Source organism: Onychostoma macrolepis, chromosome 01, assembly GCF_012432095.1.
Source record: "Onychostoma macrolepis isolate SWU-2019 chromosome 01, ASM1243209v1, whole genome shotgun sequence".
NCBI lineage: Eukaryota > Metazoa > Chordata > Actinopteri > Cypriniformes > Cyprinidae > Onychostoma > Onychostoma macrolepis.
In genome coordinates, this window is record NC_081155.1 from 24015567 (window position 1) to 24159745 (window position 144179).

A 144179-nucleotide genomic window follows, 5' to 3' on the forward strand; every position below is an offset into this window, starting at 1 on the left:
TTAACCCTGAACATGACTCAAAAACCAAAAAAGGCAAAGTGACTTCAAGACAACTGGCAACGTTGTGCAAAAAAGGGCAGTATGGTGAAATATATTTAGGTCATCCCTATTCGGTGCCTTTTGAACATCATACAATTTAAAAAATCAAAACAACATTTTGTGCCATCATGATAGATAGATGTAAAAAAAAAAAAAATTCAATGAAATTTAACACCAAAATGTCCACCCTGTTAGGGACAAATGAACAATAGCTTAAAAGACTAATGATTTTAATGTATGGGTATTGTGAACATTATCTTAGGAAACTCATATTCCTTTGTCCATTTAAAAGCTTACCTTTCTCTCCAAGGAAGTGATGTCAGCTTTATGATTTAAAAAAAACAAAAATAAAAAAAACCCAGACTGGACAACTTGAGGGACACATTAAATACCTTTATTATAATGTTAAATTTAAAATAGAAAATAAGTGCTAGCATTTATCATGGGGACATAAAAATGGTCATATTTGATGGTTTAAAATGAAGCTGACATTTCAGCTTACGTGTTCATAAAAGCCCATTTTCCGCTTTTTGCTTTAAAAGAAAAATAATAAATGTTTTAAAACTTCAGAGAGTGTTATTTTCCATTTTCTTTTGCCATTATTGTTATGAAAAATAAAACAAAAGTATGATTTTTATCATTAAATTATAAATTCAATCTACAATAAGTACTGCAAGAAAAACATGCATTAACTACAGTATTCCCATATTAAAAAAAATGATTAATTACTTGTTATAGACAAAACAGTTTAATTATGTAAACAAATACATGTGATTAGTATACAGTAAACTTTTTTTAATAGCAGTACTGTACTTTGCTGTCAATTTACAGCTAAATATAAGAAAGTAGAAAATAATTATTTGCCCGTACTTGATTAATATGGAACTGTTAAACACATTGGGTATGTCAAATCAAATTCAGAATATGTTTATATAATAAAAATGAATAAAATGGTCAGATTGCCCTCTGACTCTCACAAATAATACCTCTGGCTATTAAAAAGCCCATTTAACAAGGCATTTAAATATCTTCTCCACACTCTCTTTTCTCCCCTACACATACACAGTCCCTTAGCCTTCTACTTGCATCATGCGGCACCATTCATTCATTTTTAATGGTAGGTTGGTCAGTTAGCTAATATAGTCAGCTTTATTAAGAATCATATTTAATGGGCTACATAAAGCAGGAGAGACTGTTATGGCCAAAGCTGAAGGGTGATGCTTTCTGTCTTCATGCCACCTTACAGTCAAAACCTCCTCCTGAATCTGCTGCAGGAAAAATGCCTATGATAGAACTGTAAAACCGGTCTCAGATCAGCAAAAGAACTGCTTCAACCCATTACTTTCAAGTGATGGACATTAAACCGCGCTGGACTGTGACTGACCCTGCTGATGAGGAGTTCACAGGATCTAAGGCCAGACCTAACTCAGCATTCCTCTCAGGCAGGATATTTGGACAGAAAGTTTTGTTATGAGCTCAGTGCGCTACGGGAAAGTATATAAAAACAGAAAAGTCATAGGTTGCACATCTATGCTGGGTCTGAGCAGAAATGATTTAATGAGGTTAATGAGATCAAGTCCATCTGCTGGTTCAAGATGATGACCTGTAAGGCAAGATCCATCATCGTGACTTTTAAAGAAATAAAGTATGACAGCTTAAAGTCAAGAGATTAATCACGACTGTTTGATCTGTTTTCTGATTTTAAGATTGAGTTTAAGAAATGTAAAAATGTAAGCCTGTTTAAATGCTTGATTTATTACCTCTTAGTATGTCAGTGGAGATTATTGTATTTTAAATTCTAGTCACATATTGCTGTTCAAAAAAGAAATGTAAATGAATATAGCAATTTAACCCTGTAAAAGCTATGAAATAATAGTCAGAAAAATCGAGTGTTTTCAAATAGAACAGTTTATTGAACATTTAGACAAAATATTAAGTTTGCATATGTGTTTAATTGATTATCATACTTGATACAACAGACTTTTATGGCCCATATGATATAGTGAGAATATGGAGTTCATACTTGAGGAGGAAAAACACCTCAGTTTTATTCAGAGGCCCAAACTGAGCAAAAATATGCAATTTGGTGAAGTGCAGATGCTGATATTTATATGGCCAAAACCACAAAACTCTAATGCAAATCACTGAGATCTTTATAACAGTAGCCTACAGACTACTTATATAAAATGCATCTAAATATCAGTTGTCATTCTTTATCTCCCAATAATATGTCTTAGTGTATTTAAATGTTTAGTTTTGTGATCAAAGCTCTGTAGGTTTTTTTATTTCTATTTTATTTATTTATTTTCTTTTGCATATTTTTCACAATTGAATGATTCAGATCAAACGAATTTTAATATAACACAGCGATAACCAGAGTAAATACAAAATGCAGTTTTGAAATAATGATTTCATTTATTAAGGGAAAAAAGCTGTCCAAACCTGCCTGGCACTACGTGAACCCAAGTGCGCTTGAGCTTGAGGTCACAAACTGATGGCCGGACATTCTCCTTCAGGATTTTCTGATAGAGTGCAGAATTCATGGTTCCATCAATTATGGCAAGTCGTCCAGGTCCTGAAGCTTCAAAGCAGCCCCAGACCATCACACTACCACCACCATGTTTGACTGTTGGTATGATGTTCTTTTTATGAAATGCTGTGTTGGTTTTACGCCAGATGTAACGGTACACACACCTTCCAAAAAGTTCAACTTTTGTCGCATCAGTCCACAGAATATGTGCCCTAAAGTCTTGGGGATTATCAAGATATTTTTTGGCAAATGTGAGACGAGCCTTTGTGTTCTTTTTAGTCAGCAATGGCTTTTGCCTTGGAACTCTCCCATGGATTCTGTTTTAGTCCAGTCTCTTTCTTATTGTTGAATCATGAACACTGACCTTAATTGAGGCAAGTGAGGCCTGCAGTTCTTTAGATGTTGTTCTGTGTTCTTTTATGACCTCCTGGATGAGTCGTTGTTGCGCTCTTGGAGTAATTTTGGTAGGCCGGCCACTCCTGGGAAGGTTCACCGCTGTTCCAAGTTTTCTCCATTTGTGGATAATGTCTCTGACCATGGTTCACTGGAGTCCCAAAGCCTTAGAAATGGCTTTATAATAGTGATGTTAGGTTCTTGAATGAATCGTTCTTTTGAGTTGGTTCTTAGGAAATAACCGGTCGAGCCGGTTCACAAATCAAACTGAATCGAACTTTAGTTCCGGGTTGATGACGCAAAATGCACAGCCGGAGTAAAAGAACCGAATGAGCTGGTTCAACAAACTGTCGAAGTTTGTCGAGGATTACCGAGGACTCAACAAGAACCTAATGAGCCGTGACGAAGATTGTCGAGGATTACCGAAGATTCTGATGAGAGAGTTACTGACACTGCGTGTGTTTCACCACGAACTTGAACAAGCCTGATGTGCAAAGTTTCTTTATAACAAACAAAACGTAGGATACCGGAGATATGCTTTATTGTTTTATTAAAAAGCTGAGTTTTTATTAAAACATGGAAAAACCTGAGTTTTAGTACGGTTTACTGTGCATGCAGATCATATTTTAAGTGGTTTAACTTAAATCAATGAGTTTATCAGACTGGTTTATTCTTTCTTTATACTTAGGATATGTAGAACATATCCGTGTTTGTGCATCAGTGTCTGTAATGAGTGCTGTAGGTGCAAAACCTTTAGGACTCCTATCATAGGCTAATCAATATTAGTCAGTTGTATCTGCCATAAAGGATCCGCAAATGAAACTGTGACCACAAATATTAATTTAAGTTAATGAAAGGCAATAATCAGCAATATGCATTCACAAAAATAACTTTTTATTTGAATGTTTCAATATGTGTTGACACAAATTACTTTATTCGAATGTTTCATTGATGCAACATGGCACAGAGTTGTTCAAAAAACATAAATGCATAGTGACATCATTGCTTGATAACGTCAGGAGCCGATGAATCGGTTCAATGAGCCAAACTGTCCGAAAAGAACCGGTTCGCGGAAATGAATCGGACTTTGCATCACTACTTTATAACCCTTTCTAGACTGATACATGTCAACTATTTTGTTTCTCATCGGTTCTTGAATTACTTTAGATTGCGGCATGATGTGTTGCTCTTTAAGCACGCTTCACTTTGTCACAGAGGTTCTATTTAAGTGATTTCTTGATTCAACAGGTCTGGCAGTAATCAGGATTGGGTGTGACTAGTGAAAATTAACTCAGCTTTCTAAAATAATGTGGTTAATCACAGTTCTTTCATGATTTAACAGCGGGGGCAATTAATTTTTCACGTAGGGCCAGGCAGGTTTGGACAGCTTTTTTCCCTTAATGAATGAAATCATCATTTAAAAACTGCATTTTGTATTTACTTGCATTATCTTTGTGTAATGTTAAAATTTGTTTGATGATCTGAATCTTTTAAGTGCAACAAATATGTAAAAAAAAAAAAAAAAACCAGGAAGGGGGCAAAAACCTTTTCACGGTACTGTATAATGCAATGCAATAATGATTTAGAGATAAACAAATAAATGTTCCTCAAAAGCCTGATGGATGATATTTGATACTCACATTTTAGCATGTTTTTCCCTAAAAAAAAAAAATAATAATAATAATAATGTATGGACAATCAAATAAATGTTGTTCTTACATTTACTTTAAAGCAAAGTTTTGATATGATTTTGATGTTGGTCATTTAGAGGCCTTAGAAATTTGTGTATTAAATATGATACAGTATTAGGCTTTAGAGGGTTAAAATACACATTGTTAAAGGTCTCTCTAATACAAAAAATAATAATATTATATTACTATAATATTAGAGAGGCACGATATATATCAGTATCATATTAGACATTATTTTAAAATCAATATTGCTCAATATTATATATTTATATTATATTATATATACATTTAGATTATTTTTTGCCATCATCTAATGGTCAATAAGTTAATCTTTAAAAAATAACCTAAATTTAATCTTTAGCAGATCTCATTCATTTTTCATACTATACAATAATAATAATAATAATAATATTGTTATATTAATTATTATTATTATTATTATTATTATTTTAGACAAAATTGTTTAGAACGAGTCAAATCAGCTTATCGGTATTACAATTTTTTTTAACATTGGTGTGTCTCTAATATAATATTCAAGTTGGCTGGGTAACAGAAAACTTCTGAGTGAATTATTCATGCCATATACCCCTGTGAAATATTTGTTTACAAAGCCTTGAAGGGAATCATATATTTTATTGTATGATTCTGAGTTCACTGTGAATAAATAGCCTTTTTTAAGGCTTGTGTCCATTAAGCTTACAATATAAGTGACATGAACAAAACAGTTCAAAATGATATAGTCAAAAACAGTCAAAATGTTATATACAGTATGGCATTTATCAGTCGACATTTTATGAACATGACGGCCTTGCCTCTTTTAACAGCCTATAGGCTCCAGCAACTTTCAGATCAAGTGAAACAAAACAAGATAAACACATGGCCATCATCACGGCCAGACTCCATGACAAGGCTTGATGTCCCGTTATTCTCTCTTTTGTGCTGGGATGTTAGCAGCTCTGCGACTTGTGGTGGGGGAGAGATTATCAAACGCTGTATGTTCCAGCTGTAGCTTCTCTGCTGAGCTTTTCGCTCTTCTTCTCTCCGCTTGATTATGCAAAGCAGGCCTATATTCTCCCTTTGAAGTGGGGTGAAGCTCGACACAGCTCAGCTGCCTCAGGGACAGCCTGCCAAAATAAGCAAGTAAAAAAAGACAGGGTTCACGCGGAGGTCAACAAAATGGCTGCCGTGGTCGAGGTCAGCTGATGCTGCAAATGTTGATTTGTAAAGACTTTGTCCAAAACAGCTGGCGGCTGCTCAGTCAGTCAATGACTTAACAGGCAAGGTTTTGTGTATGAAGGCACCTGACATCCCAAAGAAACTAGTTTCCAGGCTTTTAAGACACCACAATGTCATGATCTATAATAAATTTAGAATCAATTTAAGTGCGCCTTAAAAACATCACAATAATCCACATGACTACAGTCCATCAATTATCATCTTGTAAAGTGAAAATCTGCATGTTCGTAATCACCACATCCATCATGATGACTTTTTTATTGTTGTTTTGTTTTACTTCAAACCATTGTTTATGGCTAAGTTAGAAGACCTCTATCCATAATGATAACTGCTTTCTCTAGTGAAAAAATACAGGCTCTAGTGGAAAAAAAAATCAAAAACCAAACACAGTTCACAAGTGAAAACAGACCAAAACAGTTATATGTCTGGAAATTTTGATGTAAGAGAACAACAGGGGATGGGGGAAAAAAATTATAATGAAAGAGTGATAATGTTCTCTCATTATTAATACTGGGGAAAAAAAATATTATTGAAAACAATTACTACTTTTTGTACACTCTGTATTCAACATGTATGGTAAAATATGTTACACTAATTTTATTATATTGAATTTATATTAAATATTTAAAAAATATATATCAAAATTAAATATATTACATTTATAATTATTATGTTATATTATACTTGATATTATATTCAAGTAAAATATGATATTTTACTTGATGGTTACACCATGTGAATTTTTTTTTTTTTTTTTTTACCGGAAACAGTGATTCATATCACATTATTTGTTGGTCAGGCACTCTTGCTTTTCTCACCCTATAAATTTTATGAAAATAAGTTTTGGTTCAATAAAGATAGGTTATTGACACATTGCTTGATGAGACCTATTGCAGGAAAGCACAGAAACAGTCATTGTTTTGAATGGACACAGATCTTTATGGCATAGTCTATTAAGGATAATGTGCTATATGCTCCTCAAACATAACCATCAAAGCAAACCAACACCGTGGAGAAGAACTTCCTCTGTGTCTCTCTGTGCACCATTACCCGTGAATACACTCCCATTTGACATTTCAACGTTCTGGAGGAGAGACACTTTGAAATCTTTGCCTGTTTGCCTCATAATTAGTCCCATACGCAACAGTGCAGAATGTGTATGAAGTAATTAGCAGGCGAGATGAAGTCGACTCATTACAGCTGTTTCGCTCGTGCGCTCTGTCATGTCTGTTATCGCGGAAACTGATCTGTTGTATCCTGGGTGGTTCAGATATCTGATAAAGATACTAAAAGGGTGACAGATGACATCTATTTAGATCAGCTAAGAATGTCTGTAATTACTGTTTCACTGTCAGGGTCAATAAAATAAAATAATCTTATTAGTAATTGTATGCATCCATATGTAAAATATTAATATTTTCTTACATTTACACAGACACTGAAACATACATCATTAATGTATTAGTAATGACAGCATGTAAAATCTACTTCCCCCCATCCTTTTTTTTGGGTCATATTTGGGTATTTTGAGGACCAGTTCTCACTGTTAACCAACTATGAATTGTTATGAACAATTACTGCTTATTAATAGTTAGTAAGGTAATTGTTACAGTAAGTTTAGGTACTAGGGTAGGATTAGGGATGTAGAATATGGTCATGAAGAATATGTGCTTTATATGTACTAATAAACAGCCAATATGCTAGTAAAGCAACTAGTTATTAGTACAAATTGGTCCTTAAACTAAAGAATTAAATTTGTATACACAGTTGAACAACTTTAAAGACAAGCAAATGTTTATTAATACCTGTTTTCAAAGAATTTTCAAATGTACGTCAAATGTGTAAAATCTTATCACATTCTTTTAGCATATTTACTTCATTGTTACGTGTGATTTGTGATGCTGATATACCGGTATATTAAATCATTGTTACTGTCACACCCCATGGACTGTTTGTTGTGTTTCCTTCCTCATGTGCCCATATTTGGTCGTTCCTGTTCCTGTCCTCGTTGTGTCATCATTAGTTATGTGTGTGTGCGTGCGTGCGTGCCTGACCTGTCTGGATATTACCTGTTATGGAATTATTAGTGTTATTGGAATTCTTCGTCTTCGTCGTCCTGCCTTATCCCACACACTGTTGCGTGACAATTACTTAATCATTATTTCATTTTTATTTTAACTGATGTGTAAACAATACTCACAAATACCAACTGTAAATACTAATGAGATAAGAGTGGGATAAAAATCACAAGGCCTCCTAACAGGGCAATGTTTGCAAAATAACAAGAGTCCCAACTACAATAAAATAAGACAAAAACATCAAAAAAAAATATATGCTATGCCTCGGTAAGCATAGGCACACACAGACATTGTTGGCATTGTGACCATATTTCCTCTATAAGCAGAGCCAGTCGTAAACAGACCCCCATTAACACTGGGTACTGTGTAGCAACCCGCAGAGTTGGCTTGGTATCTGCTGTGCAGGCCAGGCTAGCAATCTGAACATCAAACACACAGAGAAAGAGAGAGCGAGAGAGAGTGAGAGAGAGTGAGAGAGCGAGAGCGAGAGAAAGAGAGAGGCAGAGCAAAGGGCAAAACCAGATTAAATCAGATATCAGTATGGGTCGCCAGCGCTCTGCCACCCACATAAGGACGTAGCCGAGATGGTTCAGCTACACATGATCTAAAGTGGAACAAAGGGCCATGTACACACTGTGCTTAATCCCGTTCTCTACACACAGAGTTAAGTTATTAACATCACTGACAACTGCATTTTGCAACTGGATTGACTACATGTAAAAATTCAAAAAATGACAACTGAATCACACAAAACCGAAATGAACAAGTATTTGTTCAATGATGTCGCTCTCTTTGGACCCAGTGATCTTACTGTTAACTAAAAGTAAAACTTTGGGTAACAATTGGGTAACACTTTATAATAAGGTGTCATCTATTAAACAATTAGTTCACTTCCAGAATAAAAAAATCCTGATAATTTATTTATCCCCATGTCACGTCGTTAAGGTCACGAATGACGTAGGCGGAAGTACTGAAGTACAGAAGTGTTTACAAAGCGAACGTGCAAAGAAAGTCAAACACCCTTTCCAAAAAAGGTAAAACAGTGATGTCAGCTGATTTTGAAGTTGGAGGAGAAAATGAGATGGAGCTTTTCTCCCTACCTTACCTTTCTGAACCGGAGTACGCAAACGAAGAACTAACCACACGTGACCTTTCTAACATGATTATGTAATGTGTAAAGACGTGATCTGCATCGCAGAGCTAGTGCAAAACAAGCATTTATGGTTAAAATGTATATAAATTTGTATTTATTTGTATTTTTTTTAAATGACATCATTTTGCTAAAATAAGACACGTATTCCTCGGCTGGGACCGTGTAGAGCCCTTTGAAGCTGTATTGAAACTCTAATTTGATTAGATTTCCATTGAAGTCCGCTTGGATGACATGGACATTCGACTGGATGGAATCAAATTCTGAAGCTAAAAAATCGGGGTCTGTGACCATTATACACTACACAATTTTCTATTAAATCTGTCAACTCAAATCTGCAGACTGTCTCTGACTTTTAGCAACTAGCGTCGACTTATCCAAACTGTAAATAGGGGCACAAACTGCGTAGTGTATTACAGCATTTAGTCACTTCTTGCATCCTTTGCATTGCTATCCAGCTGGCTTCGCACATTCCATTTACACATGGATAGATAAATGTGTCCACAAATCTACTACAGTACTTCCCATGCTGTATGCAAATATACCAACTTCAATTTAGTCATGATTCCAGTGGCAGGCAATTAGATTTCTGGTCTCTTTAAGCTCTCTTGGCCCAGTATGCGTAGTTCCACATATGTGGTCTAAACAACTAGATAAGTTACATTTACACAGGGCAGACTCATGCCTTCTGTCCCAGATGTCTTCAGCCCTGCTCCTGGCGACCCACTCTCCTGAAAAGTATATTTCCAACCTGCTTCATCATATCTTCCTGTGTATCTCCAAGCAATCTTGAAGCGCTTGATTAGCTACCTCAGATGTGTTTGATTAGGGTTATAGCTAAACTCTTCAGGAGGGTGGGTCCCCAGGAACAGGGTAAAAAGACTTCTGTTCTATCCCACACCCTGACACATCCCAAATGTATCTCAAAGGATATCTACATTTAGTGATTTTATGATTAGTAAAAATGTGACCAAGCTTCAAAATCACAGAAACAAGAATGTGTCTTGACTCAACCCTTGTGCTAAAAATCTTTAACATAATTTGGTGTTCCTGATCAAAATGCCCACCCTACAATTTCTTGTTAAGCTCTATTACCAAATATTGGAATCAATCTATTCATCAACTTGTTTTCATTCAGTTAGAACAGGTTTTGTACTTATTTTTGAAACTGATTGATTGTAGGCCTCATTAGCTATGTTTCCATCCACCTATTTTAAAAAATGTTGGATGGAAACGGCAAGATGCGCATTAATTCTAAAAATGCACATAAAAAACGAATGCACTCAACTAAGTAGGATACATTCCTTATCGGGTAAGAAAACATGCACATAAACTACGATGGAAACTATTTTACAGAATAAATTCCTTAATACGCATAAAAAAGACATTTGACTTTGCGATGGGACAGCATAAAACTGGACCAACCAATGGACTGATCTCGTTGCACAGCATCTGAAATGCTAGTTTTGTCATTCTAAAATGCTTGAGCAAAGTCTCATCAAAGTGCTTCGTTATAATTAACTCCCAGAACTGCGTTCCCAAACAGCAGGCTCCAAAAATAAGATAACCTGACCACGTTTCATCTGCACGCTCTGAAGCTCGTAATTTATTGTATACATAAATTATTATACAGTGGGGAAAATAATTATTTGATCCCCTGCTGATTTTGTAAGTTTGCCCACTTAAAAAAAATAAGGGTTTATCATTTTTATGGTAGGTTTATTTTAATTGATAGAGACAGAATGTCAAACAAAAAATCCAGAAAAAAGCAGCATACAAATGTTAAAAAAAAGATTTACATTTTAGTAAGTCAAATAAGTATTTGATCCCCTACCAACCAGCAGGAATTTTGGCTCCCACAGATTGGTTATGTGCACATGTGGAACACAGATTAGTCCTGTCACTTTATGAAGATTCTCCAAATTTCAGCTCACTGTGTGTATAAAAGACTCCTGTCCAGAACCTGTATCTTCCATTCCAACCTCTCCACTACCATAGGCAAGACCAAAGAGCTGTCAAAGGACATCAGGGACAAGATTGTAGACCTGCACTGTTAAAAAAAAAATTCCGTAAAATTTACGGTAAAAAAACGGCAGCTGTGGTTGCCGGAATTCTACCGTAAAAAATACGGAAACAACATTTTAGGTTTTACGGGTTTAACTTCAATTTACAGTTAAATACCGTAACTTCATTAACTGATATAATGTTAATATAGCAACCTATTGAAGTACTGACATCTGTTTTGTACCTTTGAAATACACTGATAACCACCAAATGCAGGTGGTGATGAGAAAGTCACATGATGAACCAAAGCCCATCACAAGCAGCTTTTAAATAATAACATATATAGAAGGTGCACAGTGTCATTCACACAAACACTAAACACCATCATGGTGAGACTCATTAAACTGAAATATGCAATAAACATTAATTTAACAACATTAGATGTAACATACAACCCTAATAAATATAACTAAGGCATGGAGGTGGAAACATTATGCTTTTGGGGCTGTTTTTCTGCTAAGGGTACAGGATGACTTTACCACATTGAGGGGCAAATGGACGGGGCCATGTACTGTAAAATCTTGGACGAGAACCTCAGCCAGAACACTGAAGATGGGTCATGGATGGGTCTTCCAGTATGACAGTGACCCGAAACATACCCCCAAGGCAACAAAGGAGTGGCTCAAGAAAAAGCACATTAAGGTCCTGGAGTGGCCTAGCCAGTCTCCACACAATAATCCTATAGAAAATCTGTGGAGGGAGCTGAAACTTCGATTTTCCAAGAGACAGCTAAGAAACCTTAATGATTTAGAGAGGATCTGTAAACAGGAATGGACCAAAATCTCTCCTGAGATGTGTGCAAACCTGGTGACCAGCTACAAGAAATGTCTTACCTCTGTGCTTGCCAAGAAGGGTTTCTGCACCAAGTACTAAGTCATGTTTTGCGAAGGGGATGAAATACTTATTTGACTTACAGTGCCTTCTCCTTCTCCTACTGCAGCAAATTTAAATTTTCTTCATGATATTTACTGCAAGTTAATCAGGAAGTTACGATTTTGTTCTCTTCAACTCACTGGATGGAAACAGTTTATTTATTCGCAAATGTTTTATGCAATGTCACAATTTTGCGCAAAAGTTCAATTTGTAACTTTGGATGGAAACACAGCTATTGAGCTTCTGCTCCTCAGCTTTTGAGTGGAAGAAGAAAAAAGAAAAAGAAAAAAAACATTATTTGGCACTCAAACACTATAATGTAATAAATGTCCACTCAAAAACTGAACACTGAAAAAAATCTTTTTTGGGGAAGTTGTTACACCCTATGCATGTGAGCAAATTCAGTAAGCAATTTTGGGAAAATAATCGTGTCCTGGCAAAAATGACCAGAACACAACATGAGAGTTTTTTTTAAGTCTTTCCACCATAAAGCAGCAGTTTAACAAGCATAAAGAAATTACATTTCTGTCAATTGCTTTTAGTGAAGTGTGAGTGAAAGACCATCTCAGAGGGGAACTCTTGTGAAGAAAGCCGTTGAGAGTCCAGTTTAGTTTATCACATCAGTAAAAAGTAAAAGCTTAAATTTGCTTGAACTCGTTCTCTCGCTCATTCAATTTCCTCATATAACAGTGGAGAATTTCTGGACTCATCACAGGTGTGCACGTTTTTCTGTCCTTCTCAAAGAGGCATTATTAAAACAGCAGACGTGGGGAGCTAGTGTAAATGTCAGCGGCTATTTTAAAGTCTTTTCCACCAGCCAGGGCCCATTTCTCAGACCAGCAATGAACTCTGTGCGATCTTTACTGAGTATGCTTTTACGTTGCCAATCTCTCGACCCTCCCTTTCTCTTCTTTTCCTCTCCCTCTGAGAGGTAATAATTCATTTCCTGCGCGAGTGAGCCGCTCACTGATTTGAAAGGGCAAGCGGAGCCCAATGCAGAAAATGGAAGGGCGAAGACACCCGCCGTCCCAGCACAAACTCACACTGAGACATTTTTTCTCCTTCTTGCGCTCCTTCCATATTCAAGTGGAGCTCCTATACAGCGTAAAATACTTTTTAGTCGGTATTACTGTAAATAAACAGCAACAATCTGAGAATTTGTTAACAGCAGTTGATGTTCCACTGAATGGAAATTAAACTGTTGATTTGTGCATACATACGTAACTTCACTGCACTAGAGACTGATGGATAATAGGAACGTAACCAAAAGTACCAGTTTCTGAAATATTTCACTTTTAAAGGTTACATGGATTTAACAAATAAATAAAAAATTCAGTTTTGGAAGAGAAATGCCTGTTAGAACCGTTAATCTTTTTGCAACACCAAAACATGATGTATTTAACTGAAAGATTATGCTGCTAAATTAAGACAATTCAATAATATCAAAAGCATTTTACTAAATAAATAACCCTGTGATTGAATGCACAAGTAAATAATAAGTAACTGAACAATATCCTATATATTAATCTAAATTATCTTAAAATGCATGGATGTGTAAATCTCGACTTTTAGAGTTAAGATACTGAATGTTTTAAAACGAATCGTCATGTCTCAGTAGTTTTTACCCTTGGACGTTTGGAAAATGAAACCCTAGTTTGACAGCTAAAAAATGTGCAACATGAACATATGAATCACGGGAGAATTCATTAAAATTCCCTCCACAAAGTCATATCCACTGCATCTCAAATCATATGTTGTTTAATAATTGCAGCTCGACTAGAAATTATGCAAAACAGAAACATTGTGTTCAATGATACAACAAAAGTGTAAAAAATTAAGAGTAACACATTGAAACATGATTTTTTTTAAATAAAAAGACTGATACAGTATTTTCTAGCAAACCGCTCCAATTCTTATTTACAACTAAGAGAAAAAAAATAGGTCTGTCTGTCTATCTATCTATATTACAGTAATTGATTTCACTATTTTCTTCACATATTACATAAATACATGTATTATTGGTTATTAAAATGGTTATTCATGTCTGATTACATCATAGCTTTAAATGCATATGATCAATATGGTACAAAGATAAATCAATATCTATAAATAAAAATCATTTGAAAAGTAGCAAATATCAATGATGAAGGTATACAGAAATTCATGTCACCTTTATATAACAAAAAAATAAAAATAATAAAAAATAAAAATAAAAAACCTGAAATGAGAAGCTACATGAGATGTCTGACATAAGGAATTATCTGAATCCACCCAGAAATGTTCATTCTTAAAAAATGTCAGCAGAAGAAGATCTATAATAAGCAAGACCAATAGGTTAAAGTCTTTAATGGCAAAGTCATGGTGTTTATTCCTACAAAAACAGCTAAATTGATATCTTACAAGGGAGCGTGGCAAGAAAAATATGATAGGCTCAACATGTGATAGCATGTGAAGGGCTCAGCTGTTTAGAGGAACACGCAGCGGTCTGATAAAGTGAACTTTTGGACCTCCATGCTGTTAAGCAAAACCCTAGTAGTACATCACACGGAGAACACAATCCTCAGAGTGAAGCATGGTGGTTGCAGCATCAAGCTTTGGGGAGGCTTCTCTGCGGCAAGGATTAGAAAACTCATAAAGTTAGGAGTAAAAATGGATGGAGCTACGTACAGTAGAATCCCCGAGGACAACGTGAAGCAATCCGCAAAAGCACTGAAATTTGGAAGACGATTCATCTTCCAACAGGGCAATGACCTAAAACATACCGCAACAGAGCTTGAGCAATATTGCTCCGAAAGAATGAGCAAAAATTCCATTATCAAGATGTGCAATACTGACAGACTTTGAGGCTACGCAGGCTCACAACTGTAATCTTGCCAAAGGTGATCCGACCAGCTTCAATCTTTGAATACTTCGATACTTATACAGGGGGTCAAATGTCTGAGAATAATTAAGATTTTTCTGGGATTTTTCTTTTGCATTTATTTGATCAAAAATACAGTAGAAACTGTAATATTGCAAAATGTTATTACAATTTGAAATAACTGTTTTCTATTTCAATATATATTGTATGTAATTTGTTCTCGTAGCGCCAAAGCCAAATTTTCAGCAGCCATTACTCCAGTCTTTAGTATCACATGATCCTTCAGAAATCAATTCTACAAAATTACTGTTTTTAACACTGATATTAATGAGAAATGTTTCTAGAGCAGCAAATCAGCATATTAGAATTATTTCTGAAGGATCATGCAAAACTGAAGACTTGATTAATGGCTGCTGAAAAATAATTGTACTAATATTTCACAATATTACTGTTTTTCACTGTATTTTTGATTAAAATAAATTCAGCCTTGTTGAGGACTGCTTTCAAAACACTGAATATTCAAAACACTTTTGAATCCCCAGTGTACATATTCTAATGCAGCTTATAGTTAAATAAACCACCTGATATGCAGTTTTAATTCTAATAGCAACAAGCTTCTCTATTAACATTGATGCCTCTTGAGATGATGTTAATGCACAACCCATGCACTCTGCTAAATTTTTAAATAAATATAAAGCTATGATGGTGCTGCTACAGTACTTACAGACTGTTTCTTAAACGTATACACCTTGTCTAAAAGGTGTGTGCGATCTTATTTTCATATATCTTATTAATGGTAAACATTCAAAGTGTGCTCTTCCATGATTCAGGAAAACTCTTACGTTTTATTAGACGCAATTTGTCATTGACCTTAAAGGCTGACAACAGCAAAACTCCTCAAGCAGTTCAGCTGAGACGTTTAAAAACACTTATGCAAAAGAGAAAAGACCCGAGCCCACATTCATTACTCAAACCTTGTTCAAGTGTTGCATTGTGAGATTTCAAAACAGCTTTCACTTCCGAGAGATCATATTAAGTGGTGCTTCAGCTGGAGGGTCGCTAGAGATTAGCATTCCTGCCTAACCTGGGCTGTTTTTGCCTTTGTTGAGGCATGTAAATTCAAAGTTCACAGTTTCTTGATCAGCAATTCAGCATATTAAAATCATTTCTGAAGGATCATGTGACACTGAAGACTAATTAAAGGCTGCTGAAAATTCAGATTTGCCATCACAGAAATAAATCACACTTTAAACCATATTTAAATAGACAACAGATATTTTAAAAAGCAAAAATATTTCACATTACTGCTGTTTTTTCTCCATGAAATGTAATTTTTCAGATGGATGGAATATAATTGTGAATTTTTATCTCACAATTGTCTTTTTCCCAATTCTGAGAAAAAAAGGCAGAATTGTCAGATATAAACTCACTGACTTTCTCGCGGTTTTCATCTTGCAATTATGAGTTTATAGCTTTACAATTCTGACTTCTTCTGAATTTTTAGTTTACATCACAGTTCTTTTTATTTTTTTTTTGTTTCCACCATGAAATAAAAAAATAAAAAAGGTAATTATGACCATTTATCTCATAATTCTAACTTTTCTTCTCGCAACTGTCTTTATATTTCACAATCCAGACTTTTTTCTCACAATTTTGAGATTGTCACCATTCTGCCTTTTTTTCCTCAGAACTACAAGAAAAAATTAACTACAAGATATAAACTCCAAACAAAACTGCAAACTTCAAAAAAAAAAAAAGTTTGAATTGTAAGATAAAAAGTCGCAATTACTTTTTAAAAAAAATTCATTTATTTATTTATTGTTTTTGGATTGGAAAGTTTAATGAAGAGGGCCAGGATAGACACTTACAACTCAAACCTGAATCAATCATCTGAGCACCCCAGCTCCGATGTGTTTAAAGTACTACCACTGCACCATAGCACAATGTTTTTATATTTTTAATATATTCTTCGTAATCGAGAAACATACATAGGTCCCCAAGTTTTACCCTTTTGTGGGATCACTAACTGTCCCACGGAAGGATGAACATGAGCAAAGCAGAAATGATCAGACAGAGAGTCAATTAAGTGTTGCTCCAGTTCCAGAAGCTCCACTCCTTGATAAGATGCAAGCACCGCCTCCACAACTGATTGGTTTTCAGCTCGTGACATGGTACATGTGGAGTAGACAACCACTCCTCCAGGACGCACTGCTGTTAGGGCCGAACTGACAAACAACAATAACACACAACCAGCCATTATTAACATTAAATAGACATCATCAAATTGGCACTTTCTAAAAACCCATTAGAAAAAGGAGAGGTTATTATTAAATAAGGCTATTAAAAATCATACTTGTGATATAGCTGACATAAATTATAAATATTACATGAAAAACTTAAATTGTAAAAAAGCTAAATGTTAGAAATGTTGCTTTGGAAACAAACTGAAAAAAAAAAAAAAGTTTTAGGTCTTTTAAGGTTAAAACTACTAAAATAAATTAAAGCTAAATATTAGTGCTGCCAAATGATTAATCGCGATTAATCACATGCAAAATAAAAGTTTTTGTTTACATAATATGTGTTTGTATACTGTGTATATTTATTATGTGTATATAAATACACAGACATGCATGTATATATTTAAGAAAAATATGTTATGTTTATATATTAAATATATTTATATATAATATAAGATATAAGAATATAAATGTATATACATGTAAATATTTTCAAAACATATACTGTATGTGTGAGTATTTATATATATATATATATATATATATATATATATATATATATACATAAATATAAACAGTACACATACATATATTATGTAAACAAAAACTTTTATTTTGGATGTGATTAATCGTTTGATAGCACTACTAATGACATAAGCACATAAAAATAATAAAATTAAAATTAAAACTGGAAATATAAAATAAAAGTCAAAATATTAATAAAAGCAGAGGTGCTTAACCTTCATGTCAACGCCAGGAGTTTAGAATAATTATTAGTTACTGTCAAGAAGATAATTATAGACCTCAAATCAAGAATGAAACAAGAAAAAAAAAAAAAAAAAAAATGTAGCAGCATTGTTTTGCGCTGTCTGCTTGCCCACGAGTTTGTGTGTGTGGGGGAGTTCCCGTCATAGATATTTACCAGAGCAGCTCCTTCTGTAAGAGTGGTAGCTGAGTTCTCTCCTTCAGCCACATTTCCCCTTGGTGGGTATCAGGGGTATAAAGCCAACTCCGGTCATTAGAGCACGGGGCATCTACAAGCACCTGACACAGAGGGACGGAGCAACGCACACAGACAAACACACATCAGAGAACAGGTTCGAACTCTGCAGGGAGGGAAAAACAGTGTAGGAGACTGAAGGGGAATATTTCATGTTCACCAGGGGGACGGTGAACATAACACAAAGAGGAAAGCAGAAGGACAGCAGGGACCTGCCGGTATGGGCCTCATTAGCTCTTTAAAAGAACCAACACACTCACACCGTCCTCTGTGAAACCAGCTGAACAAATGAGAGAGCGGCTGAAGTAGAGAGAGAGAGAGACAGTGGAAACACTACACACACCTGGGGCTAATAATCACAAAACGCACCTGAGCTAGAATCTTCTACAGTGGTTAAACAAACAACCAACGCAAGCAGTAAGAATCTCCCTGAAAGATTCAGATGAGCAATAGACAGGACTGAATAAAAAAAAAAAATACCAGCTATTCGTTCTGGTATGGATCTCTCTCAGGAAATCCTGCAGTCCCTAACCCACCAAACCCATCGTTCCTTGCTCTAGCTAAGCTTGTCTTCCTTGGCTTCCTTTGAGACTGCTCTCTCCTCATTAGAACTGGCTGAGACTGCCTTGTCAAGCTGACAATTGAGCCCCACTGTTTTTCTCCCTGCCAGTTTTGTATTAGAGCCTCTTAATTCCCTCTCTTAGCTCTGCTGCCTGTCTGGCTAAAAAAAACGCCCGGGGGCACTCTGGAGACCGACGTCACTAAAGGACGTGATGGTGTAGAAAGACCCCCGTGGGTCTGACAATGTGATCTAGGTACGCCGGCATGTTTAAGAGGAAGAGCCAAACCTGTTACCCTCATCTAAGTGCCAGTGCTGATAAAGTGATTCGATTATGGGCGTCTGAGACATATTCATTTGACATTTCGGGACAGGGTTTTCATCATCAGAGGTTGAATGCGTACCTGTGTCCCCTCCATCGAGGGTCCCAGGGATCTTAAGCATCTGTCCAATGTGAATGGAGGTCAGTGCGAGTAAAACAACAACACTGTCACCTTCTGGTGGGACGGGTGTATCACAGCCATGTGTGGTTGTGCTATATTCAATGACTTATACAAAAAACAACACTCACTGTTAAAAAAAAAAAAAAAAAAAAAAAAAGTACCTATACATTTAATTCACTGCAGTTTTTGGTTGAAATGAGCATTAGTGACTGTTAAACACCAACAAATTGTATTCCTTTTCACACAAATTATGATTACAGGGGCAGAATATTGATTAATAAAGACTTAATAAAGACTATATACTATACACATTACTATGTTTTGACCTCAAAACACTTATAGTGTTTTAGCAAGATTTATAAACTAATACATTTTTAAGTCCGCAACACATAACTAGATTCAAATGATGAGCTTTTCTGACATAGTAAACTTGCTCAGGAGCTCACCTGGTAAACAGTGCAACTGCAATTCAGAGCACTCGTGAAAATCCAATGAAACACGTGTCACAACAAAAGAGCTCAAAGATGTTGGTCGCAATAGCCTAGTGAGCAAGTGCGGCAACATATAATGCCGTTACGTTACAGGTGTCCCGAGTTCGAATCCCAGCTCGAGGACCTTTCCCAATCCCACCCCCCTCTCTCTCTCCCACTTCGCTTCCTGTCTGCTCTCCACTGTTGTATCATAATAAAAGGCAAAATGTTTGCTTTTATTTGTTCGCTATCAGTTTAGATTAAGTTTAGTGAAGGTGGTACATTATTTTCAAAGGTTGCAGAGCATTAGCCTTTTAGTGCCACTCATCAGACATTTCATTTTTGAACTATAGTGCTACGTACTACAACCAAAATAAAACATTGCCAGATTCCTGTTTATACGTTTCAGATAAAACTAAACATGCTGGACATTTCTCTTTGAAAGTGTTTAGTAACATAAAAGAAGCAACATAATATTTATTATTTTACAGAAATCTTGCCACGGGGATGTTTTTCCAATAAGCTTAGTTTCAAAAGAAAAGTTAACCTCTTTTACCAACGCATTCACCCTGAGCTGCTTTCATTTGAAACCATCACGACATCTCCTGTCGCATTGTGTATTCGTTTACCTTTCTGCTCAGTGGCCCAACTCTTTTCTCACCGCAGAAGAGAATAATACTCAGTCAGCAGTATCTGGGAACCTTAAAAGCGCTATATTCACTGCTTGATTGGCATGTTTGGCCTGGAGGGCTGCAAGTGACCTGCCTAGTGTCTCGTCACCTCATGATGAGTGGGAAAAAAATGCGAACATATGCAGCTTTGCCTTCAAATGACTTAGTGTGCAGAAAACCTCTATTCCACCTTGCAGGTTTTTGGTTGCTTTGAGATGGAAAGTAAGGGCTTGCACTAACAGTTACGCCAACAGTGATAAATGAGGGAGTTTGGAGGCAGCTTCGCTATTGATGTCATGTAAGAGTGTCACTCTGACATTCACAAACAAGCCCCCCCTCCCGCCAAACACTTGGATGGATGACATTCAGTGGAGGTTAATTCAGTGAATTTAGTTTCTGCAGTTAACGGAATCGAACAAATGTTAGGTAATGTTCTTTCCTATGAAGAAGTCTTTTGATGATTCATTCTGTGTAAATATCAGCACTTAAAATAGCCAAATGATGGCTTAAAAGTTGTAATTTTGATGGGTGTGACAGATGAGTAGAGGTGAGTGTGGTACCTTGTCGTAAGCCCCTGGCTGCATGCTCCCAATGCTCCGGCCATCCAGGTGAGTCACTGAAAGCAGATGTCGTAGCGTAGGAGGAACATACGATTCTAGAGTCTTCAGTAGCCAATCATGTCTGTGCTGATCCACTTCATTACAGTGCAGGAGCCCTAAGAGTTCAATTAAATGACAGAAGAAAAAAAATTAATTCAAATTGTAGGGTACAACAAAATGTAATTTACATTTAAAGGGGTCATTTAATGAAAAATGTATTTCCATGTACTAGGAAATGCACTGTAAGTTTTAGAAATGAACAGTCACCAAGTCAAAGAAATGGAGAACACTTGGTAAGATTTTGGCATTGTGTAAAGGAAGGTCAGTTAAGTAAGGTACTGTGAAAAGTTATTACGATTTAAAATAACTGTTTTCTATTGTAATATTGTAAAAAATTATTTAACCCTTTGATGCAAATTTGAATTTTCATAGCCATTACTCCAGTCTTTAGTATCACATGGTCCTTCAGAAATCATTCTAATAAGCTTATTTTCTGCCCAAGAAACATTTCTGATTATCGAAAATAGTTGTTCTGATTCTTATACTATAATACTGTAAAGCTGATATAAAGTCACCCAGCTTTATATCAAGCTGATGTAAAGCTGCTTTGACACAATTTTCATTGTTAAAAGCGCAATACAAATAATGACTTGACTTTTTTTTTTTTTTTTGTAAGTTTAAAAGTATAACTTGCTCTTTTTATAAAAATAACTTGATAATAAACTTGAAACAAATTTTCATTTCACAAGACATTAGTAAACCAGCACTAATAACACACTGAATTATAAGGGTCAGAGAGTACAATAGTGCAAAAGTTGCATTATAATCATTATCTTTCACTTTGACAGACTGGGACGATGCTGTGATCTGGGCACTTAATTTCATGAGTAATATCCCATAAGTTATTCCAATGGACTACACTTGAAATCTCGTTTCTCTGCCCAAATCCTTGTTCATATCTCGAATACATTTTTTTTAACTTTATTTTATGTCCTTTTCTTTACCTCAAACCCCTGTTGGCATCCTTTAAGAATGTTATATTAAAACAGTAAACAGTTACTTTAACCTGTAATAATAGATAACAATATTACAGTTTTTACTGTATTTTTGATCAGATAAATACGGCCTTGGTGTGCACAAGTCATTTCTTTCAAATACATTAAAAAATCTTAACAACCCCAAACTTTTGAACAGTTTTACATACAGTAGTTCATCATAAGGTTTGTCTCAGTCACAGATCATTTCACATACACGAGTCATGCCCTAGTCCTAAGTATTTTGTTGATTGTTCTAGACTAGGTTTGGAACTTACCAGGAGTGGCTGTCTGTAATATAGCCAGACTTTTCCCTCCAGGAGCTGCACAAAGATCAAGCACATGCTCCCCTTCCTTCACATTCAAACTCAGTACTGGGAGAAGAGAGGCTGCATTTAGGAGGTAGTACTGTTTTAACCAGCCGGGGTGGTGGCTTTGGGTAGGAATTCGCACTGGATCTCGGTGAATAAAACACTGCAGGGGGATGGGTGCCGTTTGGGAATGGGATTCACTATGCGTCTGTGGAAGGAGGTGTGTGTACCCAAGCTCTGTGAGGCACTGCTTGAGGTTTGTAAGGTCACTGAAGCGATTAAGAAGTACACCGTACTGCCATGAGAGTAGATTCAGAAGCACAACCCTGAAAACATCAAACATTTATGTTGTGCAGACTAGTTCTAAGATCGTTTAATATAATGCACTTCTGTAAATCAAATAAAATGCTACATTTCCAGAAAGCTAATATTTACATAAAAACAAACAAAAAAAAAGTACTGTGGTAATACCATACATTAAAACAAATGCTAAAAAACACAAACTATTTTTACAGTATTTTACAGAATGGCTATTTTAACAATTATAATAATAATAATAATAATAATTCCCACCTTGCACTACGCCACTGCTCTCCAAGCTCTTCACTGTACTGTGCATCAAAATGCTTCAGTACAGTCTTACAAACCTGCTTCTGAGGTTTAGATTTACACTGTGCGTCAAGCTGTTGAGAACCGTTTAAACACATTTAATTATTATTTTTTTAAATTAACAAAAAAATAATAATAATAATAATTATGATATAAATTTAAAAAATAAATATTTTTAAAACACTTAATTTATACAGCTAAACAAAATTTCAATTAAACAAATATTTAATGTTCCTAATATAAAGGTAAAAAATTAAAAAGATGATTATAACATGATACTTCTCAGTATCTTTTTAGTAGTGATATAAACCGCTCACTGTATTGACTGTGCATTGACCATGAGACAAGGAGGGTAGAACACGCTTAAAAGACTTCAGAAAGAGAAGAGGACTGCTGGAAAATTCCTTTATGCAGCATAATTTCGTCGAAAACATCGATATTGGTATACCGGTATTTCTAAGTTTATTTATTGTTCCGCGGTCCGCCTTCTTATTGAGTTCCCCCAGAAACGTGGATTATGATAGTTGTTCCGTTTTTCTGTGCTTAGAGTCGGTTTTCGTTTACCAATACGTATTCATTTTTAGTTTATTTATTGTGTTATTGTACTGCTTCTGTTAGCTAAATATGGGGTAAATAAGCAACTGTTAATATTTGTAAACATCATAATGTTTTTAGGCTATTTAGGCTACCTTTTTTTTCTGACTTTCGATTTCATTGATTAAATTGTAGCTACATAGGTTATACTTTATTTTATGCCTTTTTGTTCACCTCAAATCTCTGCTGTTATCCCAAAACTGGCATCCTGGTTCGCTCATGTCTCTCTGACTATTTTTTAACAAGGCTATTTACAGTCTTGCACATTTTTTTTTTATTAGAAATTTAGATTTGTCATGTTGAAAAAAATAATAATTTACTTTTGTGTCATTGGTGCTGTATTGTTTAATATTCGATAGAAACCTGTTCTATAGGAAAAAGAAAACAAAAGATTGAATTTTATAATTCAGCTCATTTTAGTCTGATCAGTGGAGTGGGATTTAAGGTGTTACTGAAACCATACAATTAATCTTTTATGTCAATTTGTCACTGATTGTTGCCAGTGTTGCTTAGCCTAATTTATGACATAAACAAACAAGGGCTTAAGTTGTTATATTTCATCAGAATGCCCGGCTATATTGGAATATCTATCAAAGGAGAAATATAGAAAGTGTGGTTGAATAAATATTATCAGCATATAGGCTACAACTGTGCATATCCTTTCCATCTCCATCTTCTGTTACTATACTATTACTTACCATTTATGATGGAAATATATGCAGTTAGAGTAGCAATACATGTGGGGGAGCATTGAATGTGGTTGTATTGCAATTGGTAGCAAATTAGTGTTGATATTAAGTCAAAATTTATTTGCACATAGTTTATAACCAAAAGCATTTAATAACAGTGCACTGTAAAAAAATCAACTTTCGAAAAGTTCTACTAAGCAATGTAAAAAAGTAGTGTGAACAAATAATTTTTAGTAGGAGAAGTCAGTTTAATTTTTTGTGTGACCTGAATAAAAACATGTCGCTAGCAAAAGTTGTTTTGTTTACCTTACTTAGATACTCAAGTATACTTGTTCACAACATATGCAAATGTTCTCCCAACTTTTCAAATTGAGTCATCTAAACAAGCAATTTTACATTGAACAAAATTGCACAAGATCCCAGCATGCATTGCAGCTTGAAAACATTTTATGTTAATTATTATTAAAATATTATCATTGTTTTAAATTTTACTGGCTTAATTTATGCTGCTGCTGCTGCTGTTGTCACTGTCAGTTAGCTCTCATGTGGATCAGAGTTCATATTTGTACTGATTTAAAATTTGATGATCCTCACCATGGTTGAGAATCTGTATATGTGCATCTCATCACATCTTGTTTAATGCATTTGTTTATCAGCATAAATGTTTGTCTTTAGCTTTAAGAGGTGAGTACTACCCATATAATGTAGAAGGCTTTGAAAATAAACAAAAAACTAAAGGAAAGAGGATTGTTAAAAAAGATTAACATTGATAAATGCTAAAAAATCTTTGGTTGCTCTGACAGATCTTTTATCACTCAGTAGACTGACATTTATTTATTAAATGAACTAAGGTTTTTAAGTTGTCGGTTGCTGCGATAGGTTGCCTTATTTTTTTGAGTTTCATTGACCATGACTAAAATCAAATCAGACATTCAAAATGACCAACCAGCAGATTCCAGCCCATCCCCACTATACTGTGACAAATAGAAGACCCCTGATGAATACACATCTCAGCCTGTGGGCCTTAAATACTATCAGCACTTTTGTGTCTTTAGGATTTACAAATGGTCTTTTTAATAAGGAAGAGTGGGTTGTAACCATGTTTTAAAAAATGTTTTTGTTCATTTTTAACCTACAAATCCCCCCTTAGCATCGTTAGCCACATCCATTCAGACCAAAGTTCTCACTGTCCAAATATGCGTTCTGTTGTGTGAAATTTCATTGCAGACTTGTGGTCCAGACTTGTTGCAAAAGCAGCAGACTGAGTTTCATCAAAAGGTGTGTATGTGAAATGTAAATTGCATAATATTTCAAAATTCACTTTTCTTTTGTAGCTCTTACCAATGTCTTATCTATTTTGTTTTCTTGATTTCATTTTTTCTCACTCAGACATAATATATAGTCATAGCCAAAAATATTGACACCCTTGCAATTCTGTCAGAAAATGCAACACTTCTCTCAGAAAACTGTTCTAATTGCAAATGTTTGGACAAGACAAAATTATTGGCACCTTGTCAAAATTTTAAGAAATAATTGCTTTTCAAGCATGTGATGCTCCTGTAATTTGTATTTAGACACCTGTGGCAAGTAACAGGTGTGGGCAATATAGTAATAACACTTGCAACCAGTTAAAATGGAGAAAAGTTGACTTAACCTTTGTGTTGTGTGTCACACTGAGAATGGAGAAAAGAAAGAAGTGTAAAGAGTTGTCTGTGGATTTGAGAGAAAAAATTGTGGAAAAACATGGACAATCTCAAGGCTACAAGTCCATCTCCAGAGATCTTAATGTTCCTGTGTCCACTGTGCGCAATATCATCAAGAGGTTTACAGCCCATGGCACTGTACGTGGACAGAAGAGCAAAATTAATGAAAAATTACAACGAAGGATTGCGCGAATGGTGGATAAAGAACCCAGACTAACTTCCAAACAAATTCAAGCTGATCTGCAGACACAGGGTACAACAGTGTCTGCTCGCACTATCTGTCACCATCTGAATGAAAAGGGACGCTATGGTAGGAGACCCAGGAGGACACCACTGCTGACACAAAGACATAAAAAACAAGACTGGAGTTTGCCAAAACTTATGTGACAAAACCACAATCCTTCTGGGAGAATGTACTGTGGACAGATGAGACAAAAGTACAGCTTTTTGGTAAAGGACATCATGGCACTGTTTACAGAAAAAGAAATGAGGCCTTCAAAGAAAAGAACACAGTCCCTACAGTCAAACATGGTGGAGGTTCAAAGATGTTTTGGGGTTGCATTGCTGCTTCACTGAGAACAATTATTTTGTGGTGAAGTAAATACTACATAAAAACAAATGTAATTTCTACATTAAATTTAGTTCAGGCAATAATTTAAAAAAAATTAAGTAAATTCTATATTATTATTATTATTATTATTATTATTATTACTAAATTTAAGCTTGTAGAAATTTAAAGTTTGAACTTACAAGTATATTTTACTTAGTTTTTGTTATGTTTACAAGGGTTCTTCAAGTTATGATCCCGTTTTTCCCATCATGCACTGGGGCATTAAAGGTAAAATTTTCACTGTTTTCGAGTTGTATTTACACTATTTTATGGTTGCTTTTGTTGTTAGGTCTAGTATCTTACTGTTTTGTGACATCTGGAGTTAATTTTCTACTCAAAAATGATTCAAATACTCAAACACTATCCACTGATTGTTACCATCATTGTGTATGGTGTACCAGGTATTGAGGTCTCCGTATTCATTTGGGTAATAATTAAATTGAGTGGATATATTATTTTAAAATTGTTTTAAACATTGTTTTCTTCCCAGTGCTACATTAAGTAAATTTTACAAACCGTGACTGAGTGAAATGTAGCAGTGCGGTAAGCAAACCAATAGTTGAAGATCTAAAATAAGTTAAAATGTTATTTTGGTTCAGCTCAATTATATTTTTAATATAAATGAGTTTAAATGTTAAGTTAACACAACTTGAAATTACTTCGTAGACTATATCATGTTGCATGTTTTAAGTAAAGAATGTTGAGTGAACTCAAATATTTAAGTTCATATAACAAAGATTATCTTGTTTATTTTAAGTAAAATTGTTCCAAGTTGGGTTTACTTAAAAAGTGTGATGCAAAAATGGTGCATATATATTTTAAGTAAATCTAACCCATCAGTTTTACCAGTGTTCTGGCACTTCATGAAATCTGATGATTACCAAAGAATTTTGGGGCGCAACGTAGTGGCCAGTGTCAGAAAGCTGCATCTCCACCAGAGGTCATGGGTCTTCCAGCAGGACAATGACCCGAAACGCACTTCAAAAAGCACTCAGAAATGGTTACAAAGTGCTGGAGAGTTCTGAAATGGCCAGCAATGAGTCCAGATCTGAATCCCATAGAACACCTGTGGAGAGATCTCAAAACAGCAGTTGGGAGAAGGCATCCTTCAAATCTGAATGACCTGGAGCAGTTTGCAAAAGAAGAGTGGTCCAAAATTCCAGTAGAGAGGTGTAAGAAAATCATTCATGGTTACAGGAAGCTTTTGATTTCAGTTATTCCAAAGGGGGTGCTACCAAATATTAAGTTAAGGGTGCCAAAAATTTCGTCCAGTGCATTTTTTGGGTTCTGTGTGGAATTGTATCAGATTTGACTGTTTTTTTTGTGTTGTTCCGATGCAAACAAACAAAAAAATTTTTGCAACTGCAACAATGTTCTGAGAGAAGGGTTGCATTTTCTGACAGAATTGCAAGGGTGCCAATATTTTTGGCCATGACTGTGAATGGTAGCCTAGCAAAATATAACATTTATTATAATGGGTTTATGTGAAGATTGTTTTAAGTTCACTTAAGTTACAAGTTATTTTTAAAGTCTAATAAATGTTAAAATTGATAGCTCTTAGTTATAATGTAATGTTTAATGGCTATAGTCAGTGGTTAAATATTAGGGGAATTTTTTTTCTTTTTCTTTTTTTTTTTATAGGGAAATCAGTATTACTTGGTATCAGTGATACTGGCCTTCAGTGATAAAAAAGTTGTCATTAAACAAATATTAAAAATATGTTGTTTGTACATTAATTTGAAGAAAACTTACGTTAGGTGGGTGGTATATATACAGTATATATATATATATATATATATATATAATTATTTCCAGTATTTAAAAAAACAAATGAACCAAAAAAAAAAAAATTAAATTAAATGGTAAATGTAACAGGCAGTTGTAAAACACTCAATTTTATCACGAAATAGAGTGATGACACTGTGTATGTATAAAACTAATTAGAAAAATAATAGAGTTCTGATGTACTGTCACGTTGTCATTCTGTCATGAACAACACTCTCCAGAATCCTTCACTATAATATCAACCTGCATTGACAGGTTTTAGGATGAATATAAATGTATCAAAAAAAAAAAAAGTGTCCAAATATGCATTACACATACAGAAACATACATATTTAAATGGAACACACACACACACACGTTTGTTTCGGTGAATTGTGGGCACATAGACTTCTATTACATTTATACTGACCAAACAATATTTCTTATTGCCTAACCCTTACAGAATTCCCTTTGAAACCCTTTGAATTCTTACACTTTTAGATAAACATAATTTAATTATTTTAATATATTTTTCTCCCTCATGAGGACCGCAGGCTGGTCCCCACAATGTCAAAAATTACAGGTTTTACTATCCTTGTGGGGACATTTGGTCATCACAATGTACAGTGCTGCTCACTAATATTGGCACCCTTGGTAAAATGAGCAAAGGCGGCTGCGAAAAAAATCTGCATCATTTATCATATCATTTATCAGTTAATTTCATTCAAAAAAATCCACAAAATTCTAAACTTTCATTGAAGTAAAACAATTGAATGTGGGGGGAAACTCACATTATGAAATTAATGTTTTTTTTTTTCTCCAATGCATGTTGGCCACAATTATTGGCACCCCTAGAAATTCTTATGAGTAAAATATCTCTGAAGTATATTCCCATTCATATTCCAAAAAAAATTTCAGCACACCAGGTTGACTATAAGAGCATGCCATTGTCCAGCCATGACTCCCTGTTCCACAGCATTATAAATATGAGGAACACAAAGGCCAAATTCCCTAAAACCAAAGAATATAGTGGCTGTAAAAAAGAGCTAAAGCATTCAAAATCCCAATTTCCACCATCAGGGCAATAATTAAGAGGTTCCAATCAACTAAAGATGTTAGAAACCTGCCTGGAAGAGGACATGTGTCTATATCGTCCTAATGCGCGGTGAGAAGGAGATTTTTAGTGGCCAAAGACTCCAAGGATCACAGCTGGAGAATGTCAGAGATTAGTTTAGTCTTGGGGTCAGAAAGCCTAATATATATACATCACCACATGTTGTTCGGGAGGGTTTCTAGAAAAAAAACTCCTGGCTCATCCAAAAACAAACTCCAGCAAATTTAGTTATCAGACACGACTGGAACTTCAAATGGCACTGGCTTCTATAGTCAGATGAAACTTAAAAAAAAAAAAAAAAAGAAAGCTTTTTGGCAGCAAACCCACCAGATGAGTTTAGTACAAACAGGGATAAAAAAAAGTAGCCCATGTCCACGGTTAAATATACTGCTGTATCTTTAATGTTGTTGGCCTGTTTTTCTGCTGGAGGTCCTCGATATCTTCTTCAGATGCATGGCATCATGGATTCTATCAAATACCAACAGATAAAAAATCTAAATCTAAATCTGTGGTTGCATGTTCCATCAGGACAATAATCCAAAACAAACATCAAAATCAACACATAAATTAGTCACTGAGCACAAAATTTAACATAAACTGTGATGTTTTGTTTAAAATTATGTGACAATATATTCCATATATGTAAATGTAATATATGTAAATATTTGTGTATGACCAACCATCTTCTAAAATAAAACTTGATCAGATCAATTTGTCTTTGAAAATGAAAATACAAATTTGAATCCATCACATCAACTATTTCACTGATGTTCACATGCAACAAAACAAAACTGAACAAAAAATGTAATATCATAAATGAGGATGTTAAGAATGTGAGGTCTTGTTTACCTAATAAGGTATTAGAGGTTGCAAAAACTGTCTTCATTGGTGTTTTAACCAACAGCTACACACATTAGTGAGTTAGCAGCTGGGTATAAATAGATCTGAATTTATACTGATCTGAATGCTCCATTGTGGGAACACTATTGTTGCGGTTCATTTTGATCTTGGTATGACATTTGTGCATTTTTTCCATTAGTGTTTTTAAACATTTTCTTACAAGTACTGCTTACATTATTACAGTAAAATATTTCTTTTTATAAGACATTTATAGGACGTTACCAACATGTGGAAGATTACTGTAGCTTTCCTTCTCTTTGTGTTGCTGGCTGTAAACGGAGAAAGCGAGATGAACAAGAAGAAAGGTATGAACCAATTTCCTTTTGTTTTTATGTCTGTTCGAACTGTAGAAAATGAGGAGGTTTATATTTCCAGTTCTCATCAACCACTATTAATCGATCCTTCTTTGCAGAACGAGAGCTCTGTCCCTCTGGCTGGAAGAAATATGAAAGGCAATGTTATAAACTTTTCAAAATAAAAAGAAACTGGAATGAGGCAGAGGTACGATTGTGTTCTTTGCAATGTACTTTGTCCTGTAATATGTGACCCTGGACCACAAAACCAGTCGCTGGGGTATATTTGCAGCAATAGCCAAAAATACATTGTATGGGTCAAAATTATAGATTTTTCTTTTATGACATTAAGTTTAAGATCATGTTCCATGAAGATATTTTGTAAATTTCCTACTGTAAATATATTAAAACTTAATTTTTGATTAGTAATATGCATTGCTAAGAACTTCATTTGGACAACTTTAAAGGTGATTTTCTCAATATTTTGATTTTTTTGAACCCTCAGATTCCAGATTTTCAAATAGTTCAAATTGTATCTCGGCCAAATATTGTCTAATCCTAACAAACCATACATCAATGGAAAGCTTATTTATTCAGCTTTCAGATGATGTATAGATCTCATTTTTTTAAATTGACCCTTATGACTGGTCTTGTGGTCCAAGGTCACATATACTGCAAGGTGAGGTTTGTCACTTACACGTCCTTACAGAGGCAGTGCTTCCTATAGGTCACAAACAATTCACAATAGTATAAGATACATCATGTCTAAAGATAATTGGTGTGTGGTATTGGTATATATATATATATGTATGTATGTATGTACATGAGGCTTCAAATATTTCTCTTTACATATAATGAATATACAAATTATATTTTTATTTACATTTTGAAAAAAAAGAAGAAATAAATTCCACGATATTCACATTTTTAAAGACGCTCCTGTATGTAAACAAGTGAATGTTCTTCTACCGATGATACATATTGCCTTTAAGTTCATTACTGATACAGTATAGTATGGTTTTATTTATTTAATTAAAATTGGTTATCTTTGCAGAAACTATGTGTTGGAAGCAAAGGACACCTTGTGTCTGTCCACAAACCAGCCGTTAACGCTTTTCTAAAGACATTTCTGCAAAATCGAGCTTCTCATATCTGGATCGGTGGTTATTATGCAACTCAGGTATGTATTTATTTATTTGGTAACACTTTACAATAAGGTTCATTAGTTAACATTAGTTAACAACATTGGTAAACATGAACTAAGAATGAACAATACTTCTACAACATTTATTAATCTTAGTTAATGTTAATTTCAGCATTTACTAATGCATTATTAAAATCATGAGTTGTGTTTGTTAACATTAGTTAATGCACTGTGAACTAACATGAATAAACAGTGAACAACTGTATTTTCATTAATTAACATTAAAAAGGATTAATAAATAGTGTAATAAATGCATTGTTCATTGTTTGTTCATGTTAGTTAATACATTAACTCATGTTAACAAATGACACCTTATTATAAAGTGTTACCATTTATTTTCTCTTTAAGGTATCAGTCCAACAGATCATATTGTACAAATCAGTATTAAAATAGTGCTAATATTGTTGTAATACACCACCACATACACTGGTTTAACAACAAATAACACATTGTTAAATAAAGCTGATAAGAGTTTATTTTTTAAGATATGCTTGTTAGTGTAATAAAAAATACTACCGAGTACTGACTAATATTATTTACTCAACAACACATAGCCTACTTACTTTGGGGTTAGTGTTATTATTTTTACATGTAAAACTTATTGTAATTAATGGGGTTATTATTTGATATTTCCATTGATTAGATGTACATTTCAGACATCTTTGTTTTCATCGAAACCTATAGGTTAACTGAGTGAAATCATTAAATTTGTATTCAGTGTTGCTCTTATGACATACCTTCAATTCAAATATGGACAATTAAATATGTAAATATTCATATGCCTGTATAAAGGTTCTGCCTTGTTTCTCATAAGGTATTCAATTATTCAACTAAATTGGCAACAACTAAACTAGCAAATGTTACAATATAAAAGTAAATCCACATTTGTGACCCTGGACCACAAAACCAGTCTTAAGTCGCTGGGGTATATTTGTAGCAATAGCAAAAAATACATTGTATGGGTCAAAATTATCCATTTTTATTTTATGCCAAAAATGATTAGGATATTAAGTAAAGATCATGTTCCATTTAGATATTTTGTACATTTCGTACCGTAAATATATCAAAACTTAATTTTTGATTAGTAATAGGCATTGCTAAGAACTTCATTTGGACAACTTTAAAGGCGATTTTCTCAATATTTTATGAGAATCCAGATTTTCAAATAGTTGTATCTCGGCCAAATATTGTCCGATCCTAATAAACCATACATCAATGAAAGTTTATTTATTCAGCTTTCAGATGATGTATAAATCCCAATTTCGAAAAATTGACACTTAAGACTGGTTTTGTGGTCCAGGGTCACATTTTTCTTGGGGCATCTTCCCTATCTTACCGCAATTATATATAATTTACTGTTATAGACTAAATTCACATGTAACAAGGGCACTGTAAAATAAAGTCTCTTTGAGTAAAAGTATTTGCAAAATGTAAATAGCCTATGTATATTTATAAGTACGAGAGAACCATGATACTGTACGTTAATTCAGTCATTTAAATGCTGTACTTCAGAGAGCTGCCTGGACTTGGAGGGATGGATCTAAGTTTGGTTACACTAACTGGAATGCTAAGCCTGCTGTCGCAAGAAACAATAAAAAATGTGTGCTGGCAACATCCAGCAAAGGTAATATATATGTTGTTAACCTTTTACACCTACCCAAGTAACTGTACCAAAAGAGATTTAAAACCTTAATGCATATTTTGCCATGTCATTTTCCTAAATAATGGATCTGTGGAATTTCACAGGTGCGCTTCGCTGGAGAAGAGAACTCTGCAGTGCTCATTTCTATTTTGTCTGTAGCAAAACGGCAAAGTGAAACTGAGGAATATTCTAATATTTCATATCTGCTTCAGATCTCCAAACCGCTCCAAATCATAAAGTGTAACAAACAACGCTTTCCTTTACATTTTTAAATCATTCATGCAAAAATAAAAATGCAAGCATCTTTCTTTCTTTGTTTCCATCATTCTATGATAGTTGAAAACAAACCATGATACAGTTACAGCATCGACCAGCAGAGGGTGCTGCTAATGTGTGTTGAGTGAGAGTGACCATAACAGTACTTTTTTTTTTTTATTATTTGACATTCATATTGAGTGTAAACTGGGTACAAAAGGCGCAGGTACCGAAAGCAGAGCAAACTGGATGATGCACAGAACGTTTCATCAACTAAATATTAGTGTGTGGGGTAAAATACAAAACAAAACAAACAATGTGAAATATAAAAATGGCAATAGCATCAAATAAATACGAAAGCAGCGTTTACAATAAATGACATCTTATATTAAAATATGAACTTATATTGGATGTTGAGTATTGTTACATTTACAGTAAATCATCTTTCAGAAGATGGCAAATGTTTTCCTCCCCGATAAAGCAAAATGTACCACATGTGGGGCTTGCACAAACATTTCCCATCACATTCAAAAGTTCACTTTCTCACGATCTCTGTATCTGTTGCTGGTGCTATTTGAGAGTATGAATGTCGTTCTCAAAATTAAGACAGCGTAGTGTATAAACCTAGAAATGCTGCTGAAAAAAAGACCATCTGATATTTAAAAGGCAAACTGTGTCACAATCAACTGCACATTATATGAGTTTAAGATATGCATGTGGACCATAAAAACATGTTTGTACAATTTCAAGTACACAAATTTAAACTCTTATGTATTTACATACATTTCAATTCTCTTAAAAAATAGGTCTGTGATATATTTTTGACAAAGAAGTCTCAACTGAGTTTTAAATGTCTGTTAATACTGATTTTAAGAATTTTGATAAAACAAGACAAACGGCTCCAAAGACATCAAAATGTTGAACCGTTCGAAATTTGAGCACATTATCTGAACATTAATGTCCATGTCCCCCAGCTTCTGCAGACCACCAGTCAATAGGTGCTTGAGGTCATGTGATCCGTCTGGGTTTGTCGATTGGGTATCAGTTCCTCGCTTCTGGGCAATTTCATCTGCGTAGTTTGCTACACTGCCCGTGCTTGAAGATAAGAACAAAACAATACTTTGATTGGTTGGGACCCTTGAGAATTGTAAACCAGTCAGGGGGGAAGCAGAGGTAGTGTTAGGAAATTACATCATGAGTATCGCTGTTCGGCCTCTGCCTAATTGCTACAGGTGGGAGAGGTTTGCCATAGAAATCTGCCAATGAAAGAGAGTCATGGGGGAAAAAAAAAGATTTAGGTCAGCAATGCCCTTTTTTTTTTTTTTTTTTTTAAATCAAGGCTCAGCTAACTTCTAAATACTACAAGATTACACTACATCATTAAATTCTTAGATCAAAATGACACACTGCCTGGTTTAGCATTCAGAGGAGGACACAGAACATTACATGCAGCATTCAGAATGCCCAAAATGTTTCCTGTAAGCATCAGGAAAAGAAATAACATACATTAGTCACAGTGCAGCAAGTGAGGCGTTAAGGAGATCATGCTAGTAGCATTTATTAGGCACAGTATTAAGGTGGATGGTTGTTGTATTTCTGTTGACAAATGATTGTACAGGAAGGATGTGGCTGAGGCTTGCTGTGTGGATGGAGAGAGAGAGAAAAAAAAGCTTTAAGAACAGAATTATGGGAGATGATTACATGGTTAGGAAATAGAATGGGGAAAAAAAGGATGTTAGTGACGTGCATGCGTGTTGACATGCCGGACAGGGAACAGATGCAATGAACCAGCAATTACCAGAATGTCTTGTATCTCCAAGAGGCTCAAGTTTGGGGAGCCTAGAAGTTTTAGGAGTAGCCCATCCAACTAAAACAGGAAAAAAAGTAGGGATTAGCTGTTAGAGTCATTAATGTGAAGCAACAAAAGGAAAAACTAGAACAAATCAGTGGTTAAAATGAGGCATTTTGCAAACATTTGACTACAAAAATCCAACAGCAAATTATAGAAAAAAGCTTCTCTGACTTTCCTGAAGTCTTGTGCCACAGAACATATACACCACTGCAATGTATTTACAGCAAGTCTGCAGTTTACTGCGTAATTAATTAATCTGTTATTTTCATTAGGTTAAATTAAGTCTTAATAATACATCAGAAAAAAAGTTGCAAAATGCAAATAGATGTAGAATGTTCCACAGGAATATACGCATTCCCTCTTCTAAACATAACTATGCTTTTTCCTGTAGTTATGTTAAAGCTACACTGTGTAACTTTTAAGGGTTAAATAATAAAACTGCATGTTCCTACTGAAGAATACTCTTTTTTTTGGTTGTGCTTTGGCTCTGCTACTCTGCACAGATCAATGCTTCGAAGCAGCAGTGTACATTCGGATACAGGTCATCTTATCAGTCTACAAATAAACAATCACACTAACAACAACTAGCTCTACTTTTTTTCTGTGTAGAAATGCAACCCACGTCAAATTATGGCAAATTACGTATGTATACAATTTCTTGCAAAATCTGTCTCGACAGTTCTAATATATAAATCATTATATCATAGTGTATTTGGGTAAAGTAATGACATTGTTTGGAAAATTAATTTTTTGCACACTTCCATTAACAGCATTTTGCCTTTAATGGGCAAATAAATGTGCTGCTCTTTATTTGTACTGGGTTTCAATTATTATGGGTAATTTAAAACCAAAACTTAATGTACAACAATGTTTGATTGCACTCCCTTTGGCATACGTGTCTTGCAAACCATGTGGCATTCATGTGCAGTCTATGAAGTATCAGATTTATTTAATGTTTAATGGCAACAGCAACATGCTTGGAACAATGATTAGCTGTTTTACAAAATGGAAATAATTTCATTTTAAGAACAGTAATATTATAGTAACATATTACATAACAGTAAGGTATGTCTTGACGAAAACCTCTCAAACACTGAGCACAAGTACTTTGTCAAAGCAGTTGGCATGGCAATGAGGCCACATTAAACTATATTCTTATAGCATTCTTTGAAGGGTTTAATATAAAGTGCCACCGTGGCTTGTGTTGAACAGTTTTTTTCTGCTGCCGCCCAGCCCCTGGTCTCAGCTATTTTTGAAATGTGTGTTTGTTTTCAAGAGGAATGCTTATTCCTATTGCAAATGGACATCACTGACAAAAGTCCTCAGTGTAAAGAGTGTAAAATTTCATCAATTTCACCAATTAGTTGATCATTGTACATGTATGAGGAAACAACTTATAAAAGACGCATTCCTACCTGGTAAAGGAGGAGGGGTTGGGCTTTTGGGTGTTGCTTCTTCCACTCTGAGAGGGTCGACTCTGTGCTTACGTTTCAATCGTAATTTCCTAGTTTTCTTTTTGTTCTGGTCCACTGCTCCTGATCAAAGGTGAAAGACACTGAAATCACTTCATCCACTCCAACAAATTGCAGAGGTAAATAGGTTCATGTGTTATAATAGCAAAAGCTTGTATTTGAAAGTAACTGACAATACTCAAATAAACCTTTATACACTTATTACTCTTGGCGTGATTGAGTCCTTTTGAGGAATAAAATATACTACCTGATTCTGTGCTCTCCGGGGTCTGTCTCTCGCTCTCTTCATCCTCCTCCTCTTCTTCTTCATCCTCTTCTTGAAGGACTGTCTGTTCTTGCACACTGCCCTGCTGGCCATTTTCTCTCTGTCTTTGCATCTCTTTCTCTTTGTTTAGTCTGTCTTCATTCTGGGATTTTTATATGAATTTAGTATTTGCATCATAATGATTTCATCCAACTTGTATTTAAAAGAAACATTGTGATAACTAACCTCACTAACAACATTGGTTATTGGCTGGAAAGGGTTGGGCATGTCGACATCATCTAGATGTTCCTCTTTCGATGCCCTTCCTTCTCGCTCTGCTTCTTCTCGCTCCTGTCTGTCTCTGTCAGTGAAAAACATCTTCATCAAACTGTTGTTTGCATTTTGAACACTTTAAAGTACTGATGAAATGGAAGTAGAGACAGCTATTTTCTTCAATAATGTAACATGTGAAACAGATTATGAGATTATCAAAAAAAAATTTTGAGGTGAGGGAGGGCTACTAACATCATCAGCCGCCATTTAAAAATCAGTGTTCCCCAGGGTTCTGTTCTGAGCCCTCTTATATTCTCCGTTTTACACACACAACTCTGCGGCCTTTCAACTCCATTGTGAAATTTACTGTTGACTAGTGCTAGGCGGTTTGACCAAAAATCTGTATCACTTTTTTTTTTTTTGGATTCTGGTGGTTTCACGGTTTATCATGGTGTTTCCCTGACTGTGCCTTTATATTATTCAGAATGCATGACACAGTTGTACAACAGCTTCATTTTAATCATGATCCAAACAAATATATTCATATAGCATGAGTAGTTTTTAATGTAATTTAGAGTCTATAGTTTCAAAATTGAAAGCAAAAAGAGAATGGTCTCACATTAGATTTGTGAAATTAATTATGCTGCATAATACATCTCTGAATGAAACAAAAAGAGCAGACGGGCTGAATGAGATGCAAATTCACTCTCTGACAGCAGGTGGTGCTTATGGAACAGCAGGGATACAACGTTTCCTTGGTTACTGCTGTAAACAAAGCAGCACTGTACTTTTAAATGCTACATTAATATGCATCATATGGAGTTAAGATAAAAATAAACTTTTATGAAGACAGTCAGTTGTCCTCAGAGATACATTCATATAAACCCCCACCCCCAATTCAGTATTTACAATTTTATTTCTGTGTTTTGTGCATCGTGAACAGTGAGCTTGATCAGACTGCTACTATATGCATTTTCTCCTCTTTGCGTTCGTCTTCAGCGTCTCTGGCCTCTGTTAACAGCCATTTAGAGTTGGTTTATTTGCCCAGTTAAAGAAAGTTCTCCAACCATTAGTCAGAAGTGTATGCAGTTAACAGGGATCTCCTCTCAATTCACAACACTGTCTACGTTGCTTAGTCACTTGTGCCAGTACGCCTTTTTTTTTTTTTTTTACCATTTGTGAAATTCAAACTGGTTTACCGTTTGAACCGGTATATCACCCAGCACTACTGTTGATGCAGTTTTGTTGGGCCTGATTGCTAAGAGCAATGCAAATCTCTCTTATAAAATACCAGCAAGAATGCAGGGCGGGGACTTGGTTCATTGGCTGTTCATTAGATTTTGAGATGTGAGCTTGCAGTCAGTTGTTCAAGGAGCAGATTTTAAGCAGACTAAAAGATTAGAGAAGTCTGGCATATCTCTCCAGAGAGAAATCTGTCACCTTCAAGAGGAAGATCGAGTTTGGATTAAACATTACGACAAAAAAAAAAAAACATATACATGGATGAATCATTCACAAAAAGACCCATAAAATACAAAACATATAGCAAATGTATATTTCATGTTAACTTTAGTTACTTTGCAATAACTAGAAAAAAACATTTTGAAAAACACTCAAAGTGAAAAAACACTTTAAATATAAATGCAAATAAAACCAGCTCAGTTTACATGAAATCATCCCAGAACTAGACTACAGTATCTCAACTATTTTCAATGACTATGCCACTAACTTCATACACTCCTGATCTGGAAAAGAGGGATCAGCATGACAATCCGAGTGAAAAGTCTTGTCAGCTCACTGACCTCTCCTCTCTGATCCGCCGGACTCTTTCTGCTCTTTCCTTCTTGTCTTGTTCTTCTTGAGCCTTCTGCTCAGCTGTATCTCTTTGCACACGCTCTGAAATTGCCTCGTAGTCCTTGGCAATGTTATTCAGGAGCCAGTTAAGGCCATTCTTGATGGATTTGTCAACCTTCTTACCATAACCTAGCACTGCAGAACAGGGTTCCTGAGAGTAGAGGAAACAATGTTTAGCTCAGTTTTATATGACTGGTTTGCAACATTTCTGCCAAGACAATGTGATGAATTTGATCAAATTTGAACCTGTTAAAAGCAAATAATGAATAAATAAAGACTCAGGATATCCTCTGTGAACTCATACTGACTGATAAATATAAACTGTGCTGAAATATTAACTCACAATCTGACAGAGGCATTTATTTTCGTTGACAAGCTTCTCCAATGACAGGGTCTCAATGATATCTGCTTCAGCCAATGCCCCATCTTGATCCTGTTTATTAGCCAGTCTGCAAGCCAATCAGAATAAGGAAAGAGCTGGTCACTAGGTGTGCAGGTCACTAGGTAAGCTGTCACAAACAAATGACCTGAGGTTGGCACTTGAGGTGGACTGAATAATTAGCCTGGTGTTAAAGAACACTTGACTTATTAGCACACTTAACAAGCTATATTTAGTCAAGGACTTCATCTGCTGCTCACTCCCTCAGTTAATTGGACCCACTGCAGCTTGTCTAATGCCCCGACAGATATACAGATGATGTATTGCACATTTATTGCACACCGCCCTGTTCCACTTGGACTAGAGGCAGGAATTATGTGAGGATGCTCTTCACTGATTACAGCTTGACATTCATCAAAGCCTCCAGGCTCATCAGCAAACTCAAGGTCCTGGTTCTAAACTCCTTCATATTTCTGACAGGCAGGCAATTTTGGTGAAGGAGGGCTGTAAACATTATCAGCAGCCATTTAAAAATGTGTTCCCCAGGGTTCTGTTCTGAGCCCATTTCTATTCTCCATTTTATGCACACAGTTATGCGGTTTTATGGAGCTCCAGCTTCATCATGGTTTTTGCTGATGACACAGTTTTGGTGGGTCTAAGGCTAGTTGCATAAACTTAGCCTCTATGTCATAACTGTGTCTTAAGCAGTAGTCTGACAACCTAGCATTTTTACCAAAGAGTTAATGAGTAGGGCTGTCAAAATGGCAGAAAAACTAAATTCAAATTTTGTACTTAAATATGATCAATATTTGAATTATATTCAAATTTAAAAGGCATAATTTCAGTTAAGGGGGGAGCTTTTGGCTTCTCTCCTGAGGCCACAAGTGGGCACATCGAGCAAAATATTACTAATGCACATTTCTTCAAAGCAATAAAATGACAGGACTATCTTTGAAAAAAGTGCATAATGTTTAAATTTATTTATAAACCATATACAATTAATTAATTAATTAATTAATTAGCTTAAACATTTACAAACAAAACAGCATCATGTATGTATGTATATATGTATAGCCTAGTTTAATACAAAGGACTGAAAACCAATCACAAAGAGTACTTTATTTAAAAACATGAGATGCAGTGGGATGGGGAAAAATCCCCATAAAGTCTCGAGACAAAAGTTGAACTTACATTAATTTTACATGGTTTTCTAAACATGCAGCTCTCTTGTGCGAGTCGCGTGTGCAATGGCGATAGATGTCCCTCTAGAAAATGCAATAAATATGCATTCTGTGTGAATGGTCTGGTTTCAGTTTTGATGTAAACAACATCTTTTCCACATTGATCTTCTCTTTTTCCGCAATATTTTAAATGAACAATGTAGCAGCGCCACATCTAGTGGGTTCAACTGGATAAGCTGCGAAAAGCATTTAAATGGAACGACACTTACAGGTGCTGGTCATATAATTACAATATCATCAAAAAGTTGATTTATTTCACTAACTCCATTCAAAAAGTGAAACTTGTATATTATATTCATTCATTACACACAGACTGATATATTTCAAATGTTTATTTCTTTTAATTTTGATGATTAGAGCTTACAGCTCATGAAAGTCAAAAATCAGTATCTCAAAATATTAGAATATTTACATTTGAGTTTGAATAAATGACCATCCCTACAGTATAAATTCTGGGTATCTCTTGTTCTTTGAAACCACAATAATGGGGAAGACTGCTGACTTGGCAATGATCCAGAAGACGAACATTGACGCCCTCCACAAAGACGGTAAGTCATAGAAGGTCATTACTGAAAGGTGTGGCTGTTTACAGAGTGCTGTATCAAAGCATATTAAATGCAAAGTTGACTGGAAGGAAGAATTTGGGTAGGAAAAGGTGCACAAGCAACAGGGATGACCGCAAGCTTGAGAATACAGTCAAGCAAAGCCGATTCAAACACTTGTGAGAGCTTCACAAGGAGTGGACTGAAGCTGGAGTCAGTGCATCAAGAGTCACCACGCTCAGACGTCTTCAGGAAAAGGGCTACCAAGCCACTTCTGAACCAGAGACAACGTCAGAAGCATCTTAACTGGGCTGTGGAGAAAAAGAACTGGACTGTTGCTCAGTGGTCCAAATTCCTCTTTTCAGATAAAAGTAAATTCTACATTTCATTTGGAAATCAAGGTCCCAGAGTCTGGAGGAAGAGTGGAGAGGCACAGAATCCATGTTGCTTGAAGTCCAGTGTGAAGTTTCCACAGTCTGTGATGATTTGGGCTGCCATGTCATCTGCTGGTGTTGGTCCACTGTGTTTTCTGAAGTCCACAGTCAACGCAGCCATCTACCAGGAAATTTTAGAGCACTTCATGCTTCCTTCTGTTGACAAGCTTTATGGAGATGCTGATTTCATTTTCCAGCAGGACTTGGCACCTGCCCACACTGCCAAAGGTACCAAAAGCTGGTTCAATGACCATAGTGTTACTGTGCTTGATTGGCCAGCAAATTCGCCTGACCTGAACCCCATAGAGAATCTATGGGGTATTATCAAGAGGAAGATGAGAGACACCAGACCCAACAATGCAGAAGAGCTGAAGGCCACTATCAGAGCAACCTGGGCTCTCATAACACCTGAGCAGTGCCACAGATTGATCGACTCCATGCCACGCCGCATTGCTGCAGTAATTCAGGCAAAAGGAGCCCCAACTAAGTATTGAGTGCTGTACATGCTCATACTTTTCATTTTCATACTTTTCAGTTGGCCAAGATTTCTAAAAATCCTTTCTTTGTATTGGTCTTAAGTAATATTCCAATATTTTGAGATACTGATTTTTGACTTTCATGAGCTGTAAGCTCTAATCATCAAAATTAAAAGAAATAAACATTTGAAATATATGAGTCTGTGTGTAATGAATGAATATAATATACAAGTTTCACTTTTTGAATGGAATTAGTGAAATAAACCAACTTTTTGATGATATTCTAATTATATGACCAGCACCTGTACATCGTCATCGCATTTCATGCACCACTGATAAGGCTGCCTGACGCACACCTAAAATTCGAATGCAACGTTTTTGCATTAGAATATGGATTTTTATTTGAAATTAGACAAATATTCAAAATAAAAAAAAAATTTGACAGCCCTAATAATGAGTCTTAATTTTAGGCCAATCTAATTATAATCATTCTTAACAAAGAAAAAAGAAAAATGTTTACTTGATTAACTTGTAAGACTAGTCTAAACATTTTATGCAACTGGCCACAGATTGCTAAGAGTGATGAAATAGAAAAGAATCCAACATGGTGGTGTTAGTATAATTACCAAATACCAACAAGAACAAGGACCCAATCGAACATGAACCACAGACAGCTTGTTTAGAAAAGCACACCAATAGGTTTATTATCTCAAGCACCAGGGGAAATTGAGAATCGGCCCCCAGGTGCCGAGATCTTTTTACAGGTGTACCATTGAAATCATTCTGTCAGGTAGTATTATTTCCTGTTAGAAGAGCTGGACTAATGTAAAACTGTCAAGGCATGCACAGGCTGGTGTAGTAAGATAAATGTATCAACAAGGATGTGCAGCCCAACATACAATCTTCAGGTAGGTCAGGTAGAATAGGACTTAAGCCAGAAACCAATGATTAAAGATCTCAGCCTCCTAAACAATGTCCTTTTTCATTACTTTCCCCAGTATATCCAAACACTTAATGTGGTATGTGAATATAAGGTATTTGAATTTTCACCCCTTATTAATGCAAATCTGCATATCTCATCATTATGTAGGCTATTCTAGGCAAGTATTTTACACAATATCAGCATAAATACTCGTCATTTACTGGTGTAAATGCATTAAAGTTACTTGCAGTTGTCACTGAAGACCAGCTATGATGACTTAATACATAATGACAATACATCACTAATTACTAAACTGGCCCCAAGTTTCTTTATTTTTTAAGATTATTAGGTCCATACACCTTTATAGCTTTACTGAGTGATTGCCATTTAAGGTTAGTATACAACAAACCAATATGAGCAAGATTTATAAATATATATATATATACAGTGAGGAAAATAAGTATTTGAACACCCTGCTATTTTGCAAGTTCTCCCACTAAGAAATCATGGAGGGGTCTGAAATTGTCATCGTAGGTGCATGTCCACTGTGAGAGACATAATCTAAAAAAAAAAATCCAGAAATCACAATGTATGATTTTTTAACTATTTATTTGTATGATACAGCTGCAAATAAGTATTTGAACACCTGTCTATCAGCTAGAATTCTGACCCTCAAAGACCTGTTAGTCTGCCTTTAAAATGTCCACCTCCACTCCATTTATTATCCTAAATTAGATGCACCTGTTTGAGGTCGTTAGCTGCATAAAGACACCTGTCCACCCCATACAATCAGTAAGAATCCAACTACTAACATTAAAATTGCCAAGCAGCTTGGTGAAAAAAGGTCCACTGTTGGAGCAATCATTAGAAAATGGAAGAAGCTAAACATGACTGTCAATCTCCCTCGGACTGGGGCTCCATGCAAGATCTCACCTCGTGGGGTCTCAATGATCCTAAGAAAGGTGAGAAATCAGCCCAGAACTACACGGGAGGAGCTGGTCAATGACCTGAAAAGAGCTGGGACCACCGTTTCCAAGGTTACTGTTGGTAATACACAAAGACGTCATGGTTTGAAATCATGCATGGCACGGAAGGTTCCCCTGCTTAAACCAGCACATGTCCAGGCCCGACTTAAGTTTGCCAATGACCATTTGGATGATCCAGAGGAGTCATGGGAGAAAGTCATGTGGTCAGATGAGACCAAAATAGAACTTTTGGTCATAATTCCACTAAACGTGTTTGGAGGAAGAAGAATGATGAGTACCATCCAAGAACACCATCCCTACTGTGAAGCATGGGGTGGTAGCATCATCTTTGGGGTGTTTTTCTGCACATGGGACAGGCGACTGCACTGTTTTAAGGAAAGGATGACCGGGGCCATGTATTGCGAGATTTTGGGGAACAACCTCCTTCCCTCAGTTAGAGCATTGAAGATGGGTCGAGGCTGGGTCTTCCAACATGACAATGACCCGAAGCACACAGCCAGGATAACCAAGGAGTGGCTCTGTAAGAAGCATATCAAGGTTCTGGCGTGGCCTAGCCAGTCTCAGACCTAAACCCAATAGAGAATCTTTGGAGGAGCTCAAACTCCGTGTTTCTCAGCGACAGGCCAGAAACCTGACTGATCTAGAGAAGATCTGTGTGGAGGTGGGCCAAAATCCCTCCTGCAGTGTGTGCAAACCTGGTGAAAAACTACAGGAAAGCGTTTGACCTCTGTAATTGCAAACAAAGGCTACTGTACCAAATATTAACATTGATTTTCTCAGGTGTTCAAATACTTATTTGCAGCTGTATCATACAAATAAATAGTTAAAAATCATACATTGTGATTTCTGGATTTTTTTTTAGATTATGTCTCTCACAGTGGACATGCACCTCGATGACAATTTCAGACCCTCCATGATTTCTAAGTGGGAGAACTTGCAAAATAGCAGGGTGTTCAAAGAAAGTTATTTTCCTCACTGTATATATATATATATATATATATATATATATATATATATATATTTTTTTTTTTTTTATATATTGTCAATGTCATTAGAAAATGAGAGCACAGGGCATACTCATTTTATCTATGGCCTCTATGCTTTATGTCTCATATCCCATGTTTGATGATCTGTAGACATACTCTCGTACACTACCATTTCAAAGTTTGGGATGAGTAAGATGTTTAATGTTTTATTAAAGCTGCAGTCTGTAACTTTTTTGGGTTAAAAATGACCATGTGAGGATCCTGCAGGTGGCAGGTCATTTATAGCCTTTTCTCACAGCAGCTAGAATAATTAAATGTATCGTTTTGATGGTGGATTGTAATCCAGAAAGTATTATGTGTTTATGAAACACATGTGAATGAAATTAAATTATATTCCAGTTTTAAATGTGCTTCTGATTACAGATAGCCTGAGATTACACAAGATTTGTATTTTAAAGAAAACCAGTTCGAAGGGAGCATAGTTTGCTTTTTGGGTTAAAAGAATTTCTTAATATGAAATTCAAATGGTACGACAATTAGATTAGACTGTACAGAAATTGAAATCAACACGCTAATACACACTATACTCATTGTCACGCAATGTTAATGTTGTTAACAATAATTTGAGAATAAAGTATAACAATAATAATAATTTGCATGATTAGATGTGATATGAGCTAACTGATCGTTAGATTTAATCACCATTGGTAGCACGATTTATTGTAATGCTTTTTTCCTCAGTTGGTCAGAACAAACTTGTTACTTATAAGTTCAGATGGCAATAAACGGTGAAAATTCTTATTTGGATCATATATTCCAAGATGTAGGCTAGAATCTGTGATTGCTAAGTACAGTATCCACACTGGTTTGGTGACTGACAGACTGACACACATACTCCTCAAAACATTAGATTCATCCACGCTGGAGCCGTGCCGCAGCACAACCCCACACACGGAAGATAATTCCGCACAGAGCTGCAATTCCAGGTTTTCAAACAGAGATGGCGACAAAGAGGCAAAACTTACGGACTGTAGTTTTAAAGGTGGGGTAAGCGATTTCTGGTAGCCAATGTTGATATTTGAAATCACCAAAACAAACACGCCCCTACCCCAAAAGGGTCTCTCCCCTATTTTGATAGGTCCGCCCCACACATAAGTACGCAACCAAGGCAACAATTAGTCCTGTGAAACAAAGCAAATCCAATGTTACACCGTGTCTATACCGGATTCGAGCGGCGCAACAAAATACTATAGAAGTCATAATAATCAGTGATGCTGTCTATAATGCAGTGGTGCTGCACGGCGCGACAAATCCCCAACAGTAAACTGCTGCCGCATTCTATTTATAATCTATTTAATACATTTCAAATGATTTTCAATGGTCGCTTTATTGTGTCCAGTGTAGGCAGACGTTAGCTGTTGCAGTGCGGCGATTCCGGTGTAGACACGGTGTTACTCACCTATCGAGAAGAAACAAAGCAACCTCGACGTCCAATCACAGGCCTTCCGCTCCTTGAGTTTTCTCCAGCGCTGGAAAGCTGATCCGATATTTACACGGGTTCTACTTCTTGCCTTATCGTTCCGCAGACGTTTTCCTCTTTTGTTTTTTATCCGACATCTCTATCATTCTGTCGCTCGACTCGGCTAATGCATGTCCTGTGCACTGAACGCTCTTTCCTCCACATCATGAGAAGACACGCCCCTTACTGCTTATTGGCTACAAGTTTGTTTTGGTACTTGGCCCCGACAAAAATTACATGGATCATGTGACACTTAAGATTGTAGCAAGGGCTGATGAAAATTCAGCTTTTCCACCACAGGAATAAATTATATTTCAAAGTATAGTAAAATACAAATATTTTTAAATTGTAATATTATTTTACGATATTTCGTTTTTTATTTACTGTATTTTTGATCAAATAAATGCAGCCTTGATGAGCATAAGAGACTTCTTTGAAAAACATTAAAAATCCTACTAATTCCAAGCTTTTGAATGGTAGTGTAATGTTAAGTCTAGATATTAAGTTACGTTCAACAGCAAGAACATGTCATGTTTGGAAAACTTACACTAATACAGGTTTGCCTGCAATACGAGGGTGCCGGAGAACTTCAGCCATTGTGTCTCTGGTCTCCTGGATCCTTTGAACATCACTGGAATCCACAACAAACACCACTCCGTAAGACTCAGAGTAGTAGTTTTTCCAAATGCCACGGATACGCTTACCGCCACCCAGGTCGAAGATTGTGACCTCAAACTTCCCCTGCTTCAGGTCCACCTTTGAGAAGCCCACTGTAGGTGCTACATCTAAAGGACTTTCTATGACAGTCACAGAAATATACACCTTGTGAGATCGATCTGGGACTACATAAAAAATACTCCAAAAATATTAAGATGAATATTTACCTCCCTGGATTCCTCTGACAGTAGCTGTTTTTCCAGCATTGTCCAGTCCAACCATTACTAATGTCACCTTCCTGTAAAAGCACAGATACAGCTTCATTTCATTATGTGTCTCCAAAAGACCTCATTAAGGTCAAGGCGGTCCTTCTAATAAAAAATGTTTTTCTGTTAAACACTTCAGGTACACTCAGGTTAGAATGTGATATAAGATTTCTTTATCATGATTAAAAAAAAAAAAAAAAGTAGTTTAAAACAACTGTCAAGTTCACAGAAAATTACTTTATGTTTTCAAGTTGATTTCAAATGATAAAAAACAAACAAAAAACTTTTATACCATTTTCAAGAAAAGTGTATTTAAAGTTTATAAAGGTTTAAAATAACTCTAAAAAATGTCATGTGTTGTAACCACCAAGTTAAAAGTAATAGGATAACATTTTTTTATACCTTTAATACATGTGACTTTACCATTATTTTTTTTTTAAGTATGTTTTATTTATTTATTTATTTATTTGTTTATTTGTTCGTTGCCTATTTATTTATCATGAAATTTTTCACCATTTCAAAGTTTTTGGGGAGTTGCACCAATTATTAATTCATTTATTTATTATTTAGCTAGCATGATGGTCAACTTTTCTTTTTTTTTTACTTTATAAAAAAAATATCAAAATGAATTTTAGTACAGAAATTAAAAACATGCAAATCACAGTAAAGGTGTATTCAATTGCACTCATTAATGAGTTCATACAGGCAGCTTTGAACTTTTTGACATTTAATTAAAACTTGACATTAAGTTACGAACAGCTGTCAGCTAATACAACCTAAGCCTGCATGGTAATGCATTATCTCTTGACTGGCAAAAGCACACAGGGATGAAGAGGATGATTCAGCACACCGTGCCCAAAAAGGCAAAGTAAATAATGTGGCCTTTTCCAACACTAATGATATCAAAAATTTTCAATAAATTCAATGATAATCTGTCCGGGGCTGTTGAGTCACAGCTGTTTAAACTACAAGGCTTCCAGTGGAGGCTTAAAGGCATAACAAGACATCTGTGGAGTAACACAAATATCCTAAATTGACATGGGATTTCTGCTCACCATCATCAACCTATGCTTAATTCTCAAAAAAATGCCAGATGAACACAAAGGCCAGGCGGCGTAAACAAACCCCACAGTCTCCATGGATGAACATATGAAAACACAGAGTCCTTACAGCTACCAACACATACACACACACACACACACAAACAGATACTTAACTGCGGCATTTGCGCCGCAGGGACATCAAGCGCACTATCCAGGTGACAGTTCTCTGCAACCAGGAGGCCTTCATCAAGACTGGGAATAGATCAAGATGACAGCTAGCTTTCCCTTGACTTCGGTTGTTATTGTCGATACACACGCACACTTTTGTCTTTCCTGGCCTCTGGTCAGCTCTGTATCTGAGGGATTACCTGGGGATTTCGACTTACCCAACAAGATCAGTGACAGGGTGCTAGAGGACACGCTACATTCAACCAATGAAATTAAGACAATAACTTAAAGACTTGGCCGTCACCTCTGGGCCCAGGAAGCTGTCAGCGGAGAGTAACAGTCTCCATAACATCGCTGGTGCTTTTAAGGCCTGACTTTTACACTTCAGACCGATTCTTGGGTCTTATGATCAACCATCTGACCCAGATTTAGGCTTATCAAGCATCTTGTTTCAGGCACAGCAGGTGATGCATGTAATCAGACATTTAGCACTTGGATTTAAGCCTATGCCTAATTGTGAGTCACGTTCAAACATGTACAGTGAGAGGTGCCGGTAGGGCCACTAATCAACACAGAGAGAGGAAATACTAAAATTAAAAATGACACCATATCTAATGCAGCCTCATGAGAATAGATGAACCTACCTAAATAACTCAACAGGCACAAGTGCTTTTATCACCAGTGTAACAGTTAACTTAAATTTTAAAGATGTAAAACTTAAACTAAAAAAAAACTTTAAAAATTAAGAAATATTGCCTTGACAACTAGCTGAAATAAATTAAGTTAAATGTGAAGTACTAAAATTATTAAAGCTTAAAAATAGAAATATATGTAAAAGAAAATTAATAAAAATGCCAAAAGTATAACATAAAACTTATATTTTAGTTGAGATTTTCATTTGAATACTGAAAATATAAAAATATAAGCTAATTAAATCAAAATATGAATAAATACTAACACTAGAAAATACCAATATGAATACAAGATTAAAGTAGCACTGCAACACAAAACAGTTCAAGTTCTGTCCTGATCAGTCACGCACACACACACACACACACACACACACACACACACACAAACCTACAATATTTACTAATGTATTTACTGAAAGTTTCAAAATCTAATTTTATGTTTACTGTTTACAAGAGCAAGTATGAATGTATGAATCATGCATCTATGCAAAATATTACTACAGTGCACAAAAAAATAAAAAATAAATAAAATAAAATGTGGCACATGCAAATAAATTAAAGTTGGCATTTCTTAGAAATTAGCCTACTTTTTTAAGGGATGCGTTAATTTATTCACCATAAACTTTCATTAACTTTCACCAGAAAGAGAACATGTTACACTTAGCATAATGTGTTTTGTTTTGTTTTTTATCCATATTTCACCCAAATACACTATTGGGGGTGAACTATTCCTTTAAAATAAATGCCACTTAATATTTTTTATGGCATTATTTCTGTGGTACATTAATTGTTGTACTTGGTGTGTGGTCACTTTCATCAGCCAAATTGAATGTTTGTTGCCAATAAATAAAAAGTGACATAAAATATAAAGAGTTAAGGTCAAAACTATGTCAAAAGTGTGACTTATTGGGACCACCGTGCAAATACAGGTAACACATTTACAATTGCACAGTGTAGGAGCTCACTGACAGTTCTGCTCAGAAACAAGTTACTTCACGGTCTCTCTGACACAAGCATGAGATGAAAGCTGTAATTTAGACACTCACCTTGCAGGTTCTCTCCACCGTTTCAACCAGTTGCAGCAGTTCGCCATCAGATTGAACATTTCACCCCAAGTGCTTGAACTGGGATTTACTATTTCATGACAGCCGTTTTGGCTGATTACTGACGTTCCTGGCTGATTTTCTTTTCGTCGTGTTTTCAATAAACCCGTTATCTGCTAGCACGCTTTTATCTGCCTATCCGAGTGATTCGCAAAGATTTGATTACAGACATTTTGTTTTTTTTTATTTATTAGAGAATTAAGGGACGAAATAAACTAAAAATGGTCAGCTAAGATACATCCTCTAATTAGCAGACGGTCACTTACCATATTGACCATACAGTTTAGTTTCATTTTGCTCTCTAACGTTACCCAAATCAATGCAGCCTCACTGAAAGGCTAACCAGTTAGCAACTGGTTAGCTACATACGATCCATGAAACTGTTAAATTACATATTATGCCATTAGAAAGAAAATATCGTTAGATAATAACTATGTATACCGTTTTGAAACTGTCCCCGCAAATGCTTTACTCTCAATTTTAGAACGTTTTTTTGCGAGAGAAAAAAAAAATGTATTGGCATTACAGTTAGCTCGCTAGCTGTCCGCTTTGTTTACCAAGCTGTATCTGGCTGCTATGGCTGCAGCCGCGATTACGTCGAGGGTCGAGGTTGCCAAGTGTTTAGAAATTATATAGTATAGTGAAATTTTGAGGGGGAAAACGTATAAAACTATTCTTTGAAGCTTTTTGCATGTGCTTTACTCATAGAGCTTAAAATTTTACACAAAGGCACTTAAAAAAGGAACTGTGTCGGTTAAATGCGGCCCGAAAAAAAAATCAGTACAGAAAACATTCATTTGGCAACAGCTACAATAAACTTGACCTAACTGTGAATAGCGCCTCCTGTGGACGGAGACACAGCAAACTGTAGTTATTTTTTTTCCCCACATAACTGTGAGAAAATTAAAACATGCTTTTGTGCAAGTGCTAACGATATACAATTCCACGGCTGTTCACAATAAAACAAACACAACTCCCCTTCAAATTTGTTTATTAATCAGGACAAAAAAAGCTCTTGATATATAAACCCAGTCACCCAATCCAATCATATACTATTTAAACTCTTCAAACATTTACAGAAGATACAAAAAAAAAAAAAGAATAAATAAGACTGTTACTGTTCATCAATGGAACAGCTATAAACATGCCTCTGTCTGAGACACAAATTAGTCCTCCCCTTACAATTTTCTTGAGTTTAAAGAGAAGTCATTTAGAATATGTCATGACAATGTTCAATGAGGCTTTGTGGCACATATACACTCCTCCATTAACAGGAGAATCTGTAGTCTTGAAGACCAGGCCTTTCCAGCAGCACCAGTTAAAGGCTGACAGTTCTTTAGGCTTTCTCAACCGAAGTCAAAGTCCTTCATTTAAAGACTCGTTGTCTTTAATTCTTCCCAAGTGTCCACTGACTTAAAAATAAGCAAGTTAATGACATTTGCAAAATATGCAATTAGTAACAATTTACAGAGGTTCACATATTAAGTCTTTTAAAAATAATAAAAGAACATATTTAGAGTGTGCTTGCAATACTTAAAGTGGCCTACGAGTTTCCATCCGGTCCTTCTGTTCATAAAGCACAATGTAACACTGGTAAATACCTGACCCACTGTCTCAAAACAGCCAAGTTAAACCTTTCATTAACCACCACTTAGCACAAGTGCTTTCTAGAGCAGGTATTTACACTGGCCAGAAAGACAGACCAACTCGTCTTGTAGTGTCATGGTCCTTGGGTGGCCTCTCATATCCAGGAATTGAAAAGACAAGCAAAAAATGAGAGAACAGGCTAAGCTCTGTGACAGGAAGTGAGGGAGAGTCAAAAGCATCTGTTGTGCATTTTATAGAAAGACAAACTTATTCATTTTCTAGCAAAGATGACAATCAAGTAAAAAAATAGTCCCAAGTCTCAAAAGACTTTGGAAAAAAAATGACAATGTCAGATTTTTTTTTTAAGAAGAATTAACAGACCTTCGCTCTGAAATAAAGCAGCAGATCGGTCATAGAAGACTACAACAAGGGATAATTTATTTCCCATGTAGTTTTCAATCTAGATCTGTTTCGAGAAGCTGACAAAGATGTTAAGCACACACGCAAGAACGCTGATTGCCCACAGCAGCATTTAGCAATTTTCTCAGTAGAGAGGCTTGCTTCTCCAAATTCAGGAGGCACCTGTTGAAAACAAAAACAAAGTATTAAACAACAAAAATTAAATAAATAACTTGAGATTCAAAATAAAAAAAAGGTACTTACTTTCATCATCCGAATCAAAACCAAAGAGGGATGTGCATTTGTCCTTATGTGTCTGCAGCTCTTCCTCACTGTTGAAAGACTGAAAGCATCGAGAGCAGCGCTGCCTGGTAGGTAGTTTTTCTGGCTTTGACACAGAGCCTAATAACTTTGAGCCCACCTGGGGTTCCTTCCAGCGCTTTGGCATACTAATGTAAGACTCATCCAGATAGGCTGAGGGAAGAGGTCGAATGAATTTAGTTACAGGTTTTCCTAAAACCGTTGGTTCCTGCTCTTTAATGACTGGATCTGAAGATTTGGGAGCAACAACTTTGTCACCCTCGCTATGCCCATTAACAAGGCTATGGTTTTTGCTACTGTAGTTTACGGAACTTTTATTGAGCACCAAAGGTTTTCCATCATCATCTTGATTTGCAGGACCCTTCGAATTGGCTGTACCCAGAATTTGTTGACTGGCTGAAGAATTTGATGGTGCCTCCATATTATCTTCATGGCTTAGGGGGGCTCCGTGCCCTGTTGGTTCAGATTCTTTGGGGAATGGATTTTTTCCCGAATTTGTATCGGGTCGATAATGTGTTTTCTCATGCTTATACAGGAGCATACTGCTCTCAACTTGCACAGAGCAGCCAGGAAAGCAGCACATCGCTTTCAAGGGATGATGGCCTGACATGTGTTCACTAAGCTCCATACGTGTTTGGTACCTCTCCTTGCAGCCGTAATGGTTGCATGGGAACTTCAGCTCACCTCTGTGGCATATCACATGGTCAAAAAAATGCTGAGGGTTGAATATCTTTCTGCAACAGAAAAGACATTTTTCCTTTCCAAAGTTGAAAAAGAACACAAGCGCCTTCTTGTCGCCATGGTGGTGAGACAGCACATGTGAAAGGACAAGGATTGACTTTGCACTAAATGTACATATCTCCACAGGGCATCTGACATGCGTAGACGCTCCAGTTCTTTTTCCCTGGAATGGTGTGGAAGGCTGTTTGGGTTTTGGGGGAGTCCCATTCTTATGCCCCATTGGATTAATTTCCTTAAATTCGGTCTTACTGTCTTTGGGTTCCTGATTCTCAGAACTGCCTTCCGGGCTGTTTTTTATCTTCCTCTTCTTTACATCTTCTCCATCCTCTTTTTGATCTCCATGAGTGATCTTCTTCTTTTTCAGCCCAGAGTCCAGCATTTTATCTTTTCTTTTCAATTTTGTTTTGCTCTTGTCTTTTGTCACTTCTACATTCTCAGATTCAGTCTTGACATTGACTTTCTGACTTTCTACACTCTCAGTTTTCACTTTGCTGTCCTGTGGTAATGATGTCTGAACCTTTTCATCAAGGGTATTTGTCTCAGGCTCACTCTTCACTTTTCTTTTCTTTCTGATCACTCCATTTACCCTATGAGCCAAGTTGCCCTTCGTATCTGAATGGTTGTCATCTGGGGTTAGTGTTTGCATAGTCTTTGCTCTCTTCCTTACTTGTCCCATTCTGAAAACCTTTTTGTTCTCATCTATGGACTGAGATCTCTTTGCTAACAAACGCTTTCTCTTCATCTTGCAAACTTTCTCCTTTTGTTCTTCCGATGTACTTGGGGGATCTGAATTCTTAACTAGCCTTGCCCGCAATCTCACCTTAGGCTCTGAACTTTGCCCTTCCCTGTGCAAATCTGTGATGTTCAAAGTACAGTTTAACCTCATTTTGATGTTTCTAAACCTATTCTTCATGGCAGGATTCACACGTTTAAACAGTCTTGTTTGGGAACGTCGCAAGGTGTTCTCAGTGGCATTCTCACAAATGTTTTCATTAAAAAGCCCATTAGACTTTTTCAGCTCTTGAATGTGCACTTTAAAATGGACTGACGGGCTGCGCCCATGAGTGTAGCGTTTGTGACAGAACATGCACTTTCTGTCAATCCGATGATGCCACATTGCATGCCGCAGAATGTATGGGTATTTGGTTTCTTTATTGCAAAGGCTGCAGTTAACTGAAAGCTGGCAACTTGCATCACTTGGGGGAATAATGTCAGGGACTAGAACATCAACAGCTGCGTGCATTTCCGGTGATGTCTCCTCAGGTCTTGGTGACAGTGCTGGCACCTCCGTACTCTCATGCACAATTTTACAAGAAGTGGCAATCTCGCTTTCACTCAAAGTAGCGACTGTAGCATCAGGGAGCATCGTCACCTCAGTGAGAACCGGAGGAGCATCCTCATGAAGACCTGTCACGTTTTCTGGTGTACTTTCAGGTACAGGAATGGCGTCAGCTGTGGTAAGAGTTGTCACTTCTGGTGGAAGATCAACAGTAGTAATTTCTGGAGGACTAATAGGACTGTAAGGACCATAGTCTGGATATTTGGTGTTTGCCAAATCTTGGGGACTTGATAACTCATCAACTTTTGGATGTTCAATGAATTCTTTAACTGGCTCAAGAATGGCTTCAGCAGGAGTGGATGTTTCCTCATTTGTAACTAGGATTGATATAGCCTTGATTTCCACAGCATTTTTATCCTGTGCAGCAGTTTCAAGGCTGTCTGCCGGTTCACACTGCTGCTCAGCAGACTGTCTTCCTTGTTTGGATTCATTATGGTCCACCTTAACTTCATCTTTGGGTAAACTGTTGACTGATATTCCTTCTAATTCAACTGATCTTGAATATGTGTGGAATTTACGAACCATAGAAAGGCCTTGCTCTCGGAAAACAATCTCCTCCCTCACCCTGAAGTCCTTTTTCCTACATGGAGTAGATTCTGCTGATAGTAACTCGATAAGAGAAATAGCACTGTCAGGCCATTTCAAATCATCTTGTGATGCAGTTTTGTCAGTACTGCTTTCAGTCATATGAGGGGTCTCCGTGGAAAACAGTGAGGCCTGAACATCAGAAGAGAGGTCAACTTCATTATCAGGGTAGGAAAATTTCATTGTAATTTCACTTAATGGCTCCTCAACTGAAATATCCTTTAAATGATTTGACTGCTTTGGTTTCCTTCCTGGTTTCTTGTCTTGTTGAGGTTCACTGTTTTCTGCTTGGGCAGCCAACTGGTCCAAAAGCCATTGTGGTTTCCTTCCCTTGCGCTTCAGTGTGTTCATCTCTGTCTGCCGCGAAAGGAGTCTCTGGCGTCTACTATTAAGTTGCCTGGCATGATTCTTTGCCGAGTCCAATTGCCTAAATGAACGTCGAACGGGACAGGCCTCTGGATCTTTTACAAGCTGTGTCCCTGGCTTCCTCCCCCGCCTTTTGCCTGGAGGTTTGGAGGATGCTTCCCCTGAGGCAGAATTAACCCAAGTTTTCACAGACTCCACTTCCTGGTTTTTTCGATTGGTATGTTTCTCTGCTTTACTGATAGTCCCATGTGTGTTGTCTGCGTAACACTGACAACATCCTTTCACACAGTAGCTTGGCATCCACTTGTCCCTTTGCATGATTTCACATAAAGCTGCTTTACCAACTTTATCACTCATTAGCTTCAGACAGTTCGTTTCAATGTTGAGAAGGCTCCAGAACTCAGGGTCAAAGTACAGGTCTTTTTTCAGGATCTGGAGAACCTCAAAGCGTACACTGTTACCCACAAGACTGGTGTCTACATGGTACTCTTGATCAGGGTGAGTATACAGGAGGAACACGTTCTTGTATGACTCAACAGTTCTCTCTAGGAAGAAAACTAGCAGTGCACAAGCCCTACAGACCTCAAGATCATTAGGGAGCAGGTATGCGATGGTTTTGTAGATAAGAGACTTGGCGACTGGATCATTCTTAAGGTCAGTCTGCATGGCTCGTGCGCACAGCTCCACACAAAACACCAGGCCATCTTTTCCAAACTGAAAAAATAACACCACAAATTTTATTGCTGTGGTCATTTCAATAAAAGACACTTAAAAAGAACATTTCATAAACACTATTGTATTATAAATATTGATGTGTGTGTTCAGTTTGATTTTTGTCTATGTCTACAATTACATGTTTAATACAATGGCAAAATATCTTACCTCTGCCAAAATCACCTTCATAAATGGGAAAATCGCTTTTATGTTGGTGGCTGACAGGATCATCATTTTGCATTCCTCTAGGAAGCCCTGCTTGGAGAGGTTCAATCGTAGGTAGAGTCTGCTCCATATGAAGACCAAATCCCTTTATGGGAATAAAAAAAGGGAAATAAGACTGTGATCCTCTGCACCTTCAGTACTATCTCCTGTTCAGGCTGTTACAATGATTGTGTAAAAATATTGAATGCTACAAAGAGGGGCAATACACTGAACACAGTTCCCCTTGTAAATGTTCATAGAGCTTGAGACCCACCAAAGGTAGTACATTTCTCCAATCTGGAGCTTCTGAGATAGGAAGCCTTTACTCATCATCAAAACAGTCTCATCTTTCTCTTCATTTTCCATCATGCAGAGTATCTCTACAGCATCCTTCCCATCGATGTCTGCCATCTTTAGAAAAGAAAACAATAGTGTGATCAATGACATTGTTCATCATATTCCAATATTTTAAAACAATAGATTAAAACTAAAATATTTGGACATTTTTAATATCTTTTTAAGACCACTAAACAGAACAGACCACTAAAATGTAAGCCAAGTCAACCTAATGTGATATTGTATAGTTTGAGGTTATTTAAAGCTTCAGGTAAGTTTAATAATACATATATATATATATATATATATATATATACACACACACACACACTTATGTCCTACACAAGAACAGACCACTAGTCAACATAATGTGATATTGTATAGTTTGCATGACAATCACCCCACTGCAGTGCCACTGAATTAGGAATTCTTTCCCATAACTTGTTCATTTGTTCCCTCAGCTTAGTTAAATTGTGACCAAGTTGTACTAAATCATTACTTAGTTTTCATTTAAAGTTTAGCCTGTGTGGAAAAAGAAATTAAAATCCAAAGATTTTGCCAAAATACAGAGACAAACAATGGGGTAAAACAGGGAGTGTTTTTACAAGATGCAGAAATTTGATGTAATGTCTGGGTTTCAATTGTTACAGCATACTTGCAGAGTTTCTCCTCAACAGGTAAGCTAAACTTTGTTAAAAGTATTAATATGTTGGGCGTTTTATTGAAAGTAGCCTACTTTTACCTGTTGAGACATGCCTTCACCTTTAAAGATCCGTAACGGCTGTGTTTGTGATGTCCGAGTTAATTTAATAGCAATTAATAAGCCATAGGCACAAATGAACAAGCTGTGGAATCAAATTTTGAATATCTTTTTTTCTTCTTTCTCTGATATCTATTTTTTCCACATATGTCCACGGTTCCCTATTACAGAGTATTTCACAAATGCTGGTAATTCGGTTTTGCTTTCCCCAGCAGCTCAACATCCAATTTAAATGTCTTGCTTGTGTGGAAAATATAATTAACTTTTCTGACCATTTACAGTGCCATCTGCATTATAATATTCGGAGAAACGTGAATATATGAGAAAAGAGACTGCCTCCATCCCTGCTGTGTCCCACAGCCCTCGAAATTTCTAGATACTACATTTCTGCTTTCCATGTTTGAGGACTTTGATGTGATTCAGACTTTAAAAGTGCATTAAAATACAAAGGTGTCATTTGTACATCAATTGCTAACTGCTGTGGTTGGCCCCTTTACTAGAACAGTAGTAAAAAACAAATGCCACCGTCACAGCCCTAATATTGCATTACTTTACAGTAAAATACTTATTTTGCATGAGACAAATGCATGTGCTTTTCTTTATGTGGACTTTCAATACTAAACATGTATTTGCCTTCAAAGTTTAAGAGGCCATCTTTACACTGGCCCTCTTTGCACATGAGAAAAGATTTGAAAAAATTTGTATTAAATTTTGAATAAATGATCTACCTTACACTTCACTGTTTCAGCCCAGCAAAAGTTCACTGACTGTCTATGTGCAGAGTTCTAGACTTTCAAGAATGCTGCCATTATTAATCAATTAACCCAACACTGCACAATAAGTCTCTTATTTACACCATATCTATGCTTCATTAATTATAAATGAGGCATTCCAGTCTTCTGCACCAATCATTTGCAGTGCACATTAGAGGTCACACCATCCAGATACTGCAAAAAAGCAGGACGAAAAAAAGTTAAATATACATAATATACAACTATTCATACAAATTGCAATCCCTCTTTTTTTGTTTTTATTTCACTTAAAGGGATAGTTCACCCAAAAATGAAAATTCTGTCATCATTTACTCACCCTCAAGTAGTTCCAAACCTCTGTGAATGTCTTTGTTCTGCCGAACACAAAGGAAGCTATTCTGAAGAATGTGGGAAACAGAGCAGTTCTGGGGCACCATTGACTTCCATAGTATTTTTTTTCCTACTGTGGAAGTCAATGGTGCCCCAAAACAGCCTGGTTACATACTTTCTTCAAAATATCTTTCTTTGTGTTCGGCAGAACAAAGAAATTCATTCAGGTTTGGAACTACTTGAAGGTGAGTAAATGATGACAGAATACTCATTTTTGGGTGAACTATCCCTTTAAGCTCAATGGAAAAAGACACGCTTGCCATGTAAACCAAAATCAATGGCTCTCATCCTTTTTGACTTCAAGGCCCTCCTTTGTACAAGACAGGAGGCCTTTATTAGTAAATCATGGGGAAATTTAAATTTTTGGGTGAACTATCCCTTTAAAATAACAAAATTAAAACTCTTAAGACTTATTGGGGCCCCTCTGGAAGTTGACTGAGGCCCACTGGTTAAGAACCACTGGGTGACATGATCTTACATATTTGGCATACCTCTAACAGTATGTCTTTCTTAATTGCTGAATGAGGTTCACTGTTAATGGTCCCCCTTCAGTACATATATTCTGGAGACTTTCATCTTTTCGCGAAACTTTTGAGAAAAGATGAAATTCGCTGACGCACACGTGCTGCGTTGTCACAGGAACATCTCAGCTGAAGATGAGGAAATTACTCTCTCCCTTCACCAAGTGCATTCCAAACGACTACATAATGGCACGCACGTGCCCTGTTTACTCCAAAGTACCCACACCAAGGGGATAGGGATGATCACTTCCATTTGGAATTTACCATGTGAACCGTTTCGGTTCGGTACGCATACCGTTACACCCCTACCATTAATTAATATAAACAACTTTTTTTCCTTTTCTTTTTTTTAAAAATCAAACAAAATAAAATAAAAAATATCTCCTTTCTTATGTTTTCTAAGCAGATTTAATAAGTCTTAAGGAAAATTTTGGCTTGTCTCCCGAGGTCACAGGAAGGAGGACGCAATGCGCAAACCATGTAGCGCATTTAAAGTTAGGGTAGGCAATTTCGGAAAGGCTAACGATAGCATTCTAGCTTTGAAAGCAAGATCCACACCCTCCATGTATAATCACTTTGCAAAGCTGCACCTCCTCCAAAACACATGAATGCGCTCAGGCAGACCGGAGACTAACCTGCGACACGATGAGAGACATCGTTGGTTGAGGGTTGAATGTAACGCTGTCAGATTACCTCATGTTTCATTCACAGCTGAGAAAACATTACAGTACAAAGCGCATAATATTACAATAATAGCGCCTTTCGTTCTCGCTGGAATGCACTTGATGAAATCATCATGTCTGCGCAAACAGGGTGCGCAGAGGTAATGCAAATGCATATTTCGACAGGCAGGCAGGACAACCTATAGTAATGTTTGGACTGAATATTTTATTGGGCGAACATTTTATGGTCCTATGCCTTCCACAGACGGTATAAATAATACATTTAGACCACTTAACGATTGCTATCAGGATGTAAAGAGACTTTCACCCAGCATAACAAAAAATGTTTTTGAACCAGATCACCTACCCGTGCATAATGTTTAAATTAGCATATATAAATCAGCATATATAAATCAAATATAATTTTGTAAATTGCATAAACAATTCTGAACAAAACAGAATAATTTATGCATAGCTTAATACAAAGTGTTGAAATGACGATCACACAGATTGCATTTAAAAACTTATGAGACGCAGTGAAATGGAATAAACCTCCACAAATTTGCAACGTATTTTCTATAAGTTTAAACTCTTAACTTGCAATTGCAACAGCCAAAGTTGTCCGTCTAAAAAAAGCGCAGAACATGCGTTCTGTGTGAATGGCTAGGTTTCGGTTTTAACTAGGGCTGGGCGATAAAACGCATGCAATAGTCGTGCGCATCTTGTCAGTAAAACCGGTTCTGTAATCAGTAGTAAATGTCCATCATCAGCTTTCAGATGGAGCAGCACTTACTACACAGAGCCGTAGTTCACTGACAAGCTACGCAAAAAAAATAAATAAATAAAACCGCTGACAATATCATCGATATTATACATCAATATTATGAAATCGTGTTGCGATAATGAAAGTCGTTTGCGTAGCTTCTCAGTGAACTACGGCTCTGTGTAGTAAATACTGCTGCTTGTGAAAGCATGTGAAAATACCATGTTTAATAACATGTTTTTACTCCAAACTCACTTCATAACATCAGTCGAGTGTTTGAAATATATCCTTCTGTGAGATGATGTGGCTTCTTACACAGAATAAAGGCACTCAACATATATGAACCTTTTCATAGTACCTGAACTAATTGTGGAACTACCCACTTTTTGGAGTGTTCGCACCGCAGGAACTAGGAACCGTTTCAGTTCCCGGAACTCCGTTTGGAGGAATTTATTAGCTCCTACTTCAGAGTAGGGTCTAAATCAGTTCCATAGGAACGTAAGTGTATGCTGATTGGCTAAACGCGTATGAAAACGCCCTCACCCGCCATGATTTAAAACGCCGTGTAAACACATACTGTGTAAACATCGCAACCAACTTATATTTCGCAAGAATGGAGAACAGTGATAGATGGACGGACGCTGAAGTGCAGGCACTTTTGAACTCCTTTCTGTTCTTTCAATCGCTTGACGTATAAGTTACGTCGACATTCCATGTCCATTATTGTGAAACCCATGAGACACAACAAAAACAGAGCTCCGATCACAGCGTCCTCCATCCTCCTGTTGTTAACGTTGTTCTTCTTTGTTTCCGTTGTTGAACGCCGCGCACAAATGACGTCGCTGTCGACCGGCTTACGTCACTTCTTAGTACCCACTATTGGTGTGAATGCAACCCTTTAAATGGTACTGGGAAATAGTTTGCGCAAAATCGTCCCAGTACTTTAGTACTGTGCTTTTAGTTCTGGAACTAAAGCGGTGCGAAAGGGGCTATGGACTTATGAATATTTTTCTAGCGTTATCGATGAAGGTGTACCATCGATAAACACGGATACCCTTTTATCGCCCAGGCCTAAGTATAACTATTAATTAAATAACTTCTCACTCACCCCCTTGTTCAAGTGCTCATGAAGAGAAGCCCTCCAAAGGCAGATGAGGTAGGCTTGCTTGAAATAGAGATGCCTCCCTACAACAGAGTGCCGGATGCATCTTCTTGTCAGTGCCAATGCCTCTGGAAGCCTCTCACATGCCACCAGATAACGCACACGTAGCTCAAAGAAAATGGATACTTCTGAGCTCAGATATTTGTCCACTGTGAAAAAAAACAATGACTAAGTCTCATATAATAATCAATTCCATTAACAGTTCAGGAAACGCGCATAGATCATTTGATGATACACTGTTTTTAAACAAAAGCTTGATTGACTGACCGTCTTCTTGTGGTAGTTCTGAATCCTTGAGAATGGCCTGAAGAACAGGGTTTGCCCAAGGACCTCCATCTTTAATAATATGTCTAACCTGCAGAAGGTAAACATTCTGGTGGCTTACCAGGCTCGCATAGCAGTCCTAGAATAGAGCAGAAAGACCATTTTAAAACATCAAACCATATACATGGAAACATATGAGTAACACAACACAATAAGCGCTGAAAGTCCAGTAAGCAGAATTCAACATGATGCTTCCCCCAAGAATAATAGAATTGAGGTAATGCAGTTACCTGGAATGAGTCTAGAATGTCTTTTAAAGGATGCTCGATGAATTCATCTTTTCCAAAGAACAACAGCAGTTCGAAGATACTCCTGTAAATAAAAAAAAATAAAAAAAGTTATTCTGTAATTATTTTCTTTTACAACTTGTTGCTCCAATGAATGATACTGTAAGTCTTTCAGAGACTTTTATAACATCCAGTGGTTTATAATGCTGCAAAATGACTAAATCGAGATTACTCGCATTCAAAATAAAAGTTTGTTTACATAATGTGTGTGTGTTCCGTGTATATTTATTACATATATACAAATACACACACATACATGTATATTTTAAAGAAAAACATGTTAGATTTATATATAAAATATTTATATAATATAAATTATATACAGATATAAATATATATACATACAAATATTTTAAATTTACATTATAAATATACACAGTAAACACACATAGTATGTAAACAAACTTTCATTTTGAATGCAATTAATCATTTTGCAGCCCTAGTGGTATTAAATTTGACTATGATACAATAAGATATTTCAAGTCAATTTTACAGACTGTTTTTAATGTCTGGGGGTTTGCTAGACTGGTCAGTTACAGCATCTTTGTTTAAACGCTAAAGAAATTAGTCACCCCACACATCCCTATTCCAATCCTGTATGACTTTCTTCTGTGGAACAAAAAAGGTATTTCAAGAAATGTCTCTGTTTTGTTTTCTTTTTTGGTAAACTCTGTCTGTTTAGCAACCAACATTCTTAAAAATATCAAATATCAGTAATATAGTCACGCAGGTTTATAACAAGAGGGAGAGTAAACGATGACAGTCTTGTGACTTAAATGTGTACTCTACTTCCTAAAAGTTTTATAGCATTTTTAAGTAAGAGTTAACGGCAAAAGCAGAAGTATATACTCACAGGGCCAGGCTACTCAGAGTGTAGCGGACATGCTCACACTCTGGAGGAAATGATGCCACACCATGGACAAAATAGCACAGGGCACTCTGCAACACCTGGAGCTGGGGAAGAGGCACTTGCCATCGTCCGGTTTGCTCCACCACCAACTAAAAACAATAAAAAGAGACAATTAATAGAGAAAGAAAATACTGACAGAATATATTAATATCGCTATGTGCCCCTAAAGCCAGAAAACACTGCTGTCAAGCGACTTTTGATGTTTGTTTACAGTCATGGAAGTCACTAGCATTTAATGACAGTACATGAACTTACTGATACAAATTAGGTAACGTCAATCAAACTTTCTTAAGCCACCATAAAAGAGTTTATTTTTACAGAAAGAAGGTGGGATTCATTAACTTAGCAACAATTTCATCAGAAATGAAAAGCTGCTTAGTAACCGTTGGAACGAACCAGCGATTTTAAACCAGCCTTTGCAGAGACTGGTTAATAAGACATCAACTATTGCTAACACTGACAGCATCGAGTTATTCTATCATGTAACACCCTATAGTCGTGCATAAGGATTTATCGGACTCGGCTGGTCCGTTTTCTGTTTCATAAGATAGCTGGCAAATAAAACATGAAGAAGTGTGCATAAGCTGATCTTTCGCAGCCTGCTTGTTTTGGAATGCAACTTGGGAATGCTAACCGTTAGCCACATACCAGGCTAATGAAGCTAACTGAAAGAAAGTGACAGCCCGAGTTTTACAAATCGTGACTAAAAATGAACTCTCAGACTATTGAGATATACTCCTACGGTATTTTGAAGACAGCCATAGTTAATGAGGTAAAATACAGTGTAATTTGGGCTCACGGTGGCTGTACACTGGGGGAGGGGAATCTGCTGACATGCTGCTAACACTGGTTAGCACATCTCTGCTTGCTTTTTATATAAAGCTTGCAAACGCTTTCGTCCAGCCTGTCACCTTACCTCACAGAATCGTTCACAGTACGTCTTGCTCTGGAGTCCGCGTTCGTCGCTTGCACTAGTGTTCAACAAAGTCTCCAGTTCTTTCTTAAACCTGTCTAACTCCAATTCACTCTCTTCTTCCGCCATACTGCTTGTCTAAACCAGCGCGTACAACAGAGACCACACGACTGTTACCGTGAGGCTAAGGACCGCCCATCGGAACCATCTGATTGGTGGAATCCCCTGTCAGTTGTGCATTGAGCAGTCAGTTTCTGCTTTGTGATTGGACGATGACCCATTCAATCAAATGGAGGTCCCGGTGTAGGTTCAACCTGAACATTTAATTGGTTAGTCTGGAATGTTAATATTTTATCTGTCTCGAACACCCCGAAAACAAGTAAGTTGTCAAATGACTTTAATTGTGTCCTTAATTAACTAAGTTTTCCAAGCAGGCGCACTTCAGTCTTCTTGTTTTATGCCTCCAGCATGTTAAAATCACTCATCACTCAATCACTCATCTTGGCCTTTTGATTGTAGTTTTGTGAAATAAAAGAATAATCGAATAAACTGGTAATTAAATCTTTTTTTTTTTTTTTAATGACTAATCCGATAATGAGTCATTATTATCAGCGTTATCAGTACAGCGTGCTACAATACAAACCAGTGATTCATTGATTGATAATCAGCCAATCACTGATGAATAGTCATTAACAGCAGAGAACAGGGTCTTCAAGCCACTGGAGCAATATAAGTGAATGGAGCATACGGACGTTGTTGCTGGCATGACAAATCTTTTAAAAGACTTCTGATTTCTTGCATATAAGTACATTTTATTTGGTTTCGCTTCAGGACTTTGTAGAACGCATTGTGATTGTCTTGGTGTGGGTGTATTTAGTTGCAAGCTCATCCCCAGCTTTGGAGGTTCTCTGGTAAGAAGTGTGTATTGTGAAGGTTTTGAGTTTAACAGACTGATAAAATATTTCCGATTTCTGCAGCTCTTTGAAATCTTATTCTTGATTTACTTTAAAATCAGTTTAAGTTACGTTGTCACAAGTTTGTCAGTAGAGTAAAGATGTCGTAGTATCCCTTACAGAAGTCCCTTTCAAACAATGTTGGAGTTACATGTAACTAAATTTGCGTAATTTAATTACAAAATGAATGTAACTAATGTTATAGTTACTGAGAAAAATGAGTAACAAAGTTTAATTGTGAAAATGTTAACGATACAAAGGGGGTTACATTTTCTCACGCATACAAATTTAATTGACGACTTTAATAAATTGCATTGACTTCTAAAATCTGAAACTCCAATGTTTTAGGAGTTTAGGGCACATGCTTATTCGATAACCATTTTATTTCCTATTTGGGTTTGTGTATGCTGTTTTTTTTTTTTCCTAAGCCATTGTTAGATGCCAGTGTTTCCTGACATAGCTATGCAAAGATTTGATTTCAAAACGCTATCATAGCAACTAAACTATTCCTTGTTATGGTTTTAAATCTGTATTTACCCTTAAAATGATCTCAAAGTAGGGGCTAAAGTCCGTGTTTGTGGTGGCTGGGCTTTAAAATTAAATTATTATAATCTTAATTCAAGTGGTGAAGGATATTGAAAGTGACCGTAATCAGTGAGTACCACTGTAAGGTTAACCCTGCCTGATTTACATGTTTGAAAATGATTAACGGTTGAAAACATTAGAAATTTAGGGAAATAATCAAAGTAAACAAATGTAATCTGTTTCATTACTTCAAAGTAATATAAGTAGTGTAACTATTTCTTACACTTTAAATAGGTTACAGATTACAAGTTACCCTATTACATTTCCAAAGTAACCTTCCCAACACTGATTTCAAACCATTTAGCTTCCTTTTGACTCTACCTCAAATTGCTGTACAAGAACATTTCCATCTGACTTTATTCATTTTCAGAAACCATTACCTGCATACTTTCCTCTTAAGTTTATTGGTTTCTCACTTTTTTTATTTTTTTGCAGACATGTCTACCAGCTTACAGCTCCTTGGAACTGCACTTGGCATTCTCGGCTGGCTGGGCATCATCATATCATGTGCCCTTCCTCTATGGCGTGTGACCGCTTTTATTGGGACCAACATTGTGACGGCGCAGATTATGTGGGAAGGGCTGTGGATGAACTGTGTGGTGCAGAGCACTGGCCAAATGCAGTGTAAAGTGTATGATTCCATGCTGGCTCTTTCTCAAGACCTACAGGCCTCTCGAGCAATCCTTATTATTACTTCCCTTGTTGGTTTGGTAGCAATATTTGCCAGTTTTGCAGGTGGTAAATGTACTAACTGCTTGCAAGACGGTTTCACAAAGGTCCGGGTTGCTGTAGCAGGAGGGGCCTCCTTTGTCACTGCGGGGGTCTTGGGTTTGGTGCCACCTAGTTGGACTGCCCATCAGGTCATTGGGGACTTTTACAATCCTCTAGTGGCCCATGCTCAGAAGAGGGAGTTGGGAGCAGCTATCTTTATCTGTTGGGGGGCAGCGGTTCTCATGCTGATTGGCGGAGGACTCCTCTGCAGCTCTTGCCCAAAAGGAACAACGTCCCGTGGGGGTCGGTATATGGCAGCTTCTCAAAATGGAAGGGAGCGCTTGGAGTATGTGTGACTGCAGGATGTTTGACTACTCTTAAACTCCATCCACAAATCAGTTCTCAGTGTTATCTTTTTAAATGTCTGTTTGTGTGGCATTTTTTTGTGACCGGAATTTCAACCTGTTGCAGAATTGCTGTCAGTTGAGCTAATAAAATACCATGTTTATCCAACAGAGGGCAGTATTGATTCTATAGTGACTTATTTAATTCGGATGTATTATGGCATTGATAAATTTGACATTGTGCCAGTATTCTGAATTGCATCTCTTCACTTATTTTTCAGAACAAATAAATGAAATTGGCGCATACCATTATGGTCTACAATTCTGTACAAAGCAAAACATTAACGCTGTCGTCTCTGTGGCAATTTTTCTGAGCCACCAAACAGAGTGATTTTTAAACTTGTGTGTTCTGTTTAGTTGTGTGTGTGGGTTTGTATTTATTTATTTTTTTAAATAAACTAAAGTGGAAAGTAATAACTTCCAGCTCAGTAAGGGAGAGGAAGAGTAACTGAAGGTTTTTAATGTTTTCCATCATTGTTTACAAACACTGTGATGGCATAAATTAATAACTTTTGTCTTTCAAGACCCCAAATATAACTCACTTCGAAATTGATTCGGAGTTTAACATTATTAGTCGGTCAATTATGTGACCATTGTGTTCCCAACCAAAAGCTGTTCATGCAGCAATCTGACTTCCATCTTCCATTCAGATCGAACTGCCTCTTGTCTTCATTTCGGGATCCTGCCTTTTTTTTTTTTTTTTTGGCATTTTGAGTTAACCTTGAAGGTTCCCCCTGGGAGAAGGGCTGTGTCTGCCATCTTTGCTCATGGGTGCTCGGCTCCGTGCCCAGATTTTTCTTGAACCCAATCACTTGAACCACTGCTTCCATTTGGCTGATGCTGCCTTCAAGTGCACCTGAAAACTCGCACCTCTGAGTGAAAAATTCATTACGTATCACACATTCAAGATGAAAACAAAGTAATTGTCTTCAGTATAATTTAACTCAAATAGCTACATCTGAATTCAAAAAATAATTTCTATTATACTTATTAAAAGCACTTATGCATATTATAGTATCAAAACTAAATGTTACATGAACTGAAAGTTGAATGATGACTAAAATGCAGCATCTATGTACAATCAAAATTTGTGAAATACTTTCCTTTTTTAATGATATATATATATATACATTATACAGTAGTCAACATTTGAGGTGGATCAAAAAAGTTAATCAAAGTTGCCCTAAGACAAGAACGCTTTTAGGTTTTAGGACAACTTTGATGAAAGGTTTGATCCACTTCAAATGTTGACTGGTGTATAATAGCATCTATAGTAGAGATTAGTGTTTCCAGAATGTTTCAAATTGTCACACCTTTTCCAACACCACAACTCCGTAGTTTGTGTATAATTTAGAATTACTAGTTTCCCACCCATAAATACAGCTTTGTTCAGTCATTTGTGTGCTCAGAACTCTTAATTACGATATTTCCAACTCCACTTGAAGGGCACATAATCACTCTGGAACAAAAGGAAAATGACATTGTGACAAAACACGAACATGCAATCCAAAGCCCTTCACTACAGCTGCACTGTGAAGACATTCACACTTTTCACACTTTTAAAGGGATGTCATTAATTACTCACCCACATGGTATTCCATGTAAGCCTTTTGTTCATCTTCAGAACACAAATTAAGATATTTTTCATGAAATCGGGTGCTTTCTGACCCTCCAAAGACAGCAACTACTAGTTTAAGGCCCAGAAAAGTAGTAAGGACATCTTTAAAATAGTCCATGTGACATCAGTGGTTCAGCCTTAATGTTATGAAGCGGAAGAGAAGAAATTGTGGAATAAAGACATTATTTTAGTTTCCTTTGTGTACAAAAAGTATTCTCGTAGCTTCGTAAATTTACGGTTGAACCACTGATGTAACATGGACTATTTTAACAATGTCCTTACTACCTTTCTAGGTCTTGAACGTGTCAGTTGTGTTGCAGTCTATGCAGGGTCAGAAAGTTCTTGAATTTCATAAAAAATATCCTAAATTGTGTTCCGAAGATGAATAAAGGTCTTTTACGGGTTTGGAACGACATGAGGGTCTATCCCAAAAATTGGTCACTGACAAAACATTTAATGTAATATACTAAAATATTGTTTCAAAAAATTTATTTTGTCAGTATACACAGTAACTTTTTAATGGCTGTAACTGAAGAAAAATTATTTTTGGGATCTAGATGGTGTAGTTACAATATATAGGGGCAACTGGACCATGCTAACCAGCCAAACCTTTCCCCTTTGGTGGAGTCGATTTACATAACATTTGTGCACCAGATACTTTTTAATTTGATATAAAATCCTTAATTTCAAAAATACTGAAAACTTTAAGTGGAGCAAATGGGTTGTTGTTTTTTTTACATACACTCATGTCCCAAAGCGCTATATAAACAATATACAGAAGAAAAATCTCTGAAAGATGTGTCATTCTTGCAGAAGTCCAGTGATTTACAGTATGACAGGATTGTCATTGTTATTTGCAAGTTTTGTCCCTTAAAACCACATATTTTTCTTTCCCTCCCAGTCAGTTTCACAGGATATTGCTGCAGCAGAGGGGCAGAAGTCTTTTAAATGCTTTCTTAAAGTCCTCATTAAAGATGGTATATATTAGCGGATTGATGAGGGAATTGAGGTACCCAAGCCAGGTGAGGAAATCTGCGAGCACAGCGGAAGTGCTGCAGTTCGGGCAAATATTCACAATCACCTCCTTCAGGAAGAACGGCAGCCAACAAACCACGAAGGCTCCCAGGATTAGTCCTAACGTCAAAGCCGCCCGTCTCTCCCTGGCCCCTGGGTTCCTGCGGACCTTGATGAGATTACCTGATGAAGAAGTAATACGCACCCTTTCCCCATCTGTCGACGGATCGGAAAATGACTTCTCGGCTGCGCAGAATGTTTCAGGACTGAGGGAGATCTCTTTATCGGAGCTCATTCCAGGAAGCATGACGCTGCTCACTGTCTGTTTGACTAATCGGCTACTCCCTCGACGGTTACGCAGCATCTCCGCCGCCTTGTAGATCTTGTAGTAAAGAACCAAAATGAGGGTCAGTGGAATATAGAATGCTCCGAAAGTGGAGTAGACAGTGAAAGCCACATGGTCGTGCTCAATCAAGCAGTCCATGACTTCCCTCTCCCCGTCTTTGTGTTCCACAGGGAATTTCCTCCACACCAAAGGTGGTAGAGACACCAGCACAGACAGTGTCCACAGGGCCAAAATGGTTATGATTGCTCTTTTATATGTGCGTTTCTGGGAATAGGCCACGGCATCGGTAATGGCACGGTATCGATCAAGCGCAATGGCGGCTAGGTGTAAAATTGAGCAAGTGCAGCATGTAACGTCGACACCCAGCCAAAGGTGACACACGATCGGACCAAGAACCCACGTCTCTTCTGCTATGTACACAATGCTGATGGGCATCACTAGAACAGCTACTAGAAGGTCCGTCACAGCTAGAGAGCAGATGAGGTAGTTGGCTGGTTGGTGGAGTTTGCGGGTGATCAGGATAGCAGTGATGACCAGGGAGTTGATGGCGGTGGTCGCCACAGCCAGGAAGGAGAGAGTCAGGGAGAGGAGGATCTTACTGGAACTCTTGCTGGCCAGAACATCAGAGAGATCCACTGATGAGCAGTTGATGGGGTCCATGGTGAATGTGCGGTTGTGGCCTGTAAGGGTTGGATAAAGAAAAAGTATGAGCAAAACTAATTTCCGTTGGAAAAAGAAAACACACTGACTTTGCAATTTACATTGATGTCATGAAGTGTGAAATGAAAAGAAAAAAAAAAACGTTAATACCAACACAAGTCTTAAATCAGTCAAACCATGACACAAATAGAGAATTTGTGTAATATAACCTCATTATTTTCGTGGGTATTTCTTGAATTTATTTCCCATGTGTTTATTTTTATAAAGGAGTCTAGCAGACAGATATCAAAACATAGATCATAGTAAAACTGACATGGAAATATGCCTTTATTATTTATTCATTCAATACATTTTTATATTATCTACAATAATATTGTTACCAGATATGCATGTCATCAATCCTGCAAATAGAACTCTGATTTTCCAACTGTTTCCCCTTTTTCAACAGCAACTATATGCAATATAATATGGGGAGCTAGTCTTTATCATTTAAATACATCTGTTTTATTGTTAAAACTTTGTTCCAGACCTTTAATCTTAAACTATGAAATCTTAAACTAATAAAAATATGAATTATTACATTTAAAACTAAAATCGCATTAGCACCAAGAATAAACAAATGATTTCAACATTCATGGAGTGAAAATTATTTCATCCATTATTCATATATTACAATTGTCTTGGCCTTTCTATTTCAAAAATGTTAAAAATAACACTAAAGGGATAGTTCACCCAAAAATGAAAATTCTGTCATTAATTACTCACCCACCTTCATGTTGTTTCAAACCCGTAAGACCTTCGTTCATCTTTGGAACACAAATTAAGATATTTTTAATGAAATCTGAAAGGTTTCTGACCCTGCATAGACAGCAAGGGAACTACCATGTTCAAGGTCCAGAAACGTAGTAAGGACATTGTTAAAATAGTCCATGTGTTCTGAAGATGAACAAAGGTATTACACAAATCGAATGACATGAGGGTGCAATTAAAGACAGAATTTTCACATTTGGATGAACTTTCCTATTTTTAAGTTAAGAAAAAAGACAGAATTCTTCTGTGATATTCACTGTTGGACATTGTTAGTGGACAAATTAAATAATCTACTGAATGCTCTAGTGGCCATTGCTGAGGAAACCCCAGTATATTTGAGGTACGTCCATTTCAAATGTAAACTCCAGCAGTCTATTTGATACAGTTTGCTATGCAGTTCTTAAGGTGGCAATTTAGTTTGCTCACCCCCTTGTCCAAATTTACCACCTCATATGAGCACAAGATGGTTTTCAGCATTTACACGGCATGTTTAAAAATATGCCGGGTTACCGGGTACATTACTTAAAAGGTACTTATCACTTTTTAGTTTTCTGTTTGGGGTAATAGGATTTATGCTTATGCTTGCCAAGCCAGATGAAAGCATTTTAAAATGTTTACTATTTGCGTCACTGCTGGTGAAGCTGTAATCTGGCCTGGCAGTAAGATGCTGATAACACTGAAAGACGTTGGTGCCACCCTGTCAATCTAAATACGCTCCACACAAGTTTTGGTAATTCATTTTTCACAGTGCAGTGGAAACACACCAGTGAGCACATTGACTGCTCAAAAAGCTGGGAATAGATGGCCAACCCTGTCTTTCTCAATGCTAAGCCATGCTAGTCAGTGTGATCTTAAGATCATCCCAGCTAGCTATTTTCTCCTGCCAGCCATTTCTCACTTCCTACAGTTGGTTAGAACAGGATCAGACTGTGATAATCAGGCTGTTTAAACACTATTAGCACTCTGCCCTCTAATGATATTTTTAAGATTAGCACTATAAATACAGCTTTACATTGCTTTGGCTATAAACGGTGGCACTGTTCCAAAAGGTAGTAAGCTGCCTTGCTGTCTGTTTTTTGTCATTGTAAAGAATAAAGTCACCAAAATACTTTTCATAGACACTAGCTTTATATACCATACAGGAAGCGCTCCTCACACAGCATGCACAAAAGCCTCGATTCAAAATTGATTCTGATAGACTCTGGTATTAGCATGTTGCTAAGCTAACACTTTGATAAGGTTGCTTTCACACTTGATTCCAAAACTGAGTTCAACAGGGTTCACACTGCAGCTTTGGACATATGGACATATGTAATGCAACCTAAAACCCACCAATGCATGTTGATTCATTCATGTGTTTTTCAGGGCCGATGCCGATACCGATTATTACAGATCAAGTAGACAGATAACTGATATTTTGAGCTGATATACTGCATATGTCTGGTGTAAAAATTAAAATTAATGTCAAAATTAAGGATAACAAGGTCTGTGACAAAAACTCTCTTCAAATGCTTTCAAATTATTTTATCAGAAAATCGTTTTTTGAAAATGACACATACAGATAACCATAAAAATGCTTAATATTGGCGCCGAAAATCAGTTGACCCCTTATAAATATATATATATATATAGGCTTTCCTGTAGCTCAAATAGTAGAGCATGGCGCTAGCAACGCCAAGATCATGGGTTCGATTCCCAGGGAAAGCAAGAGCTGATAAAATGTAAAAACTGTAACTTGAATGCAATGTAAGTCGCTTTGGATAAAAGCGTCTGCTAAATGCATAAATGTAAATGTAAATATATATAGACATACAGGTGCATCTCAAAAAATTTGAATATCATGAAAAAGTTCATTTGTTTCTTGTAACTTATTTCAAAAAGTGAAACTTTCATATATTTTAGATTCATTACATGTAAAGTAAAACATTTCAAAAGTTTTTTGTTTGTTTGTTTGTTTTAATTTTGATGATTAGAGCTTACAGCTAATGAAAGTCAAAAATCCAGTATCTCAAAATATTACAATATTTACATTTGAGTTTCAATAAATGACCATCCTTACAGTGTAAATTCAGGGGTATCTCTTGTTCTTTGAAACCACAATAATGGGGAAGACTGCTGATATGGTCCAAAGATGAACATTGACACCCTCTACAAAGAGGGTAAGTCACAGAGGGTCATTACTGAAAGGTGTGGCTGTTCACAGAGTGCTGTATCAAAGCATATTAAATGCAAAGTTGACTGGAAGGAAGAAATTGGATAGGAAAAGGTGCACAAGCAGCAGGAATGGCCACAAGCTTGAGAATACTGTCAAGCAAAGATGATTCAAACACGTAGGGACGTAGTAGACCAGACAGGGCAACACAGGACAGACTGGAATTAAAGTAGGGGTGCTAATGAGGGAACAACAGGTGAGGAGGATCAACTAATGAAGACATTAGACTGACTAATAAAATCAAACCTGGGGAAAAACTGGGTCACAGAACACATGAGGAATGAAAACACAACAAAAGTCCAATGGGGTGTGACAGTTCGCCCCCCTCCCGGATGGCGCGACCTTGCGCCGCAAGAACAACAAAGGGAGGGACGGAGGGGGACTTAGGAGGAGGACACAAGGATTGGAGAAGGGATGGTGACAGGGGAGGGCAAAGGGCTGGCAGGAAGGCAGGCAGACAAGACAGGTGGAGGTTCCGGAGGAGGACGGACACCCAGGAGGAGGACGACAACCAAAGTCCAGGGTGGATCAGATGGAGAGAGGAGCCAGGGAGACGGGGAGGATCAAGTGGGCCAAGTCAGAGCAGATGGCTCCGGCGACTTAGGCGGAGGCGGGGATCCGGAAGGCCACAGTGGAGCCGGAGTGACCGAGGGCCAAGGGGGAGCTAGAGGGAGGGAGGAGCCTGACAGAGCCAGAGGGACGGAGGGACAAGGAGTCCCGAGGTGGCGGATGGTCGATGACTGACCAAGGCAGAGCCGGTATTATTGTATACATATTACATATTATTGTTATATGTATTGTTGACAATAATACATATAAACATGCAGTTTTTTTGTATATATGTTGTTTTAATAAAGTTGCATAAATAACATATATGCAATTTATATTTTATAAACTTATATCTTCATCTTTATCAATCAATAATAAACAAGACCAAACTGACAGAACCCTGACAAATCTACCAGAGAATGTACATATATGACAATATTACTCTTGATGTTGGACAACATGTGTCATACATTACACATCTATAGTATGCTTCTCAACACAGATCGAGAGCTGTAGTTCCAACCATACAACTTTGCATTCACTGGAGCTATGGTTTCAGGAAACACTGCTGAAATATATGCAGCTAACAACGGAAATAATATTGACCATAATCGGCTAACAATGCTTTTGGCAAATGCACCTCAGCTAAGCATGACCAATTGTTTTTACAGGCCTCATAGTGCATTCTGAGATTGCAGGTGAAGCTGTCTTGGAATCAGGCCAAAATAAGGTATCTTAGGAGTCAGTATAATTATGCTGCCTACCTTTTGGAACAACCTTCATGCACTTATAATGCTTTAAAGTGCTGCCAACAGAGACAGCTCACAAAGTTTTTAAACAAAGCGTAGGTTAAGATGCATATCAGATTAGCAGGAATATGTACAGCAGTGCATTTTCAAGTGTTTAATAATGTACAAATTCACTTTCATTTTGATCTTTATCCAGCTTTCTTCGCCATTATGCATTTAAAGAACATTTACTTAATGTACTATCAAACATGAATTTCTTGAGTATGTAGAAAAAATATTTATTTACAAATAATACGCAAGATAAAAGCCATATTCTACTAAAGAAAACAAATCACAGGATCCATTCTAGTTGCGCATCAATAGGGACTATATATCTCACACCAATAATTTCTTGATTTACACTCTATTAAAAGTATTTGCATTTGTGATATGCCTTGAAGACTTTTAAAACCCTGCCTGGGTTACCTGCTAGATGGCAATTCCCTTCCTCAGAGAATCTCAAAAGACCAAGGGTAATTGCGAGAAGTTTCAGTGAATATATAAGCATTTGAAGGTCTCACAATTCCCTCCCGAATGACCTGCTCTGTTAATTCACTGAGCTCTAATATGGTGCAGTGGATTCGTCACTGTTTTGTTGGTGCTGCAGCTTCATCAGCCTTGACACATGTTCTCAGTATAAAATAGAAAATCAGAAACAAGTAAACAAATATGGTGATTCAGAAAACACACATGTGAAAAAGAGGGAATTATTCATTTTGTTATGTGGATGCTCTAAATGAAGGTTCGTAGCATTTAAACCATGTGACGTCTTTCCAAATGAAACAGGAAATTCAATGAATGTAGGGCGAGTCTTTATTTTGTCTTTTTTTGATTGGATTGGCTCAAGAAAAATGGTTGTTATTCAAATCAGAATGAAGCTAGGTGGTTGGAGGGGAGGGGTTGAAAAGTAAATGGATTAATGAAAACAGCTGAAAAGGAAAATAATTTCAGAGCAAGAGCAAGTTATTACATTCTGATAAAAGATTCCGAAGCAAATGAATAATGCACAATAACACCAGCACTGCATATTAAAAAAGTAAATAGGGTCAATTTTGATTTCATACTGGCACCCCACCATTTCTTATCCCTTTTTAAAGTCGGAATTATGCACATGGATGATACCTGACTGCCTGACTGTTGGGGCTGGGAGATATATAACTCAAATTTAGCCAAGCACATTATTTACAATCAGTGAACTTAGCACTAAGTGCAAGTAGTGTTAGATGCTATTGTACTACACTGTATTTATAGCAAATTATTAAACAGTATGCAATAACAACATGCACTGTATATTTATTAAAATCATAAATGGATGCTGCCCAATTGGGACCTTATTGTCTCTGTCCCTAAAACCTAAGCCTACACCTACCCATAACCCTAATCATATTGAACCTACTGTAGGTGTCTTCATACATCTAGAAAGGGAGCCACAGTTTTGAGCATGGTGACATTATGAGCTGCACATGTAGCAGTTGATCTGCCAGTCTGCTCAATGCAAGGACACCACATCCAATTTCAATTATAGGCTTATTAAATACCTTGTTAAATACTTTATTCCTACTATTACAGACAGGACAGAGTTAATGTAATTGCCTTTCCCAATTAAATAGACACTCAGTAAAATGTATTTTTCTGATATTTTCCAGCTTTTTACCAAATGAGTGCAACAAAGCACAATACAATACCCTCATAAAAGTATTTCGCAATAAACAGCAATATTTATTTACCAACACATAACACCTGAAAAATGAAAGCAACTACCAAAAACCAGGCTACCAGGCTACCAGGCCCAAATTCAAGCCAGTGGCTTGAAGGTAAGTGAAAAAAAAAGGTTTGGGGACAGAAACAACTAAAGCACAGCTTCTCATGGTCATGCGCTATTCTAGTTTAATGCGGTGGCTGTAGCTAACAGTAACCAGGTGGGTAAAGGGGAATTGTTTAAACTAGTGCATTTGGCTATTCACATTGATGTCAATGGAAAAGGAAAGTAATTTTAGAAGATGAGCAAGTTATTACATTTAGATTAAAGATTACATAAACTTTTTTTTTCTTTTGAATAGCATGCAACAATGGATTATTCACAATAAGACAGGGCCGTGCATTAAAAAATGAAAGAGCATGAATTTGAACTGACTTCCAATTCCCCCAAAACTTCCATTCATCCCAAGGTCTGATGTAACCATCTGGAAGTTGGAATTTCACTCAGCACTCTCTCATTTTTAACCAAAATAAAGAACTTTGCCTTGGAGTAGGCTACACAAATCTTATGCAACACATCTCGAGAGGTTATGCGATTTTTTGCAATCTCTGCTTCAGAGAGCAAACAACAACAGATTGTCACGGAGAGATATCAGAACACATTGCCAGATGCAGAATGACTGAAGATCTGTCCTTCTCAAACTTCCAGCACCGACTGTGCCAAAAATCCTTCTGGCTGATGGACTGGTGATGGCACTTCAGGCTGGAGTCAGCCTGGTAGCAATGATATTCCTTTAAAGGAATAATGAAATTATCTTAGCCTCAGGTCATCTAAGATATAGATGAGTTTTTTTGTTTTGTTTTGTTTTTCTTATGGTAACAGATTTGGAGAAATGTAGCATTCACTTGCTCACCAATGGATCCATTCTCTGCAGTGAATGGGTGCCGTCAGAATGAGAGTCCAAACAGTTAAAAAAAAACAAAAAAACATCACAATAGTCCACAAGTAATCCACACTCTATAGTCCATAGTCCATAACGTCTTGTGAAGTAAATTGCTGTGTGTTTATAAAAAAACAAATTCATAATTAATGTGTTTAAACTTCAAACTGTTGTTATAAAATAAATGGCTAAAATACTTGTCCTCTATCCATAATATTGCATGCTCCAGTGAAAAAGTAATCTTATCTGAATCAGGAGAGAAATATGCACAGATCAAGCACTGTTTGCAAGTGAAAACAATTCTATACAAATATGTTGGTTAATTTTGATGTGACAGGACAACAGAGCATGGACTTCTTCACTGGAAGAAGCATAATTATGGATTATACACAGTATAAAATGCTTTTCTTAATGTGTTTTCACTTTACAAGACTGATGGACTGGAGACATGGATTATTTGTGGATTATTGTGATGTGTTTATCAGCTGTTTGGACTCACATTCTGGCGGCACCCATTCACTGCAGAGGATTAACTGGTGAGCAAGAGATGTAAGGCTAAATTTCTCCAGATCTGTTCCCATGAAGAAATAAACTCATCTACATCTTGGATGGCCTGAGGGTGAGTACATTTTTAGCAAATTTTCATTTTTGGGTGAACTATTACTTTAATACTGCTCAAGGCACTACTACTCTATCAAAATTCATGTCTTGGGCATAAAGAACAAAGAGTAGGATTAGACTCAGCCTGGTGCGGTGGGACCTGCTAAATGAAGGCATGGTGTGGATGTTTGTACACATAGGGCCACCTGGGTCACCTACAGGTATCATCTGATCTTGATTCAGATGGAAGTCAACAGATGGAATGCTTCTGGGCACTAAAATCTTTATGGGCACGATCACAAGATCATTTACAGGCTGTCTGACCACATGGCCTCAATCAATAACGTCGCACTCTCCTGAAATGAGTTGGAAGCGCATCAAACACAGTCTTGTCTTTCACCTTTGGAAACAAAGCATAATTGCCTTAATTTGCGCAGCTGACGGTTCTCAATGATGTCCAATTAACTCGAGTGTGTGAGGCACTAAATAAGATTTTCTTGTGTTAAGTTTTGGTTACATCAACTCATGGACAGTGGATTTTTGTGGGAAAAATCAGAGCTAACCATTCATTAGTTATTCTGACATTTACGATAGATAGGATTTAAATCACAATAAAACGGCCTAAACCAGCTATTTGTAACAGATGAGAATATATTTCATTTCATTATTCAATTAATTAAGATGGAGACAAACAATAAAGCAGACACACCAAAGCAATTAAATATTTCATTATACGTCTCCACATATTTAATGCCATATTAGAAGATATCACCTCATGGCAAATTAAATAAATAAAAATAAACAAATGCCCCCTATTCAAACTCATTTATTTGCTCTCCAAAAGCACCCCATAGGAGATTTGAGCAATTATTTTGCTTCTAAGAAGGAATTTCATTTTGTTTTAATTTCACTGTTTACTTGGCTCACGGGATATTTCATACTCCACTACATGCACACAGTCACACTATCAAAACCCTATTCTTCATCCAGTAATTGAATCTCCATTGGGTGTGCATTCACAGAATTAATGAGAACTGAATGTCAATCACGTTGTGCCAGTACAGTGTCTGTTAGTGATTGATATCTTCAGGAAGCAAGCGAGAGGAGTTGGTGCTCTATTAGTCTGAAATCAAAATTACTTATTCAATGATACATAGTCAGAATGAAACCTGCCATCATGCTTCATTTTATCAGCCCTGTGAATATCTGTTTAAAATTTTGTAGATACCTACTATATCACTCCACCACCAGCAGTGAGGTGCCATGCTATAGTCAAATAAAGACAACTACCATAAATGAGCGTCTTTTTATTGAAGGGTTTATATATATATATATATATTATCTTTTAAAATTATTTTGAACAGTCAGTATAACAGTCAAATAGCAATCAGTATCTTCATATTACTATGATTATTTTCATCGTCATTGTCATCGTCATCATCATCATTAGAAACATTTTATTTTGAACAGTCTGGCACATTGCAATCAATATCTCTTATAAATGGCCTTGTATGCACATAATAATGGCGGAAGTATAAGGAACAAAATGTACCTGGCTGGGCCTGAATAAAATATGAGACAACGTAGGGCATCTGGCTATAGGCCAAAGGGGCAGAACAGGCAAAGATAAGGATTGCTGCTCAGTCTATTAATATGCACAGCATATATCAGGCTCTTTACTCATCTTCAAAACCTAAAAACAAACATCTGAGACAAATTAGTAATCATAACTTGCATTCTCATGTGCCGCAGATGTAGGTCTTTGCATTTTTTTTAAAGAAGCTCTAAAATGCATTACAATTTATCATGCATTCAACCCCAGAGCTGTTTTTTTGCATCACAGAGAGTCACAGCGCAGCTCAGAAATAACTTCACGGGGATCACCAAAACAGCGTCAGCTCTGTTGTTTATATTTTCAAACACATGTTGATGAATCATACATTCTGTATACTACCCCTTTATTGTTTTCTGGAGGAGTATTTTACCCTGCCTGATCTGCAAGCATTCCCCTGTTGTTTTGAATATACTTTTAATGGATATTTCCATTTTCCTGCAGCTAAAATGTCTGATTTGTGGGGGACCCTTAAAATACATTTGTATAAGTACCTTAACCAGTCTTATCCTTTAGCGGAATAAAAACTGAATAAGTAATTTATATATTTATTGTATTTTGTATATGTATATATATATATATATATATATATAGGCTATTTTATAAATATATTTCATTTATTATAACACATATATTTTTATTCAAATGTTTAAAAAATAAAGAACATGGCATGTATTTGATTGAAGTATTGATATTTTCTAAAACCCCATGTTGGAGAAAAGACATAATTTATGTATTCTGATGTAAGCCATGTAACTGCATTTTAAGCTTATTATTCAGTTTAGCTAGATTCAAGTTAGTAACATCTGTCTGCACTTATTCAATATTAATAATAATTTTATATATCGACCTACATTAAATAATGGAATAATTAAACATACACTCTTAGAAAAAAAAAGGTACAAAAAGCTGGCAAAGGGGCAGTACCATTTCAAAAGGGTCCATATTACCTAAAGTAACCTTAAGTACATATTAGTACCTAAAAGGTAACAGCCCATTGACAGCTTTTTTACCTTTTTTTTTCTTCTTCTTCTTTTCTGAGAGTGTATTTTAATGGATACAAATGAAAGCAGAACAATTGCAAACAATTAAATTACTGATATCAATAATTGAAACAGGACTAGAATGAACACTGAATAGACAGTCAGAAATAGCTAGAATATATAGAAGATAGAAGTTAAATAATTCCTTGTCATCATATTCCGGGTTCTTTTGGACTTAAACCATTTGGGAATTAAGGATCCTTGTGCTCACACTGTGCTTTCGTTGTCTGGTTGGAGCAAGAAATTCTCATGGATTCATTTACTGCTTGAAGACTAGGTACATTTTAATAAAAAATGGGTTATTCAAGTTAGTAAGATGAGGGTAAGGTCTGTCTCTACTTAATCAATATAAACAATAAGGCCTAAATAAATACAAAAATCAATACAAATAATAGCCTAAATATAAATAAATATAAAAAATAGTTAAATTATAAAAGTACTATACATTTGCATCTATCTGTATCACACACACATTCATTCACAAAACAGTATATTTCCATTAGGCTACACTTCATGAGACGCAAATACACCTCAACAAACAGGTGGTCAAAACCTCATTCAATAATTTGACTTAAGCACTTACGTTTAGTGTTTCGGAAGTCTTCGCTTCAGCACGGTTTCCCCGATAAACAATTCCCTACAACTGATGGAAATGACAGAACGTCGGAGTTCGGAGCTGCGCGCGACTGCTGTAGTTCAATCCTTCTGATGAGAGCGCGAGAGATTCATCTAGTGCGTGGGAGCCGCGCGCCGCGGAGCGCCTGGCAGGTGCTTAATGAGAGGGAGGCACTGCTTTATGATCGAGTGAAGAATTGCTCAGCAATTACATCGACTGAGTCCGGTTTAACGAGAACACGTGATATTTGAATTATTATTTTCTACTACTTGTTCTTTTTCTATTACTATGTATTTATTTGTATTTTAAGCTCCGTCAGCAAAGGGAAATTAATTTCTTAATAGTGTCCTAAACTAATTTACAGTGTATTTGGACATAGTGTGTTAAGATAAGATATATGTGTTGTAGTGATCATTGGGTCCTGTGGAGGATTGGAGGATGTTATCCAAGGTCCTCCAGGGTGGTTCAATAGGCAATGATTCATTTTTAGCCAGGAAACCTGCAATCTAGCTGTTATGTAACTGGTGAAGCTCAGATAGTCATACCTCAACAAGCAGAACAGATCCCGCCAAATATCATCACAGTCAATAAATGATAGGGTTCCTGCCTCATGACAGCCAGCGGTGGATATTATAAAAATAAACTCTGGTAGGTCTAGAGCACATGGAAGTAATGCATTCTAATATATGTGCATATTTACTCAGAGTGAAGATTGCGTCTTAATAGAGGCAAACGAAACCCTGATTGGTCAGGATGTTTTGCTCACAGCAAAAGTTTCGCTGCAAATGTTGAAAGAGGAAATGTAGAGAATGGGAGGTCAGAGAGGCAGGGAATTGGATTTCTAATAAGGCAGAGAGAGAGATTGGGATCTGAACAGGATGAGTCTCTGTAACAAGGCCAGGGCTTTCTTGAAAGACAGGGGAAAAAAGAGCAAGACACAAAAAAATGAGTGAGTGAGGGACATAAACCAGCACGAACAGGTGGGCTACTGAGGGAGGAGAGATGGGAAACCTTTGTGATGATGCTCTCTCATGCGGCTTGTCACTTTCCACTCATTCTGTCAGTCTTTCCCTGGAGCAGAGATTCATCATTATAGCTTATCTCGGAAATAAAAACCCCATTCATCTGAACCCCGTATAAAAGCCAAAGCTAAAATTTCTCTAGTGGAACAGCAGTTTCTGTTGGCTTTGTTTATTGCAGATGTCAAGTCATTTCATTTTACCTGTGGAGGATTTACTGTTTACGTCAGGAAATTGTGTAGGTTTCAGCTTTGCCTCCAGGTTAAATGCACAGATTCCCACATGGAAACATTATTTTTGTTTGCTAGAAAGGATGTCTTTTGAACATTTAAGCTGCCTTGAGAATGTTCTTGAAGGAATCACTGACCCAAAACAGAAGATTGTCTCATTATTTACTCACCTTAAAGCTCCTTTCCACAAAGAGAAAGTTTTCAAAGTTTCCCCCAAATCTGACAGCATGATACTCTTCCTAAAATATAAAGGAAGCCATACATTTCAATGTGTAGAGAGAGCCATACTGTGTGAAAATAGAAAAATGATAATGTCTATAAGGTTCAAGTATCCTTTTTTACTGTGCTAAACCTAAGCTTTTAAGTGATGACTGGACTGAATGTCAACTGTTACACTGTGGGATTTGAGGCCTTTTGACCATACCAAACTCTGATCCTTCTTATTTCTCTTTGTGTCGTACCACATTAGCCTACAGCACCATATTTTCTAAAGTGAAATGGATAAATTCCCTGAAGGTCAAAATAGGTGAGATTTACCTTGTATCTTTTTCATAAAAGGAAGCGGCTCAAGTTCAGGCTGTTTTCTAGCTTCACATGTTTGTAGAGTTGGAAGATTTCACTTAAGGAACGATCTTCACACAAAGACAAGTATTAGTCATGAGAGGCAGCAGACATAGTGCTAAAACCAAGCGTCACTGAGTTAGAAACAAGAAAATGCAATCCATAAAGACACTTTTGATATTCCTGTGAATCCCTTTGGTGTCTTTTATATAATGCTATTATGGGTTTATCACTTTGTAATAGTCATTATTTACTCACCCTGTCATTCCAAACATATAGTTTCTTTTTTCTGTAGAGCGCAAGATGATTTTGAAGAATGTTTCATGAATGAATGAAGTCAATGGGTTTGTTCAGGCTTGTATTGATGAACGTGTACTTGTTCTACTTGTACTTGTTCTGAAATGACAAGACGAAAAGGTCAAAATATAATCTTAAATCAAATCAAAACACTGATTTGTGCACACATACACAGACTACATCAAATATGGTGACATGCCAACTAAGTCAAACCGTTCTCACATGTGACCAAATATCAAATTTCATATAGTGTACAGACAAGAACAGTTGAAAAATTCTTTAAGATATCTTTATTTGTGTTCCACAGAAGAAATAAAGCCATACAAGTTTGGAATGATATGAATAAGTGAGGTCTTCCATTTAGACAAGAATGTGCCACCTGAGGAACCAACCACTTTATTTTTTAACATGATGTTTAACATTTAAACCCAAAATTGATGTTACCAAAATATTAGGGGCAGCTGATTCCAGTATTTCATATAGCATTGCCATCTCCATGAATGGTTACAGGCAAAAAAAAAAAAAAATGTCTGTAAACTTTTTGTCAGAATTTCTGTTTATCAAAGAAAATGTAGATATACTTTCAAGGACACATCTGTATTTAAAGATATTACATTCATTTGGGATTTACTTACTCATATTTTAAAGATTCAATGCTATATGAATCTCAACAAATTTAGTCAAATTCAGTAGCTGTTTCTCAGTCAACAGGACTTTATTCAATTTATCACGAGTGACTGTAAAGATATTTATAATGGTGCTTTTATTTCCAATAAATGCTATTCTTTTGAACTTTCTATTCATCAAAGGACCCTGTTGCTGAAAATTAAGCTTTGCAATCACAGAAAAAAAGAAAAAGAAAAAACATTGTAAAAACAAAAAGTTATTTTTTAAACTGCAATATACTGACTCATTGAAATTATATAGAAGCCAGCCTAACAGATTTTAGCTTGGGATTTTACTTGCCATGTTTTTATGTAATCAGGACGGCAATTCTTGGGCTCGTTACAAAACCGTCATCGCAGGCTCCCTTAAGCCTGGCTCGGTCCCTTATCAGAAGCTTTGTGTGTAATATTCATCAGATGGTTGGTGAGTGGCCCGTGGGCAATGAGACAAATTGGTATAAATTAGTTCTACAAACTTGGTGCAATCTGGGCTTAAGTGCCTTATTTCACAGGTCACTTTTACCAAACCTGTGATATTCACGACACACAGCCAGAAGGGCACTACATACAGCATTTATCATCATGTCAGTACTGAGACAAAATGACAAATAACCAAGCAATATCTTAAACATAAGGCAGCATGGTCAGATAGCACAGCAATGCATCACACGTTTTATGCTACACCACATGGAACTGAAAACAAAAGCTGGGAAGGAAAGTCCCAATGGATCAGTTTTTGTGCTGGGATTCCTGCCTTTTGGGTGACACCATTTGACATGTGAAGTTAGAGATAAAGCTGTTGTATCTGACATCCATCTCTGCATTTATTTATTTTTCTTACCATTCACATATTGTTGTAATGAGTTCACAAAGCTGATTCTACTGCTAGTTCGCTCAAAACTCTTTCAACTTACTCTGCCAGTGTCATCTGTCTATTTTCATCATTCTTTGTCTTTCTCTCACTCTCAGGTAAACCAAATGTGAACTTTGTAGATACTTTTTTTTGCCAAGTTCACACAACCCAGACAGAGATCCAGACACCACACCTCCATCTCTTCTCTGAACTAACTTTCTCTGTCTCTTAAAAAACACACCAACGCTGCGCTTTGATGTTGCTCCTGTGTAGACAGAAAAAAAAAAAAAACTCTGAGAAAAATAGGCTTAAAAATGTGTGGGAAAAAAAACAATAAGATTTATAGAGCTAACTAATAAGCATTATATTTTATATACTCTATTGTTCATTGGGGTCAGGTATTTTTATTTTTTTTTTTTTAAATGTAAAATACTTTTATTTATCAAGGTAATAAAATGTTAAAATGTTTGACCAAAGCAACTGAGAAAGACCCTCGATTAACTGCCAGTGAATTGTGCATGACCTTCATGCCAGGATATTTTGCCTAATGCCACAACTGACCAAGAACATGAAAGGGTGACTTGAATATGCTTAATATGGAAATGCTTAAACTGGATAGACCTATGTGCTGAAAGGATATCTTTATTATTATTATTATGATTAGTAGTAGTAGTAGTAGGATGTGACCAAACTAGATTTTTCGGACCTATGTATGAGGGGTATGTATGGAAGCCCATTTCCGCCACTAAGGAAAAAATAAAAAAGATTATTGCGACTTTTTATCTCACAATTCTGACTTTTTTTCTCAGAATTGCGTGATATAAACTCGCAATTCTGAGAACATATCAGTCTTTTTTTCCCCCTCAAAACTGAGTTTGTATCACGCAATTCTGACTTCATAACTTGCAATTGGGAGTTTATATCTCACAGTTCTGAGAAAAAAAGTCAGAATTGCAAGATATAAACTCGCAATTGGGAGAAAAAAGTCAGAATTGCGAGATATTGCGAGTTTATATCACACAATTCTGAGAAAAAAAGTCAGAATTGTGAGATAAAAAGTCGCAATAACATTTTTTTAGTGGCCATATTCAGTGGCGGAAACGGGCTTCCATATCCATATGTATGTCTGGTGCAAAAAAAACCTCAGTAAAATGGAGGGGGACAAGTCTTGTTATGGGGGTGCTTTGCTATTACAGGAAGTGGAATTCTTGACTATCATGGATTCTTTGGAGTATCAGGCCATTTTGGCAAATATTGTGATGCCTCTGGTGACAATCATGCCAAAGTATACATCCAAATCTACTTAGGATTGATTCAGGGAACGTCATTGAATGTTATTGAGTGGCCTGTTTAGTCTCCAAATTTAAATCTTATTAAAAATATTTAGTGGAATTTGAAGAAAGCATTCAAATGCAAGCACTGTCGAAGTAATAGCCTTTCAACTGTTAATATTGTACACGCTTTTTTGTTTCAAAGACTTTAGTGGTTAGTTTGCTTCCATAGATTCTCTAGAAAATTTCTACCTTCTCAAAATCACTCAAATGTGTATTAATAAACTTTCTATAGCAGTTTACTGATGCCTTGGTTGAACTATTTTAAAATAGAGTGGAAGGGGCCTACTAAATGGCATGTAAAAATAAATAAATAAATAAAACATCTGTCCTGCATTACATAATGGCTGGTACATGGGGTGTTTCTGCTCAGGTGTCTAAAGGATCTGCCCGGTTTTGCTTCGTAAGAATACAAATTAGAGGGAACATTGACCATGGGTGTGTTAAATCAATTTAAATGCAATGAATACCCAGCATCTGCTACCCCTATTTACCAAATGCAGGCAGAAGAACATAGATGCCTTCGCGCTGGAGTGAAAATATCCTGCTGCTTTGATCACAGCTGTATATTATTACAACAACCATAGCAACATACAGAAATACCCATACTTGACATTACACCTGTAACCCCTGACACAATACAAGTGCTTGTTGAGTTCATGATTGGATACCTTTGTAAGGAAGCCATAATCCATGAAAATAAAATGGAACTGTCCATACCTTATGAAAGATAATGACATACGGGCATTTTAGGCATTGTTGCAGGCGGTGTTGATGCAAATGGAAACAGCATGAGAAACAGATATTTCATTATTTAATTAAGTCATTTATTGTTGCTTATTTCCAGTAATGCCACCCAGCAACTTTGCCTCGGAGATTTCAGTGTATTTACCCTCAAGCTATCCAAGATGTAGATCAGTTTGCTTCTTCATAGGAACAGATTTGGAGAATTTAACATTATATCACTTGCTCACCAGTGAATGCTCTGCAGTGAATGGGTGCCGTCAGAATGAGAGCTCAAACAGCTGATGAAAACACAATAATCCACAAGAAATCCACATGGCTCCAGTTCATAAATTAACATCTTGTTAAGTGAAAATCTGCGTGTTTGTAAGAAACGAATCCATCACTAAGGCTAACATTAAACTGCCACTTCTGGCCAAAGTCCATGCTAAGTCAAAAGTGTGTCCTCTGTTGTCCTGTCACATCAAAATCCACCAACATATTCTTTAGAACGGTTTTGGACTGTTTTGGCTTGTATTTGATCTGAATCTCCTGATTCAAAGATGACTTTCTCACTGGAAAAAGCAATATCATAGATAGCAGACTCATATTTTAGCCAGAAGCAACAATTTGAAGTTAAAATGCTTTAATGCTTTTCACAAGATGCTAATTTATGAATTTTGGATTACTTGTGGATTATTTTAATGTTTCTTTCAGCTGTTTGGACTGTCATTCTGAAGGCACCCATTCACTGCTGAGCAAGTTACGTAATGCTAAATTTCTCCAAATCTGTTCCCATGAAGAAATAAAGTCAGCCAACATATCGAATGTTCTGAAGGGTGAGGACATTTTCAGCATTTTTTTTTTTTTAATGAACTATTCCTTTAAATATAATTATAGCTAATTTGTTGGGGTATTCCAAAAATTATACAGCAGAATTGTCTGAAGTAACAGGGTGAGTTTGACAAATGCACATATGCATCTATGGACCGTCAGTTTTGACAATGTTATAAAATATAGCCCAGATACAAAACATTGGCTGTGCTGTGAGCTGAGGGTTTTTTATGAGATCAAACAAGGATTTCAAACTCAAGTTGTTGCCAAAAACGTATTAGCATTATTATGTTGCTCATATTTCACCGTCTTATTGTTGTTCATTGTTTTAGGGTATGAAAGGTTCCTGCTTAGTCAACAGGAGTAACATGCCAGTTATTGATTTGTTTTCTTGTTTCAAAAGGGAAATGGCTATTAGCCTACACAAATCTTTTAAATTAGCACAATCTGTCTCGGAAAAACCGGGCGAAAAAATACTAATTAGAAATTCCTAGAAGTTGCATGCAAAACAGCATAAATTACTTTAAATAATAAACTACTTTAAATAATACATTCAAAGGATCAAAAACACGGTTGCTGATGTTCTGCAGCAATGTAGTTTAACCATTATCCCTTCCCATGAATAAGTAGAGGTGTGTGCACTAAGTGAATTATTAGGAGTGTTTTGTTCAACATTAATTACTTCTTTCCCCACTAGGCTTTTTTTCTCCTTCACTTAGTGGCATCACATGGGCGCACCCCCTCACAGCCCTCATTGAAATGCTTGTGATGGCATGGCCTATTGCAACCATCCCTTTAATACTGAAGATGTCTGATCCATGTGACCTCCATGACTTATAATTTCCTGTCATTTGGAAGTTTTCATCTGCTGCAAACTAAATGTTCATTAAGAGACAATTTAAATGGAATCTTTGCATGTTCTTCTTTAAATAAATACATAAATACATACATACATACATAATCATGGCCAAAAATATTGGCACCCTTGGTAAATATGATCAAAGAAGGCTGTGAAAATTAATCTGCATTGTTAATCCTTTTGATCTTTTACTAAAAAAAATTCACAAAAATTTCATTGGATAATTTCATTGGATAATAAGAATTTAAAATGGGGGGAAACCTATGCCTGATCAAATTCATGGATTTTGAATAGTTTTCAGTGTAAGTCAAATTTGATTTAAGTACCAAGTTTAGGTGCAGATTTTTGCATTAATAAATAAACATATAAGACAAATATCGAAAAATGTAGCTGGGGCTAATAAACTCTTAATTTGTTTTGCCAAAACATTTATTAACAAACATGCAAAGGGCAGAGGACTTGAGCTATAGCCATATCCACAAAGTAAGATAGACTTTCATCTTTTCATATTGACAGAAATATCTCCCCATCATTTCTGTCTAGCATTTGATTGTTATTTAGGATGAAAAACCAACTGCCTCTAGTGCCTGAGTAAATCACATATATAGAAATAAAAATGTCAATAACTTCTGAAGAAAAGTCAATATCAATCGCTTCTGCCAAACTCATGTCTGCAGAATCACAGTTTGTAGCCTTGGGCCCGTCTGACCATGCCTGACCAGAAGCTGCACAGTTAAACTTCACAAGTCGACATCCCTGTTACTCGGTTTAATCATATTGCAAAATATCACAAAAAAGACTGTAAAAACCTGTGTAAATGTTAACTTAAAGTTGACTTAAATTTACCTTTGGACTTTGAGTGGGACTGTTCATCATGGCTAGTCTGGCATGACCTGAATGAGATGGAATATTCAAGTATTTGCGAGTGGGAGGCCAGTGTTTGCCTCTGAGTCACGCGCACTTGTCATCGCGGCTCCAGACATTCAAGGAGGCTGGAAGGATTGTACTATGTGCATCTTGTGTCTCTCTGTGAAATGGAGTGAAAATGTGAGGGTGACACATTTTTCAGTAATCCTCAAAGGACTCCTACACTAGTGGCAGTTTTTGGGTTTGAAGTCAGTAAGCTGTTAAATTGAGATAAATGCTTCCGAACAACCGTAACCAAAAAAGTTTATATCATCTCAGACTCAAGTCTCCCAACTATTGTACTTAAAAAAAAAAAAAAAACAGGAAGAGAAACAGCTTCTTCTTTTTTTTTTTAACATATCCAAAGGAATATGTAAAAAAAACCCATCTCCTTTTAAAGATGGCAGTGTACTGTCAACTCTGACCTACTGGAGGCTTCAGTCACTGGAATTCTGGTTATATCAGGTTGTTTATATAATTATTATTATATTATTAACTTTTCACAAATTTTAGGACATTTTCCACAAATAAATCTAGACAGCACTGACCTTAAATGTACTAAACACTATTACATACATTTTTATATACAAGTCAATGTACATTACTGTTCAAAAGTTTGGGTCAGTACGTTTTTTTTAATATTAAATATTAAAAATGATGAAAGAATTCTTGATCAAGGCTGCATTCATTTTTTTATTGTAATATATTTTAAGATGTAATTTATTCCTGAGATGAAAAAGTTGAATTTTTAGCAGCCAGTCTTCAGTCACATGAAATCATTATATGCTGAAATCTTAATGCAGTTGTGCTGCTTAATATTTGTATATATATATATATATTATACACTGCCGCTCAAAAGTTTGGGATCAGTAAGATTGTTTATGTTTTTTAAGGGAGTCTCTTCTGCTCACCAAGGCTGTATCTATTTGATAAAAATACAGAAAAAAACAGTAATATTGTGAAATCTCATTGCAATTTCTAATATTGGTTTCCTATTTTAATATACCGGTACTTCAAAATTAAGAATTTATTTCTGTGACGCAGCGCTGAATTTTCAGCATCATTACTCCAGTCTTCAGTGTCACATGATCCTTTAGAAATCATTCTAATATGCTGATTTATTATGAGTGTTGAAACTGTTGTTCATTAACCGTTGTTAATGTTTTTTGGAACATATGATACTTTTTCTTTGATTCTTTGAAGTTAAAAATAGCAGCATTTGTTCAAAATAGAAATCTTTTCTAACAACATAAGTCTTTACTATGACTTTTTATTCATTTAACATCCATCCTGAATAAAAGTATTAATTTCTTTAAAAAAAAAAAAAAAAATGTACTGACCCCAAACACTTGAATAGCATTGTATATTGAAACACATTTTTTATTTTATTTTATTCTTTTAATAAATTCTGTCCTTTTTAACTTTTTATTAATCAGAGAATCCAAAAATGTATTTTCTAAATTTCTAAAGGATCATGTGACACTGAAGACTGGAGTAATGATGCTGAAAATTCAGCGCTGCATCACAGAAATAAATTCTTAATTTTTAAGTATATTAAAATAGGAAACCAATATTAGAAATTGCAATAAGATTTCACAATATTACTGATTTTTCTGTATTTTTGATCAAATAGATACAGCCTTGATGAGCAGAAGAAACTTCTAAAAAACATAAAAAATCTTACTATGCCCTATGTATATGTCTGTATACACACACACAACTCGGTTTTTAACAATTCTCAGAAATCATGTTTTTTCATTGTGCATTCCAATTAATAAATATTATATATATAAATACACATACACACAGTGGGGCAAAAAAGTATTTAGTCAGCCACCAATTGTGCAAGTTCTCCCACTTAAAAAGATGAGAGAGGCCTGTAATTTTCATCATAGGTATACCTCAACTATGAGAGACAAAATGAGAAAAAAAATCCAGAAAATCACATTGTAGGATTTTTAAAGAATTTATTTGCAAATTATGGTGGAAAATAAGTATTTGGTCAATAACAAAATTTCATCTCAATACTTTGTTATATACCCTTTGTTGGCAATGACAGAGGTCAAACGTTTTCTGTAAGTCTTCACACACTGTTGCTGGTATTTTGGCCCATTCCTCCATGCAGATCTCCTCTAGAGCAGTAATGTTTTGGGGCTGTTGCTGGGCAACACGGACTCCAAAGATTTTCGATGGGGTTGAGATCTGGAGACTGGCTAGGCCACCCAGGACCTTGAAATGCTTCTTACGAGGCCACTCCTTTGTTGCCCGGGCGGTGTGTTTGGGATCATTGTCATGCTGAAAGACCCAGCCACATTTCATCTTCAATGCCCTTGCTGATGGAAGGAGGTTTTCACCAAAATCTCACGATACATGGCCCCATTCATTCTTTCGCTTACACGGATCAGTCGTCCTGGTCCCTTTGCAGAAAAACAGCCCCAAAGCATGATGTTTCCACCCCATGCTTCACAGTAGGTATGGTGTTCTTTGGATGCAACTCAGCATTCTTTCTCCTCCAAACACGACAAGTTGAGTTTTTACCAAAAGTTCTATTTTGGTTTCATCTGACCATATGACATTCTCCCAATCCTCTTCTGGATCATCCAAATGCTCTCTAGCAAACTTCAGACGGGCCGGACATGTACTGGCTTAAGCAGGGGACACGCCTGGCACTGCAGGATTTGAGTCCCTGGCGCGCAGTGTTACTGATGGTAGCCTTTGTTACTTTGGTCCCAGCTCTCTGCAGGTCATTCACTAGGTCCCCCGTGTGGTTCTGGGATTTTGCTCACAGTTCTTGTGATCATTTTGACCCCACGGGTGAGATCTTATGGAGCCCCAGATCGAGGGAGATTATCAGTGGTCTTGTATGTCTTCCATTTTCTAATAATTGCTCCCACAGTTGATTTCTTCACACCAAGCTGCTTACCTATTGCAGATTCAGTCTTCCCAGCCTGGTGCAGGTCTACAATTTTGTTTCTGGTGTCCTTTGACAGCTCTTTGGTCTTGGCCATGGTGGAGTTTGGAGTTGGACTGTTTGAGGTTGTGGACAGGTGTCTTTTATACTGATAACGAGTTCAAACAGATGCCATTAATACAGGTAAAGAGTGGAGGACAGAGGAGCCTCTTAAAGAAGAAGTTACAGGTCTGTGAGAGCCAGAAATCTTGCTTGTTTGTAGGTGACCAAATACTTATTTTACCGAGGAATTTACCAATTAATTCTTTAAAAATCCTACAATGTGATTTTCTGGATTTTTTTCTCATTTTGTCTCTCATAGTTGAGGTATACCTATGATGAAAATTACAGGCCTCTCATCTTTTTAAGTGGGAGAACTTGCACAATTGGTGGCTGACTAAATACTTTTTTGCCCCACTGTGTGTGTGTGTGTGTGTGTGTGTGTGTGTGTGTGTGTGTGTGTGTGTTAAATGTAAAATTTTAACTGTCACATTTGATCAGCTTTTTTTCTGCATCCCTGTTGAATAAAGGTTTTTTTCAAAAAAAGAAATGAAACAAGGGTAACAAGTATAAATATTTAAGCCTGTTTTGGCTCTGCCCTCTAGTGGTAAATGAATACTTAAATAATTTCACGCTTGTCTATAAAAACAAAACACAAACAACTGAGATATCATTAAAAATTTTATTTATGGTTAATGGGGTATACAATCCCCTTATATCTGAACAATACTTGTCAGTGAACAAATTCTAAAAAGGAAAATCATCACCCATATTCCAAAACTCACACTGTGGATTAAGCAATAAATGATCAACTTTCCATGCCTACATTATTTACATACTTACTATATATTGCAGTGCATAACCAACATCAGCCTAAATACAACTTCTATGAATAATTCCAAAGATCAAGCTCAGAATGCCGCTTTCTCTGCCATTTACAATAACAACCCTTACTTTGGTCACAACTGACAATTAACAGGAACCTTACGAGCATCTCTGAAGTCTTGATCAATGCACTTACACAGCCTCAAGAGAAAAACCACACACACTGTCAACCCAAGACCTCAGGCACATGAGAAATGAAGGAGAGCAACCTTCTTCAAATAATGGGCTCAACCGGAGCACACTTCTCACGGTTTGGCATCGCCCCTGAAAAGCAGATGAACAAAAATATGCACACTCAAAATATCCAAAATGAACCTAGAAGACAAACCAAATCATTTCCTATTCATAAATGGAGCGAAGGTGAAAACAGGAAACTAAAGGTGTGACTCACACAAGTGTTTTATCATGCGCCGGGAGAACAGCAAGGTACCGTGAGGACAAGACAAAACACGGCAAGACTAAAGACGCAGCCCTGTCACTTCTTATGTTTACAGAGGTAGAGTTCTCCTGCCAAACTTGTTTACACCAATGTGATTTTCTGAGTTATGGATCAAAGAGACAGAAGTCGTAGATTTCAGGGGAACGCATCCGCCTTAGTCTGGAAGGCATTGTATGCATTCATTTACGACGTGTATCCAAATGTTTTATTGTTATTTTCATCCTTCTAAAGCCAGATGAAACAGTGATTCACCTGAAAGAGTCCTAATCAACCTCGATGGTCATCTCTCATGGCCATAAATAAATAATAAAAAAAGAAAAATTGCATTTGCCATCTGTGGCATGTTATCCCAGAGTAGGCAGGTCCGTGACTGTGAATGTAAGCTTTTGGACTGTCCATTTATCAGCATCTGTGTCTATGTATTTGTATTGGGTATGAATGTATTCTAATGCGTGTTTGTGTGTTGCTGTCGCCTCCTGTTGCCAGGCAGTAATCAGGTGTTTGTGTGTGTGTGAGCACTAGTCCACTCCAAGAGCTTTGAGCTGTCTCTCAATCTCCTCATCTGATATCCCATCTGCTTTGGATGTAGCGGCGCTTGGTTGCTTTCGGGCAGCTGAAGGGGCATGAGCCATCTGCAGGGGAAACAAAAAATCCATTACGGATAAAAATGCGAAGTGATGGATAGTGCGTCTGCCATCCAAGACTCAATAGTCATGACACTTCAATGCGTAGGCCGTAGGGTACAGAAAACGTTAATTCTCAATGGATTTAATTCTCTAAAATTAAAAATATAAGAAAGTTTTCACACAGAAATTATGATTAATCAATAAGTTCATTCTTTGATTAAGTGTTGTCTAAAAAGTACCTGAAATGTTAACACAAATGAATGATAGCAGTCTTTTTGCAGTACTGACAATTTGGTTCCTGTCCACAAGCTGCTGCTTTTAAATATTGCGGTGCGTATCAGTTTGAGAGCTCTGTGAAGGTTTCTATTGATGTGTTTAGTCAGAATCCACCGACTATATCCACCAGTGTTTTTGTTCAGCGCAAGCCTACGGAGTTCTGCCTCAGTGATTCTAACAGGAGTTTCTGTATTTAACCCATTCACCACTGGATTAAAAGTTTTATCCATGCTGTGCGGATGAGCAAATGTGTTTTATTTAAAGATTTAGCTGCGTGTGCTCTCAGGCAAGAGTGCAGAGTATAAAGAAACATTTGCAAAGAGTGACAAATAGCTGTACGACATTGTGCAGAATACCCTTATATGGAGATAGGGGCTGGTTTTATGCAAAATAAGAGGCACGAACAAATTTATGCACGTATACACCATGCAAAGTTTACATGAAAAACTTGACTTAAACATTTACATAAACAACACTTGTATGCAGATAGTACTTAATGAAATGTACTGTTGTGTGGTATATTTTTCTGCTGACATTGGTGGATGGGGATTTTATAGTTACATGAATATTATGGCTGCATGATATACAAACTTGTTGGATAATTTGATGGCCATATTTGATGTGATATAAGATTAGTGGGTCAAATCTATTTGAATTATATTAAAGTTTTTTTTTTTTTTTTGTTCAAGACTGACATCTCTTGTTCTTTCCAGTCAAAGAAAATAAACCTCAAAAGCAACAGCAAATCTTGTACTGAAGTGAAGTTCTGAAAAAAAGCATTATCCGGGATTACTGTAAATCAAATGCAAAATCTAAATGAAGGTTTAAACATAGGCTTATTTATTTACATTATGGGGAGATTGGAGCTCTGACTCCATTTTCAACATGATCTTTTCTCATATTGCTTCTTTAAATATAGTTATACATCAATCTGAAAAAGCAGGCCTTCTGAACAAAGTGCAAGCTTAATTAGATCAAAACTTGAACCACTGGAGTGCTGCTTTGGTGCTGTTTGGGAAGAGGGTTAGAGCTAACAATGCATGCAGACTTTTTTTTTTTTTTTTTTCAACAGTTTTCGTGCTCAGACAGACTAAAGAGGTTTGACGTATTTTTACATATAGCCACTGTGGTCTACAGGTTTTGTAACCACTTCTGATTAGGCATGGTCAACACATTTAAAGCCAAAAACACTCCCACACAGCCGAGGTACTTCCTCCTTTTGGCCTTATTTGAATGCAAAAACACTTGTATCACTTGGATCAGTTGTAGGTTCTCTGCTTCACACTGTATCACTGCTGCATAGTTGTCACATACACTCTCAGAAATAAAGGTACAAAAGCTGTCACTGGGGCGGTACCTTTTCAAAAGGTACACTTTTGTACCCATTAGGTTCTATTATGTACACTTTAAGTACTAATATGCACCTTTAAGGTACCAAAATGGACTCTTTAGGTACAGACATGTACCTTTTGAAAAGGTACCGCCCCAGTGACAGCTATTGTACCTTTATTTCTGAGAGTGTATGATACACATACGCATAATCATATGCCAAGTATTTTCTCTGCATCTCCTTAAAGTCTATGGATTAATGCATTGAAATCATATTGCAATGCATTTTTTTCATTCAATATACTGTGCAGCCTTAATGGACACAAATGGATTTCAACACTAATGCACTATAGTAATAAGTATGTTTATTGAATATGGTGCCTCAACATGGTTTGATTGATGCCCATATAATCTTTCAGTTCTTACCTTTCCTGAGATCTCAATTCCAATTTCATCCAACACCTGATTCACAATGTCCTGAGATTCTTCCTCATCACCAGAATCCTCAAAGATCTCATCCAGGGTGTCATTCACTGTAAGCAGACAGAAACATAGGGAAAAAAAGGTCTAAAAAAACATGCATTACAATCAGATTTCCCATTAAACAATGGGAAGTTATAAAACAGTGTACACATCCAACTCAAGTTGGCTACAGGTGCAGAAAACAATGTAAGAAAGGTGCGCCTGAACTCAATGTTAAAAAGCTACGATTTGCATTATGCTGCTGCACAAAAGTTTATTATTATTATTAATTGGGGTTTTTTTTGCATTCACGAGAGTGACTTATGCTCACTAAGGCTGCATTTATACAGTGAAATATTATTATTATTTTAAAATAACTGTTTTCTGTGTGAATATGTTTTAAAATGTAATTTATTCCTAGAAGTCCAGGTGATGTGTACAAAATTTGAGGTGATGTGTTCACTTTTTCATAAAAGCATGAAACTTGGTACAATTGTACAGGCAACCATTTTACTTTCCGCCATAACCAAATTATGTATTTTGTGTCATATCTCCTCAACCAAACATGAGAACACAGAAAAGGTGTTGTCTATCCCAATGTTTTGATAGTCAAGGATTATGACAATGATACCATAACAAACTGTTCATGTGAAGAGTTAATGGTGAACTGCAGCCATATTGCGCCTGAACGCCCACCACACACCAGCTTATATGGGTGTAACGGTACACAAATATGACAGTTCGGTACGTACCTCGGTTTTAACGTCACGGTTCAGTATGATTACGGTACAGCAGGGGGGAAAACAAAACTTTTTTTTTTTTTTTTTTAAATAGTGGTTTACTGAACAAGTTGTTCTTCTTAAAAAACATTCAGTTATAGTTTTAATTTTTTTAGTGATAAAAACTACAGCACCTCAGCTTATGCTTAAACCTATAGGGAGCCCTTTTACATTGTAAGGTTAAAATATAGGCCTAACAACTTAACACAAACTTAAATTTAATTACTATTTATTTTTAAATAGTTGATCAACACTCAACTTAAAAATTGTATGCAACCATGTAAATTGCACATAATGCAGTTTTTAAATGAACATAAATAGTAAAAGTTCTAGGCTATTTGTTAAAATATATTCAATTACACACTGGCTGTCATGGCATGTTTCATGACAGATTAATTTAAACATTAAATAATTAAGACTAACAGGTTTAGTAAAATATAATGAATATATGGTGTAATATTTGGCAAAACGCTCCTCTCTAGACTGCATTTCTCTAGTGAACTAACGAGCTGTGGACACTGAGGACTTGCTGAGGTAAAGTAAATGCTACATGACATTTTATTTCCATGCTGTTTTGTTGACGTCTTTCCGTGATTGAGCAATTACATGAGGCATGAGATGTTCAGTAATGTTGCATTAAAACTAGTAGTACAGAAGAAGGAATGATCGCGCTCTGCTCTGCCGTTTGCGGCACGTCACGGCTCAGAATGCCGTGACTCATAATTTAGAATGCAGCGGCACGACTGGTCTTCCACGAGCCCAAAAGGGCCCACTTCACACCTCTCTTTATCTCCCTGCACTGGCTACCGGTTGCGGCTTGCATCAAGTTCAAGACATTGATGTTTGTGTACAGAACAGCCACAGGCTCAGCACCCTCCTACTTCCTCCTCACTCTTACGAATCTTCATCCCCTCCAGAAGCCTGAGATTTGCAAGTAAGCGATGCCTCGTGGTAACATCAAAGAGAGGCATTTTCATTCACCTTTCCTGGCTGGTGAAATGATCTTCCCACAATCGCAGTAATTCAGAACGCCCGACACGTTATCTGACAGCAACATTAATTTAATCCCAAACCCGACCCATTTGACATAAAAACTGATAATATTCTTGAAAACAATCTTTTCATGCATTTTTGAATAAAATATTGGTTAATTATCAAAGAAAGAAAAAATTAATAGCCATAATATGGACTATTGTAAATGCTGATGCTCACATACTGTGATTTCCTTATCACATTGCTGATCTCACCATTAACTCTTCACATGAACAGTTTATGTTTTTGTATATGGTATCATTGTAATCCATGCTCATCAAAACATAGGTGTAGACATCATCTTTTCTGTGTTATGTTTTTTTTGTTCAGGAGATATGACACAAAATACATAATTTGGTTATGGTGGAAAGTAAAATGGCTACCATTTCAACCATGGGGGTGTTTTTGCGATGGCTCCATTTCTGAAAATGTTTAGGGCCACAAACTATACAAGTGTACCAAGTTTCATGCTTTTATGAAAAAGTGAACATTATTTTCACATATCACCTGGACTATAGGAATATTCTTATTATTAGTGGTCGACCGATTCATCGGTTTTGCCGATTAATCGGCACCGATAGTTGATTGCCGCAACTATCGGTTATCGGCAAAAATCCATGCCGATAGTTTCCGGTTTGCAACCGTTGCTGGAGTGGCTGAGAAGGGTCAGTTGGCATTATACAGTACGAGAGCGGCCTCTAGAGATGGAAATCACTGACAGCACGTGTTGTTTATTTTGACACGTGACACTGCGCGCTGCACAGAGCGGGAAACTCCAGACTCGCATTTAAAATACAGCCGACAGAAAATCCAGAACGCCATTCACATAGTTTTCTATTAAATTACATTATATTTGTCCCAAATCGTTGTGAATGTACATAATGACTTCACTCTAGGCTATAAATTATGTATTCTGCATTTTTCAGCAAAACGTTTATCTTTCTGTGGCTCTAATAAAGTCTGTATGCTTCATATAGAGAGCTGTAATACAGATCACGCGTTCTCTTTCCGCTTGCTCTGTTTTTTTAAACACCGAACTTCAAACTCATTTATGCCACATTGTTCATTTTTGAAGCAAACTTATGTCCGTTTGGTGATTAAATAAATTGTTTTAGACCGCCACTTGAATTGAACGCAAAGCGTCTGGTGGGTGTGTGGGTGTGTGTGTGTGTGTGTGTGATATCTCGGAGTTCTCCTAGACGCAGCGCTGTGCTTTTGCCCGGTGTGTGACTAACTCTTTTTTTTTTTTGATTAGATAATCATCAAGTGTTAAAAAATAGAAGCAAACAAAGTGTGTGAGTACACATACAATATCCATATGCGTGTCATTTTAATGCTATGGCCTTGTGTAGAGATTTAAAAATGGCCATCTTTAAGCATGACTGTTGAAATTAAATGGTAACACTTAGCAATAAGAGTCCATTCGTAGCATTAATGAAAATTGGAGAAGTATCGTTCCATGTTGGAGTGTGTTCATTTCAACATTCACTATTAGCTACTAATAGGCTACATTTTTAAATTTTAAAGTTTCTTCTTTTAACATTAGCAAACTATGAAATAACTTTAATGATCAATATAGTAAATAATATTAATATTTTTATTCATTTACAAAGTATGGTTCAGTACTTTAAAAAAAAAAAAAAAAAAAAAGTAAAGCACTAGCTTTCTTTCAGTAACCATTTTTGAAAACTATCGGTTGATTAATCGGTATCGACCAGTGTGGTCCAACCTAGCTATCGGTAAAATCCACTATCGGTCGACCTCTACTTATTATTCCTGTGATGGTAAAGTGACATTTTCAGCAGCCATTAGCAGTCTTCAGTGTCACATGACCCTTCAGAACACACATGAAAAAATACTATAGTGTTTTGAACCATACCATAGTAAAGTACTTGAATTAATTTGTTGTGGTAATTCTATAGCTGCTGTGGTAATATAACAACTATAGTAATATAAACAAATTACTTTACCCAATACTGTACTAAGTTTTCTACAACTATAGGGTATATCATATTACAATACACTACAGTTTACTGTAGTAAAAAACTGTTGTATACTTCAGTTATTACAGTTTATCAGTTCGCAATAGTTAATACTACAGTATGACTTAGCATTCATTAACAAAGTGTTGTAAATACTATATATACAGTATAATACACTTTACTATAGTATGGTTCAAAAACACTATAGTATTTACTATAAAATACTATAGTATTTTTTTATGTGAGAAATCATCGTATTATATGCTAATTTACAGCTTAAGAAACATTTCTAATTAGGGATGCACCGATACCGATACTGAGATTCTGTACTCGTAGGCTACTCGTTAAAATGCCCCAATACCACACAGCGTGTGAACAGTGCCGTATCCAGACTAAGAAGCACTGACAACAGAACAACAGAGTAGAATGGAGTTATTAAATATTAAGGATGTCTAGGAGGTATATGTATGCAATTAAAATAATTTTAAACATTCAATATTCATGCCTGTATATCTGATGGTCTGGAGCTGAGAAGCAAAGCACACAGAGTGGATTGAGTGCATGGCGGTGCAGATGCGTGAGCTTTTTGAGCAAGTATCCCTTTCTGACAGACATCACTGGAAAGTTTGTAGTTCGGTCAGATATGTCAAAAACGAGTGAGTAAACCAATGCACAAGTTACTTAATGGTAAGGAATGAGAGAGAGAGAGAGAGAGAGAGAGAGAGACACAAAGAGAGACAGAGAGAGCACACTACTGTTGCGTGATCATTATTGCTTTTCTCTTTAGCACACCCATCATTTGTATTTAAAATTAAATCGTAAATATAAAACTAAATTTATAGGGGCATTCACTATAAACAACATTTATTTAGTACGTCAAGCATGCACAACTTTATGGCGAAAGTGAAACATGCTAAACATTCAAATGTGTGCATGCGTTGCACATGTTTCACTTGCTTCATGAGTGTTCTACATTATATGAGTCGCAGCACGCTTCAGATGAAAACAAACATTTCTGAAAACTTATATTTCTGAAAATATGCTCATCACAGTTACAAGGTTTATATATAAGGAGTATTTCCCTGCAGTATTACAGCAAAACATCTTGTGATTACAATACTGAGCCGCTGCAATGGACTAATGTGCTATTAAACTAAAGATGTAGTACCATAGAGTGAAAAAAAAAAAAAAAGAAGTAAACTAAAACTAAAAAATAATCAGTGTGAAAATTACTGAAGGAAACATCTATTTGCTAAATTAACTAAGCCAACAAACATTATACATATTCTTTTGGTTTCTGTACCCAATACGTTTAAAAATTACAAATGCAATGAAAATACAGGTATCATATCAGTACTCGGTATCGGTAAAAGTATATAAAATAAAAGTATCAGTACTTGCCTATTCTGTAAAAAGTGGTATCGGTGCATCCCTATTTCTAATTATTACCAATTTTGAAATCAATTTTTGCTGCTTAATATTTTTGTGGAAGCGTGATACATTTTCCCCCAGAATTCTTCTATGAGTAGAAAGTTCAAAAGAACAGGATTTGTTTGAAATGTAAATCTTTTGTAACATAAATCTATTCATTTTTTTCTTTCCTTTTCATTTTCATTCTCAATACTCATTTCTTTAGGAAACAACAAGCTATTGATCATTGGAGTCATTTTGGTAAAAAAATAAAAAATAAAGAAAGAAATAAAAATGGTTGCCCAATACACTTCCTTGCTTCTTATGACATTATTTTATAAAAGCCACTAACAAAGTTACCCACAATAACAATAAATAAATAAATTAAAACATCTTACTCATCTCTTCTGTCATGTCCATCTTTGCTGTCTCTTTCTGGAAGTTCTGCAGGGTCTGCATTGTCTTCTTCGGATCCATCTTTTTGTTGACAGCTTGCATTGTCTGTAGGTTGTTTTGAGAAAGGCAGAGACACAAACAAATGAGTCATTGTTTGATTCATGTCCATTTTAGAATTATGCGCTTTAGGTTACTTATGCAAAGAATAATGGCTGTGTATTGACGTGCCACTGCACTGTGCCACATATGCATTTATAGACCAACATATACGCTCAAATTAGTACAAATTCTAATAAAACCAAAACCACACAGGTCGTAACATACATAATTAATAGAGCTGCTAAGTTGCGCACAATGTCAATTTGCAGCCCTAGCTGGATACAAACTAGCATTTTCGAGCTATGACTTCCCTTGGGAATTTATAATGGGATTTGTGAAAAGTGGTTTTCCATTTATGAGTAAGGTTAAGAATACTTTAAGATCCTTTCACATTAAAGAGAATTTCACAAACAAAATAGGAAAGTTGCTTCCGGTAATGTTTACCACAGTCCTTAATTTACTCATAAATCCAAAACCATAACTCAAAAAACCCATTAGAGATTCCAGAGGGAAACCATAGCTTGAAAATGCTAATTCTCCTTGGTTTTTAGGACTATAAAATGAACAGCCCTATTTACTTAAATGTGAAATCACAGCAGTTTCACACAATTTTCAACCTAACTTAAAAGTTAAGCTTTAAATCACTGTCAGGATTGCCTAAAATGAACTGAGCTACAATTCATGGGGCTTGGGACAAACCTTTATGAACGTTTAAAACGAGTTTAAAAAGACAGAAGGGTCTTACTTTGGTGGTTGTGGCCATGGCACCAGCCATCTTCATCTGAGAGTTCATTAGCTTGGTTTGCGTTGACATGGAGGTGACCTTAGAGCTGACGGCATATGTACGCGTTTTCTGTTTCCTCACTTGAACAAGTTGCTTGGCTAAAACTTTACAGGCGTCTCTGTTCCCCGTCTTTGCCATTTTCTTGATTTCCATCTCCTGCGATAAAGAAAGTGAATAGTAGGAAACAATTAGGGATGGACCTACTGGACCTATTATAATTACACAGTAATCCAGAATGAGAATTATTGGTGAGAGCAGAAGAAGATTGTTTTATTTGTAGAATATTTTTATTAGATAAAATGCAGTTCAAAGTGCTAGTGTATGTGAGATGATTTCAATGTGATTTTTAAGTAATTCTATGTGATTTTGTTTTTGCAGAAAAAACAAACAAATTATACCATAAAAATGCTACAGTAAGAAGAAGAGGAAGAAAAACCCGGTTGGTTTGGTTAACTAAGTTACCTTGCCAAATATAGTGAACTGCAAATGGATTAACGTCACATTACATTTAATTTTACTGCAAAAACAAACAAAAAAAACCTGTTACATTTATTTATTCATATTATTATTATATATGAATAACTTTAATTATTCATATTTTGTTATCAGCAATGCACATTAGGGTGATTTTTGTTTAATTTTCTGTTATTTAGTTCATGTTTATTGCATTGTTTTAGTGTCTATATATGAGTATTGGCCTTGTTTTAAGGACAGGCCACTTACGATGAACATCAGTCATCATATGGCTTCATAATTTACCTTTATAATAACCTGTATATTTATGATGTTTATCAGTACATTTAAAGGTAAAAAGCAGATTTGGGTTGTTCAAGTATCTTAATTAATTAATGAAATCTATTTATAATTTAATTAAATTAATTAAATCTCTTAATAAATATATGGTTGTAAAATATAGAGTCACCAATATGTCATTCCGTAACACACTGTCACAGTATTTTATAAACTTGAATTCCTGGCAACCTCATCTGCCGCTTTTTAGCCTACAATTTCCAGGATATTTTAACAGTGTACAATGATAGTTGCGTTTACACTGGTATGAGTGTATGAATGGTATGAAGGGTGGCGGCTATAAGAAAAGTATAAAAAAAGTTTCCACCAGCAGCTTCTGAAAGACACACCGTCACAATGGCACATACGGGCCTTATCCAAACTCCAGACAGAATTAGGAGCTGTTAGTCATAATCTATTGACACACTAAGGCCTTCTGTGACATTAATGACATAACCTCGTGATCTCACACAGCTCAGTGGCGAGAAAGGGGAACATTTGGCATCATATTCACGTCACATTGATGGGTGGGGATTCTCACCAGCTGTTTTTCCTGTCTTTCCAGTGCTGTCCGGTCTCTTGCAATCTGTCTCTGCGTTCCCCGCAACTCTTTGTTCTGTTCTTTAATAACATCTGTATTATGAGAGGAGATATAGTTATCTATCATCATTTAAATGATCAATGCTGAAATGTCTGAGTCGGATAACAAATTAATGTATGGGGCTAACTACTTCAATAATAAGTCATTTTAGACCATTTAAAGTTACAGGAATGGCCCAGTGATTTTACAAACTTAGACCATCTTAGACCCGATATGTTTAAGTACTAGCTGTTAGTTTCAAGTTAAGATCAAGAAAATTCAAAATGTTTTCGTTTGCAGTTGTCCGAACACACATTCCAGAATAAAGGACACGTCTGTGTTAGTTACCACAAACATCTCGAGTGCCCAAAAATATTTCTTTAGAGATTTTATGTATTAAACAAATGAACAGTGTTTGTATGAACGAAACCAGTCGATGATTGACGTGAGAGTGTTGCTGGGCGGTTTTGACCAAACAAACAAGCCTTCAGAGCAGCAGCAAGAAACTTACCATCTACGGTCTTTTTCTTGAATAACGACGCCATAACTGCAGCAAACTTCGTCGACCACGAAAGTAATGGAAAGTAAGTATATCACAATGACTAAAACCAAGTGTGAGCCGCCTATCAAAATATCATGACTATTTCCTGGTTCATGGCAAGTAGGCGGTAAACTTGTCTTCTTCTGCAGTGATTACTTCATTTTGATTGGTGAACATTGCCGTGACGTTGCACTTAAGTTATCCAATCGTAGCATTCATGTTGACAAGATCCGCCCATAGCTATTGCGAAACAGAGGTCTCTATGCTCACAAACTACATACGGATTTGGATTTCCCCTTTGCCTTAAAACATAACATGGTCCTCCAGTACGGGTGTTTTCAAATTGGGGCCCGTTGATCCCCAGGGGTCACAAGGAAGTGGTGGGGGTTCGTGTAGATGTTTAGAAAAAACAAAACAGAAAATATAAAATGTAAGAAGAATTAAGTAATAAAACTAAGATAAAAATAAATCAATCGATTAAAATGAATAACTAAAAACATTTTTAAATAAATAAACAAATATGAAACTAACATAATAAAAATTTATAAATTAATTATATTAAAATTAAATACTAAAAATAAATAAAATACATATTTGATAAAGTAAAAATAATAATTTATACTACATTTATAACAGTGCAGTATGATAGCGAAATATATAGTATGTAACTTAATATTTTCAAACAATTTATTTGGCATCATTTAATAGTGTACATGAAAATATACAGTTGCATTTTAACATGTGTTAGCGCCTGTGGTACTTTTGTTGGTCTGTATTTTTCACATTAATCTTGCAATGCCATATATTCGTGTTGTGTAAATACATTTATACTATATAAATGCAAACATTTCACTCCTCTAATAACGTCAGAAAATAATTTTATATCATTGTATTATTTATTACATACATGTATTATTTGTTTATTTATTTATTAAGTTAAAATTTGATTTGTTTGATTCAAATAAATAAAGTAATAATGATTTATATTATATTTATAACAGTGCAGTGAGTAGAAAAAAAATTATAGTATGTATAAATCTTTTTAAAACAATATTTTACATATTTTAATATTGCACATTAAAATATACAGCTGCATTTTAACTTATAGAATGGGGGCCCCTCACACGAGGATGATCATATTTGGGGGTCCGTTACATTTAAAAGATCGAAAACCCCGGCTCTGGTACATTTGAACAGATGCATTCATATATATTACGAGGAAAGGCAGCCAATCACAGCGCAGAGATTTGGCGCATGCTCGCGCGGGTAGAGGCGGAGCGAGAGCTCGTGTGAATCCGTCTCCGCTCGGCAGCTGTTCGTCTATCGTCGTGCTCAGTTCGGCATGTTCCGCCTACACCTCGGATCCTGTCGATCGTGAATTAGGGCTGTATCTCGTCCCCCTCTCGTTCTCTGTGTTGTTGTCCTCGGTGACGCGACGGAGGTGTAGCCTGACGCGGTCTCTTACGTGTCGGACTAAATAAAAGTGGAGCTCCGGAGGCCTGGGAGTGACGAGGCGAGTCTGTGTCGGGTAAGAAGAGACGCATTCGTGGGGGAAAAAGATAATGCACTTGCCGTTTAGTGGACGTGTCGCAATGCTCGATCCGTCTGTAACAAAGAGATCATGGCGGCGGTGGGCATGTTTCTCAACAGCTCAGACTTGCTTGCAGACAATGAGTCAGTCAGGCAGTCGACTGAGGAAAGCGCGACGGTTCTGCAAAATACATGCGTTTATGGAAAGGATAGGAGATGCGTAGAGTTATGAATGCGATCGCCCGTCCATGGCACCATTTGATGGAAATACAGCTCATGAAATGCTTCTTTTTTTTTTTTACTTGGCTCCAGCATTGCTTTATGGAGCAGTCGAAGCTGTCCGTTACATTAAAGATCTTTACTGCTTTCTCGCGCATGTAGAGGTTTTTCTGTACCACTAAAACTCTGTAATCAATTGTGGTTTTAATTGGTAATAAAATCAGAGAGAAATTCGTTGCTCTTGAGTATTATTTTCTTCAAATTACACCATAAAACTGACCGATTTTGTGTTGCATACTTGCTTCATTCAAACTGGAACGCTATTTTACAAGTCGAAACACGCCTGAAAATGCAAGCACTCGTGTTTGTTTTGCTTTACCTAAAACAAAAAAGCCATAAATAGGCATTTAAAAATAAAAAAATAAGTAGTTTTGATGGCACCCTATTTGTGTGTGTGTTGGTTGTTTTTTTTAACTACGTCCATATAAAACCTTAAAAAAACAAAGCTAAAATCTGACTGACAGCTGTATACGGAAGTAAAAAAGGCGGCAAATGGAGTCACCATAGTTTGTTGAGCACGATGCTTCATATGTCAGTTCTAAAATTATTACTCATTACAAAACAGACATAGGTCCATCAAAATGAATTTCGTTAACAGAAATTAAGCATATCTCATACATGTGTTACTAGCTACGTTTTTTGCTATTCCTGTTGCAATCTGTATCTTTCACATTCATTTTGCAATGCCATATATTCTTGTCTTGCAAATACATTTAGACTATATAAATGCAAACATTTCACTCCCCTAATAATGTCAAAAAATGAATTTTATATCGTATATTGCATTGCTTTATGTATTATATACATGAATAATTTAAGTATTAATTTATTAATTTGAAATGTAATGCCTATAAATACATAAATGCTTTATAGAACAACCCTTCAGGCTACACAATTGAATACTCAGAATGAAACTACGACAAACCCAATGTGTGGGCAGGGTGTTTTTGTGGTCACACCGTTTCAGATACCATTTCCCTTGTCAGGAGACATCGGTGACCTACTCTGTATGTTCATAGTATATTTATAGTATCCTGTATATCTGTCAAAGTAAAAGATTTTTAAATTAAATCTCCAGGCAATCTAAATGACCATGGAGGCAGGAGCAGATGTCCAGCAGGGCGGCGACACTGCAGTCTCAGAGACAGACGCTCAGCAGATTGCCACTTTGGCACAGGTGAGTTTCTTGGATCGTATGTTTTCAAAGCACATTTGCTAGCACTGCAAGGCTGATTGTAATTGGAAAAGTTACAGTAATTATGCATGTAGTTGTGGGTTGATATTTTAATTCAATCCAGTTCTGGCTTAGTTTAGTCTCAGTGTCTCACCCTGTTATGTCTCCCCCACGCAGGTTTCCATGGCTGCAGCACAGGCATCAGCCTCTGGGCCCACTGTGACCTTAGTTCAGCTGCCCAATGGGCAAACGGTGCAAGTTCACGGTGTCATCCAGGCAGCCCAGCCCTCCGTCATACAATCCCCACAGGTGCAAACTGTACAAGTAAGTCTGACGTGGTGGTTCATTTCTGGGTAAACCGTACAATTGTAAAAAATTTCATTCGTGTCTGTCTTAGCAGACTCCAAATTATATGCAGAATGCACAGAGGATTAAATAACCTTAATTTAATATGTATATTCTTCTGTTCGCTAATCTAGAAGACTTGATAGTTTAGAAATAATACCTGAGGTTTTTTGCTATCAATATTCATGTGTTCTTTTGTTGTCTTCGTATTAGATTTCGACCATTGCTGAGAGTGATGATTCACAGGAGTCAGTGGACAGTGTGACAGATTCCCAGAAAAGAAGAGAGATCCTGTCTAGACGGCCCTCATACAGGTACCTGAATGGATTTGTAGTTTCGGTGCAGTGTTTCCAGTTAATTATGTAGACTCTGGCAGGGAATCACAGTTTCATAATGAACCAAAAATATTTTACTTAACTTCAAAGATCTTGTTGAATGTTGTGTTTTGCATCATTGCTTTGGCAACACATCTGTGAATTGATCTAAAATCAATTTCGCAAAATGTCTTAGTGCACTTGCTAAATCACAAAAGGCTGCAAGCTGTGTTTCAAAGCGAAGCGCGCCACTATATTTATGCGAGCAGCTCACAATAAGGTTTTTACATCATATTACAGCATCTCGGTTCACCTTGAATGCAGCAAGCTTCATCTTTACATGCAGTGCGAGTTTTCACATTGGCATACTTTCCAACATTTTTGTGGACAGATGATTACAGTATTTCACCAGATTTGTAATGAGACGTGTTTGTAAACCTGTTTTCACTGAAACTGCAGTTTTCTGCCAAAATAACAGCTTTGCGGTTTACCTCTTGCGAGTGAAGTAATTAAGACAAAATTTGCACAACTTACACAAATATTTACTCACCCTCAAGTTGTTCCAAACCTTTACGAATTTCTTTTTTCTGTTAAATGCAAAAAAAGATGTTTTTAAGAATGTTGGTAACCAAACAGTTACCAACAGTAGCCATTGACTTATGTAGTATGGACAAAAAATAGCATGGATGTCAATGGCTAACAGAAACCGTTTAGTTAACTTTATAAAAAAAAAAAAAACTTTTTAATATCTTTTACACACAGTTGTAAATGTGAACTAGTGGATTGACAAGAAGCTAATACTAATACACTTCTAAAAATCAAATCAGTTAAGACACTATGGTAAATTTATATTATAATTTAATATTAATATTTGTTTTATATATATTTATAACTATATAACATTTTTCATTTTGTAAAACTTTTTGGGTTTTTTTTGAAAACCTGTATCTGAACTGTAATCATTCCTTACAGTCATTTTACTGTTATCATACACATTGCCTTACCCTGCTCATATGGTATTCATTTTATTTGTGCAGGTCTTGAAAAAGGTCTTTAAAAAGTCTTAAATTTGATTTTAAAAATCCTGCAGATGCCCTGTAAATGCAAAGAGTTTTCACTCTGTTCAGTTTAGTGTCTAAAAAAGGGGTTGGAGTTCTTAATTTTGCATAGCACTCTACATTGATCTATTTTACTAATGTACAAAATCCCCCTATGTGGACAAATGCCACCCCTCTGTTGTGTGGGAAACTGCATTGAATATTATTACTGCAGTTCTTTATGTCCAGATGTCAACATTCCTTATTGAAATCTTAATTGTTCTAATTGTACCTTAGCACAATCCATTGTTCACAAGCTTGATTTGACATTTTGCAACACAGAAAGATCCTGAACGACCTTTCATCCGATGCTCCAGCAGTCCCACGGATAGAAGAAGAGAAATCAGAGGAGGATTCCACTCCAGCCATAACAACCGTTACTATGCCAACACCTATCTACCAGACAAGTAGCGGGCAGTACAGTAAGTTTGTTGTATGTTTTCTAGTACAAATGCACTACTACTTTACAACATTTGGAAAAAGTAGCTTGACACAGTTCAATTTCCCCAAATATACAGTCAACCTCATGCCATTTGTTTCCCCTCAGTTGCTATCACTCAGGGTGGGGCGATCCAGTTAGCCAATAATGGAACAGATGGAGTTCAAGGGCTACAAACCCTGACCATGACGAACGCAGGCGCTCAGCCCGGCACCACCATCCTGCAGTATGCACAGACCAGCGACGGCCAGCAGATACTGGTGCCCAGCAATCAAGTGGTTGTACAAGGTGAGATTTCACCATTTCAGTTCTATACAAGTACATAAACCTTGAATAAAATGACAGAAGATAAAGAGAGATAAATGTACTGGTCTAGTTTCTGACATATAGATTTAAATCTAGGCTAGGCTTAATCTGTATCCAGCAGGCAGCCGCACAATGCATCTAAATGTCTCCTTGTCAAAACATAAATCTGTGCTGCTTGTGTTTTTCAGCAGCCTCAGGAGATGTTCAGGCGTATCAGATCCGCACCACAGCTGCTAGCACCATTGCTCCAGGGGTGGTCATGGCCTCCTCTCCTGCACTGCCCAGCCAAGGAGGAACTGAGGAGGTCACACGCAAGCGGGAGGTTCGGCTAATGAAAAACAGGTACGATAAAAAACACATCTGCACAATTAATGCACATGCTCATTTTGGACTGTAAAGTATGACCCAGGTGAATTGCGTAAATCTGAGAACAATTGCTCTGTATTCAGGTACATTTAAAATAAAAAGCCATATAGTTGAACATTTGAAAGCAAAGAAATATGTATGTGTATAAATATATATATATATATATATATATATATATATATATTTATACAACAGTTCTTTCTGGTTCTTGAATCTGATTGGCTGATAGGTATGCGATATTGGAGTCCAACAGAGCTCCTCGTCCTCTTCACCGTTTGTATCACTCCGCTTGCTGAAGTTGCCGTATTCCTCACAGCGCATGTCACGGCGGACGGCCAAATCCACTATAATTTTTAAAAATAATACTGTTTTGTGTCACGGAATGCAGTTTTAAGAGCTTTTTAGGCGAGAATGTGCTTGCTTGGACTTCAAATATGCGGTTTGTTTATATAAGGTCTATTTCAAAATTTGCTTCGACGTTTTCGGAGACAGGAGATCCATCGGTTCAGTGGCCGTTCAGCGCTCATTACACCTGCAGAGAGTGCCTGACCGCGGCCAGATCTTCTGGAATTTACCGTTGGCTCTGATGTCTCTATAGTGGTTAAACGAGATATAATTCATGTTGGGTAAATCTAACGGCCAGTCTTTGGTCTCATTAAACTATTATTTGTTCCAGAGCAAATAGTTTTGGCAAAATATTATCATGTTTATTCAATGTCGCGCTGTCTTTGTGTGGTTGGCGGAATTGCCTAGCAACTTTTAGGATGGCTATTGTTGTTGTTGTTTATTACAGTAAATATGATTATTCAATAAATAATATTTTATATTAATAATAGTGTTTAGTACCGAGACATGGTGCGTGTTCGTGATTGTCGTTTTAGTTACATTGTTCCGCCATTAGATGGCGACAAGCAGCGTATAAAAGGTTGATTAAAAACAGCTCAAGAGACTGTTTCTGTGAACAGAAGTTATTTTTACTTTCAACCGCTAACAAATGAGCAGTGCTGTTATCACAAATCACTTCATTGTTGTTTCTAATTTATTTATACACTTGTGCCGTCAAACTGTTGTATAAACACAATCACACGAGTAGAAGTGCGATATGGCTGTATATCGCATGGCTGTGATTACCTACGCGCGAATCACAGCCGTGCGATAAACAGCCATATTGCACTTCTACTCGTGTGATATTGCTCATATATATATATATGAATAGTTCAGATGCAAAAGCCTCTAAGTGCCATCTGAAATTTTCATCTAAAATGAGCATTTTTATCAGGCTCCTATGTTTAGGTTCTGTAATTTTACTCTAATGACAGTATCTGTCCTTTTCTATGCAATTAAAGTGAAATAACTGAACATAAATATATGAGCCTGATAAAAATGCTCATTTTAGATGAAAATTTCAGATGGCATTTAGAGGTTTTTGCATCTGAACTCTTCATATATATATATATATATATATATATATATATATATATATATATATATATATATATATATATATATATATATATATTTATAATATTAGGGCTGTCAATCGATTAATTTTTTTTCTTTTTCTTTTTTTTAAATCGCGATTAATCACATGATTGTCATGAGTTAACTTGTGATTAATCGCAACTTAATCGCACATTTTTATTTGTTCTAAATGTACCTTAAATTAATACTTTTCAAGTTTTTAATACTCTAATCAACACTGGCATGGACAAATATGGACCCATTAAGACTAGGCTACATAACCAGCTCTCCTTTCCAAGATGTTAACAGTTAATCTGCACAAAAATCCTGATAATCGAGCCGTCGTCTGATAAAATCAAATACACATAAGATAATGGCAATAGCTGTGCTGTGATTTCGGCTATACTTGCATGTAAAATTAGAGAAGCAACATAATACCTGTGTTTAACTGAAAGTGCTGCTCCTCTCTGCCAGTCGATAAACAGAGCAGACACAGAGTGAGAGGTGTGTGCGCGCTCTGGGATAGCAAGACCTCGCGTTTGCGCAGCAGTACCAGCGAGTCTCAGGAACTAGCCTAAATGAGGTTTGGGCAAACCCTAAAGATTTGTCACTAGGCACTTTTTTGAAGAGGGGGAAAAAATTTGTGCAAATTCGCTAAGTTGGCAACACTGTGCCTCTCCATTTCTCCAACTACGGGCTGGGCCACGGGTCAAACAGAAAATGCCCACTGTGTTAATCGTGCATTAATAAAATTAGTGCCGTTAAAATTAATTTGCATTAACGCGTTAACTTTGACAGCACTAATATATATATATATATATATATATATATACACGCATATGCATATATTAGGGATGCTTCGATCGATCAGCCGGAAATCGGTTTTGGCCAATAATCACATTTTATGACTCGATCGATACTCACTACACTACATTCTCTCGAACCGATCACAATTTGATGATGTCAACGCGTGAGGATGTACATGATGCGTAAGGACATAAATGATTTGGCACCGCAGTCCTGTCATTCCCGGTGTGGAAATGCTATGACGTTTCAAGAAACAATTAAAAATTCGCTATTTGTCGTGTATGTTTTGGCATCACTGCACACATCTGTGGCGCGGCCGCTCTAGTCAATGCCTGTGTTTATACCAGCCAGCCGCGGCATGTTTCTGAAGCGGCTCTCCGCTCTGCTTGGCTAAAAATAGTCTTTTGTGAGTTGTCACAGCGTGGAGGACGGAACAAAACCTCATCGGAGCCGTAAGGGGTAACGGTAACATAATACGCTGATCGTGGGCTGCTTTTAAATGAACATTTATTTATTTCTTCTTTGGCCATATTAACCTACTCAATAGCATTAACACAGGCTTTACTCCTTTCAAACTTTATCTGGAATATCACCGTTTCTGTCACTGCAACTTCCCGATCAGGCGAACACACACACACACACACACAAATGAAATCGTCTGCCTGATGAAAATTAAATGTCATCTGCCTGATGTAATTTAAAAAAAAAATTAGTTAATATTTGCATAATTTATGATTTATTTTATCCACCCGCAAATAATCAGAATGCATTTTTCTTTATTACCCGACCCGTGGATTATTCGCAGCGCCCGTGGATATAACCGTCATCGAACTACTCCGTTTCGTTCTTTCACTAGTTTCCTCTTTTTTTCTCTTCGGTCTTATATTGGACAGTATTAAACCTTATGAGTTACATCAGATGTTGAAGTTTAAAAGTTTCTATTTATTTTGTCCTCTCTAACATTGGACAATGTTAAATTAAACCTAATGAGTTGCATCAAACTACTCCAATTAGTTTTTTAGGAGTTTAAATGTTTTTTAGTATTATTATTATTTTAATTAATTAAAAATGTTAATTTTTAATATACAAAAATTAATTTTGTCCTGCTCAGACTTGTATTGGACAATGTTTAAATAAACTGTGTGGGTTGCATCAGACTGCTTCATTTTGTTTGTAGTTATTTTTGTTTTATATTAAGGTATCCTGATATACATAATGTTATGCATAAACCCCATTTTAAAGGCATATGAAGTTAATTTGCAAAAACCGATAAACGGCACTTTAAAAAAAATTATTTTCCACATATAGTGCGATCTGAACCCTAAACACATTTTGTCAAAAAATGCGGTCTTGTCCTCTTTCAAGGCATCGTGAGTTCACGTTTTACTGCAGAAGCCGACTTGTTGTTTGTGAACAGAAGCCGATAAGTCCATTATTCGCTGTATTCAGGTCAGGTGACAAGGCTACTTTCACTTTGAAAAGACGTGCTAGCTGAGAGTTTCATCAAAACTGACTAAAAGTGATCGAGATTCGAGGATGGATAATTTCGACAAACTTGATGAACCTGTGATATCTTCTCCAGGGCGTAAAAGGAAAATAAAAGCTGAAATCTTTTCACGTAGCCTTGCAAAAGCAGCGCATTACAATGGTGAGGGAAAAGCTCCGTGTATTGCGTGTAATCACATACAGTTAATGATCACAACAACAACGTTTGTCAGGCATCTACATTGTCATCTGAGATTTTTTTTTTTTTTTAACTCTAAAACATGAAATGTGGAGTTATCTGCTTTTGTTATAAAACAAACTTTTAATATATAAAACATCTTGTAAATTACCTGTATTTGTTTAAGTTATTTTTACTTAATCAAAACAACCCAACTGCAATTTGATTGATATTACTTGGAATGCGTAATAAAAATATGTGATTTCTGAAAAAAAAAATAGTTATCGGTTTTTGCAAATGAACTCTTCACATTAAAATGTTCACAATATAAGGAATAATTTTTGTGATTGTTTATATAACATTATTACATATGTTATATAAAGCTTGAAGCATCAGAATTATTTAAAAAAAACTATAAAAAAAAAAAAAAAAACTAGCTACATGTACTGTGCTGGACTAACTGAGACTTGTCATGGCACTTATATACTTGTATACTGCTGCACTCTCGATGGTCTGATTGCTTCTATTGTTCTCATTTGTACGTCGCTTTGGATAAAAGCGTCTGCTAAATGATTAAATGTAAATGTAGAATCGGCATTGGTATCGGCCGATCACCACGAAATCGGTACTCGTATCGGCTGCAAAAATCCTGATTGGAGCATATATATATATATATATATATATATATATATATATATATATATATATATGTGTGTACACCATAAATATTAGTATTATAATAATATTGCATAAGGAAAAACCTTTTTATAATAAAATATTTTACTTATTATTGAAAACATTATTCAGTACAATAATATTATTGCATATTAATAAAATGTATTTTAGTTGTTTAATTTAATCATTTAAATAATAAACTATTATTATTATTATTAATAATAATAATAATAATAATTATTATTATTATTAGCAATATTATTCTTTAATAATATTGAATGCGGGGAAACAAGTTTTCCATCTTTTGTTCTTAGCTGATCCCATGCCTGGATAAAATGCTACAAAAAAATGATGTAAAAATACCCTTTTTTTGTGACATGTTTGCATATTTATATATTAGCTTAAATTTATTCCTTATATGTCATTACAAGAGAATTGTCTTGCAATTTTACTTCAGCTATGACTATATATCACCACTGTTCCGTGTTCTCCCTTAAAACCCTAACCTAGAATCCTTTGATTTTTGTTGCAATTAAAATAACAAAACATTAAAATATGGATTAAATGTTGCATTTTTAGTTTGAGTGACTCATGCGGTGTCCATTGTAATCTCCTGACTGTAATAATATGTTTCCACCACAGGGAGGCAGCACGGGAGTGTCGCAGGAAAAAGAAAGAGTACGTTAAATGTCTGGAAAACAGAGTGGCTGTGCTGGAGAATCAGAACAAAACGCTCATCGAGGAGCTCAAAGCTCTAAAGGACCTTTACTGTCACAAATCTGAATAATGGCCCTCACACATACATCCTGAATGGATCTCTTCTGGTGCCTCAAGAGACAGAGACTCTGAACGTAACACAGGCACCTGCACAGCATCTCTGTCTCTTTTTGTTTCTATTTCTTTTTCTTTTTTAAATATTATCTTATGTAAAAAAAAATCTAGTTATCAGGAATACATCGTAAGTTTGTAAGTGTAAACTTTATTTACTTTTTTCTCTTCAGAAGAAAGAAAAAAATGAATTGCAGGGTACAGTTTTGTTATCAAACATGTTGCCCTACTTAAAAAGCATTGCGAACCATAAAGAGCACCTTTCAGCTGCAACCGTGACAGGGAATGAATGTTTGTGTGGGTTTATCATGGAAACAGCCCAGGGTGCTGCTTCTGAGACCTGCTCCTGTCACTCTGAGGTTCCCTTTTGAAAGACTTTCCCACACTGCACCAGTTGTTGATGGCGCTGCCTGCGAGCATGATTAAACAGGGATGGAGTTTCTCACTTTTGCAGCATGGGTCTTTAATGATTGAGATTAAATCAGCTGTGCCCTCTCCTCTTGTTTTACTGCTTCTATTACTAATACATATATTCATATTTTTGTTCTTATAAAGACACACACACACACACACACACACACACATATATATATATATATATATATATATATATGTGTGTGTGTGTGTGTGTGTGTGTGTGTGTATGTCTCTGTTATGACTTGGATTGGTATAGAGTGCGCCATTGTCCACTTTTTCTTAAGCAGTGTTGCTTTTGTTACAAGATTAAGTGCTATAAGGAAAAGTCACATTTGTTAACAAAAATAGGTGGATGCTTTCAAACACGTTTGAAAAAGTGTTGTTAAAAAGTAAATGAAATATACTATGTGATTTTCAGTGAGCATTTGATAGCCCATAATCAGAAAATCATTTTTTAACTTGCAAGTGTGCTTATATTGTAATATATTGGAATTTCATCTATGCCAGACTACAGGTCATTTTGGTGCCATCTACACTGATCAGAGACTAATTGTGTTGATTCCCTTATAATTTGATTTTGATAAACAAAACTGATCTCTGATCAGTGGAAAAGTTAGTTTGTTTTTGTTTTCTTTTGTTCCACATTTCAAGTGATGAAAATGCTTTTGTTATACTCTTCTGTCTTTTGCCATAACATGTAGCTGTCCACAACTACAATGTAAATGTTATTTTTAATGCGGTTTTTGTTTTGTTTTTTTACGTTTCTGTTTTTTTTTTTTTTGGTGGGGTGGGGGGGGGGGGATTATGTATTGTATTTTTAAAATTTGCTTATGTGTATCCTAAATGAGTTAAAAAGCATTCTGGTGCAGTCTTTCATCAACAATTATATATTTGGCAGCTGTTCATAATCAAATGTGTTGAGGTAGTTTTTATTTTGCATTTAATGTTTGTGAAGATTAAATATCATTATTTAATCTTCGCTTCAGTCCAGGGTTGTTCAGTCCTGTTTCTTGGAGACCTGCAAAGTCCATTTCAAAGCAGTTCTCACCTGTCTGTAATTCTTGGTTAGCTATAGCTGCAGAAAGGTCTGAACAACCTTGAAGCAGCATAATGGGTTGTGTTCAGAATAGCTTATTACTATTATAACAAGTACAGTTCAAAAGTTTGGGTAGTATGATTTTTTTTTAATTAATAGATTAATACATGTATTCAGCCAGTATGCATTAAGTTGGTCAAAAAGTAAAGATATTAAAATATTTCAGTTTCTATTTTAAGTAAATGTTGTTCTTTTGAAGTTTCTGTTCACCAAAGAATAATGATAATAATTGGGAAATATTTCTTGGACACTGAATCCGCATATAGAATCTTTACTAAATGGTCATGTGACACTGAAAACTGGAGTAATGGCTGCTGAAAAATCAACAATATTGTAAAATTATATTACCATTAAAACAAACCAATTATTGTGAATTGTATTATCCCTTAACGAAGTGACAGTTTTTGATGAAATAAATCCAGCCTTGGTGAGCATGAGAGAATTCTTTCAGAAACATTACAAAATCGACCCCAAACTTTTGAACAGTATATGGTTTTCAGTATGCACATTTGCTATGCATATAATATCCAGATGCCCTATTTGCAACAAAATAAAAGAACAGAGTAACCTGCAACAAGATTGTATACCACAATGAAATGCGCTCAACTTCACCTTCACATTTCCAGAATGACAAACAAACTGGAAGTAACTAACAACTTTTACACAAAATTGGATTCAAATGCTAAAAATTTAAGTTAAACTAAATATGTAGTGCTTTGCTATTTCACAAACTATTAAAATACATTGTACATTTTGAAGCAATCTCAGAATGCAGTTGTAAGGCTGTTTACTGTGAATATCTGAATGAAATGAAAAAACAAGATACCTTACTGCTTTAACCATTTGCTCACCTACAGTTTGTGTAAATTAAAAACTGCGGTGCCTAAACAGCAGAATACAAAGTATTTTGTTCTATAAGAGACACAGAAATCTCAATTTTCTGCTTTGAGAACACCTGATTGCTTTGTGGCATTGCTTGCAACAGAACAGCACAGAGCTCCCCGATTGCTTGTGTTCTGTTACTCAGAGCGTTTTACCTTCACGCTCAGTGATCAAGGTCTCCAGCAGTCTTTGATAGTAGCCACAGGCAAACTTGTTCTTAAAACACATTAGGGTACTAAATGGTGCTAAACGGACCCTCGGTGTAAACCTTTATCTCAAGCCCTTGTCTATGAATCTGGGGGTTTGATTGCCATTAAAGCAAAATGAGAGGCTTAAATTAAAATGTTCTTTGATCAACGATTATAGACTCCAGTAATTAGAACTGGATCAGATTAGCAATACCTTAAATGATTAAAAATGATCATTTGTGTCAAGGGTTAATCATAGCTTTTCATGCAGTCTAATTTAATGACCTTATTTGCCTTGAAGTTATGACTTCTTTGCTTATTTCTGTCTAGGCATTAAAGATGGAGAGGAGTAGCAGGTATATAAATATGCCTATATAATTAACGCAACTGTTACTATTAGAAAATTACTTTTTTTTTTTTTTTTTTTTTAAGAAAATTCTTAAAAGGTTGCTTCTCCAGAAAAAAGGAAAATTCTGTCATCAATTGCTTAACTTCGTGTTGTTTCAAACCCATAAGACTTTTGTTCATCTTTGAAACACAAATGAAGATATTTTTGTCCCCTATACTGAAATTCTACCAAAAAGTTCATAAAGACATCATAAAAGCAATCCATATTAATCAAGCGTTTGACCTTCTGTTTACAGTTTGATGTGCTCTAGATGTGCATTGATCAATGTTTATAAGTGAAGCAGAGCCTCAATGAAATCTGTCCATCATATAAAGTGAGCATGTCTCTTCTGAAGACTTGAATTAAACTACTTAATTATGGATTTCTTACCATGTCTGTATGAACTTTCTGAAATGTCAAAGTTTTGGTGGAATGAACTTTCAATGAAGGGACAGAAATCTCTCTGGTTATTAAAATATCTTTATTTGTGTTTCAAAGATGAACAAAAGTCTTATACTAACGTTTTAAGAGAAATACATAATCTGATCTTCAAGAATCGGCTAAAAGCACATCTCTTCCATCTTTATTTGACCCTCTAACTCTAGCACGCTCTATTCTAATTCTATTCTTAAACGTAAAAAAAAAACAAAAAAAACTTAGACTTAAACTCTATTCATTTAGTAATTGCTTTTTTTCTTAAAAAAAAAAAAAAGTAAATAAATAAAAATCTGAGACTTGTTATAGCACTTGCATATAATTGCTCTTTTGTTGATTTTGATTGCTTCCATTGTCCTCATTTGTAAGTCGCTTTGGATAAAAGCGTCTGCTAAATGACTAAATGTAAATATAAGTATGTATATTTTAGGAGTTTAGGAGTTTATGTTAGTAGTTTTTAAATTCTAAAAATCCAAAGCACAAAACAGGCAATTTATATACTAAACACACTAAAACAACAATCTGCCTTCATTTGTTTCAGCACCTGGTCATTTGTTAATCAGCTCTCATTAAGCATTATTTAAATGAATGGTGTGATTGCTTTTGCGCTCATACAGCTGTGTCCTGATGCTCTGGTGAAGGATTTTGGGGTAGTAATGGCATGACCTTCCTCCCTCCTCATCTCTCTCACACATTTAACTTCATGACCCTGTCTGTTTGATTTCTGTTTTGTGTTTTGATTGTTCTTCTTAGGCAGTGAGGTACTCCAGACTGATTGTAATGTGACACTAATCAGAATAAATTAAACAGTAAATGAAGTGTGAACTCCACTGCCAGTATGGATGGACTGATGTTGCAGTGTCTGTTGTCCATTTTGTCCTTGTGATCTGTATGTTTTTCTATTATGAACTGAAGTCTAGTAGAAAATATCTATAAACATTTTCTATTCTATTCTATTCTATTCTATTCTATTCTATTCTATTCTATTCTCACATTTCTACTATGATGTCTAGGAGAAAATCTCTGTAAACATTTTCTATTCCATTCTCACATTTCTACTATGAACTGAAATCTAGGAGAAAATATCTGGAAACATATTCTATTCTATTCTATTTTTAACTGAAGTCTAGGAGAAAATCTCTGTAAACATTTTCTATTCTATTCTCACATTTCTACAATGAACTGAAGTCTAGGAGAAAATCTCTGTAAACATTTTCTATTCTATTCTATTCTCACATTTCTACTATGAGGTCTAAGAGAGAATCTCTGTAAACATTTTCTATTCTATTCTCACATTTCTACAATGAACTGAAGTCTAGGAGAAAATCTCTGTAAACATTTTCTATTCTATTCTATTCTCACATTTCTACTATGAGGTCTAAGAGAAAATCTCTGTAAACATTTTCTATTCTATTCTATTCTCACATTTCTACTATGAGGTCTAAGAGAGAATCTCTGTAAACATTTTCTATTCTATTCTGTTCTCACATTTCTACTATGAAGTCTAGGAGAAAGTCTCTGTAAACATTTTCTATTCCATTCTCACATTTCTACTATCAACTGAAGTCTATGAGAAAATATCTGGAAACATATTCTATTCTATTCTATTATTAACTGAAGTCTAGGAGAAAATCTCTGTAAACATTTTCTATTCTATTCTCAAATTTCTACAATGAGGTCTAAGAGAAAATCTCTGTAAACATTTTCTATTCTATTCTATTCACCCAATGTTCTCCATAGAGGTGCCTAAAATTCCAAATCAACAACAACAACAACAACAAAAACTAATAAAAATATAAAATAAAATCCAAATAAAGAAAGATATAGAAAGAAAGCTGTTATGGTAATACTATAGTAGGACACATTTATTGTTACGTTTTAATCAAACTCATTCAATAAAATTAAAATACATAAGTTGACGTCCAGTCTTCAGTTTGTCTGTTTTCTCTTTCAACTTCTTATAAAGAATTGTAAAAATGTTCCCACATGATATATTGTAGCATTTTTCTGAAGGAGCATGTAAGGGCATGACCTAATTACCATGTCTCTATGTTGCATTAACTAAGGAGCATGTATTGTCAAATTGAAACGAGACCTTTCAGGATGGCTACATTTTCATCCATTCACAAAAATCAATTCATCATTCACTAAGAAGCTTAGTCAACTGTCGCTTTCAAGATGTTTCAATTATTCATCCAAAGAAAGCTAACAAAAGTGGCAATGAATGAGGAGAGTGCAATTGATTTGACGACTTGGTTCCTTTGGGCATCTCACTGTGGTACAATTACAATCTAATTACATAGAGGCAGGGCAGAGGGAACGGTTCGCTCCAGTGGTATTACTCAGCTACCATTCGGTCCTGGAGCAAATCACTGAAAACTTGCTTATTTATTTTTTGCTGTCAGGCGCCGCTGAAAAGATTTGTTTTTATTTCAAGGATAGAGAGGGCAAAGCAGAATGGCAAATAAATTTGTTGTAAATAAAATTCTTTAAAGATACAAACATGTCTCATAGGGCTGGAAATGTCTTGGTGAGTTTCTCTTTCTTTTCTTAAAAGTTTGAAAATGCACAAAGAATAAAAGCATACTATCTTGTTTGCACAGATCTGGCTTTATTGATTTATTTTTTTATTTTCCCTGAAACAAATTGAATGTAAGATATTAATCTCTTCAATTAAAAGATAACACTTTGATGTATAACCTACTTAATTAGAGAGCAGCTGCTATAAGACATTTATTGTTCTTTTAATCAATCTCATTCAATAAAATTAAAGTTCATAAGCAGACACCCAGCTAAAAAAAAAAAAAAAGATTTAAAAAAAGAAAATTAGAAGAAAAAAAGATTAATTTAAAAAGTATATAAAATGAAAAATATTAGAAATCAAAAGATATAAAATTTTGCTAAATACTGTATCTGAAATTTAAATCGAGAAGGGAATTTGGGTGGGCATATAAAAAGGGTGTAAGGCCTGTTCACACCAAGAATGATCACTATAAAGAACAATATTATTAGAGTCTACCAACATACAATAACCTTCTGTTTATTATAAGCTTGCTGCTAATACTAACATTGAGAGATTAGCAATGTTTTTATTGTTCATCAGCTGGAAAACTGACATTGTTCCTCTGTGATGTTAATTGTGGTATAGACTTCACTGTTCCCCTAGAACAATTATTAAAACTTTATAATTACAGTTATCGCTAAAGTTGTCATCGTAGATGTGAACGGGCCTTTAAGGTTATTTGATCTGCATAAATTGACTGTATAATATCCACAGCATTTAACGTTTATGACATTAAATCCACAATTTCAGAATTTGTTTTTTTTTAGATGCTGGTTACACGTACCACAAAAAAAATCACATACACAGTGAAAAGCAAGACATCCAAAAATAGAGCAAAGCTTGTTAGTTCACAAAACAAAAAATGATCCAAAATCTGGATTACCGTTTTGGCAGCAGGGAGAACTAAGACCTTATTATACTGATAATTCTCGATGTCTCCGCAGCTCACACACGGATGAAGCCGGCTCGGCCTGTTACACCCTAATATGTGTTTCAACACCCCAACGAGATTGTGACAGTCAGCCAGCGATGATGAATATATCTATTCCCTCAACGCTGACAAATCCCATTTTCACCGTACAGAGACCAGCCTTCAAATATGTGTCCAGGCACATTCCATTTTCACATTCAATCCTCTGTAATGGGTGATTTTTGTGGATCATCTTTTTGGTATCGTCATGCAGCGGTGCAAGACAATGAGGGCCGAGCCATTGCTATTCACTGTGCACCTAATTTAGTACACATCCCTATATATGACTGTCTTATAGAGGTAAGCTGTGAGTCAAGGGCAGTTGATTTTGACACAATTCTATTTGTAAACATTTATATCTAAATAAATAAAACAATTCAAACACAGGTTATTTAAACAATATCACAAGCAAAATGGCTGTTGATCTGGGGTGCGTTTCCCAAAAGCAACTATGGTCACAGGTTCCGTCATTACCAATAGAGTTCAGTGGAACTAACAAACATAGTTAGCTAACGATGCTTTTGAGAAACACCCCTGAATAGCAGCTGGGCCAAATCAGTGGTATAACATTGCTTAAATAAACAGTTCAATGAACAATAAATTAATACTGAGTAACTCACATTTGTACACAATATTGTCAATTTTGTATTTGTAAACAAATACATTTGATTGAGTGAATGATTCAATGACTCACTCATGAAGACAACTTTGTTTCATTCATCAATTAATTTTTGTTATTTAACTAATTAATTTGGTTGAGTGAATGATTAAACTCAAATCACTACTACTAAAAGGTGTGTTGACATTCACTATTGCTCAACGAAATTTTGTGGAGAAAATGACTTTATAAGTGAATAATTGTTTTATTTGACTATATTTTATAATGTAATTTATTTCAAAGATGAATTTCCATAAGTCCAGTTTTCTGTGACACATTATCCTACAGAAATCATTCTAATATGCTGATTTGCCGCTCAAGAAACATTTCTAAGAAACATCTGACATGCACTAACAGTGAAGCTTTGAGTTTAATTATACTGTAGCATTTAAATTGTATTAATAAAAGTCACGGCAATGTTTCTGTGCTCCTGAATGTTTCTGTGTGCAGCACGATCTTCAAACTCTTTGTGAGAGTTAGTGTGTATCTGCTTCAGACAGTGCATTAATACAGAATGTGATTAAACAGACTGGAACTATCTGTGCATTACACAGTTTTAATGCACACCTTCCATCCAATCAGAATCAAGTATTCAGGCAAACCATGTTATAAATACGAATGAATGAACACCAAATGTGTGCATTGTAGATAACTTGTAGAAGTGAAGAGCAGCTACTGCACACAGACTGGAAATAGGCTGTATTATAAAGCAATCACACAGCAAACCAAAGGCCTCATCCTATTTCCACTTCTGTCAAAATGTTTGTGAGTATGTGTTTGTCTTTTAAGGCTGGGTCACAGAATGTGACCACCACGCTTTCAACACTTGCTCAACCGCCCCTCAATCCAGCCGCGTTTGCAGTGGTGCTATCTTTGGCGATTCCCATTTCGGTAAGGTAATAGTGATCTTCTTCTCCATTCTACTGAAATAACGCAGATGCTGATCGCCTCTTCCATTTGCTCTCGGCTGTCTCCCACTGTGGACTTGCTTATTGGAGAAACAAATAATATCTTGAGCACTGATTATTTTGCTCAAACGATATTGCCTTTTTATTGGGTCGACCTTATAAGAGCAGGAAATGTAAGGCAATTTCTATCAACAGTGTAATTTCAGCAACTTCAGATTGGTTATTGATGCCTTTAGCACACTTTTCTTCAAACCCTCAGAGGAAACATACCAGCACTCACATGGACAATGAGGCATCTACAGTCATCATGCCTTTATAATCAATTCAAATATAATCAATTTTTACTTGTGTAAGCAAGTTGTATCAAGGATGCGAGCTGTAGTAGACCACATGGGCATTATTTTATTTTATTTATTATTATTTTCTTGTTTAACTTTCTAATTTTATTGTTATGATTAGTTTGGTGGTTCCAAAAAATCCAAAATTCTATCATTATTTTTTCCAAACCTGCAAAGTTGTCTTTGGAACACAAAATAAGACATTTTGAAGAATCTTAAAAAGGTATTTTCCATAAAAGGACATGTCATGTCTATTATTTGTCTTCTGAAGTCAAAAATTTCATACCCAAACAAATCAAATTTGAAGAAAGCAGTGGCGACAGGAAAAACAAAGACTATCAGAAATGTTTGGAATTGGCCAGATTCCAGTGGAGAGATCTCAGAAGCTTATAAACACTTAGAGGCAATGTCTATTTTAGGTTATAAAGTAAAAAAAATAAAATGTAAGTTTGGGGGTTTGAATCATTTTGAACATGAATGATTAGAACCCTTTTTTCCATCAGCTTCATGTTCTGAGAATCACTCAAATGTGTATTGATAAACTTTATCAGAATGTCTTGCAGTTGAATAATTTTGACTATGTGTGTTTTCCTGGTATTCCCTACACTATGGGGACCAAATATCCCAACAATAATAATACCTGTAAATTTTGAATTTGTGGGGACAGTTTTTTTTTTTTTTTGGTCCCCATGAGGAAAACAGCTTATAAATCACACAGAATTAGTTTTTTTGTTTGTTTGTTTGTTTTGTTTTGTTTTTTGTTTTAAATGAAAATCTAAAACTCCATAAAGCTTTGTGTGAGGGGTAAGTTTAGGGGTAGGGTTAGAGTAAGGATATAAAAACAGTTTGTACATATAAAAACCATGGGATCTCCCAATAAAACATGGAAACCCAACGTGTGGGTGTGTCTTACCAGTTTATCGATAAAATTAATACAGAACTCCACTGAGACCATTTTCACTACAAGTCAGTAACTTCATCAATGAGATATTTAGACCCACCATATATTAAGTGTTCGGTTACTTTATTTGAAGGTGTTATTTTAAGTTTACATGTACTTAATATTATAATAACAATAAATTATGCATAATTACATGCAAGTAACCCATAAACCAAACCCTAATCCTAACCCTTACCATATAGTAAGTACATGTAGTTAATTAATATGACTCAGTACTTAAATCTATAATTACACTGTAACAAGGACACTTTAAAATAAAGCGTAATCATGTGTTCTTGACTATACTGTGTACTTACATTTAAATTACTCATTTGATACAATCCACTCATTTTTACATTTTCACAAATTTTTACATTGTATTTATATTTGAAAATGGCTAACAGTTGTACCTAACAGTTCATTATGTTATTTTTCAGTTCATAGTATTTAAAGACATCAAATATAAAAGTGGGACCAGATATTCCAACTTGCATTGCTGTGAAAAGAGAGCGACCATGGAGTGATATAGCACTGGTATATTGCCAATGACAGTGGCAAAATATACATTTAAGCAATTATGAAGCAGACATATTCAAATCAAGTATTCCAGAGGGCCAACATGTGTATAATAGATTTATATTATAAGCTATGCTTTAATATAATATAAAGACTTTAGCTTTGCCAGCATCTCAGCACATGCCCCACCTCTCTCTCTCTCTCTCTCTCTCACTCTCACTCTCTTTCTCTCTCTTTCTTGTCCTGTCTCCCTCTGCGCTCCCTGCCCACTCTGTAATTACACTTTGCGAAACACATTATTTTTAATTGTTAGCGTGAAGTGGAGATTCAAAGGTCAGAGAGCAGTGTTTCTGATTACAGTGGGACTCACTTGTGTCTAAGTGTGTGTGTGTGTTTGTGTGTAGAGGTGGGTACTTCCTCTATGGCCTGTGATTAATAGCTGCAGTACTGTGCTGTTGACCTTGAGAGCTCCGTCATTACAGGTGGTGGCTTACAGGGTGGGAGGGAGAACAGATGGGACATATTACCCCTGAATATCCACAGACAGGGAATATCGCACGGGCCAGTGCACCCACCTAAATCAAAGTTTGGAATACGCAGAGGGGAATTTGATAAATACTGATACATATGAGGACAGATTTGGTCATTGTAATGCGCTATTCATTGTGCTCTTTCATGCGAACAACAGACATCTCAGTGATTGGTTACACAGCTTAACTGCGGGTGGAAAAAATGGGGTAAACCTAAATAGAATACTGTAATCATTGTGTTTTACAATTAGTTAATCGCGGCAGCCATAATAATAATATCTAATATTTTTTCAATTATTTATTCAGCCCTAGATGATAGTTTTATGATTCTTTAATGCTTAATTTTCTGTACATATGAACATTTTGGCAAACTTTCCATCTTATGTACAGCATCATACAATGTGCTTAAGATAATATTTAAATTATAAAATGGGGTTTCATACTTTTTAATGCCAAAAACACAAAAATATGATAATTCCTTTTGACGGATTCCAAACCAAATATATATATATATATATATATATATATATATATATGGGCGTTTCTTCAACCAGGGGCACTTTTAGCCTTGTGAAGTTGAATAAAAAAAACTTCAAAATGTCACGTAACACGGTCTCATAAGTTTAAATAATGTGTCAAGGTCTGTAAGAGGGCAAACTTAGATTACAAGAGAAATTGTTCATAATTTACATTTTTCTGACCTGCAATTGAACAAATGTCATTTCCACCACATCTCAATAAACAGCTGTTATTTAAATATAGAATAACTTATGCCACTCAAGAATTGTCTAAGATCATTTTTGTAACTAGTTTTACCAGTTTTTCCACAATGTACAATAATTATACATTTGTCAGTGAGATAAATTAACTGCCCTAAGGACCAAATGCTGAACTGTACACCTGTCACACTCTGAAATTGAATATTGGTTTGGATAAGAGCTTATTAGAAAATAAATAACTTGAATTTTTATATTAAGTAGAGCATGATCTCATAAATTGTGGATACATTTTTAATGTGTGATGACAACTTTTTAAATATTTTATAAAAATGTGTGGTGATGGAAATGACAGGGTGTTGTGGAAATGACAATGAATTAACGTGAATGTAGAGAAACAGCAGAGATATTTATTAGAAAAAGTCTTAAACTCATCACACTCATTAAACTCAATTCACAAAGGTCATTAAACATATCAATTGTACTTTGTAACCATTAATGTCATTTCCACCACAGAGGCAGTGTGGTGGAAATGACATTTCTGTATTTTTTTGTGAAAAAATTGAAAGATAGCTTCACTGACTAGCTTTGAATTAATACTTAGCATTTCATGTATGCAAAATATTCTTATTTAACTTGGATTTAGTTTGGAAATGACGTAGAATAAATATATTAACTGACCAAGCAATATTTACCTTGATTTTTCTTATGTTGTTGATGAAAATTTAAATTCCCTCCATGTCCAACATGTGCTCTGATGTCACTGAACATTTCCATAGAAACCACCTAAACAATCTTTCACATAAACTTTTTAAAGGGACATTACAGTGTTGTGGTGGAAATGACACCAATACTGTGCGACAAGCTATATTTTGTATAAAAAGTAATATTGATAGTGGTCTCACATTAAATACTATAATGTATTTTAATTATTTTACTAGTGCTTAATGGTAAGGTAGTTTTATTGCTAGTTTGACAAAGAAAGAGGAATTTGTCCAAAATTATGTATTTTTAAAAATATGACCAAAGAACATAAAACTGCCCATAGTCTAAGAATCACCCACATATACATATATATATATATATATATACAGTGAGGAAAATAAGTATTTGAACACCCTGCTATTTTGCAAGTTCTCCCACATAGAAATCATAGAGGGGTCTGAAATTGTCATCGTAGGTGCATGTCCACTGTGAGAGACATAATCTAAAAAAAAAAATCCAGAAATCACAATGTATGATTTTTTAACTATTTATTTGTATGATACACCTGCAAATAAGTATTTGAACACCTGTCTATCAGCTAGAATTCTGACCCTCAAAGACCTGTTAGTCTGCCTTTAAAATGTCCACCTTCACTCCATTTATTATCCTAAATTAGATGCACCTGTTTGAGGTCGTTAGCTGCATAAAGACACCTGTCCACCCCATACAATCAGTAAGAATCCAACTACTAACATGGCCAAGACCAAAGAGCTGTCCAAAGACACTAGAGACAAAATTGTACACCTCCACAAGGCTGGAAAGGGCTACGGGAAATTGCCAAGCAGCTTGGTGAAAAAGGTCCACTGTTGGAGCAATCATAAGAAAATGGAAGAAGCTAAACATGACTGTCAATCTCCCTCGGACTGGGGCTCCATGCAAGATCTCACCTCGTGGGGTCTCAATGATCCTAAGAAAGGTGAGAAATCAGCCCAGAACTACACGGGAGGAGCTGGTCAATGACCTGAAAAGAGCTGGGACCACCGTTTCCAAGGTTACTGTTGGTAATACACTAAGACGTCATGGTTTGAAATCATGCATGGCACGGAAGGTTCCCCTGCTTAAACCAGCACATGTCCAGGCCCGACTTAAGTTTGCCAATGACCATTTGGATGATCCAGAGGAGTCATGGGAGAAAGTCATGTGGTCAGATGAGACCAAAATAGAACTTTTTGGTCATAATTCCACTAAACGTGTTTGGAGGAAGAAGAATGATGAGTACCATCCCAAGAACACCATCCCTACTGTGAAGCATGGGGTGGTAGCATCATGCTTTGGGGTGTTTTTCTGCACATGGGACAGGGCGACTGCACTGTATTAAGGAGAGGATGACCGGGGCCATGTATTGCGAGATTTTGGGGAACAACCTCCTTCCCTCAGTTAGAGCATTGAAGATGGGTTGAGGCTGGGTCTTCCAACATGACAATGACCCGAAGCACACAGCCAGGATAACCAAGGAGTGGCTCTGTAAGAAGCATATCAAGGTTCTGGCGTGGCCTAGCCAGTCTCCAGACCTAAACCCAATAGAGAATCTTTGGAGGAGCTCAAACTCCGTGTTTCTCAGCGACAGGCCAGAAACCTGACTGATCTAGAGAAGATCTGTGTGGAGGTGGGCCAAAATCCCTCCTGCAGTGTGTGCAAACCTGGTGAAAAACTACAGGAAACGTTTGACCTCTGTAATTGCAAACAAAGGCTACTGTACCAAATATTAACATTGATTTTCTCAGGTGTTCAAATACTTATTTGCAGCTGTGTCATACAAATAAATAGTTTAAAAATCATACATTGTGATTTCTGGATTTTTTTTTTTAGATTATGTCTCTCACAGTGGACATGCACCTACGATGACAATTTCAGACCCCTCCATGATTTCTAAGTGGGAGAACTTAGAAAATAGCAAGGTGTTCAAATACTTATTTTCCTCACTGTATACACGCCGTAACAGTTCCACCAGGGAGGGGGGGTGGGCACTCTGGAGGCCCCTCAGGACAGACATGGACAGGAACACAGGACGGGGACCTCCAGAGTGGAACAGACAGAGGCCATGGCAGGGCAGGGAGCTCAGGAGGCCATGGCAGATGATCTTTGTGGCCATGGCCACATTCTTGACCCGCCCACCCTACCCCAGAGCTCTACTACCCCCATACATATATACTTACAAGGAATAAATTCTTGAAATATATTTGATTTAGTTAACAGATAAACAAGGGGGGAAAACAGTGTGACACGTAACAGCCTATATGCTGAGTTTCAGTACATTTTTGTGACAGGCTTAATTTATTCACAGAAATGAAACTCAAACGGCAGAAAGCAACATCCTATTTGTTTTCTTTATTTTATAAAAGAACAATGTTTTGTTTTCATTGTGAGTGTACACAAATAAAAGCAGACCTTTACAGTGATGCATTATTAAGACGATACGCGTTGAAGTGATTGCGTCACACACACACACACACACACACACACACACAAGTTACAGCATTGCTAAAGTTGGTACTTTATCAAAATAAAATACAAACATCAGCACGCCCTCCTCTGTGTCACCGTTGGAACGCGACTGAAGTACAAAGCCTATAATTTACATAATAAATAATAGTTTAGCATTCAGATATGTTACATCGCAAATATGGAAATATTACGGAATATTAGGATTTGTGCCGAATGAGAGAGGTAGGATACACAAGCACAAAGCTCCATTTCCAAAGCTCCAGTGCACAAGCCTTTAAAGTATAGTTCCTTGTCAGTCTATGTGAGAGACGCATTCAGAATCAGCACATGGTCACTGCCTAGGGGACTTTGTTTTCAAGTGCGCAACTCATGGCATTCCTTTTCTTCTGCTGGCGGTTATCAAACAGCGTTGCATTGCTGCGGGCGCCCCTTCTGGACTGAGGGTGAATTGCCTGTTTTCGTTGTAAGGCCTCATGCACCGCTAATATATATATATATATATATACACATACATATACATATATATATATATATACATATACATATATATATATATATATATATATATATATATATATATATATATATATATATATATATATATATGGAATGAAAATCCTGCCATAATTATAAATAAATAAATGTACAATGTATAAAAGCAAAATTAAATAAATAAATATGTACATAAATATACAAAGAAAAGTAAAAAAGCACAAATAAATAATTATTTATCATTTTCTTTCCTTATTTATGTATTCTTTTCATTTTTTCCCCCACATTTTTTTATTTATTTTTTCATTTTATTTATAAATTTATTTATTTTCACTTTTATTTATTTTCACATTATGTATTTATTTACGTATTTCTTTCTTTCTTTCTTCATTTCCACATTTATATATTTATTTATTTCTACATTGAGGAGGGCGTGCTTTACCTCAGGAATGGCAATCGAGCCAGAGTAGTCGAGGGGTAAGCTTTGAGGCCACAGTGACACCTTGTGGTGCCCAAACAAAATACAAGAAGTGTAGCCTACATGACGTGCCTGTTGATAGTGTGGGATGAATGATTTATGGTTATTATTTCAGTTTCAAGTGGGGGGTTGTTTCAGCTGGGAAGCGTGCAATCTGTGATCATGTGCATATGCTGAAGCTCGCGAAAGCATATGCACTCTCTTATGCTTGCTGTTTTTTTAGGTTTCACTTTCAACGCATACAACGCATGTTTCCAAGATTCTTACTGTAGAAGATTTGACGCCTCGCGCCACTTCCCATGTGGACAGTCACCGCATCAACTGATTATAATGGAATCTCTTGGTTTAGACATTGGTGTAGAATAAATATTTATGTATTTATTTCTATTTATGGCAGGATTGGCATTCCATATATATATACACACACTACCCAAGATTTTGATTGACACTGATTTTTATAATAATAAATGTTTCTTGAGCAGCAAATCAAAATATTAGACTGATTTCTGAAGGATCAGGTGACATTGAAGACTGGAGTAATGACTGCTGAAAAATTCAGCTTTGCCATCACATAAATAAAATACATTTTAAAACATATTATAAATAAATTAATTAATACAATTCTTTCAAAAACATTAAAATTTTACTGAAATTTAGTAAGGTAGTTATTGGTAGAATTAGGGATATAGAATATGGTCATGCAGAATATGTGCTTTATAAGTACTAATAAAAAGCCAATATGTTAATAATAGGCATGCTAATAAACAACTAGTTAATAGTGAGAATTGGTCCCTATACTAAAGTGTTACCAAAAGATATGATCATGTGCTTCTAAGTGGGTAAAATCTGTAAAATTCAAACAAACAAAAAACAACGAGTACGTGTGCACATTTTAAGGTTGTGTTTGTCTTGTTTGGTTGACAGTGTTGTTTAATTCAGATGATAATGTTTATTGTAATCATCGTAGCTGTTTATTTCCCGCCTCACTGCCCCCAAAGATATGTTTGACCTTCAGATCACTTGCAGCCCCAACAAAGTCATACATTTAGCCGCACAGTCTCTTATCCATGTTTTATGCTGAGACTTGCTGGCCCTGCATTCCTCTTCCATCTCCTGCACTGCAAACTCCATTTGAAATGCAAATCAAAGCCTGGTGATTATGGAGAGTAACCCAGCCTCCTTCTGTTCAGTCTGCTGAATGCTTACATTTGTGTATGCTCAAGCACAAAGACATGCATGCTCACACACACCGACTCATCTAATGATATGCTGCTGTTCTCCAGTGCTCTCAGGATGGAGCAGGATTTATGGGAACACGTCTATATTAATGCCAGTGTGCCAGTCATACATCAATCTAGATATCTCTTTACCAACACACCACCATTTTACATTAAATAAGGTCATTTATTACAGAGCATGATGTGTGAATGCATGAACGCATGGATCAAACAAGTTTATGGTGTTTCTAGTGTTAAAGAAATCGCTCACCTAAAAATTAAAATTGATTGAAAATGCACTCAGATCACAACAAATTTGGAGAAATTTACCATTACATCACTTGCTCACAATGGATCCTCTGCAGTGAATGGGTGCCGTCAAACTGTGAGTCCAAACAGCTGATAAAAACATCACAATAATAATCCACAAGTCTCCAGCCCACCAGATAACGTCTTGTGAAGTGAAAAACTGTGTTTGTCAGAAACACACAAACTTCAAACTGTTGCTTCCACAACACATACAAGTCTTCTATCTATAATATTGCTTTCTCCAGTGAAAAAGTCAAAGATCAAGCACTGTTTACAAGCAGTTCAAAACATTAGTTGAATGAAGTATTCATTTCAATTAAAGATATTTCTCAGCATCGTTGGTGTCACGAATCTGGTCTGCACTTCCGTTCATTCACCACCAGAGGTCACTCGCTCACCACATGGACTTTCACACCACACATCACATGGACTCCATTTCCCATCATCCAACACTGATCACAGCTGTCACCAATCACTCATTGCACTAATCACATGCACACCTGATCCCACGCACATACTGATCACACACGCTTTATAAGCCTTGGACTTTCTCTGCCTCACTGCCGAGTATTGTTTGCGTTTACCGCTCCCCTAGCTGTAGCAACTTTCAGAGCCCTTGTTAGTGTCTTAGTCTTGCCTTTCTCCCGTGTTTGTTTCTAGCCTGTGTTCCCTGGATTAACCTTTGCCTTGCCGTTTAGACATTGTTTGCACCCCTACTGGACTCTAGCCCGTTTTACCTGGATTATCTCTCTGCCTAGCCCCTCTGGATACTGTTTGCAGATCGTCGACCTTCGCTTGCCTTAGGATTACTCTGTCTTGTCCCTGCCATACCTGTTTGCCATTGTTTCGACCCTGCCTGTATTTATGACCATGCCTTTAAATAAAAGCTTGCACATGGATCCGCACGTCTCACATCTCGTCAGCCACGTTATAGAATACTCGGCCGCACAAGGATCCAGCGGCTTTTCCAAGGAACCCTGGCCAGGTATGGATCCATTTGACCAGCTGCTCGATCTGCGACAAGGTAGTTCATCTATTGAAGAGTATGTCATTCAATTCTGTGAGCTGGCGTATAGGATTCCTTTTGATGAGGTTGTCTTAAAGGACATTTTCCGTTTTGGATTAAGTGAGCCAATCAAGTCATGTTTACCGGAAGGAAAGTTTAATTGTAGTTTGACTGATTTTTTTTGGACTATGCTTTGCTATGTGCTGGCTCTTTGTTTACTGTGGGTGTTGCGGAAGAGGAACGCGACGGCGTGTCTGTGACTGAAATGGCAGACGTATCAACTTGCGCTCACGAAATGGCAGTGACACCGAAGCCCGTTCACAAAATGGCGGCCACAACAACACCCCGTCGCGTCATTGCTGCCATTCATGAGCCGAGTCAAGTCAGTCAATCTACATGAGTCAAGCCAAGTCACAGCTAATTTTCACGAACTAAGTGAAGTCACAGTTGATGTCAGAGAGTCAAGTCAAGTCACAGTTGATCTTCTCAAGTCAGTCTCAGCTGCTCGTCCAGAGTCACAGCAGCACGGGGACCACGAATCTGGTCTGCACTTCCGTTCATTCACCACCAGAGGTCACTCGCTCACCACATGGACTTTCACACCACACATCACATGGACTCCATTTCCCATCATCCAACACTGATCACAGCTGTCACCAATCACTCATTGCACTAATCACACGCACACCTGATCCCACGCACATACTGATCACACACGCTTTATAAGCCTTGGACTTTCTCTGCCTCACTGCCGAGTATTGTTTGCGTTTACCGCTCCCCTAGCTGTAGCAACTTTCAGAGCCCTTGTTAGTGTCTTAGTCTTGCCTGTTCTCCCGTGTTTGTTTCTAGCCTGTGTTCCCTGGATTAACCCTTGCCTTGCCGTTTGGACATTGTTTGCACCCCTACTGGACTCTAGCCCGTTTTACCTGGATTATCTCTCTGCCTAGCCCCTCTGGATACTGTTTGCAGATCGTCGACCTTCGCTTGCCTTAGGATTACTCTGTCTTGTCCCTGCCATACCTGTTTGCCATTGTTTCGACCCTGCCTGTATTTATGACCATGCCTTTAAATAAAAGCTTGCACATGGATCCGCACGTCTCACATCTAGTCAGCCACGTTACAGTTGGCTTGTTGATTATTTTCCAAGTGCTCTGTTTGGTTTTGGTGTAAAACAGTCCGATATTTAAGCAATTCTCATGGCAAGAGGTGAGCTTAGTAATAATATTTCACTTTTTTTTTTTTGTTTAATCTATTTTTATCAAATAAATGCAGCCTTAATGAATGTAAGGAACCTATTTCAAAAACATCAAAAAAACTTTGTATCTTCTCCACCAAATCGCACATGAACTAACTGCCAAATTTTTGTCTGAAAAGTACAATAATTAAGGCTAATAGCTGTAATAAATAATTGCTTATCTGGGATTTATTTACAGTTAGACTTAAATTTCCCCAGCATAAATGAACAGTAAAGAGTGGATCTAAGTGGAAATATACTGTAGGCAACGTCTTGCTGTGACCTTCTCTCCTGAATCTCGTTTAGCACAACACAGCGCTCTCTCAGCCTAAACAAATGCTGTCAGGACCCTGACAGATCTCATCTGGGATGTAATTGAAAACAGTCTTACCACAAAAGGGGCCATATTGATTAAATTCAGAGCTTCTTCTGTCACCTGTCATTCAGCTACAAACATATCTGAGCAGCGGCCTATAGGGATTTGTTGATGACATTAATGGATAAATTCAGTACATTTGGATTTGTCAGAAGGCTGAAAGAAGGATGATGGTATATTGCTGAGGTAAAAACTGGCTATGTACGCAATCGTTGCAAGACTTTGATGAAAATGAATGCTGAAACCATGAAATTCAGTGTCCATCAAATTAAAATCTCAGCACATAAAAGTGTCATGAGAAAATGAAGAAATATGAATCTCATACACACATCCAGAGTTATCTGCATACTTCTCTGTTTGGTTGATTTATTTGTTTCAGCCTGAAAATTGTATTTGTTACTACAGTACCTGAGAAAGTGAATTCCAAGGGATAGTTGACGATAGCCATTGACTTCCATAGCATAAAAAAATACTATGGAAGTCAATGGGTACCGTCAACTCTGGTTGCCAACATTCTTCAAAATCTTATTTTGTGCTCAACAGAATAAAGAAACTCATACAGGTTTGAGTTTGATGATGACAGATTTGATACCAGAATGATGACATTTTGTAATTTTTGGGTGAACTATCCCTTTACGTTCTCAAGTATCCAGTAGAAATACAGATTACACATACAGCTGAAGGAGATGTTCACAGTGTAACTAATGAGAGTACTTCCTGCTTGAATGGTTAGATGTTTTGATCTACCAATACCCTGAAGCTGGAGATGTTCAGATGTGTGACCTCCACTCACCTAATTTCAATCCCAATGCACAACATTTCTTCCATAATCCCTTGCAGCCTGTTATATTTTTCAGTCATACATATGCATGTGAAATATTAGTGCTCAAAAATGTTATTAAAATTGTTAATTTGTGGAGAGAGGCACTTAAGTGATCACATCCAAATCAGGAATGTGCAAAATATAATATTTTATTCAGCCTAAGGCTAATAGCGTTTACCTAACAAATGCACAAAATGAGGATAATATGGAAGAGATATTAGCAAAGTGGCAACAAAAAGCATTTTCGTGTTTGTTGTGGAATCTGTTCTCAATGCTTGTTTGGGATTTATGAGTACTGACATAATGCATCAGCTAATTTGACAGAGATGTAACTATGTAACCATGTTATTTTCTTGTTATATTCTTAATAATGCTGCTGGCAAGCAGCCAAACCTGAAACCATCACAGTGGTGTCTCAAGAGTTTTACTGTTTTTCCTTATTTGCTAAGACACAATTCCAAAACAATATCCCTGTAACATATTTCTCAAAACAATAAGCAGAATCTTACAAACTCAGTTGCACAATTGGCATTACAAAACCATCAAATACAACATACACTAAACACTTTATTAAAAGTCCATTATTGAAAACAATATGATCATATCACTCTGAGGATTATTTTGCCATAATGACCAGTACACTGTCCTGCTTATTACACAACTACTCACCAAATACATAAATGGTGTGCATGGTCATGAAATAACCTACTGATATGAAATGGAAATATTTAAGAATTTTAGGACATAGGACAACTTCACTCAGAAACCATCCATCTGCTAGTTCTGGAGGGGTCCACCGCCGGTGTCATCTTGGGGCGCCCGTGGCTGGTAAAACACGATCCCATCCTCTCGTGGAAGACGGGAGAGGTCCTGATGTGGGGTAAGGACTGCTTCCCCAGATGTTTTCCCATTACTCCATCACCCGCAAGAGCTCCTGTGGAAGGGTTACCTGTAAACTCTACCTGCATAGAAAGTCCAGTAGAGAAGCAGTCTGTCGAGATTCCATCCTGCTATACCCCCTTCAGAGACGTGTTTTGCCCCAAGAAAGCCTCGCAACTACCACCACATCGGCCATGGGACTGTGCCATTGATCTCCTTTCGGGTGAGCCAGTGCCCCGTGGAAAAGTATATCCACTCTTGCTTCCAGAACAGAAGGCCATGGAAGAATACATTCAAGGTTACATTCGACCATCTACTTCCCCTGCTGCTTCCAGCTTATTCTTCGTGGCCAAAAAGGACGGAGGCTTGAGGCCCTGCATTGATTACCGCTCCTTGAACAAGATCACCATCAGGTTCCGCTACCCACTTCCTCTCGTCCCATCATCCCTGGAACATCTCTGTGGTGCCTCCATCTTCACCAAGTTGGACCTCCGCAGTGCATATACAGGTGCATCTCAATAAATTAGAATGTCGTGGAAAAGTTCATTTATTTCAGTAATTCAACTCAAATTGTGAAACTCGTGTATTAAATAAATTCAATGCAGACTGAAGTAGTTTAAGTCTTTGGTTCTTTTAATTGTGATGATTTTGGCTCACATTTAACAAAAACCCACCAATTCACTATCTCAACAAATTAGAATACTTCATAAGACCAATAAAAAAAACATTTTTAGTGAATTGTTGGCCTTCTGGAAAGTATGTTCATTTACTGTATATGTACTCAATACTTGGTAGGGGCTCCTTTTGCTTTAATTACTGCCTCAATTCGGCGTGGCATGGAGGTGATCAGTTTGTGGCACTGCTGAGGTGGTATGGAAGCCCAGGTTTCTTTGACAGTGGCCTTCAGCTCATCTGCATTTTTTGGTCTCTTGTTTCTCATTTTCCTCTTGACAATACGCCATAGATTCTCTATGGGGTTCAGGTCTGGTGAGTTTGCTGGCCAGTCAAGCACACCAACACCATGGTCATTTAACCAACGTTTGGTGCTTTTGGCAGTGTGGGCAGGTGCCAAATCCTGCTGGAAAATGAAATCAGCATCTTTAAAAAGCTGGTCAGCAGAAGGAAGCATGAAGTGCTCCAAAATTTCTTGGTAAACGGGTGCAGTGACTTTGGTTTTCAAAAAACACAATGGACCAACACCAGCAGATGACATTGCACCCCAAATCATCACAGACTGTGGAAACTTAACACTGGACTTCAAGCAACTTGGGCTATGAGCTTCTCCACCCTTCCTCCAGACTCTAGGACCTTGGTTTCCAAATGAAACACAAAACTTGCTCTCATCTGAAAAGAGGACTTTGGACCACTGGGCAACAGTCCAGTTCTTCTTCTCCTTATCCCAGGTAAGACGCCTCTGACGTTGTCTGTGGTTCAGGAGTGGCTTAACAAGAGGAATACGACAACTGTAGCCAAATTCCTTGACACGTCTGTGTGTGGTGGCTCTTGATGCCTTGACCCCAGCCTCAGTCCATTCCTTGTGAAGTTCACCCAAATTCTTGAATCGATTTTGCTTGACAATCCTCATAAGGCTGCTGTTCTCTCGGTTGGTTGTGCATCTTTTTCTTCCACACTTTTTCCTTCCACTCAACTTTCTGTTAACATGCTTGGATACAGCACTCAGTCTGTGTGCAATAAATTTATTTAACCTTTTGAGCGGTACAGTCCCACATATGGGATTTTCATTTCCGTGCCACTGGGAGTACGGTCCCACATATGGGATTTAGAACGCTCGGTGACGTCGCATAACTGCCAAATTCAAACTGCGTTTTCGCGCTTTGTCTGACGCTGAGATGCACTTGTCATATAATAGCATCTATGCAGTGTTTTTAACCGTATAATGTTTATTTTATGCTTTAGACATTTAAATACACATAAGTACTAGTAAAACAATACATTTAGAGTTCGTAAAATACACTCAGATGTTTATGGAAGCAGCAATAACACTCCATTCAAATATAATTTTCAGACGTGTTTTATTAATATCAAATACACATAGTGTAAGTAACTATAAAGTTCACTCTATTCTTCTCCCATTTCACCCACCACTTACTTGCATGTATTTCGCGAGAACTTGATGAATTTACGTGATGTAAATCCGACTGACAGGACTCTCTGAACTGCAGCGCGAACAAACATGGAGGCGCCCATCTCACATTACAGATCACGATCAAGATCATTTAGAACTGTTTTTAAACGATAAAACACACTCATTTGCACATATTTGTGAATCGGAATATCAGATATTTGATTATATGGTAAGCAAGTTTATGAATATTTTGAATAACAAAGGAAAAACAAAATAAAAGCGATCCATCTGTCATACAGTGTTATTGTGGCCGCGGTGTGTCACGTGACAATCATGACGCGTTGCCATGGAAACATTAAGGGGAAACGTTCTAAAATAACAGTCGCCTAAAAAAAAACTCACTCTGGGGGGACCGCTGGAATATTTTAAACTCACCACTGAAAAGGTTAATACTCGAGTTTCACAATTTGAGCTGAATTACTGAAATAAATGAACTTTTCCACGACATTCTAATTTATTGAGATGCACCTGTAATCTAATCAGGATACGTGAGGGGGACGAATGGAAGACCGCATTTGTGACACCTACTGGCCACTACGAGTACTTGGTAATGCCGTATGGACTTGTCAACGCCCCCTCCGTCTTACAAGGTTTTATGCACAAAGTGCTCCGGGAGTTTTTCCATCGCTCAGTTATAGTCTACATAGATGACATCTTGATCTACTCCCGGGGCCTGGTCGCACATCGCCACCATGTTGTGGAGGTCCTTTAAAAGCTCAGAGAATACAGTTGTACCTCAAGCAGGGCCGGATTATCCATAGACGGGATTGGGCGAGTGCCCTGGGGCACCAGCCAATAGGGGGGCACCAAGTGATTTACGATAATGACAAGACCTTTAAAATATTTTTTTTCATGTTTTGTATATATTATTTTGCTAGAAGAGATACAGATGCATAGAATATGAACATTTAATGATACAATACATACAGAGAGAATATCAAATTATATGCACGCATATAAAGAATTGCGATTGGGTCAGGTCACAGTGTAATTGCCCCCTCCCCCCAGTCAGAGTTGAGCATATTTATTCACAAATAAGGCAGCATCGACTTGGCGGTTGTGCGAAACATAAATTTAAAAAAAAAAGAGAAAATATTACGACACATAGTCAGGGCTATACCGTGCGACTGAAAAGTAGCTACTGCGTGCGACTATCAAAAAAATATTTAGGAGCACCTGTGCGACCAACCCGATCAGCATAGTCTATTTGTGTTTGCGCTGAGAGGAGCTTCAAAGATTTCTACTTGCGTGTTTGTGCAGCGTTGAGTAACGTATCGCCGACATGATTCCTTGAATGCAATGTTAATCAGAATCCACTCACTGTTCAAAATACGTTTGTTCATTGCTGATTTATGCAAGCTCACAAATCCTCTCGTTATAACAAACAAAGTGTAGACGGTGTAAATAAGAGATTCGCTGTGCAGTGTAGAGAGCTTTATTGATTATAATGAAGCTTTGTGAGATTGCGATTGAACTGAAGTAAGTGACAGCTTTTAAAGATTATTAAAGGAGTTTGTAAATGTGATATTAAATTAATACAACAGCTCAATAAACAATAAGTTAATATGAAGTGATGTACATTGTATGACTTTAACAATATTGCCTTATTTTGCTCTATTTAGTCAAGGAAAATAGTTTCAAACAGTCACAGTTGAGCCGCTGCGCATCTCCATTCAAACACAGCGTTGTTTCGTTTATGAATGAACCTGCGTCTTTAAATGAATTTAGTGAGTCAGTGATTCAATTACCCATTCATAAAGACAGTCATTTACTTCTTTCCTGAATGAATCAGCCGTTCAAACTAATCAATTGAATGAATGATTCAGTGAAAAAAATCAGTGACTTGCTGCCATCTACTGGCAGTTTTATTTTTGTTTAAAGTGTCATTTCAGTTATTTAAATAATTTCAATCAAACAATAGTTCTATATTCAAAATTTTATATTTAAAACATTAATCTCACAACATTGTTATGAATTTAAAACATCCATCCCACCTCTGAGCCTCTGTAAATGTCTTTAAATTTACCTACATGCCACTTTTGTGTTCTTCTGTGCCACCTTTGTAGTGGAAACTAATTTTGTTAATATTGATTTCTTTTGATTAGTAACTTATTCTTCTTATTCTACCTGTTCTTATTCTATTTATTTATTTTTAGAAATGTTGGAAAAATATCAATTTTTAAATTTGACAATGACATAGTCTACCTTTGAAAAAATAAATGGCATTACAAAAAATGCCACTGTAAATGTGGTCACCCAAGGGCACTACACTGTGTTAATCCGGGCCTGACCTCAAGGCAGAGAAATGCACTTTCCATCAACCATCCGTTTGGCAACCATCAACAATGACAGCAGTGGTATTCAGATGGATGAGAGGAAGGTAGAGGCTATCACCACCTGGCCAGAACCCACAACCATAAAGGAGCTCCAACGATTCCTTGGATTTGCCAACTTTTATCATCGCTTAATTCAGAACTACAGTAGCATTTTCAGTCCGTTAACAGACCTACTACGAGGAAAGCCCAAGTCTCTGTCCTGGTCACCAGCAGCCTCTGAAGCTTTCGCCACACTGAAGGGAGCCTTCACCAGCGCCCCACTCCTTGTTCACCCAGACCCTGATCTACCCTTCGTCATGGAGAACGTCAAGGCCGACACTTTGTCTCGAATCTACTGCCCTTCAGAGAGACTGGAAGAGCCAGAAAGCATTATTCCCTCCAAGTTAATCGTAAACTCCATCCAATGGAATTCTCCTCCAGTTGCCTCCAATGCAGCCCCTAACAATCCGTCGGGCTGTCCAGATGGATGTCAGTATGTGCCACGATCACAACGCACTACACTCATCCTTTCCGCTCACACCTCCTTGGGCACAGGCCACCCAGGGGCCAACAACACCCTCTCGCTGCCACAAGAACGCTTCTGGTGGCCCAATATGGCAAGGGATGTGAGAAGGTTCGTACAGGGATGTCCAGACTGCGCCATATCAAAGAGCCCTCGCCATCACCCATCAGGCAAGCTCCTTCCGTTACCCGTGCCCAATCGCCCATGGTCACACCTAGGAGTAGATTTCATTACAGATCTGCCGCCCTCTGGAGGTAACACATGCATTCTAGTGATTATTGATTGTTTCTCTAAGTTTTGTCGACTTCTGCCTCTTAAAGGTCTGCCCACGGCAATGGAGACAGCTGAAATGCTCTTCAATAGTGTCTTCAGAACTTATGGCATCCCTGAAGACATTGTGTCAGCCCGTGGCCCACAGTTCATCTCTCGGGTCTGGCGCATTCTTCAACCTCCTAGGTGTGACTGTAAGCCTGTCCTCAGGATACCACCCGCAGTCCAATGGGCAAACGGAAAGGAAGGTGCAGGAAGTGGGGCGCTTCCTACGGACCTTCTGCCATGGCCACCAGGATACTTGGAACCAGTTCCTGGGCTGGGCAGAGTACGCCCAGAACTCCCTGCGGCATCCATCTACTGGTCTCACTCCCTTCCAGCGCGTGCTCGGTTACCAGCCCCCTCTGTTCCCTTGGTCTGGGGAACCCTCTGATGTCCTGGCCATCGATCACTGGACGTGGCTCACCATCAGCTTCAGCGGGAAGTGCGCAGGCAGAAGATGGCAGCTGACCTTC

General features: G+C 36.5%; 8 protein-coding genes across 16 annotated transcripts; 3 read left to right on the forward strand and 5 right to left on the reverse strand.

Moving 5' to 3' along the window:
• Window positions 1-16507: 16507 nt before the first annotated feature.
• Window positions 16508-23345, reverse strand: nsun3 (NOP2/Sun RNA methyltransferase 3). Its single transcript, XM_058771678.1, has 6 exons — window positions 23165-23345; window positions 22812-22921; window positions 22206-22564; window positions 20855-21009; window positions 18074-18195; window positions 16508-17139 (listed from the first exon to the last, which is right to left on the reverse strand). The coding sequence occupies exons 1-6, from the start codon at window positions 23279-23281 to the stop codon at window positions 16872-16874; spliced, it is 1131 nt and encodes a 376-aa protein (XP_058627661.1). The 5' UTR covers window positions 23282-23345; the 3' UTR covers window positions 16508-16871.
• A 6928-nt stretch (window positions 23346-30273) lies between these two features.
• On the forward strand, window positions 30274-33664 carry LOC131537968 (snaclec coagulation factor IX-binding protein subunit A-like). Its single transcript, XM_058771715.1, has 6 exons — window positions 30274-30331; window positions 30426-30526; window positions 30634-30722; window positions 31569-31694; window positions 33231-33342; window positions 33465-33664. The coding sequence occupies exons 2-6, from the start codon at window positions 30448-30450 to the stop codon at window positions 33533-33535; spliced, it is 477 nt and encodes a 158-aa protein (XP_058627698.1). The 5' UTR covers window positions 30274-30331; window positions 30426-30447; the 3' UTR covers window positions 33536-33664.
• A 115-nt stretch (window positions 33665-33779) lies between these two features.
• On the reverse strand, window positions 33780-51589 carry arl13b (ADP-ribosylation factor-like 13b). Of its 8 annotated transcripts, XR_009270428.1 has the most exons (12): window positions 50668-51589; window positions 47680-47750; window positions 47343-47592; window positions 39654-39759; window positions 39259-39461; window positions 37430-37544; window positions 37187-37346; window positions 36883-37002; window positions 35414-35482; window positions 35122-35254; window positions 34807-34871; window positions 33780-34710 (listed from the first exon to the last, which is right to left on the reverse strand). XR_009270428.1 is itself a non-coding variant. In XM_058771648.1 (11 exons), exons 1-11 carry the CDS (start codon window positions 50724-50726, stop codon window positions 34681-34683), a joined length of 1242 nt encoding a protein of 413 aa, XP_058627631.1. In that variant the 5' UTR covers window positions 50727-51589; the 3' UTR covers window positions 33780-34680. The 8 variants fall into 8 exon arrangements, 7 of the variants coding, with proteins under 7 accessions (XP_058627631.1, XP_058627624.1, XP_058627598.1 ...); XM_058771648.1 differs by lacking the exon at window positions 35122-35254 and having other exon boundaries at window positions 36883-36996; XM_058771641.1 differs by lacking the exon at window positions 35122-35254 and having other exon boundaries at window positions 36883-36999.
• A 104-nt stretch (window positions 51590-51693) lies between these two features.
• On the reverse strand, window positions 51694-65046 carry znf654 (zinc finger protein 654). Its single transcript, XM_058771568.1, has 9 exons — window positions 64764-65046; window positions 63791-63936; window positions 62881-62962; window positions 62594-62729; window positions 62273-62475; window positions 57255-57391; window positions 56945-57086; window positions 52975-56776; window positions 51694-52893 (listed from the first exon to the last, which is right to left on the reverse strand). Exons 1-9 carry the CDS (start codon window positions 64887-64889, stop codon window positions 52883-52885), a joined length of 4785 nt encoding a protein of 1594 aa, XP_058627551.1. The 5' UTR covers window positions 64890-65046; the 3' UTR covers window positions 51694-52882.
• Window positions 65047-65476: 430 nt separating this feature from the next.
• cldng (claudin g) lies at window positions 65477-67522 on the forward strand. The gene is made up of 2 exons (XM_058786650.1): window positions 65477-65671; window positions 66734-67522. Exon 2 carries the CDS (start codon window positions 66736-66738, stop codon window positions 67363-67365), a length of 630 nt encoding a protein of 209 aa, XP_058642633.1. The 5' UTR covers window positions 65477-65671; window positions 66734-66735; the 3' UTR covers window positions 67366-67522.
• Window positions 67523-69561: 2039 nt separating this feature from the next.
• htr1fb (5-hydroxytryptamine (serotonin) receptor 1Fb) lies at window positions 69562-82059 on the reverse strand. The gene is made up of 2 exons (XM_058786636.1): window positions 81888-82059; window positions 69562-71071 (listed from the first exon to the last, which is right to left on the reverse strand). Exon 2 carries the CDS (start codon window positions 71049-71051, stop codon window positions 69939-69941), a length of 1113 nt encoding a protein of 370 aa, XP_058642619.1. The 5' UTR covers window positions 71052-71071; window positions 81888-82059; the 3' UTR covers window positions 69562-69938.
• An 11757-nt stretch (window positions 82060-93816) lies between these two features.
• chmp2bb (charged multivesicular body protein 2Bb) lies at window positions 93817-105693 on the reverse strand. The gene is made up of 6 exons (XM_058790018.1): window positions 105528-105693; window positions 104978-105069; window positions 103609-103803; window positions 102767-102869; window positions 97130-97236; window positions 93817-95104 (listed from the first exon to the last, which is right to left on the reverse strand). Exons 1-6 carry the CDS (start codon window positions 105559-105561, stop codon window positions 94991-94993), a joined length of 645 nt encoding a protein of 214 aa, XP_058646001.1. The 5' UTR covers window positions 105562-105693; the 3' UTR covers window positions 93817-94990.
• A 1161-nt stretch (window positions 105694-106854) lies between these two features.
• Window positions 106855-118035, forward strand: creb1a (cAMP responsive element binding protein 1a). Of its 2 annotated transcripts, none has more exons than XM_058786865.1 (8): window positions 106855-107085; window positions 108445-108543; window positions 108718-108864; window positions 109099-109199; window positions 110579-110718; window positions 110844-111023; window positions 111233-111383; window positions 116656-118035. In XM_058786865.1, the coding sequence occupies exons 2-8, from the start codon at window positions 108454-108456 to the stop codon at window positions 116798-116800; spliced, it is 954 nt and encodes a 317-aa protein (XP_058642848.1). In that variant the 5' UTR covers window positions 106855-107085; window positions 108445-108453; the 3' UTR covers window positions 116801-118035. The 2 variants fall into 2 exon arrangements, with proteins under 2 accessions (XP_058642848.1, XP_058642837.1); XM_058786854.1 differs by having other exon boundaries at window positions 106863-107085; window positions 111230-111383; window positions 116656-118033.
• Window positions 118036-144179: the final 26144 nt, after the last annotated feature.

Coding starts and splice junctions, on each gene's coding strand:
- cldng (XM_058786650.1), top strand. CDS start 66,736: ATGTCTACCAGCTTACAGCTCCTTGGAACTGCACTTGGCATTCTCGGC.
- arl13b (XM_058771615.1), bottom strand. CDS start 50,726: ATGTTCAATCTGATGGCGAACTGCTGCAACTGGTTGAAACGGTGGAGA. Junction 37,545..39,258: donor CGGCGGATCAGAGAGGAGAG/GTCAGTGAGCTG, acceptor TTTCACTGACAG/AGACAGACAGGAGCGAGAAG. Junction 34,711..34,806: donor CGAACAGCGATACTCATGAT/GTAATTTCCTAA, acceptor CTTATCTTCAAG/CACGGGCAGTGTAGCAAACT.
- LOC131537968 (XM_058771715.1), top strand. CDS start 30,448: ATGTGGAAGATTACTGTAGCTTTCCTTCTCTTTGTGTTGCTGGCTGTA. Junction 31,695..33,230: donor GTGGTTATTATGCAACTCAG/GTATGTATTTAT, acceptor GCTGTACTTCAG/AGAGCTGCCTGGACTTGGAG. Junction 33,343..33,464: donor GCTGGCAACATCCAGCAAAG/GTAATATATATG, acceptor GGAATTTCACAG/GTGCGCTTCGCTGGAGAAGA.
- chmp2bb (XM_058790018.1), bottom strand. CDS start 105,561: ATGGCGTCGTTATTCAAGAAAAAGACCGTAGATG. Junction 105,070..105,527: donor CAAGAAAAAGACCGTAGATG/GTAAGTTTCTTG, acceptor CTCATAATACAG/ATGTTATTAAAGAACAGAAC. Junction 95,105..97,129: donor GAATTGAGATCTCAGGAAAG/GTAAGAACTGAA, acceptor TTTCCCCTGCAG/ATGGCTCATGCCCCTTCAGC.
- nsun3 (XM_058771678.1), bottom strand. CDS start 23,281: ATGTTTTCGACGAAATTATGCTGCATAAAGGAATTTTCCAGCAGTCCT. Junction 22,922..23,164: donor GTCAATGCACAGTCAATACA/GTGAGCGGTTTA, acceptor GGTTCTCAACAG/CTTGACGCACAGTGTAAATC. Junction 21,010..22,205: donor ATTACAGACAGCCACTCCTG/GTAAGTTCCAAA, acceptor TTGAACTCTTAG/GGCTCCTGCACTGTAATGAA.
- creb1a (XM_058786854.1), top strand. CDS start 108,454: ATGACCATGGAGGCAGGAGCAGATGTCCAGCAGGGCGGCGACACTGCA. Junction 108,865..109,098: donor CACAGGTGCAAACTGTACAA/GTAAGTCTGACG, acceptor TCTTCGTATTAG/ATTTCGACCATTGCTGAGAG. Junction 111,384..116,655: donor GTTCGGCTAATGAAAAACAG/GTACGATAAAAA, acceptor TTTCCACCACAG/GGAGGCAGCACGGGAGTGTC.
- htr1fb (XM_058786636.1), bottom strand. CDS start 71,051: ATGGACCCCATCAACTGCTCATCAGTGGATCTCTCTGATGTTCTGGCC.
- znf654 (XM_058771568.1), bottom strand. CDS start 64,889: ATGGCGGAAGAAGAGAGTGAATTGGAGTTAGACAGGTTTAAGAAAGAA. Junction 63,937..64,763: donor ACTGTGAACGATTCTGTGAG/GTAAGGTGACAG, acceptor TATTGTTTTTAG/TTGGTGGTGGAGCAAACCGG. Junction 62,476..62,593: donor AGAACTACCACAAGAAGACG/GTCAGTCAATCA, acceptor TTTTTTTCACAG/TGGACAAATATCTGAGCTCA.